Source organism: Monomorium pharaonis, chromosome 10, assembly GCF_013373865.1.
Source record: "Monomorium pharaonis isolate MP-MQ-018 chromosome 10, ASM1337386v2, whole genome shotgun sequence".
NCBI classification, from domain to species: domain Eukaryota; kingdom Metazoa; phylum Arthropoda; class Insecta; order Hymenoptera; family Formicidae; genus Monomorium; species Monomorium pharaonis.
In genome coordinates this window covers 10,415,634-10,552,541 of record NC_050476.1, presented here as the reverse complement: position 1 = coordinate 10,552,541, position 136,908 = coordinate 10,415,634, and the positions used below count along the sequence as shown (strand labels likewise).

General features: G+C 37.9%; 4 protein-coding genes across 5 annotated transcripts; 2 read left to right on the top strand and 2 right to left on the bottom strand.

Annotated features, from left to right (window-relative positions):
- Positions 1 to 21,494: 21,494 nt before the first annotated feature.
- On the top strand, positions 21,495 to 109,785 carry LOC118647620 (gustatory receptor for sugar taste 43a-like). The gene is made up of 3 exons (XM_036292860.1): positions 21,495 to 22,063; positions 87,585 to 87,801; positions 109,243 to 109,785. The coding sequence occupies exons 1-3, from the start codon at positions 21,912 to 21,914 to the stop codon at positions 109,597 to 109,599; spliced, it is 726 nt and encodes a 241-aa protein (XP_036148753.1). The 5' UTR covers positions 21,495 to 21,911; the 3' UTR covers positions 109,600 to 109,785.
- On the bottom strand, positions 26,825 to 31,128 carry LOC118647619. The gene is made up of 4 exons (XM_036292859.1): positions 28,866 to 31,128; positions 28,170 to 28,409; positions 27,705 to 28,087; positions 26,825 to 27,621 (listed from the first exon to the last, which is right to left on the bottom strand). The coding sequence occupies exons 1-4, from the start codon at positions 29,137 to 29,139 to the stop codon at positions 27,340 to 27,342; spliced, it is 1,179 nt and encodes a 392-aa protein (XP_036148752.1). The 5' UTR covers positions 29,140 to 31,128; the 3' UTR covers positions 26,825 to 27,339.
- Positions 31,557 to 33,006, top strand: LOC114255578 (putative nuclease HARBI1). 2 transcript variants are annotated; one of them, XR_004964804.1, is made up of 3 exons: positions 31,557 to 31,847; positions 32,031 to 32,513; positions 32,772 to 33,006. XR_004964804.1 is itself a non-coding variant. In XM_028194704.2 (2 exons), exons 1-2 carry the CDS (start codon positions 32,306 to 32,308, stop codon positions 32,942 to 32,944), a joined length of 381 nt encoding a protein of 126 aa, XP_028050505.2. In that variant the 5' UTR covers positions 31,557 to 32,305; the 3' UTR covers positions 32,945 to 33,006. The 2 variants fall into 2 exon arrangements, 1 of the variants encoding a protein (XP_028050505.2); XM_028194704.2 differs by having other exon boundaries at positions 31,557 to 32,513.
- LOC114255131 lies at positions 82,980 to 85,480 on the bottom strand. The gene is made up of 2 exons (XM_028192989.2): positions 85,205 to 85,480; positions 82,980 to 84,754 (listed from the first exon to the last, which is right to left on the bottom strand). The coding sequence occupies exons 1-2, from the start codon at positions 85,275 to 85,277 to the stop codon at positions 84,138 to 84,140; spliced, it is 690 nt and encodes a 229-aa protein (XP_028048790.1). The 5' UTR covers positions 85,278 to 85,480; the 3' UTR covers positions 82,980 to 84,137.
- Positions 109,786 to 136,908: the final 27,123 nt, after the last annotated feature.

Below are 136,908 nucleotides of genomic sequence, written 5' to 3'. Positions count from 1 at the left end.
ACTACTGTATATCTTATATCGTGTACTTTACATGTATTTTTATAGTTTTACATTTTGTACTGTATATATTATACATTTTACGCATATTTTATGTATTTTATATTTCTGCGTCTTTGTATTTCATATTTCATGTGTATTTTATTTTTGTATATCAAACTCGTACGAAAAAAATTCTTCCATATATTATGTATTAAGAATGGTGGAGGGATAATAAAGATACTCTTTATTATGTATCATAAAAATTTATTTGTGTATTTTATACATTGTACTTTTATATGTTTATAATAAATAAACTTTTTTTTTCTGTATGAATCAAATGATATTGTCTTTGTGTATCCATGAATTGTGCGATCCATCAAATCCCAACCACTTTACGTAGACCTCGTCACTCTTCCTGCGTAATACTTTCTCCACAAGAAATACATCGGATGAGTCGTGCGATGCAATTCGTATTCGTAAATCGCTCCAGATATAGATTTTCCGCGATAATCCTCGAGTAAATAGGTTACGGGATTAGTATGCTGGACTTTAATGATCTTAAACACTTCAGTCGTCCAATTTGGCGTATAATCCTTTTCAAAGACAGTTTTGTACTTGCTTACGCGTACAGAGTTACCCACTTTAAATTTCGTCGGACCGGCAATCTTTATAACGTTGTATACTGTAGCCAAGGTCTTTCAGCTACCGCGGGCGTTACGTCAACTGGTCGCATGCCAATTGTTCGATCGGGTATTGTAATTAGACACGAGACGTGGTAACAAGTCGATCCATTTGTAATTGCCGTTGAACGTAAATTGCTTCCACATGTCGTTTTTCAGCGTGCGATTGAATCGCTCGACAACTGACGATTTCATTACAGAGTACGTAGAATAATGATTGATATCATGTTTTTTCAAGAGTTTCTGCACATCAGCGTTGTAAAACTCCTTTCCCATATCGGTTTGCAAGTTTTTCGGATGTCTACTACTCTTTTGAATTATATTTGCAATAGCATTAGTCGTCTCGCTTCCGCCCTTGCTTTTGAGTGGTACAGCCCACGCATACTTGCTCAACACATCGATGACAGTGAGTATGTAGTGATAACCTTTGTTGAAACGCGAATATGGATGCATCTCGACGATATCAGCCTGCCACAAGTCGTCGTATTCTCGAACTATAACACGTCTTTATGGAAAATTTCTTCTTGCTGGAGCGTGCAGTTCCTCGACGAGTCGCAACCTCTCAGAACTAACGCGTCTATTGAATTTCGATGATTTCATGTTTTGCAAACTATCGATCAAGTAATAACGCGCGGTGAAATTACACTACAATTTATTTTATTCATTCGCGTTCCGTTTTTTTACATTTGTTTCACGTTCTTTCACGTTATTTCAAGTTCTTTTGCGTTCGTTTCATGTTCTTTCACGTTCGTTTCACGTTCTTTCATGTTCTTTCGCGTTCATTTCACGTTCTTTCACGTTCTTTCATGTTCTTTCACGTTCTTTCACGTTCTTTCATGTTCTTTCACGTTCTTTCACGTTCTTTCACGTTTGTTTCACGTTTGTTTCATGTTGTTTCACGTTCGTTTCACGTTTTTTCACGTTCGTTTCACGTTCTTTCACGTTCTTTTAACGTTAATTTATAATAAGGCCAGCATCGCGAAGTTCCTCAGTTATTAACAACATCTCATTATCATATGCATTGTGACCAGCTTAACGCGAAGCTTCAAGCAAACGTAAGCTCGTCGGGATCATCCCAGTGCACGTAATCAATCGCGTTATCATTTAATCTCACAACGTTAGGTAATCTTTTTCCAATCGTAAATTTATCATTTAATAACGGTGCAATTATATATTTATACTTATATTCCTTGTTGCTCAATAACCGACCGTGTGAAACGTGATTTCGTTTATGCGTGTTTGTAACTAACAATATGTTTTTATACTTTCATTTATCGTTTTCCGTGTAGAGGGAATCATCGGGATATCTCTTAAAGATCAGTTTTTAAAGACCCGGTGTGCCAACGTATTGCATGCCGTCGACAATTATGTTATCTTTGCTGTCCACGTCAAACTTTTTACTATCAAGCATCATTCTATCCTTGCCGAGATAAACACCGTAAACGATATTTTCTCTTTTTCACCATGACCGCTGAGGAAATCTCTTGATGAGGGATGATTCCCTCTACACGGAAAACGATAAACGAAAGTATAAATCACTACATGCTCACTGTCATCGATGTGTTGAGCAAGTATGCGTGGGCTGTACCACTCAAGAGCAAGGGCGGAAGCGAGACGGCTAACGCTTTTACAGAAATAATTCGAGAGAACAGTAGACATTCGAAAAACTTGCAAACCGATATGGGGAAGGAGTTTTACAACGCTGACGTGCAGAAACTCTTGAAAAAACATGATATCAATCATTATTCTACGTACTCTATAATGAAGGCGTCGGTCGTTGAGCGGTTCAATCGCGCGCTGAAAAACGACATGTGGAAACAGTTTACGTTCAACGGCAATTACAAATGGATCGACTTGTTACCACGTCTCGTGTCTAATTACAATATCCAAAAGCATCGAACAATTGGCATGCGACCCGTTGACGTAACGCCCGAGGTAGCTGAAAGACTCTTGGCTTCAGTATACAACGCTATAAAGATTGCCGGTCTGGCGAAATTTAAAGTGGGTGACTTTGTACGTGTAAGCAAGTACAAAACTGTCTTTGAGAAGGGTTATACACCAAATTGGACGACTGAAGTGTTTAAGATCATTAAAGTCCAGCATACCAATCCCGTAACCTATCTACTCGAGAATTATCGCGAAAAGTCTATATCTGGAGCGTTCTACGAGCACGAATTGCATCGCGCGATTCATCCGGATGTATTTCTTGTGGAGAAAATATTACGTAGGAAGGGTGACAAGGTCTACGTAAAGTGGTTGGGATTCGATGGATCGCACAATTCATGCATGGATATACAAAGACAATGTCATTTTATTCATACAGAAAAAAGTTTATATATTACAAACATATGAAAGTACAATGTATAAAATATACAAATAAATTTTTATAATACATAATAAAGAGTATCTTTATTATCCCTCCATCATCCTTAATACATAATATATGTAAAAATCTTTTTTTGTATGAGTTTTAGATATATAAAAATACGTGTGAAATGTAAAACACAAAGACGCAGAAATATAAAATACGTAAAATATGCGTAAAATGTATAATATATACAGTACAAAATGTAAAATTATAAGAATACATGTAAAATGTAAAATATACGATGTAAAATATATACAAATATGAAATACGTGTCTAATATGTTGCAAAGTTATCCGCCAATGTCCCCACGGTAACATCTCGGTCGAGTCCGGTACGATATATCGTTTGTTTTCGTACGGACTCAGGGCGATTTTCCTTTCGGATACAATGTATACTTTGTGCAAGTTGGATCTTATGCACGACTGACGACGTGTTAGTTCGATCTCTTCGCGGAGACAGCGCGCGTAATCGTCGAATGTTATAGTTCGCGCGACGACGCTGCTCTTGACACCTTTAGCCTTTTTGGTATCCTTCCCATCCACCCCCATTGCATACATTTTCGCCCTGAGTACAACAAACTCGGTCATTATCGCACCGTTGTTCTCATCCTTTATTAGACACGGCACTTTTTTATTTTCAAGAAGCATACTGTACGCGATCGGATAATCGCTTGTGTCGAAACTTGCAATGTCGCGTTTCATATTTTCATAAATATTCTCGCATTCGACATGGTATACGAGACTGTCGGTGTCGGTATACATTACTTTACATTTATCGTGATACAGCGGTAGCATGTACTCGTGGTGAAATTCATACAAACGGATTTTTGAAATGTCGAGTATACATATTCCTACAGAGATCGGCTTGTTGAATTTCACCTCGAGATTACGCAGTTCGACGGCGATTAAGTTCTCTGAAAATACGCTTCTACTGTGAAAATTAGGTCTTGCGATCATTGCCTCCGCGCCATATCGTCCGTCCCATTTTGTTAAAAGTTTTACGTCAACGTGATTGCGTACATTTTCCATCGTTTTACCAAATACTGCATTGTTCATGAGTTTGTATAAATTTTTCTCAAAATCGTTTTTCGCAAGTGTTCGAAACCGTGTATTCAATTCTATGTACTCGCGGAGCCATGCAGGTTGAGCAAATTGTAATATGCGGTATTTTCGTGTTACGCGAAGACCGTCCCTTAGGAAAATTTATTTTAAATGAGGGTAAAGTTTTTAAAATTACCTTACAAATCTAAAAGTTTACTAAAGAAATTTTAAGGTAATTTTTAAGTAATTTAAGGTATGTAAAAAGTTTATCTAAAGTAATTTAAGCCTTTTCCTAAGGGGTGACGCATGCACTGCTGCAGGTTACGGTAATGGATAATGTAACGCTTCTTTTCGTAAATAGTTGCGAGCAGTTCCTCTTCCCGCGTACCGGGCGGTTTGTCACGCGTTGGGCAGAAAGGTAAATCAGCATGTGCGTCGTGAAGATGTTGTAGATACTCAAGATCGACCTCGAGAATGTAACCCGTAGGCGAATCCACAGCGATTGCATTTACATCAAAATTTGAGACATTTTCGACCTATTGAAATTTAGCGTAAGGCAAAGGTTGACACATTGCCCATCCGTAAAAATTATTGACATCAAAGTACATTGAGTACGACGACGGTTTCAATAAGTCGTACGACTGCATGTACTTGTTATTGGCTCGCGCATATCTACCTGTACATTGACTGAGATCACCGCGAATACCGCGTTCCATAAACAATACCATATTGATATCCGTGAGTAGCTCAAACTTGACACGTGTATGTTTCAGCATAACATCCCACATAAAACCCGATAATGTGTAATAATGTGCGGGATCGAGACCATAATTTTTGATGCATGTGTTGCGAAAATTTTCAAAAATATCTGCTAATAATAAAACATCTGTTTTTAAATATATATCGCTGTATTCGCCTAAGGTATGGACAGAGAATCGCTTACAAACATTCTCGGCATGCGCATAATCGCTCTCGGATACTGTATCGCCAGTTAAGGAACAGAAAAATGATTCGCGCGGCGGTTAACACGAGTCCTGCAACTTGTCCACGCAATCCACGTAGTCGTACGGGAATACACCTTTTCAAGTTAATAAACTAAATTCTACATCAGATGGGTTTGCAAATTCAGACAGTACAATTTTTAATTTGCCATTATTAAGATATGATGCTAATTTATCGAGACTAGTGTTAAGTAATCTGCATGAATCTATGAATCGTAACTGCATGTATTTTCGTGAGTCTTCTTTGGTAGTATCTTCAACAATTTTAGTAAAAGAAATGTACTTTTTTTTTGTTATTTGTAACAAATTAACGTCACCTTTGTACGCGGTTGCTATTTCTTTCATTATAAAATGTGAATTGTAGCCTGATAAATTGTGAAAAACTATTGGAAATTAATATTTATCTTTGTAATTTAAGTAACAATTTGAATGCGCGGGACCGCGATATTTACCGATTATATGGCAATGACCGCGCACTCGCGTATCATCTAATGCGAACGTCTTATCACAGATATTTACCGGTTATATGGCAATGTGTCACGCTACGGTTTTAGAACATATATACCTAGAAGGGGAATGAAGAATTGAGCCTGTGTCCAAATTGAGTGCGAGAGAGAAAGACGTTTTAATAAAAGAGAAAGTTAGATTTTAACTTTAGTCCGCAATGCGCAAGCGCGGCGCGAGTTAAATAGTTTGTAGTATTATTATTTGTAGGTTAGGAGTTACGATATATGTCGGTGATATATATCAATACTAATCGCAAAAGTTTATAGGAAAAATGCCAGATCCATATTGCGTTTTATGCGGTAAACATGATAAATCGGTATCTTATCATGGGTAAGTAAAATATACGTCATATTTTATATTTACAGTAAATTATGGGATTAAATATTATACTCCCTTTCTTATAATACTTGTTAATAATGCAAATATGATATTAATTTTATTCTTTTTCAACAGATTTCCGAGAAATGAGGAATAGCGTAAAAAGTGGCTGGATTTCTGTGGTATTAAAGAAGTCGTTTTAAGTACGGCTACTAAATTATGTTCCGATCATTACGTATTTACGTATCATAAATAAAGTTTATGATTATTTATCATAATATGTACCTTAATTACGGGAGCGTCCCAGATGCGCAATAAACGGACACAGCAGGCTGAGTGAAACGGACACAGACCAAATGCGCACAGACCAAATGCGCACGGACCAGATGCACACGGACTAAATGCGCACGGAATAAATGCGAATAGACCAAACGGACAGTAACCTACAAAGTTATCACATGAATTGCGACTTTTCAGACACCTCTACCGACGGGGTGGATGCGGGAGGGAGGGAGAAGCCCCCCCTTACACCCCGCGCGCGCGTGTGTGTATGTGTGTGTGTGTGTGTGTGTGCATAGCATTCTCTGCACCACATAGGTTTGCGACTGTGCGCATTTATAAATGATGCGCACCAATTGGTCCGTGCGCATTTGATCCGTGCGCATTTGGTCCGTGTGCATTTGGTCCGTGTGCATTAAGTCCGTGTGCATTTGGTCTGTGCGCATTTGGTCTGTGCGCATTTGGTCTGTGCGCATTTGGTCTGTGTCCGTTTCACTCAGCCTGCTGTGTTCGTTTATTACTGCGCGCATCTGGGACTCGCTCTTAATTACACAGGCACACAAAAAAAAGTGGTTGGTCCGGCGGACTAGACTAGTCAATCCTTATGTATTTTGACCCGCTAAATCCGAATTCAAGGTCAGAATTGCAAAGTTAGCTCGCATTTCCTAACCTCCAAAAAAAAATTTTTTTTTTATGTTGGTCCGGCCGACCAGACTAATCTATCCTTATGTATTTTGACCCGCTGAATTTAAATCCAAGTCAGAATTGCTAAATTGGCTCATTTTTTCCTAACCTAAAAAAATTTTTTTCTTATAATGTTGGTCCGGCGGACCAGAATAGTCTACTTTTATTTATTTTGATCTGCTGAATCCAAATTCAATGTCAGAATTGCTGCATTGGCTCATTTTTTCCTAACCTTAAACAAAATTTTTTTTTAAATTTTGATCCGGCGGACCAGACTAGTCTGTTTTTATGATTTTGATCCGCTAAATCCAAACTTAAAGTCAGAATTGCTGAATTGGCTCATTGTGTGCTAACCTCAAAAAACACCTTGTAAAAGCAGTTTGGATCACAAATGTATAATCCGGAACGTGCAGGCTTGCGTAACCACATTACCCGGGGAAAATTCAATACGTATAACAAGTTTGACCCAGGTAGCAAGCCTACGTCATTTTGACGTCCCAAAATGGTCATATCTGGTCATATGTCGTCAAAATGACCATTTTTTTACATGACCTAAAATTGACGTCATGATGTGACGTCATTTCGTAGTCATATTTCAGTCATGATCTGACGATTATTTTCCCAGACAGCACGCATCCAAAATCGGGACATAAAGACGTCATTAAGACGTATTTTAGACACGGTCTAAAGCAGTGTCTACAATGAGATTTAAGGCGTAAGGCATAAGCATATTATATAAGCATATTATATTTAACTTTAAGAGAACTTTTTTAAGAAAACATTTAGATATCTTGGAAATGATGTCAAAATGGTAACATTTATCAGAGACGTCTACTAAGAGCGGTTTTTAAGATATCTCATTGAAGAATTTCATTTAAGTTTCTTGAAAATGTTATCCTTTATTATTAAGGTTATGGAAAAAGATAAATTTAACAATGAAATTAATAAGTAAATAAATTAATGTTATTTATTTTTAATATGTTTTGCAAAATTTAATTGCTTTTATAAAAAATAATATAATTGCGTCAGTTTATAACAATATAGGTATATGTAGACAATAACAAGTACCCATATCGATGAGTCAAATTGGCGTAGCAGCTAGAGTACAAGGTTCGTAATCCTAAGGTCCCGGGTTCAAACCTACCAGCGGCAAGTAAGAATAAAATAAAATAATATAATTTAAATTTAATTAATTAATAAAAATTTGTCCTAAATTTAGTATGTGCTGTTGATAAAAATAATTTTAAAAAAATGTAATTTTTATTTTATTTTATTTTTCTTTAGTTGCAGTTTAAAGATATCCGATTTAAGAAATCTTTTAGATATCAGTTTCATGATATCTTTCTGTTCTCAAAAAACGACGCATTGGTTAACATTCTGACATTATGTTATCTTTTAAAAGTCTCTTTATGTTATTATTTTCAGAAACAGGATATCTTTTAGAGATCTTTTTGACAACATATTGTTCACGTCATTCCATGACGTCAAAATACGGTACATTTCATGACGTCAGGAATTTGTGACATTCGACCGTCATTTTAACGTCATAAGGGCGTCATTTCGTGACGTCAAGAATAGTCAGTAAATGACCATTTTGAGACGTCAAAATGACGTGAGCTTGCTACCTGGGGAGCTTCTGTAAATAGCGTAAAAAATTCACTCCCTTTTTCTATAATATCTCTTTTATTTTCGAAGATTCTGTGTAATGGCTTTCTGTTACGTTTCTTTCCTTTCACAGAGACATCACGTTTGAGCGTCCAGCAGAAATCAGCCATCATATTCATATCCCACTTACCTTGATATCGATACTACATTTCCTTGATGTCCTGATGAAATCTTTCTCCATGTTCTTCACTATAATCACCTAGATTTTCTGGGAAGTAGTCGATATGAAAATCTAAGAAATCCAACTTAAGATTCATTAGGCAACCTAGTTTTTTATTATTTCCACTACCCTTTCTCTTTAATCTTCACTTTTGTGGTTTCCTAGAAAATTTTCTTCGGGTAATGTGGTTACGCAAGCCTGCACGTTCCTAATTATACATTTGTGATCCAAATGTATAATTAATGTAATTGCTTTTACAAGGTTTTTTGAGGTTAGGAAAAAATGAGCTAATTCAACAATTCTGACCTTGAATTTTGATTCAGCGGGTCAAAATACATAAAAATAGACTAGTCTGGTCCGCCGGACCAAGATTTAAAAAAATATTTTTCTGGAGGTTAGGAAATGCGAGCTAATTTTGTAATTTTGAACTTGGATTCGGATTCAGCGAGTCGAAGTACATAAGGATTGACTAGTCTAGTTCGCCGGACCAACATTTAAAAAAAAATTTTTTTTGAGGTTAGAAAATGCGAGCTAACTTTGCAATTCTGACCTTGGATTCGAATTCAGCGGGTCGAAATACATAAGGATTGACTAGTCTAGTTCGCCGGACCGACCACTTTTTTTTGTGTGCCTGTGTTATTATCTTTTCCATTATCGTCAATCGTATCCTAATTAAAAATCACATTTCAATTTTCAAACGCGCGCGGTGAACGTGACGTCATCCACGTTTTCGCATTGCAAGCAAAGATTATAATTTACCTTTTTTTTCGCACCCAACTTGGACACAAATTTTTTCCATGGGAAGCATAGGCTATTCCCCTTCCAGATATATATGTTCTAAGGCTACGGTACGCCTCCCACTGTTCCTTCGACAACGCGTTCATGGAAACATTACCGCGCGATAAACGAATCTTAACATTATGCGCCAATTCTTTTAATTATTTCGTAAACCATGATATACAATCCTGACCGCGACGAAACTGATACACGGATAACGTGTCATCAAATGAGCATCGCACGTAGTATCCGATGCTGAATACCTGGTGGTGTTGGTATTTGTACGATCCTTGCTCCGTGTCAGGTTGCGTCCTCTGCAGTACACACTCTAAATCAGCGTATACGACAAATGGAAGTCGCTCCTTATTGTTTGGATTACAGAACTTTAACCACTTGTCCTTTTCATTGGGTAATAGAATGGCGCAGTTATTTATCCGATTGCAGTCCACAATGTGTGATTTGTAACTTTTCTTCAGAATCGAAATAGTGCAGACATTTGTGAATAATAAAAAAAAATTAGTTTATTATTTTATTTAAAAAATTTAAACATGTTTATAAAAGAATTATTACTTACCGATCGCCAATATATTTTTTCTCATTGTGTTTGCTCAATTGCGAGCTTATGAGCCGGGAGAGATTTTTTATCAGCGTAAAGTGTCCCACGTTGTCTTCCTTGTTTTGCATGTATAATAAATTTACATGCTTCTCTTTCTTTTCACTTGAGAGTCGCAGGGGGACAAATTTATCCTCTTTGATGCCGTATACATTAATGGAAATATTGTTATTAAGTCGCTCGAATTTTTTAATGTCTTCCAAAGCGAATGGAAAATCAATATCTCCGAAATTCAAAACTGTACTATAATGAGGGTATGACGACACTCTATCACTATGTCTTTCTGCAGGATGTAGAGCAGCGACCACCGACCATGCGAAGCATGCATTGTCTTCAGATTGCACATTGATTACCGCTCTTTTCAGCATAATAAGCCGTGGTAATGTAAAATGACATCCCGCACGCATAGAATTATATTTATATTAATAGTTTATATTACTTTATATAACTTTATATAACTTTATATTATATAACTTTATATTAATAGTTAAATTTAAAATACGCGACAACGCTCACCCACTATCGCGTTCTTGGAATTCTTCGAGCAACGCTAATGCAGGCTCGATAACGTTCAACTCATACCATTCATTTAAATCTGATAATTGAAAGAGTGCATAATTTTTGTTTTCACACTTTTGTTGGCATGTTTACCTCCTGCTACAAATTCACCATTGAACACGGTGTTCACTTTTACACTACCGTGTTTGTCTATTACCTCCCGCACTCGTTCGAGCACAATGTCTTTGGCATCTTTTAAAAAATGACGAGGTTCGATGTGACGCACGTTAATCACTGCACCGGTTAGGATACGGCTTTCGAATGCAGTATCTATTTCACGCCACTCAAGTCTTGCGTTGTTACTATCATCACTAGTGCTATCGTAATTGCCACCAACGTGCATAAAACGTCTTTCCAGTCGCGTTTTTTCACCCGCGAGTCGAGCGGTTCTCGCCACCAAAGATTGTCTCTGTCCAATGGCAAGTCGAGGGCGCTTGGCACGATTACGTTCCTTGAGTTGTTCGATGCACTCCTCACATTGTTGTAACCATGTGAAAAATTCACCCAATATAGTGACTCTGTTTGCTTGTCTAAAAGTTCGCGTTCGACTCGTTCGAAATTTTCCATTTTTTCGGAAAACTGAATTGTTTACTAAAACGCACTTAAAAAACTAACTGCACACACACACACACACAGACTTTCGGGCACACTTACTCGAAAACATCTAAGGGATGCTCTAAGAGTCTTACCTATATATACTTATGCTATTTGTAAAGTCACGTGACTATTGAAAAGTCACGTGACTTTTGAAAAAAATTTCAGAAAAAAGGAAAGCTGAGATTTGACATGTTGCGAGACGTTCAATTAAAAGAAATTTTTTAGGTATAATATTAAACGCAGACTACAGTATCCAAATGTTATATTTTTTACTTTTTTATTTTTTTAAATATTTTTAAAGTCTATAAAATCTAGCAGTCTAATATCGGCGCTCGTTGGCAGCCAAGATAACGGCACTGCTTATACAATTAGTGTAGTGGGAGAGAAAGAGCAATTGGAGTGGGATATACGTAATATAATTTTTATTATTTAATTATTTATAATTTAAATTAGAGTACATATAAATATATAATTTAATTCAAATTATAAATAATCAAATAAAAATTACATTATATATATATATATATATGAAATAATAATAAAGTCTTTTTACCTATGTATCTGAGTGGCGGCGGCGACTCCTGAGCACAAAGGACTTTCGAAAACATATCGACACAAGTTTCTCATTTTTTAGAAAAACATTAAACAAAGAATTTTTTAATTTATAGTAGGGTCATTTGTTATAGGGAAACAATAAACAAAGAAAATTTATGACAGGTCATTTGTTATAAAGAACAATAAAAACAAAAGAAATTTTGAAATTTATGACAGGTTCAATTGTTATAAAAAACAATAAGAACAAAGGAATTTTGAAATTTATGTGACAAGTGTTTACCCCCACACCCTTCCCCTTCCCCCTTCCCCCATTCTATTGTTTGGTTAGAACTCTCATAGCTCTATTACTCCACTCAAATGCCGCGTCGCATTCCTTTGTCCACTTAAATTTATCGGTTTTCGCACACTCATAAAGTGGTTTCAGTTTTGTTGCTCTATCAATTAAGAATTTTACATAATACGTTGTAAGATCAATAAATGAATCTAATTGCTTTTTATCGACCGGTACCGGAGCTTCAATCATTGCATTGACTTTTGTTTTTGATTTGTGTAATCCGTTTCTGTCTATAACGAATCCTAAAATGTCTAATTTCTCTTTGAAAAAGCCGCATTTGTTTATATTGACCTTAAACCCGCAGTTTTCAAGTCGCTCAAACACTGCATAAAGTGTTTGTAGCTGTTCTTCGTCGGTTTTTCCAGTGCAAAAAATATTATCTAGATATGGAATCGCCCCATCGATTCCCGCTAGGCATTGTTCGATTTTCCGCTGAAAATCGCCTGGTCCTGATGCAATGCCTTCTGTCATCTTCGTGTATCTATACAAGCCTTTATGCGTTATTATCGTAAGTAAGTTACGACTGTTTTCTTCTACTGGGATTTGCATATATGCATGTTCTAGATCAATTTGAGAGAAAGTCTTGCCGTTTCTTAAGGGGGGCAAGTCATGTAACGCGCTGAAAATTGAGTAATTTTTTGGAATTTTGTTTGAGGAAATTATACAACCAATTTTTTTGAAATTTTCAGGGTATGTTATTGTAACATTGAACTACTAAAAAAAATTTTTTGACAGAAAAATAATATGTATTTTATAAATAATAATAATGTAAATCTAATGCGTCGATGTTGAAGTCACTTGTCGGCGTGCAATGTAGCGCTACTTGTATTCATCTGAAACAGAAAACCAAATAGATTTCTTTTTTGTACGGTTTGCGTTATTAATTGAACCTATTGTTAAAGAAAATAATGCAAAATTGTAAAAATGGCGACACGTAGAAAAAAAAGTATTGATTTTTACGAAAAATTTTCGTGTTAATTATGCAATAAAAATAATTTATTTAAACAATACAATTACAAATAAAGATTCAATTTATGAGGAAAGTATTTGTCTAAATGTATACACAAGGAGAACTCAATCGGATGAATAGTTTTTGAGTTATCTTGCACGCTAATTTTAAAAAAGTAGTTTGGAGAAAAACGCGTTTAAAGTTCGAGTAACAAAATCGTGAAAAAATCGTAATTTATTCTAACTTTTTGCTAATCTGCGATTTCAGGGCCATAGAGCAGATCTTCCTGTTTTTTGAACATTATTCTAACACAGCCAGGTTAACATTTATTACAGAGGGATCGAAAGACTGAGTTTTCGACTCGTCTACATGAGTGCTCCGCCCAATTCGACCGTTTACTTTTCGACGAAAATAACATAGAAGGAACTCTCAAATCGGTTTCTACTATTTTTTTTCATATTCTACGGAAAATTTCCTATAAATTGAAGCAAGAAAAAAAAATTGCTAAAAAATTTGGGAGCGTCCCAGATGCGCACAGTAATAAATGGACACAGTAGGCTGAGTGAAACGGACACAGTAACAAACGGACACAGACCAAACGGACACAGTAATAAACGGACACAGTAACAAACGGACACAGTAACAAACGGACACAGACCAAATGCGCACAGAGCGAAACGGACACAGTGCAGAACGGACACAGTAACAAACGGACACAGACCAAATGCGCACAGAGCGAAACGGACACAGTGCGAAACGGACACAGACCAAATGCGCACGGACCAAATGCACACGGACCAAATGCGCACACTGCACATGCGCACACTGCACGTGCGCACGTACCAAATGCAATCCATGTACATTGCAAGCAGAGTAAAGTCCACATAGGTTAGCGACTTGGACGGGGTGGGTGCGGAAGGGGGGCCGAAGGCCCCCCTTGCACCCCCCGTGTGTGTGTGTGTGTGTGTGTGTGTGTGTGCGTGCGTGCAAAGCATTCACTGCATCACATGGGTTTGCGACTTTCCGTGTATGCATTTGGTCCGTGCGCATGTACAGTGTGCGCATTTGGTCTGTGTCCGTTTCGCTCTGTGCGCATTTGGTCTGTGTCCGTTTTGCACTGTGTCCGTTTGTTACTGTGTCCGTTTGGTCTGTGTCCGTTTGTTACTGTGTCCGTTTCGCTCAGCTTGCTGTGTCCGTTTATTACTGTGCGCATCTGGGACTCACTCAAAAATTTTGATTTCCATGACTTGCCCCCCTTAATACCCTAAAAATTTCATCGATCAATGGAATCGGGTGTCGATCTTTAACTAAATTTTTTGGATTTAACCTTAATTTAAAATTACCACAAATTCTAATAGATCCGTCGGCTTTTATCACCGGCACGATCAATGTTGCCCATTCGCTTGCATCAATTTTCTCAACATGGCCCAACTTCACAAGACGATTAATTTCATTTTCAACTTTATTTGCCAATGCAAACGGTAAATGTTTCGATTTCAATGCCACTGGCTGTGCATTTTTTTCAGTATTAATTTAAATGTTTCTTTATTATACAATCCGGGACCGGCGCCAAATAATTTCGGAAATTTATTATGAAATTGCTTTGTTACATCTATAACGTTAAGTTTGTTGCAATCGTTAATGTTACTTGGTAAGTACAATGGCAACGGCCACAAGCCGAATACTTTAAGCCACTGTCAACCAATTAACATTGGCCCATCTCGCGTCATTACTCTTATTTTTAGTGTCGCCTCGCGATCACCAATTTTAACGTTTAAGTTTCCCATAATCTCTTCGCACGCTAACGGAATGTTACTATACGCATTTAAGGATGCCGCGTTCGTTATTTTATAATCCGGAAAATATTTATTCTTATCTTTTTTTGAAATAATCGCTGCGTGCCGGAATCGATTTTTATATTATAATTTTTCCCGTTAATCATTTCATTCAGATACATCGGCTTAGCTTTTACATTGTCAACTCCTACATTACCGACCGCATCGCTCGCCGTTTGCTTGCTGTCTTTAATATTGTAAAAGTCAGATTCTTCCCCACTAGACTCTTTCACGTATTGAACTACTGATTTCTGCTAAGATCTGCACATTGCTTCTAGGTGCCCCTTCTGTTTACATGTTCTACACGTGCTATATCGATGATCGCAGTCTCGTGCCCAATGGTTTGCCGCAGCAATAATATGTTGAACGTTCCGCGCTCTGTGCCTTTGTGTTATTGTGTGAAGCTCGGTTGCCACTGTTATCCGGTCCTTTGTCGTTGTATCGTCGTCCTTGTCGATTGCTACGATATGCATTTTTTCCTCGCGCACCTGAGGTAGCTTGTCTTCGTTTTTCTTTCTTGGGGTGTGACTGGATTACATTCACACTCGTATTATCATTCTGCTTAACATTCAATGTGTTCTGTATCAGTACAAACTGTATCAGTTGACGCTGTATTTTTTTCTGCTTCTTTCATGGCTATCGCGATTTTATATGCCGCGTTGTACGTTAAGTTTTTTTCGCGGAACAGTGTTTTCCTTGTCGCGTGATCTTTTAATCGGCACACTAATTGGTCTCTTAGTGCTACACTTGCATTGTCGAAGTTACAGTTTATTGACAGACTTTTTAATCTTGCTGCAATATCTGCCACTGTTTCCATTGTCTCTGACGGTTTTGGATTTAAATGCTGTTTCACCAATGTTACTAGGTCGGTAAATTATTTTTCGTTTGGCTTAGCCGGTGCGCACAAGTCGCGAATAAGTTTATAAGTTTCAGCACTGACCTTCGTTAGCAATACGGCTACTTGTTTTTCTGCGCTCACGTCGTTTGCTATGAAATATAATTCAAGTCTCTCTGTGTAAAGTTCCCAATCATCTTTTCTTAGTTGGAATTCTAATGTTGTATTATTGCTATCTTCTGCCATCGTGTGAGTTGCTCTTAGTTTCTTGTTTACACTTACGAGACTTCCTTCTCTATTTTTATTGCTTGCCTCTCCGCTTTCGGGTTGCTTCATCGCGTTGACTTTATTTACCCGCAAAATAACTCTACGTAGTTCATCGATGGTACCCTTACGGAAAAAACACTAAAAATAACACTTCAAAAAAAAAACTCAAGTTGAGTATAATTTGGGACAAGGGGTAAACACTCAATTCAGTGTAAACACTCAACTTGAGTGTTCGCTTTTTAATTTACTTTTAATTAGAGTGTTATTACTCTCAACTTGAATGTTCGCAATCTAATTTGAGTGTTAATTTCAATGTCAATCCTAAATTCAAGAATAACACTGAAATTAACACTCAATTAGATGGCAAACATCCAAGTTGAAAGTAATGCTCAAATTAACATTCAAAACCAGCTGAACACTCTATAGTTGAATGTTTATTTTAAATATTCGTTTTATGTCGATTTCTACCAATGCAGATTAATTTTAATCTCGGTTGAACTTGCTTTTCTTGCTTTTGTTTTTATTTAACATTTTCTAATCCAATGTTTGAGAATGTACACTCAATATTAAGTGTATACCTTCAACCGATAGATGTTGAGCGTACATCCCCAACGTTTCAGTATTCACACTTTATGTTGGAAGTATACACTCATTTATTGAGTGTTATATCCAAATGTTGAGAGTGTACTTTCAAATATTCAGTATTTAAATCCAAATTTTGGTATGAACCCACCAAACACCAAGTTACATGTAACGTTCCTATTAGTTGTAATTTCCCACTCAACAATGTAATTGTAATATAACACACGTGTTATATTACAATTACATTGTTGAGTGAGAAATTACAACTAACAAGCACGTTACATGTAACTTTGTGTTTGCTGGGAACACTCAATCATTGGGTGTACACGCATCGGCAGAAATGGTGTCCCTCGGCTTAGAAATTGGGGATTGCGCCGGTGTTGCATCCTTCACTAACGCTTAAGAAGGATAGAGTTATGATGAGTGAAAAGACGTGATACCGATTCGCTGGTGTCCAATATCAGTTTTATTCGCACTCAAGCAAAAGATGTCATTAGTACTGAGTGCAAGTGAAACAAATATGTACACCAGCGAATCGATATCACGTCTTCTTACTCATCATAACTCTATCCTTCTTGAGCGTGTAGCGTTGGTGAAGGATGCAACAGCGGCGCGATCGCCACTTTTTTTGCTCCTCTGCGTCTCCACTTCACCGCGCGCCTAATAACACGTACGGCGCTTCGTGTATGTGGGTGATCGCCGCGCTGGACTCCGAGGGACACCATTTCTGCCGGTGCGTGTACACACTCAATGTTCGAGTATAAACACTCAATCTTTAATGTAAATACTCAAGATTTGAGCATATACACCTAAATTTGGGAGTAAACTCCCAAAATCGAGTATTAACACTCAATTTTGAGTGTAAACTCTCAAAATTAGAGTGTTTTTTCTGTAAGGGTAGCTTTTTCTTCGAAACGCAATTTTAATTGCGTTAGTCTTTCAATTGTGGTTTTGAAAGTTTTTGAATCTACGATGTCTTTGAATAATCGATGGATTTTGTACTGGAGTTAGGGTCCGACATTTAACACAATGTAGTGTTGTTCAAACTCGTATGCAATAATTGACAATTTTATATTATCCGTTTACGGTCAATTAGAAATATCATTTTGTAACGCTTACCATTATCGAATGCCTACCGTTCACTTTCGTTTACACACAATCACTGTACAATGTTTCGAATGTTCGTAGCGTTTACTGCTTACATTTTCCGTTTTGCGAATAATTCCAACTATTTACTTATAACCGTCAAGTCTTTTTAGGTTAGCGACTTGAATGGAGTGGGTGCGTAAAGGGAGCCAAAGGCCCCACTTGCAAACGGGTCGTGCGCAATCGGGTCTGTGTGCAATCAGGTGTACAATCGGGTCCGTGTGCAATTGATTCGGTGTCCAATTCAAACGTTATGTGTCCGATCGCTGTTGTATCCAATAGCATCTGTTCCGATCGGGACGGTGTGCAATTGGAACCGTGTCCAATCGAGACCGTGTCCAATCGGGACTGTGTCCAATCGGGAAATACTACTGTGTCCGATCGTTTATGTGCGCATTCGAGCCTCACTTAATACATAGGTTTTGGAACCAATCTTTATGCACGGTAAATAGAGGAGTCAGCAGTCTAAATAAATGTCTGTGGCGGTCATCCGAGCCAGTTACATCTATGTATTATTATTATCTTTAGCATTATTTTAACTTTTGCAATTAAAAAAGCAATTACCTATGCTTTTGTATAGCCACCGGCAATGTTGTTTAACCTCGAAGATCATATGCGAACTGACACTTTGTGATGATCCATAAATACTTGATGTTCATGAATACATATTTATTAGAGAGTTCAATAAATATTGTCGGAAAGACTACATGTACACGACACCATTAATCGAGTTTGATAACATTTATACTTCTAGAACTGATCAATCATAACAATTTCATTCTTCCGAAGAATAGCTGTAATTGGCCACTTTTATAAATCCGGTGTTATTAAACTGGACGTGTAAACATAGTGAAAGATAAACATCTTACATCATATACAGTTAAACTATATTTATATAAATATTACAGTATTTTACTGATTCTCATATATGTTAAATAGCATATGAATCTCATGAAAAGATTCGTTTTTATTCTGTTCACACAAAGTTATGATAATCGCAGTTTGGTGAAATAGACTAATTTTGGAAAGAATGTAGGGATTTGTTTTTTAAACAAATCTTACATATAATCTGAATAAATTGCTACTTTAAAATGTTAAATATTAAAGTTTGACTAATTAAAAAAATTTTTTTAATAAAATAGATACAATTTATTGGATAAGTCTGGAATTGTATATATAAATCTAGATAAATTTTATCTAAACATATTGAATAATCTACACTAGATTAATTACAATTTCGATACAGTATTTTTGCGACAAGTCCTGACAAAATTTTAACTAGACATTTTATATTAATTCCGGATTATATCTGGATGTTGAGTATAAAATATGTTCTAGTATTTGTTCATTGTTCAACTCTTGTCAAATTGACCCATTAGGATTTAATTATTTTAAATACTTACAATACATTTTTTATACGAGAAAAAATAAATTAAGGCATTGAAATATAAATGACTAAAAAAAAGTTTTTTATGAAAATATAAGTACATCAAAGTTTTTTTCTCTATACTAGCTAATTACATTTATAAAAGTAATACTTATTAAAAAAATGGTAGGGAGTAAAAATGGCGCTGGTAAGTGAGGATGTGTGAAAGTGTGCTCCGGAAGGAAAAGAAGAAAAGTGAGCAGTAAGGAACTGCGAATATGAGGAACACAGTGATTCAGACGGAGGAGACGAAAAGGCTGCTGAGGAAATAAAGGGAAGACGGAGGAATTACAAAGAGGGAACTACGACAGAAAGAAATTCGGAGCGAATTAGAGGTGACGAAGCGAAAATGGAATGACAGGGAGAATACAGTGAAGAAGAGGAGATGGAGAGCGCGCTGAAGTGCGAAGAAAGTGCTCAAGAAAAGAAGATAGATGGAGTTGGTGGCGGGTGCGAAAACGGCACGAGCGCACGAGAGGCAAATAAGTTCAGGATGGAAATCAAAAGAGGACGGGCGAGAGAAGGTGGTGCGGCAGTATCGATATATTGATAAAAGATATAAGAGCAGTGATTGGCGGAGGAAGAGAGATGTAATGTGAGTATCAATAGAAGTGAAGTGTCAAGGCAACAGGAATCGAAAAGGATCGCATAGCCAGAAGGTTAGAGTAATGGTGGCGAAAAAGAAAACGTGTGCTAGGAATGGGAACAGCGAGAGAAGTGTGAATACGGTGAAAGAAGATGAGAAGGGTATGAGCAAGGAGACGAGAGAAGAGTTAGCGGGGATAAAAGAGGAGCTAAGAGGAATTAAAGAAAGTGTAGCGGAACTCGTCAAGATATGCAGGAAGTGGTACGAGGAAGAAGACACTGACAAGAGGAGAGAGGAACGGAGAAAAAAGAAATGGGAGGAGGAAAATGAATACGGAAAAAACAAGGGAGAAGGAGATCAGGAAAAAAGCAGGGAAGAAGACGACTGGTGGAACATAGTGAAAAGGAAAGAAGAAAGAGAGATGTCAACGAGACAGAAAACAAGGAGGAACAGAGGATAAGGAAGAAGAGTGAAACAGCAGCAGAGGAGAATTATAAAGAAAGAAAGGAGAAAAGAAAGAGGGAGAAGGAGAGAGAGGAGAAGAAAGTAGAGAGTCAGGGGAGATTAGCAGCTCGGAAGGGGAAGAGCTGGCAGAAGTGGAAAGAGGAGAGAAGTTGAAGAGAGCTAAAGCAGAAGAGGAGAAGACTGGCAAGAGGAATTCGAAGGAGGAGGAACTAGTCAGAGCGGAAAATAGAAGTAGAGAGAAGCGTAAGGAGAGGGAGACAAAAAGAGGAGGCTTCAGAGTGCGGGAGAGAGAGGAGAGGAGAGAGAAGAGCAGAGAGTCAAGGCGCGAAAAGTGGAGAGTCAGTAAGCAGAGAACGAGGAGAAAAGACGAAGTGGACAAAAGGAGAGATGGAGCAGACCAGCAGAAAGAAAATGGAGAAGGAAGGTATAGCCAGAGCGGAAAGAGAAAGTATAAAGAAGCATAAGGAGAAAGAGATAAGGAGAGGAGATGGCAAAAAGCAGAGAGAGGGCAGCGGATCAGAAAGAGAGGAATTGGCAAACAGACGGAAGAGACAGGAGATGAGGAGAACGGAAAAAGAAGAACAGACAGGAAGGAGGAGGATGGACGAAGAAGAGGCAGAGCCAACGGAGAGAACCAGCAGGTGGATCAAGGAAAGAGAGGAGGCAAGCAGGAAGAAGAGGGCAAAAAGCGTAATGTTGAGAGGAATGGAAGAGGAGAGTAGGGAAATAAGAAGGGACTGTATAAGGTTCATTATGAGAATAGAATTAGGAAGGGAGGTAGAAATAAGAGGGATAGAGGAGAGAAAAGGAGACAATGGAGGGTGGGTGACTTTAATGGAGTTGGAGGAAACGGACGATAGGAAAGAGATATTAATGAGGAGAGGGGAGATATGGGAAAGGTGGAACGTAGGATTAGATGAGGATTTGACTTTAGAGAAGAGAAAAATGAGGTGAAGAATTTTAGATGTAGCAAGAAGGGAGAGGGCGAGGGGAAAAAGGGTGGTGTGTAATAGTAGAGAGATCTGGGTGGAAGGAAAGAAATGGGAATGGAACGGGATGAGAGAGAAATGGAAAGAGAGTGAGATAGAAGTAAGTGATAGGCAAAGGAGGGAGTAGAAGAGGAGGGGGAGAGAGAAGGGGAGTTAGAGAATTGGGAAAGTAGAAGGGGCAGAGAAGATGAGAGGAGGAGGGTTGGGAGGGGTGGATCGCAGAGGGGTGGGGGGAGGTGAAGGGTTGTAGAGGGAGCAAGGAGGGGATATGAAAGGATGAGTTGTAAGGTTGCCCAATGGCCAGATCGCGTAGGGGGACGTTAAGGATTGTAATGATTGTAAGATGGGAATAATATGTTGCAGGAGATGGTTTTTTATAACTGACTATGAAAGTGTTGTAAACAGTTCGGGAACGCTCCGTAACAAAAGCGCCTTATTACTCCCAAGGGAAAACAATAAAGGCATATATATATAAATTGATAATGCCGTGTAATTAATATACAAAATAAAATTGAATATCATGATTTGTAGAATTTTATTTTGTGTTCCATAAAAAATCTAGTTTACTAAGGTTTGTTTAATGTCATGTGTCTTACTTGGAGCTGATTTAAATCAATAGTACAGTGTATAATCAGAGTACAGTAAAATAATACAAGATAATCTATATATGCATAGATAAATGTACAAACGTGGACGAGTACGACATAAATAAAGGAATGAATAACAAATCAGTAAATAGCGATTTATACCAAGCAGTATTCCCAATTTATCACCTCAGCAAACTGTGCGGTGTATTTCCAACGAGATTCATCGGACAAGTATCTGGTAGATATGAAGGCCGATTGAGTGTCATCGATAGTATTTACAGGTAACAATAAACGATAAATTCAAATAATTCTTTATTCACAAGAATATGTAAGTTAAATTTAATGTATTTAAATACAAAGAGATATATCTTCTATTGTAATTTAAAAAATGTTTCATATATAAACACATATGGACATATTTTATACATATTTTTATATGTTTTTATATAAAACATTTTTTCCAGGATATTATTCAAATTAAATTAAAATTTCGTTGAAATGAAAATAAAAATAAACAATAACAAGTAAAATTAGGATGAAATTATCAAACATAAATATAGAAAAAGGGCTAAACTTCCGTATCCAATCCCCAATGTTGATAAAATTTAATTGGCATGTAGTATTTACTAAATATAGTCGAATGCCACAAAAGCGAATGCACGGAAATTGCACGAATGCACGGCGCTGTTGCACCTTGCGGTGCGACAAAAGATCTTTAGGGATTCGTTGCTGCCCAAGGAGTAGGAACTCGCGGAAAGAGGCGGCTTTTGTTGGCAGGGTCCTCAAATCACTCACTCACTGATTTTACGTGAATTTAATAAAAAGATTTATTCTGCTTGTAATGTACAATAGCGGCGGTCGGCGAAGGTGCCGCGTCGGGTTACACTTGATTAGATACGGCGCGTGACTCGGAGTTAACGCGTCGTCTCTTCGCTCGCTCGAGGTTTGCTTGCGGCTAAGTCCCGAACTCGTAATTTACTCGTGCGGGCCGCCGATACGGCTTGATTGCTAATCACTGATCCCGCGGGCCGCTGTTCGGCAGCAGCTTAAATAGTGTCGCGGATTTGATTATTAGTGGGGGCATCGGGCCCTCCGCATGACCATATATGGTCATTTCCGCGCGCATCCGGCGCGCGGGAAATTTTTGCGAGCTTAGCAACAATTGCCAAAATGCAGGTATGCATTTCCGGTGACATGATTGTTGCTAAGCTGGCTTCGCTAATTCCTTGAGGTGGCTGGTGCGTTGCCCAGTGCGATGACCGGCCGGCAGCGCACGAGGCATATGTCACCTGACACCTTATGATAGCGAGCCTTCCTCGGCGAGCTAAATGATAATTTGAATACTCTATATTCTTTATTTATAATATAATTTTATTGGTTGTGAGTGTTCCGCTCACAACACCGCTAGTTTTCAAAATATTTAGTTTTTAATTAGGTAATTACTCACAGTTTAAGAGAGGCAACTCCGATGATTTTAGCTTAATATGTGTTGTCAAATTCACCTTCCTGAATAAGATTTCAGTCCTTCAAAAGATTTTAGTCATCGCTTGTAATTCGGTAAAAAGTTATAAATAAAAAAAGTTTCGTTAATACGATATATAGTAATTATTCAATACAGTAGAGGTAGCTTCGATGACCTTGATTATAACATGTCAAAGTTATCCTTCTAACAAGGAACACTATCCAACTAACTCTCACCAATTTGAATGAAACTTAACATACTTATTAAACACCGAAAAACATTGAACATGTTTTTTCGTTTCTGCTAAATACCCATTTTAAGGGCAGAACTCATCTCTTAACTCCTAAGGGTTGGAACAGCTATGGCTAATTATTTCCGACACGATACATTTTCTGAAAAAAGTGCTCAGAACCAAAGTTGTAGGGTTTAAAGTGATGCACTTAATGGTAACCTTGAGTTGACCCTGAGAGCGATTTACAAAGTCAATTAAAGTCACTTCATGTTTAAAAAAAAAATAGCTTACTTTTAACCCTGAGAATTGATAGAGCGTTAAATTTTACGTTCAAAATGTGGGTGGATTGATCTAAAAGGGTCATTCGATGATCCGTTTTATGCAGAATCTTGTATTTATCCAAAACGATATATATTTTAAAAAATGATACAACCAAAGCTGTAGAGTTCACAGTGATGTACATGATAATGACGGCCTTGAGTTAGATTCGGCCTTGAGATTAATTTTCAAGATGAAAATGTTCAAAATAAACTTTCTTTCAGATAAAACAAACTTTTGGAATTTGAAAGTGTTTATCGATTTGATCAATTAAGGCAAAATTAGTCAGTGATTTGACCAATAAAGGAAATAGAAGTTAATTGTTTGTTTAAATAAGGCAAGATGTGATCGAGATCTAGCCAGTGAAGGCAAGATATGATCGAGATCCAGCCAGTGAAGGCAAGGTGTGACCGAAATTCAGCCAGTGAAAGCAGAGATGTGACCGAGATCTAGCCAGTGAAGGCAAGACATGATCGAGATCCAGACAGTAAAGGCAAGATGTGATCGAGATCCAGCCAGTGAAGGCAAGATGTGATCGAGGTCCAGCCAGTAAAGGCAAGACCAACCAATGAATTCATAATTTCTTTTCATTATCTATGAGTATAAATTACATAATAATTGACATCATCTTTTATATTCATGGCAATAGTAAGGAAAGGCTTCTATTGCAAAAAAATGTTCTATACACAAAGAGTTAGTACACCACGCACACTTTATTACTGCGATGTCATTGCAGATTTTGTAGACTGCACTGCAATTCTTTAAACAGAAATCAACAGGTGTTTCACATTTATTTGATTTTTCTTCGATATATCCACTTTTATACCAGGTGTATTTAATCATGTTTTTGTTACGTCCAGCCTTATAGGATTTAATTCTTTATTTGGTAGGAAGGGTATTTCAGGGAGAACAGGTAAGGCAGGGAAAAACGTAACAAAACGTGTAGAACCCGTAGGCACACAGATTAAGATAGGATAGGTGGCTCGGGTCGAATGCTCTTTTTATGACGAAAAAATATAGGTCAATGTACCGATAGGCCCGCTATAACCCGTTTCAAGTCGTACGTTCATCAGTCCAAGTTTCGAGTCAACGAATTGAATTGCTTTAACTCAGGATCGGACCAGGTGCAGTTTTTGTTCGGAATGAGGGGAGGTCGTTATTAATTAAAATAAATGATGAAGTTTTACATAAAATTAACAAAAGTTTTTTTTATTCTAATAACAAATAAAAATGAAAATAAAAAAATACAAATAAACACTGAAGTCGTGGTTTGACCATTTTGTAATAACGGTATAATCGAATTTTAAAACGCATAGTGAGTATGTATATAGTTGTACAAATATTATATAAGTATGTGGTGGGCGGAGAAAGGAAAACAAAGAGATTTTTGTTTTTTAATTCTATAGTATTAACGGTAAACGTGGAGCAAAGAAATAGACGAAGGGTTTATTCAATGGTTACATGGGGAAAACAGAGATGCTTGAAATGGTAAGAGGATAAAGAATAGCGCGGGAGAGAGTGGGGGTGGGACATCTTCGGGTTTTGGGAAACTGATCGAGAAATAAAAATGAGAAGCAGGAGAAGCGGGGACGTCTCGAGGATCACACGGGGGTTCCTCGAGATTGTGGGATAATGTAGGGATAACTTGAGGATCGCACGAAGGTTCCTCAAGGTTGTGAGATGGTGTCAAGATATCTGAGGAACGTGTTCATGTTCTTCAGTAATTGGAGACGAAGAGGACGGTCGAGGAACACTAAGTTCTTCGAAGGGGGTAGGAGGAGAAGAAGGTCGAGGAACACTAAGTTCTTCGAAGGTGGTAGTTGGAGAGGAGGGTCGAGGAACACTAAGTGGGAATTATTTATAAAATAATAGGAACATGTCTTAAAGAATTAAAACAGAAGGGAGTAAATGAGTAACGCAAAAACAAAAGAAATTATGATTGTGGGACTTACTCATTGCTGGTTCTCGAGCAAATCTGTCGGAATCAAAGGAATTTCCTGACCGGATGGAACGGTACTAAAATTTACTCGGGCACTGATTCTACATGATTATTTCTTTTACTCACTACATTTTCTCGTTACCGATTACCAACTATTTCATTTTCTCGTTATCGTAACAACTGACTATTAACTTACTCTCTTATTAGGGTGAAAAAACTGACTGTTAACTAACTCTCTTATTAATTGAACTAAACTAACTAACTGACTAACCAACAACTAACTCGTTCTCTTTAAGATTTGATATTATATATATAGAGTTTTACAGGGGGAGGATCCAGATGTGGGTGATTCAAATATTCTAACTGGTAGGACTCTTTTTCAGGAATGTGTGGTGGGTGAATTCTAAGGTTTCTTATTGGAGAATAGTTTTTCCTTTTTGCCCAATCATACGTTTAGTAATTCGTCGAAAGTTTCTGTTTTCTCCCACATTCCTTCAATTTTATCGAAGGGATCCGACCTATCGCGTAGGTTATCTTCCTTTTGGGTTTAAGAGATAAATAATTTTTTTTATCGTGCTAGACGTGCTACGGTATGGTTTGCAGATGGAGGAAACGGTTATTTATTTTTTTGCTTATGTTTAGATACTTTATTGCTCATTCTTTGTGAGGAAACGTGAAACTTTGCTTAGATCCCATGTTTGTTTTTGAATTTCTATCTTTAGAATTTATTATTTGTTGACTCAATATTGAAAAGGAGTCGGAATTATCAGCTTGGTCGTTTCGTCCATCCATGTTTGTCATCACGTTTCTAACAGACTAATCCTAGACGCATAAAAAATTATCGGAGACCGTTGAAACGGAATTTCTTTTGTAAATAATTTGTTTCTTTGACGAAAGGAAATCGTGGAGTCTGCCGGACGTAACATTTTTTAATCGGGATGATGAAAATTGATTGTGTATTAATGACTGAATTTTGAGAATGTTATTCCTCAAAGGTAGGTTAATATCATAGTTGTATAAAGATGTAAGAGAGCATTGTGGTATACTTGGATTTGATGTAGCCCAACTTCTTAAGCAATCTACGATAGAGCTTTTTGTCTCGTTATAAAATGTTAATTTTTTAGTTGTATTTGTTTCACTACAAATGTTTTCAGAAAGTATTTTAGTAGATTTAATATTTATCATAGAATTTTCATTTATAGTTTGGTTGTTAGAAATTAATATTTCATTTGAAACTTCCAAATCAATATTGTTTTCAAAACAAGAATTGTCTTCATTCGATAATATGTTTACAGGTGAATTTGATAATTCGATATTATGACATCTTTCTTTGTTTAAAAAAGTAAATATTGAATGCCTTGAGTCTACAATATCTTTAGTAACTCTACGATAAAATTGACGTTTTCCTACAAACAGTTTCATTTTTCTTTTTTTTATAGCAGCCATATTATTGCAATTTGTATTTTATTACAAAAGAAAAAAAAATGCGTAATAATAAAATAATAGTTAATAAAACTTAATACTAATTGTCTTTGGTAAAATTAGTGGCAGTTTTCTCTACAGTTACGAATAAATAGTTATTACTTTGTAATGTATAAAAAAACTTTTACTTGCTCTTATTTGCTTTAATAGAAAAGCGTTGCGGAGCATGTTTTAGCCATACTTTTATGCTGTCTTCTACTTCGTGTTGTGTAGTATTGGGTAGAGCTTTTTGAACAGACGTTATCACTACATTATTAAGCTTCAAATTTGCAAAAGACTTTTTATTGTTTCGCTTTCCGAAGAAGCGGTAAGATGATGCTATTGTATCCGAAAGAAGACGACGAAGTATTTTGTTCGTTATCGATGTTATATCTCCACGGCCTCCAATTGTTGACAAATAAGATCCCTAAAAAATTTCAAAAATAACAAGACAAATGTTTATTTAATATAAATTATTTTTTATTTTTTACACACAAATACTTATTTTACCAGATTTAAAATATTTTCTTCTTTTTCAAGATATTCTTCCAATTTTATAATATCTTCTAATGTTGTCATTGGTAGAGTACAAGGCAATTGTAATTTTTCATTTGATTTAGATGTTGTTACAATAGAGTTGTTAGTCTCCTTTATAATTTGCAATATTTGATCATTTTGATTGTAGATATCTGCATTCTGTCGTTTTAGAAATGCAAGCGTCGCATAAATATCACGTAGAGTTCTGTTGTCTATTTGTGATTCCACATTTTCAGTATTCGTAGTAGACAGAAAATTTTTTTCTGTCAATGTATGTTTACGAGTTGGTTGTACAAGATGATTCGTTGTTACAAGTATATCATCTGTTTTTGCTGTACTCGCATTTAGTACTTTATCTAAAATCGTTAAATGTTATGAAAATAATACATATATAGAAAATACTTGAACTGAAATAATACAAAATAATAGTACTATTACCTTCTATAATGGATGGACCTTCAACACAAATTGGAAAACTTTTATCTAGTTTAGGAGGAGCTTTCAGTTTAGATAATACTGGTATATTTTCTTCATCCGATGAGTCGCTGGTTATATACTTTAATGGCTTATTTCGCTGTCTTTTACTAGTAACATTTGAAATTGATTGTTCTGGTTCTGACGCTACATCTGATAAATACTGACACAGTTTTAATTTCTTTTGAGCTTTTTTAAAATCATCTACAGACAAAATACAAATTTATGTGTGTAAATTCATATTTATATTTAAAATATATTGATAAATTTATATGTATAAAATTAATTAATATATACATCATATAATAAATATATGCATCAAGAAAAAAGTAATTGATTCAACAAAATGTTACGTTGCGGAGCTGCCAACAAAAAATATATTCAATACAATAATATATGCTATTGCAATATCAACATCATAATTCAATCAAGTTATACTTGCATTAACAGCAAATATTATTATATTAAGAATATCTTGTTAAATCAATTACTTTTTACTTAGTGTAGAAATATATATTTAAAACAAATTAAAATTAATATTTGATTTTCCAATTTACTTTTAAAAGATTTATATGAAAAGTACAAGTTATTACAGTATAAATAAATAATAGCTGGTATCATGCATTGTTACGTTAAATTAGGTTAAGTTACTTTACTTACCAGTCTCAAAATAACTTTTTGTTATTTGACATAATGACCATTCATTAGTTGGCATCGCTCCTTGTTTCAAAAGTTTTTCATACCTGTCTTGTGATTTTACAGGTGGCCAATAAACTTTTTTTTTTTCAGGAGTAAACCAGCGAACGCTTACAATCCCTACTTCGGTCTTATCATTTGCCAAATCTTTGCTTGCAAACTCTACGCCGATAAAAGCCATGCTTTTAATGCAGTACAAAAAACGTATTAATGTCTTTTGGGGCATATAAGTACACATAATACAGTAAAAATTACTTACTTTAACTTTTTCAATCACACAAAATACACACTGCCCTGTATGATTAATAATTATTATAACCTATAAAAGACTCCGACTAGCGCGATTTTGCAATGCGCGATGCGCGATATCCAATTCGAGCTCTGTTCTTCGAATAAACAATTCTCATTGGATATTGCGCGTCGCGCGTCGTAAAATTGTGCTGGTTTTCTAAAGCGCGTGCGCACGGAGTGTTGACGGTTTTAATGTATGAAAAAATAAATACATAACTGATAATATATATAAAAAAGAGATGTCTCTTGATATCAAACGTCTATTAATTACAAATATATTACATTAAAATACCATTGTATAAATTACGTCACAAATGACATGTATAAAACGACAAATAGACGTGACTAGTTTAAGACGTTATTAAGACGTATTTAAAATCACGTAATAAAGACGTATATCTTAGGTCATTCGACGTCATTGTTCACAAAAATACGTATTTTCTACGTCTTTAACACGTCATCATGTTTGCTGGGATCAACGGTGAACAAATACGGTCACTTTTCTCAATCAGCCTTAGCTGAGCACTGGATGGAGACTGGACACTCCGTGCAATACGAAAAAGCTACAATGCTAACTCCTTCTCAAGATTACTTTGCCAGAAAACATTGTGAAAGTCTAGAAATTTTGAAACATCCCGATAAAGTGATAAAAGTTAACCGTGATAAAGGTTATCAGATAAGCTCGATTTGGCACACTGTCCTCCCGGTTTTTTAATTGATCAATTAAAAACATTTCGGAACAGTACGTATTAATTGGCAAATAGTAAGCCAATATTTTATTAAGATTGGCCAACAGTTGATCAATAGTAGGCCAATGAACTGTGCTACTATTGGACAAATAACTCTGTCCCCTCCCCTCACTCCTATCCCTACCACCAGGACAAGGGGTATATAAGGACTATTACAATCCAAGAGAGCTTAGTATCGGCGCTCCTACCCCTGATGATGCAAACTGCAACGTTTGCGAAATGTTAGCGCAACGCTGTACCAGGACGACGCAGCATGTATCCGGAAGCCCTTTCTATTGGAAGCAACGTCAATGGCTGTGAAAGCTTTAAGTCTAAAAGAAAAAACAATTTAGTTTATTATTAATTTGTAGTCAAGTGCAAATGAATTTACTAGATCTCCATAGTAGTGGTAAGATTATCTGACTTAAGGCATGTTCGCAGCGCGTGATAGCGCTGTCACAGTATCAAGAGACACGGTAGTGGCTCGCGCCAAGTGAACGCGCAGCGCGAGACCGACCGTGTACTTTTCCTATACTGTGACGTTATGCCAATCTGTCTTAGAGACAACGATGCCAGTTCAGATGCTTTTACCAGCACCTGTCTGTAGTGCGATTCTGTAACTTGTTAAGAGGTGTCGGTATCGTTATACTGTCGTTGCGCAGTTTTTTTACCATATAACATATCTCCATAGCAACAGTATAACGATACCGACACCTCGGGGTCAATTCTGTAACTTTCATCATAGTGTAAATGCGAGCCATCTCACGGAAGTTTGTTCGGCAAGAAATTTCTTGTCGCATGGTGAGATCCGAGAGAGAAAACTGAAAGATAGAACAAGAAAAAAAATGTGGAGCATCGTACGTGTCGGGATCGCGTTGTTTAAAATGACAATGTACATGGCAGCAATTTTTTTATTTGGTGACGATAGCGAAGAGGAGAATGATTACCAAGTTATGAGAGTAACACGAAGGACACTTAGAGATGTCTCAGATCCTTTCTCGGTTCCCGATAACGAATTCCATAAAGTATACAGGTAAAATTTTATCTTTAAAACTTTTAATAGTAGTAAAGGTTTATTGCAGAGCATGCTTTTTATATGTTTTAGACTGACGAAGAATACAATGCGTATACTAATTGATGAATTAATGCCATTTATGCCTGAGAAATCAGGAATAACTGCAATATCTTATGAATTGCAGGTATAATATGTTTTAAATTATTTATTTATTTAGCGGCATTAATTTCTTAATAATTTTTTAAATCTTAATTTAATATGTTATTTTATTTTAGATATTGGCATCGTTAAACTTCTTTGCGACGGGATCTTATCAGAGAAAAGTTGGGCAAGATTTTTTAACTTACATGTCGCAAACTTCTTTAAATTGTTTTCTTCATGCAACTGTCAATGCATTGAATAATGTAATAAACAACTGGATTCGTTTTTCAGTAACTGCTGATAGAATTGAAGAAATCAACAAGGGTAAGTTATTTATATGTGTGTGTCATGTATCTGTGTTTGTGTGTAATCTGTGTCATGTGTGTAATAATATTAAATGTGATACACTTTGCGATGAATGACATATGGACATAATGATTTTAATGAACGCTCATCATTTTTATGTTATACTTTAAATATACCTTTATAAACTTTTACTCAAAACTCTATAAGAAAAAAACATGCACTTTTACTATTTTATTTTTCATGAACTTTTACTATTCAATTTTTCATGAACTATACTGCAAACTTATCCTTAATTTTCAAAAATATTTTATAAAAATAATTACTTTTTTAAAATTTTTTAGAAACGGTGGTTTTTCAGGAGTAATCAGAGTAATTGATGGAACACATGCCATTTTTCCACCCGAAGCTGAGAGAGAATATCTGTTTATTAATAGAAAGTTATACCATTTGTTAAATGTGTTAGTTGTAAGTATATAAGTATTGATATAAAAATATAGAAGTATAGAGGATGTTAAAAAAACATTCAGCATTTACATTTATGATTAATGTATCAACGTATGCAACATAAAAAGAAAATAATTTTTTTATATACAATAATAATTTTATACACAATAATAGTAAATTACAAAATAGTAAATATAATTTTAGATTTGTGATTTCAAATGTGAAATTCTTGCCGTAAGTAGTGCCCACGGTAGCCGAACACACGACGCCCTTGTGTTACGATCATCGAGAATATTTGCTTATTTACAAAGGAGGCACGGAGAAGGTGAAACAAATTCCTGACTTCTAGGTAAATAAGTGGATCATGCAATGAAAAGAATAATACATAAACAGAATTGTATGCATACCTTACTGAACTTTTTTTAACGGTATTAATAACGTTCTTTAATTTTGAAACAAATAATTTTAAAAAGCATTGTATGCACATTCTAAGTGATTCTGCATACCCTCTTCTACATTTCTTGCTAACGCCAAAGTTAAATGAAGTAGAAAGAACTCCAGATGCAAGATCTACAGATCATCATGTTCGGACTCACGCAGCTATAGAGCGCTGTTTTGGTATCTTAAAAAGTCGTTGGCGTTGCTTGCGGAAAGAACGAGCTTTGCATTATAGTCCACAATTCGCTGGTAATATCATTTTCAATTTTTTAATTATTTTATAGATTTTATTTTTATAGATTTCTGTAATCTATAATTTTTTAAAATATTTTTTGTAGATTTTATTGTTTTATAAATTTTTTTATAATAAAGTAATTATTATATTATTTAACTTTCTCTTACTGTTAGATTAGATTATTAGATTATTTTCTGTTATTTTGAATGTAGATAGTTACTATTTTATTATTTGTTTCAATATATTTATATTTGTGAAATATTTTCTTGCAGCTCTCAATGCATGTTGCGTTCTGCACAATATGACAATTAGATGGAGAATTCCTAATAAGGAGATACATTTAAATGAACTAGACCTTATACCACCAATAGTATATAATGATATTAATGAAGAACATGGCGAACAAATCCGAAATAAAGTAATCCAGTGGTATTTTACCCATTAATAAAACTTTTTAAGATTATAATTAAGTGTAATTACGTGTTTTTAAATCTTTTTTAATAAACTAATTTATACTTTTTCATACTTAATGTAATTAATTATAAAATATGATTATATAATAATTGTTCTTTCTTGAGGAATATAAATATAAATATTAAATTGTAAAAATATATTTACTTTTATATTAAAATATTTTTATATTGTAACATGTGCACATTTGTATATTAATATTTATATTAATACAATTGTTCTTATTCCAAGTAATGTGGAACAATAGATCACGTAATATTTAATAGTTCATCTACTTTTTCAGTCAACAATAGTAGTAATTCAGTATTCTCTTGGTGTGCTTTCTTTTTAAACTCCAAGTCTTCTCTAGCTATGGCTAATTTTTTTTTTAATTGCTCCTTAGTATTAGAGTAATCGTACATGTATTGCTCTAACATCTGTTTTACATCCTGTTTTATTTTCTTATTATTAGTATCTGAAAAAATTAATTTAATAATTTTATATTATTAATATCACGTTTCTTCAATAAAAAAATGTTAAAAAGTTAAATAAAATAAAATACTATTGATATCACCCCAAAAAGGAAGGAAGAAATTATTTTAACTTACTTCCGTCGTTAGATTATCTTTTGTTTTTTGTTGATATTGCACTGGAGTTGATATTACACTGGAGATGATCGAGTTGATTTTCTGCATCAACATTTATTACCTCGCTGTGGCAGGGGTCTTCCTCAAATTTAATAATATTGTTGCGTCGAGACGCTCTTTATCACCCACACACACTCGCACTCGCGGAAAGACAGCTAGGCGAGATTTCGTTATAACACCAACTTTATTTAAAGAACAGAAACAGATCTGCAACGCGTTCTCCACGGCAAGAGTTCGACGCAGAACTGAACATCTTTTCTTACTTACAAACAACAAACTCGTTGCTAAACAAATCTCTCTCGGCAACCGGCCGATCGATATTATCGATTGGTCCTGACTGGAGGCGCGGAGTATACCGGGCGATGCGTGGCGCGCAACACTGCTCCCCCTCTTTACAATTGTCGTCCCGACAATTCGGAGAACCGCTTGCCGCATCTCTCCAGGAAGGGGGCCTTTCCCAAGGTTCCAGGACAGTTTCTTGCCCTACCCGTGCTGCTGCGTGGGCTTCCGGGCCACGTCCACCTAAGCTCTCCCTTCCAGGAAGGAATTCTTCCTCGCAGAACTAGTAAGGTTTCCCACGAGAAATCTTCGACGTCCGAATCCTTTTTTCCGTTCCCGTGCTCTTCTCTTGTCGAGTCTTCCTTCTTCACCGTGCCGAGTCTTGTATGCTTCTTGCTTCTTTCTTCGGGATCGGGGGGGGGGGGGGAATTGACTCCCGTGGACCCGACGCTCTCAGAACCCCTCGTCCCCTGCCTCGGCATTTGCCCTAAGTCCCACACGGGAAAACCACGGTCAAAAACCGTGGGAGAGGCAGTCCAACGGAATATCTTCCTCGAACTCCGGACTACTTTTCTTCCTCACTCCGTCGAAAATGAAAGCTGAAACAGAAGAACACAAAAACGAAACACAGATTTCCGACCTAAAATGTATTTTAAAAAATTATAATATCTTCTTTAAATAAAGAAAAATTGTACGGGCTCAGGCTTTTGTCGGTACTAGTAACTATTTTTAATGAAATTTCCCTCTCAAAGAAGGAAGCCAAACGGTCTACATGTACTACTTTATCTTTATGTCGAGGAGATTTTTGTACAAATACCACTTCTTCGAGCTTTTCACAATCACCCATGGGCCTTCCCAAGGGCTTTGAAGCTTCGGAGCCTTCCATCGAATTCGGCAAGGATTAAAAAACTGTTTGTCCTGATTCAAAATGCGTTAGTTTCGTCCGTCGATCATACCAGGACTTGACATTTTTAGATCTAACTTGAAGATGTTGCCTAGCAAATCGATGTATAGCTTCCAGTCTATTTCTTAATTTGGTCACATATTCCATTTTTCCTCGTCAGAAGATCAAGAGGTAAACGCAGATCTTGTCCAAGATACATCGCCAGAGATAATCCAGTAGGTTCATGTTTTGAAGAACGAAAAGCCAAAATAAGGGAACCCAGCAATGCCAGTTTCTCTAATTTTCACAAATATACTTTGCCAGATAATCCAGAAGAGTACGGTGCTGGCGTTCAACTTGCCCGTCAGATTGTGGGTAAAGAGAGGTTGTCCAAGTCTTCTTAATTCCCAAAAGCAACACCATTTCATGAAAAAGTTGAGACTCAAAGTTCCTACCTTGATCTGTATGCAACTCCAAAAGAATTCCACGTCGCGAAAACATCTGCTGAACTAGAGATTTTGCGACCATTCTCGCCTTTTTATTCTTAAGAGGGAGAGCCTCCAGCCACTTCGTCAAACAATCCACATCCAATAAAAGATATTTATTCCCTAACGTGGAAGCTGGAAGAGGACCCAAAATATCCACCTGTATTCTTTCAAAAGAAGCGTCCACATTGTAGACTTGTAAAGGAGCTTTTTCCTTTACATGTCTACAATACAAATTTACAAAATTATTTTGATTATGCGACGTTGCTTTCCCTCGGGAACCGCCAGGTCCGAGGGGGCTGCGCCCAATTAAACGGTAATCTTTATAACCGATAATAAGTAACGCTTTCTTAGTTAGAATCGGTAATTTACGAGAATGGTAGCTTCAGTGTTGTTCGAGAATGCTCTCGATACGGTATCGGTAACTGGCATACGATATCCCCCAATATCGATCGAGATGGCTCTCGAAGCGATAACGGTAACTTGCGTACGGTATCCCCCAATATCGATCGAGATTGCTCTCGATACGATAGCGGTAACTTGTATACGGTATCCTCCAGATATATCGGGCGAGATTGTTCTCGACACGATAGCGGTAACTAGCCAGAACGGTAACTTCCCAGTACTCTAAATTTTTGGGCGCCAGGCGCGACTTCTCGCGCCACACAATAATTTGCGATAATGCGGTAACCAACTAGAAAGCGTTACAAGTGCCGGTAGCTCTTTACTCTAAACGGTAAAGTGGCGTGATTCCTTTTGAGACGGAAAGTGTGGAGACGTCGGATCGAGGCAGGTCGTAGAAAGATTCGGTACTCAACTTGTTAAACAATGAAAGAGTTATATTGTATTTCTTTAGTGACAGTGAGAACGGTAATAATGCAACAATGAGCTCTACTCAAAGCGTCTGCACACAATTAATTCACGGATATAACTTTGATAGACGGAAACGAATTATAGACACAAATATGCGGAAACTATAGAATTGATAATACGAGGCGGGAGGCCGTCGAGGCTCTCCGCTCGAACAGAGACAAAATTAATAATTGCAGAACCAATTCGCGGTAACAATGACTCTAAGATAACTATGACTGTCGGCCCCGGCGTAGTCCGAGAGGGACGTACTCACGTTATCAAATATTTGGGGCCGGTCGGTCCGAGCCCTCGTGCGGCCACAAAACTCTACTCTTTGCTTTGAGTTATTTTACACTAAAACAATAGCACCAACGTTATCGGATTTCGGATGACCGATATCACAATTACAAACGGTATCCGGTATCCGGTCCCGCACGAGGGTTGACCGCCTTATCCGAACCTTACGTATCGATGGCTGCCGAGTGATGGCCTTACAAACTGAACGGTGTCCTGGTCTTCGAAGTCCTTAGCGGTAACTATGGCGGTATCTTGGGGCTCGTCTTAGTCGAAACGCTCACTGATACGGCTTGCCGAACAGTGAGGAGCTCCGGTCCCGCGCCGGCCGGCTCGAGCCGCCGCGCATGCGCGTGCTTCGATTTTCGGTCGATCCGCACGCCTCGATCCCATGCTGCGCCGCATCGCCTCTCCAATTGCTTCGTGGTCCGCGCGTGACGACTTCCGCCGATGAGAGTGCTCTAGCTCTGCCATTTTCGGTTGGCCCGGCTGGCCATGCCGTGGCCGAACCGATCTGGGTGGCGGGCAGTTGACAGTTTGACGGTCTGCAGCCCGGTGGCGTGCCCTCGGCGTGATTCCTCCCAAGAATCTTTTATGTCGCCATGCGGTATCCTGGCTGCCACGGTTTACTTGCGGCAACGGTATCCTTGCGGCTCAGGGCGGTAACAAGCAGCGGGGCTCGACGCACGGCTCGGAGGGGCACCTCGCCTACTGTCGCTTGCTCGCGATACTATTCCCCCGACGGCTGCTCCTCCTCCGTTCTTTGTACAATAAAAAATGAGCCCTCACTCGGCGCCCTAAATCCTAAATATCCTAATACAGTACCACGAAAACTAGAAAAAGATAAAATAAGTAAAACAGAGTTACGTCCCCCTCGACTCGGCGAGGAAGAGCCCCAAACCGACCCCCTCGGTTGGACTTACGTCCCTGTGACGAGCGCGGCCGAACGCGCCACGTCACAATTAATAAATTTTAATATTTTCGCCAGCTAAATAGTCACCCTAAGGGATGTTATTCTTTCGGCTTGAAGAGAGCGCTTGATGAAACCGTCGTTTAATATCGCGACAAACTGCGAGCACGCGAATTTTATCGCGTACGACGTGAGAACACTCGGGATAAGCCTTGCGAGACAGCCGCTCAAGATCCGCCTCCAATGTCGCGTAATCCTCCCCCGGAGACTGTCTACGATTCGTAAATTGTAAATAAAAACTTTGCGCGAGCTTGCTCTCGCCGAAACGCAATTCTAATTACGTTTTTAGCTCCGCGAAAGTAAGAGATTCGTTTCCATCCCCGCACGAATCGAGTAAACAGCGCGCTTTTCTCCGCAGACACGACGCTAATACCACCGCCTTCTCCGTCTTATTCCAGCGAGTGAAGCCCGATTGCGCACATAAGCGATTGAATATAGTCCACATAAGCGATTGAATACCGTGTCCAATCAAGTCCATGTGGACACGGACTTGATTGGACACAAACCTGATTGGACACGGACTTGATTGGACACAGTCCCGATTGCACACTGTCCCGATCGGATACAGTCCCCATTGGACACGGACTCGATTGGACACAGATCCGATTGGACACGGACCCGATTGGACCCGGACCCGATTGTACACGGACCCGTTTGTACACGGACTTGATTGCACACGATATGATTCTGCATCGCAGAATAATGCAAAAACAATTTAGATAGCACAGAAAATTTAAAATAAATTTTCATAAATATTTTACGAATTTATTTTTTAAAAATAGTTTTTAAAAGTTATTTAATCATTTTTCATAAACCATTTAGAAATAATACAAAAATTATTATTAACAATATATAAAATATATTTTTAAAATGTACTGAAAACTATTTATGGTATATAAAGAAATATTTTTTATATTTTCGGATTATAATAGCATAAATATTTATTTGTAATAAATATTTATTTATTTTAAAAAATAATTATCATAATTTTTTTATGCCTGGCAAACTCAGACATAAAAATACGTACAAAATATTTATTATATGTATTTTTCTTTCTTATACATATTTTATAGTCGCAAACCCATTTGGTGCAGAAAATGCTTTGTGCACACGCGCGCGCGCGCGCACACACACACACACACACACACACACACACACACACACACACACACACACACACACACGGGAAGGTACAAGGGGGGCGAAGCCCCTCTTTCCGCACCCACCCCGTCCAAGTCGCTAACCCATGTACTATCTGCAATACGGAATCGTATCGTGTGCAATTGGGTCCGTGTGCAAACGGGTCCCAGATACCACAGGACGTCCTCAGGATCATCCTGAATATGTCCCGGGATGTCCTGGGATCTTGTCAAGATATAATAGTTGTATTATTGTAAATATTTTATATAAATATTTTATGTATAAATTTGACTTCTAAAGTAAGTTTAGAATGTCAGATTCTATAATAAAATTAATATAAATTAAAATTTTACTCATGTCTTGAGGACATCCTTGGGATGTCCTGAGGATATATGTATTCTGGCTGAAAACGTTATTCTTAAAATATTGTATAAAGAGTTTCATTAGCTACAAAATGTCTGAAGATAAACTTAAATATAATGACTGTACAAATACCAGACATTTTAGATAGTACAGAATGTTCTAAGAATATGATATCCTGAAAATCCTCAGGACATCCTAAAACAGTCCTTAGGACATTCTAAAACAATCCTCAGGACATCCTAAGACAGTCCTTAGGACGTCCTAAGAGAGTCCTCAGGACATCCTACAAAAGTCCTCAGGACATCCTGAAATAGTATTCAGGGACATCCTGGACGTATAGTAATTTTTGAAGAAAACGGGTAAATTAATATAGTAAGTGAGAAAATCTTTGAATATCGTACGTATTTCTAAAATGTATTGCAAAATCAAATGTGTAAAAATGTTGACTTCAAAGTCAGATTGAATGTCTATACTTATTGAAACAATATGGCATATTAACAATACTAAAAAATTATAAAAAATGACATTAAATAATTTTTTTATTTTATTTTATATGAACGGCGCAAAAACAGTTTTTTAAATAAGTTATTCCACATGCTATTTCATGCGCATATGTTAAAATGATTTTAAAGAACTGTAAAACTTTATATTTATTTATAAACATATAAGTTAACTATATACGTTTCATCCTTCTGACAACATCTATTGTACTGATCTATGTATAAAAAAGATGTACGCATAAACAAGAAGTACTCATGAATCATCATGAAGCGTTAGGATGCGTATGGTCTTCGAAGTCAAGCAACGTCGGCGATGGTTGATACTTGGATGGGTGGCCGTTTTCTCGGGTAGAGAGATTAAACATGCTTTAACAGGTACAACTGTCGCTGAAACATGTATACTATGTATAGTCTTTTTCCTCTTAGAAAATTATCGTAGAAATAATTTGAATTTTAAATTTTTTGTTAAAGTTTTTTTTTAATTCTCAAAAACTGTTAAAAATACTTAAAAATATTTAAAAATTTTTTAAATTAATTGAAATTTCTTATTTTTTAAATTTTTCTGAGAAACGTTTTAATTCTTATAAAAAATCGATACATTTATCATAAATCCTAAAAAAAATCTAAAAAATCTGACAAAAAGTGATCATTGTTTGCTATTCTTGAGGATGTCCTGAGGAAATTCTATGGTATCCTTAGAACGTCCGGTGGACTGTCCTCAGGATGTCCTGAGGACTAAAAAGTGGCGCTCGTTTGCTATTCCTCAGGATGTCCTCCGAGGACGTTATCCGGGATAAAATCAGGACGTCCTCAGGACATCCACGAAGTTCGTCCTGGACGTCCTGAGAACGTCCTAAGGACGTCTGTGTGCTATCTGGGGTCGGTGCGCAATCAGGTCCGTGTGCAAATGGGTCGTGTGCAATCGGTTCCGTGTGCAAACGGATCGTGTGCAATCGGGTCGGTGCGCAAACGGGTCCGTGTGCAAACGGCTCGGTGCGCAATCGGGTCTATGTGCAAACGGATCGTGTGCAATCGGATCCGTGTGCAAACGGATCGTGTGCAATCGGGTCGGTGCGCAAACGGGTCCGTGTGCAAACGGCTCGATGCGCAATCGGGTCCGTGTGCAATTGGGTCGGTGTGCAATCGGGTCCGTGTCCAATTGGATCCGTGTCAAATCGGGTCTGTGTCCAATCGAGTCCGTGTCCAATCGGGACTGTGTCCAATCAGGAAATACTACTGTGTCCAATCGCTTATGTGCACAATCGGGACAGTCCCCATTCCAGCTATTCGCATGCGCGATCAGAGAAAACAGAAATTCGCGTAGAGATGCCTCCCCATCGAAAGTATCAGGCTTTAATTTTAAGACAAGAGCCGTCCGCCGCCGCCCGCGATTTCCCTCTGCGCCCGCGAGTCTCGCTTGAATTTCCGGCAGAAGCTTCATTATTATTACGACTTAACTGAGAGTTTGAGAGTCGCTTCTCCATCCGTCGCAAAGCTGCCTCACGCTCAACACAGACCTCCATCTCTGCGCGGAAAGTCTGTTGCTCCTGCCGGTCCTGTCTTCGCTCCTCGCGTAACTGGTGCAATTTGAGGACAGTCTCCGTCGTGCTCCTCTCCGCCTGTAACTGGGAGCGAGTCTTCTTTGGCGAATGAGTTGTCGACATAAGGATTCCTCTTGACGTCTGAATGTATCCGTCGGCTCGCTCGCTCGTCCGATCCCGGACGAGCCCCCAAAATGTTGACACTTTATATCACTTGCACTCACTCGCAGAAAGAAAGCTAGGCGAGATTTCGTTATAACACCAACTTTATTTAAAGAATGGAAACAGATCTGCACCGCGTTTTCCACGGCAAGAGTCCGGCACAGAACTGAACATCTGTTCTTATTTACAAACAACAAATTCGTTGCTAAACAAATTCTTCCCGGCACCCGGCCGACCGTATTCATCAATCGATCCTACAGCTGACTGGCGGCGCGAGGTATACCGGCCGACCCGCGACGCGCAACAATATTAATATTTAAATTATGACTCAAACCACGTATATTTGTGATTTGATTCCGTTTCGTGAACATTTCAATTTATTTTGAAAACTGATAAAACAGTTTTTCGCGCAGTATAGAATGCTTTGAGATACATTTGTATGAGTGCAAGCGCCAATGCATCACAACTAGGTTGCGTTTTGTCTGTGATTAGTTAGTTACCTTTTTTTTCAAGTTTGTAATTTCTTTCGTTTTTATCTTCAGGTGTCACCATCAGTTGTCGGTTGACAACCCTTGTTTCATTCGTCGTGTATCGCGCGTTCGCTCGGGAATGTATTCAGTCTAGCAGAGAAGCGCACATGAGTAATCGCAGTAAAGCCAATCGTGAAACAATAAGTTGTTCTCTCCCCGCATTTTCTTTTCTTATTACAATTTTTAACAGGTTATGGGCCCAGGTACCCTAGCCGTTCTGTGGTAATAGTGTGAAAACGAGTTGCAGGAAAGAGACCGTGAGTCGCGTGGTCGTTGTGCGGGCAGCTATATTAGCAAGTGTCGTCACCATTGCGATTGTGTGGGCGCATAAGAAAAGCATTCGTCATGGGTGAAGAGATCTCGGTGCGAAATGTTACAAAATTCGACGGGACGAATTTTCAAGCTTGGAAATTCCAACTGAAACAGGTATTTGTGGCATCGGGAATATTCGATGTGGTCGACGGGACGAGAGTTATGCCACAAGAACATGACTCGGTGACCGCAAAAACATGGATGAAAGACAATGCAAAAGCCATATTTTTGATGTCATCGTCAATAGAATATGGACAACTAGAGAATGTACTGATCTGTACAACCGCGAAGGAAATGTGGGACAAACTGAGTCGAGTCCACGAACAAAAGAGTGCGTTGAATAAAATATTCCTTCTATAAAAATTCCACGAGTACAAAATGGCCGCGAGTGACTCAGTCGTGCAACACATATCGAAAGTTCAAAATATAGCTGCGTAGTTAACAGACATTGGCGAAACCGTAACTGATGCAACAATTATTGTAAAAGTTCTTGTGAATCTAACGTTGAAATACAGTGCGTTTCTAACCGCGTGAGATAGCGTGGACCCAGAAAAACAAACTATAGAGAATCTCCAAGAGCGTTTAATCAAAGAAGAGGCGCGAATGAGCACTGTCAGTGATTCGGGGAGTGCGTTGGCAGTCTTGTGACAAGGTGGTGCATCACAGAACTCTGAGAAGGACGAGAAGAAAACCCGTCGTTCAAAGAAGTATGTCGAATGCTATAGATGTGGAGAAAAAGGACACTACGCCCGTGAGTGCCACCACAAGAAAAGTGATCAGGACGACAATCAGTCCAACGACTGCGCGTTCATGATGGAAACTTGCGCTCTCGAAAACAGAGAACCATCTGCTGAACTGTGCAAGCAACTACTGAGTGTCGAACAAAGCGTGGTATGGCTTACCGACTCTAAACATATGACTTACAGACGATGGTTTACCGAATACAAAATACGTAACAAGGGCGACTCTGTATCACTAAGAGACAATAGACAATGTGCGATAGTCGGAGAAGATGCAATAGACATAGAGAAGTTCGTCGATGGGCAGTGGCAAAAGGGGCGCATTGAAAATGTACTTCATGTGCCCGAATTGAAGAAAAATTTACTCTCGGTAGGGGCATGCACATCAAAAGATTTCTCAGTGAATTTCTGCAACAAGCAAGCAACAATATTGCGTCGAGGAGAAGTTGTAGCTTCGGGACTAAAACAAGACAATGAAGCTTACAGAATGTTCTTTCGAATGACAGGTTCGAAGAACGTCTACGAGGCAAACGCGTCAACCGAGAATTCACAAATATGGCACGAGCGCCTCGGTCATATAAACAAGCGAGTGCTTCGCGAAATGGCAGACAAAGGATTAGTTGGCGGAATAAAATTGTCAGATACTTGTGAGTTTTTTTGTGACGCGTGTCAGGTCGGTATATCTCATCGCTTGCATTTCAATAAGCGTCCGGATAAAGTGTACACGAAACCAGGTGAATTAATTTACATCGATGTGTGTGGCCCTATGTCCATCAAATCTCTTAGCGGCTCAAGATATTTTCTAATACTGAAGGATGGCGCATCGAGATTCCGGTACGTATACTTCCTTGGCACAAGTCGGATGTATATGATCGTTTCAAGGACTTCGAGAAGATGCACCAATAAGTTTGGTGCATCAATATTTTCTAATACTGAAGGATGGCGCATCGGATGACTCTACAATCAGATAACGGCCTCGAGTTTGTACCTTCTGTAACAAGAAAATGGACGAATTCCTAGCCATGCATGGAATTACAAGAGAGACTACGGCACCGTACACTCCAGAGCAGAACGAGAGAGCCGAACGGGACAATCGGACAATTGTGGAAAGTGCGCGAACCATATTGCACGCAAAAAATCTCCCGCTGACTTTATGGGCGGAGGCCGTAAACACCGCCGTGTACATCTTTAATAGAACTGTATCATCAAGTACACGCAAGGGTGATACACAGTTTAAGGTCTGGGCCGGCAAGAAACCAAATTTGAAACATTTACGCATTTTTGACTTGAGGGCGTACGCTCACATCCCGAAGCAGTTCACTCAAAAGTTAGATGTGCGTGCGAAAAAAGTAATACTGATCGGCTATTAAGGAAACTCCGACAACTACCGAGTGTATGATCCCGTATCCAAGAAAGTGTCAGTGACAAGAGACGCAATTTATCACGAACATCTCGGTATAGTGCCATGGACGAACAAAGATTCTACTGAGAACGTATTAATCCCATGAAAAAACATTGAAGAAGCCGAGAATCTCCAAGACAATTCACCTGAGGGGTCAGCCGATAAAGCTGAAGAAGGAGAACATGAAGGTCAGAATCAGATACACTGTCAAAATCAAGAACCAGAGGCTGCGCAGCGACAACTCAGGGACCGATCTACCATCAAACCACCCAAGAGGTATGAGATAAATGCAGCTGAATACAACAATCCCTAGCCCATCACAGTCGAGGAAGCACTAAAAGGAACAGATGCTCCCAAATGGAAAGAAGCTATCGAAAACGAGTTACAAGGAAAATCAGACCTGGCTGATTGTGAAGAAGGTTTCAGACATGAAGATAATCGACTCCAAATGCGTATTCAAGGTCGTCAAGGACACTCAAAGAAATGCTCATCGCTTCAAGGCACAGTTATGCGCCCGTGGATTTATGCAGACACATGGAATTGATGTCTCAGAGACGTTCGCACCAGTAATGAGATATGACTCTTCGCAGTGGCAGCTGAAATGGATTTGGAGTTCGGTCAATTTGATGTTCAAACCGCATTTCTATATGATGAGTTTGAAGAAACCATTTACATGCGGATTCCAGAGAGTCTTGCCGTAGAGAAAAATGTGAATACAAGTGAATATGTGTGTAAACTGAGAAAATCCTTGTATGGACTAAAACCAGCACCACGTTGCTGGAGCGATAACTTCCGTGCATTTCTTAAGCGTTTTGAATTTCATGAAACCTCGGCTAATAAATGCATTTTTATCGGTCAATTCGCCGGCTTGAAAGTGCTCCTAGCGCTATTTGTAGATCACGGACTAATTGCGGCAGAATCCCGAAAAGCTATAAACTTTGTGATCGAATGCCTGAGTAGCGCGTTTAATATAACACTAGGTGACTCTAAAATGTATGTAGGGATGCAAATTGAACGAGACCGAACGAATAAGTCAATACTTATACACCAAAGCGCGTATGTTGAGAGAAATCTAGTAAAGTTCCGTATGAATGAAGCAAAAGCGATGTGTGTGCCAGCGGATCCAAATGTCGTTTTACATTCAGTTGATGAATGTAACATAGAGTTAAGCAATGTTCCTTAAAAAGAAGCGGTTGGAATACTAATGTTCCTGGCGACCGTATCTCGCCCTGATATCTCTTACGCAGTAAATACCGTAAGTAAATATCTTAACAACCATAATCCCGAGCATTGGAGAGCCGTAAAAAGAATGTTTGCATATCTTGTTAATACGGTAGGATGCAGGGATAGAGTATAGAAGCGGCAGAACCAAGCTTAGTCTAATTGGTTTTTCGGATGCGGATTTTGCTAGCGACGTGGAGACCAAAAGATCAACCACAGGATATATTTTTAATCTAGCAGGCGATCCTGTAACATAGTCTTCTCAGAGGCAGAAAATGGTTCTGTTAAGTACGACTGAATCTGAATATGTGGCGGCAGCTTCAGCAGCAAAAGAAGCAGATTGGCTTCGGAGATTGCTAAAATACATCGGGTACCCGTGCTCCAGTGCAACAATATTTATGTAGATAGTCAAAACGCGATACGCCTTGCGAAAAATCCAGAATTCCATAAACGCACCAAGCACATAACGCACATAAACATTCGGTTCCACTATGTGCGTGAAAAGATTGAAAGTGACGAAATAGTACTAAAATATATTGCAACCGAATTTCAGAATATTTACAAAAGCTTTGCCGAAAGATAGGTTCCGTATGTTATGCGAAAATATTATCACGTACAGAGATCGTGCTGAGCGCTCAAACGGCGGAAGTGATAAAACAGTTTTTCGCAGTATAGAATGCTATAGATACATTTGTATGAGTGCAAGCGCCAATGCATGACAACTAGGTTGCGTTTTATATGTGGTTAGTTAGCCTTTGCGGCGCACGCGGTCGCTACTTCCCGGGGGAATCATTGCCGGAATCCGCTCTCCTCCTTGGCCACGATACCCGACGCGATACGAGTGAGTCCCAGATGCGCACAGTAATAAACGGACACAGCAGGCTGAGTGAAACGGACACAGTAACCAACGGACACAGACCAAACGGACACAATAACAAACGGACACAGTAACAAATGGACACAGTAACAAACGGACACAGTAACAAACGGACACAGTAATAAACGGACACAGTAATAAACGGATACAGACCAAATGCGCACACTGCACATGCGCACGGATCAAATGCATACACGGAAAGTCGCAAACCCATGTGATGCAGTGAATGCTTTGCACGCACACATACACACATACCACGGGGGAGTGCAAGGGGGTCCTTTGGCCCCCCTCCCGCACCCACCCCGTCCAAGTCGCTAACCTATGTGGACTTTACTTTGCTTGCAATGTATATGGATTGCATTTGGTTCGTGCGCATGTGCAGTGTGCGCATTTGGTCTGTGTCCGTTTGTTACTGTGTCCGTTTATTACTGTGTCCTTTTATTACTGTGTCCGTTTATTACTGTGTCCGTATATTACTGTGTCCGTTTGTTACTGTGTCAGTTTTGCACTGTGTCCGTTTGTTACTGTGTCTGTTTATTACTGTGCGCATCTGGGATGCTCCCCGCGATACAGCCCCTCTCGCTTGAGTCCGTCAATGCACCAAAATCGCGAGGGCGCTCCGCGGCTGACGCAACATTAACACGAACCTATGTCGGACGCAAAACGAGAATGGGGTGACTCGCCGGCCAGTGGCTTTACAATACATGTCGCGAATAAATGGACCACCTCACCGATAATTATCCTGGCTCGTCCTCTTCTCCGTCACCAGGCTTCCATGGTACTGCTTCGCACAGGCTCGCTTCCTGACACCGAGAGCAGCGGGCAGATACTTTCTTCGTCACCAACCACGCATTTTACAATTGTCGTTGCAAGTGTCTACTTTGACCGTACGCACGAGGGGATCGATCCGCGATCGACGCCGCGGACCCCCATTAAGAGCTGCGCGTTAGTCCTCGCGCATTACGTGGCTCCAATCACAGCAGGGCGAGCAATCCTGTGCCCGCAGGATTGTGAGCGCTCTAATTCTTCCGGGGGCTCTACGGGTTCCTCGCGAAGAATTTTCCGCCGGCAACTTCCGGCGCCTCGCAGCGGCCCTCTGCTTTTTGCGGCAGACTCCTGCATCCTGCGAGGGCAGTCCCGCGACCCCGTGTCATCGCCCTCAGGATGCTCACCGTTCGGTTATCAGCCGGGGCGCCGATTTTCCATACGACGGCGCCAGCTTTTCCGGTGCTCGGTGCGCTCGCTCGCGCTCCGTCCGCTCACTTCGCCTCTCCGGCGGTCCTTGGCTTTCGACCGTTGCCAGCCGGATCAGCGAAATTCCTCTGGCTCGCCCCTCCCTCCACACTCGCCTCTGCCTCTCCTCCGAACTCCTTGCTGTTTGCGCGGTGAGGTGCTCGCCATGTTACCGAAAAGAACGCAAATTTTTTTTACAAATTTGGTTACTGTACGATGATTGGTTGCCAAGATATGAACCGTGGAATTTGAAAATGACATTTTTTCGAAAAATGGCATAACTTGGTAAAAAAAAATCGTAGAGGGTCGTGTAAAAAACAAAATTAAAGCATAAGAATTAAACTTTTGAGAACAATTAGTTTCATTTACAAAAAAAATTTATCTTCGCCCATGCAGTTTAAGAAACACAAAAAAAAAATTTTTTATTTTCCAATTTTTCTACTCAAAAATTTTTTAAAATTTAAAAAAATCTAAAATTTTGACATAAACGTCGAAAAGTTGACATTTTGCCCTATAATTTGTTTTTTAGAATTTTTTTCTATGACCATTATTCGCAAAGTTGCTGCAGTTTGAATTTTACACTCTTTTATCGGAAAAATTAGGTGTTCCCTTAATTCTGTTCCGGAGTGTATATTAAAAAATAAAAACATCTTTCTTTTTTTCTTAATACTTATTCCTATTTTTTAAATTTTCTCTATAGACGCAATAGCCTAATAATAAATTAATACTAAATTACAATTAAAACATTTAGCGCGCACGAGTTTGTGTGTGTGTGCGTGCGTGCGTGCGTGCGTGCGTGCGTGCACCTTTGTTCATTCTTCTGGCAACTTTTTAGGGCCACAGTCTGCACTGTTGAGAGCTGTTGTTACTTCGTCCCACAATTCATCTTGTAAAAAACACATTTTTATTGATTTTATAATTTTTATTTATATTTATACAATTTATACAATTTATTATTTCCATCATTTAGCGTTCGTAATATTTTACAATTCATTATTTTCATCTTTTAGCGTTTGTAATATTTTATTTCACACACACACACACACACACACACACACACACACACACACACACACACACACACACACACACACACACACACACACACACACACACACACACACACACAATGAAACTTAAAAAATCACATACTCGTTTCCTTTTATACTCACGGTTATACCGTAATCTTCCTCTTCCAAAATCGGGATGTGCACGTATAAAATTGATAAGTTTTTTTCTCTGTTTTTCCGTTACATTCATTTTCTTTTTTTATAAAAAGAATTACTGTAAAAAGAATCATAAGTTTATAGCAGTTATATAAATTGTTTTTAGCAATAGAGACACACCTATTTACCTGATAAATAATTAAGTTAACCAAGTTGAAATAATATCGATCCTTTGTGAAATCCAGTGTATCCGCGCACCAAACGTCGAAAGAGCATGTAAATAAATTTGAGCATATGAGAAGATTTGAAAGAAGAAATCCTGCTAAGTTCATTTCAGATCGTATATTTCTGGATTTCGTATGTATATGGGTTTCAGCGTTCACGAAGTATATGGAAATAGGTCCTCGAAAGTGAGGCACAATAACTTTAAAATATTTTTCGAGTTTAGTGACATTATGCAGAAAATTTGCAGATTAACAATGCTTTAATACTAATATTATAATAGAAATTCAAAGTAAATTCACAGAAAGAAGAGTTTATGATTGTAAGCTCCAATGAAAAGTACTTGCTGTAAATACTCTCCGAAAGAATTTTAAAAACATTCACGAAAAACAGAAGTCATGATAACAATTGACTCGTCCATGTACAAGTGTGAAAATTACGGTCAAAGATACATTCAAACAAAATTCACGAGTAAGATATCTCGTACAAAATAAGTAATAAAGAACTATTTTTGGGAAATAGTTCGACAAGAACAGTCGTTAAAATGATAATTGGATCATATGTCCGAATAAATTCTTAACACAAAATAAAGAGTAAAAAATCTTGCGGATAACTTCAGCGTAGTAATAAAAACCAGAAAAAGTTAAAGATATTATTTTAATATAGTATAAGGTTAATGTTTAACTTATAATTAGGGTGACACTTTACGTTTTCTTACCTCCTAAAATTGTCCCATTACATCAGTTTTTTTATAGGAAAATAACACAACAGATTAATTCTGAAGATAGATTTAAAGTTAACGTACGGTCTCTGATTATAGATAGGACATGGCAAAAGTCTGCTAACGGCTAGTTACCGCCAAAAGATGAGTTGCAATGAGGCCGTTTTTGGCCCCTCACCAAATAACACAAAACTTTGTGATTTTGTTGTTTATGGTGGAACTCATTAATCCCCCAAGTGGTTTTCTAAAGAAACAAGTGGTTACTGTAAAATGACAATTTGAAAGTTTGCATTTTACATGGGAATTACGTTATTGACATGTTTGGCAGTTTATTTAACCATGTTCTGAGGCGTGACTGTTGACCATACTTTTCCAAAAACTGTCTCAGTGTATATTTAAGATATAAAATCGACCATCAAATGCATCTATGGAAAGAAAATAACCTAACGCTTCAAAGTGAGCATTAGCGCGGTACTCGTGTGCCGCAGCCACACATAAAGATACTTACCTTACTAAAAATATTCAGACGATTGTTGTGAGCGAAACACTCACAACCGGTAATATAATATAATACAGAATATTAAAATTAAATTATAAAAGATAGATTAGAATAGCTCGCCAAGGAAGGCTCTTTATCGCGAGGTGTCGTAATATGCCTCGTGCGCTGCCGGCCGACTATCGCACCGGTCAACGCACTGGGCATCGCATGGAATTTAGCGAAGTTCAGCTTAGCAACGATCATGCCACCGGAAATGCATATTTGCGTTTTGGCAATTGTTGCTAAGCTCGCGAATATTTCCCGCGCACCAGATGCGCGCGGTTATGACCATGGTCATGCGGAAGGCCCCACTATGCCAAATCTGCGGCACTACTTAAGCCGCTGCCAGACAGCGGGCCGAGGGATCAGTGATAGTCAATCAAGCCGATACATACGGCCCGCGAGATTAGCATACGAACTTGGAGTTCGGGACTTAGTCACAACGCATCTCGAGCAAGCGAATATACAACGCGCTATCTCAGAGCCGCGCGCCGTGTCTTATCACCTCTGAGTAAAACGACACGGCACCTTCGCCGATCGCAAGTGTAAAGAACTGCCTTGTAACTAAGAGAATAAACACTTCTTTTGTTAATTATTAATAACAAGTGTGTTGGTGATTCGAGGACCCTGCCAACGAAAGCCTCCTTTCGCGAGTTCCTACTCCTAAGGCAGCAACGAACCCAATAAGATTACTTGTTGCACCGCAAGGTACGGCAAAATCATTTTGTTGCACCGCAAGGTACAACACGATTCTTTCAATTGATTTGTAATATATTTCTTTTTTCTGCGATATGATTATTTTTCACCTGATTTTCACCTGATTTCATTTTACTTTTTCATAACTTGATCAGTTATTTTGAATGACATCTCTAACAAGATATAAGATGCTAAATTATAGAATAAAAAAATAGAGAACAAGGACAAATGATGTTATTTTAAAATGTCAGGTAAAAAATTATCTTAAAAAAATCACCTAAATATTTTTAGTAAAGTAACCAGTACGAATATATGGAACTCTGGTAACTTTCTATATTGCTGTTCTTCTTACATCTGGTATTAGACAACACGAGTAGTCACTGTGTATTCTAATGCATATATAGTATATGTAGAAAAAATAATTCTTTCTCAAAAGAGTTATTCCATTTTGAACTGCTCTCAGCCGAACCCAGAGGCACGAATGTGCACGTGGCGGTTGTTGCTTCCTTCCATTTTTTGTTTTTTTTGTTTTTGTTTTGTTTTTCAAGAGCGCAAAGGGCAGTTTTAGTTCTCGATGCGTTTTTGTTTCGGGCTTACGCAAAGTCGTCCTAACCCAGATAGTATTCTTCAAGTTTTCTTCTTTCCTGAATTGTAATTCTTTAGGAATTCATAAAAGAATACTATAAGAATGACTGAGGAAGTTACATGCATTAAAGTTCGAATTCTTGAGAACTTCTTCAAGTATTCATACGGTATTCAGCAGATGTATACTTTATGAATTCAAGGGGAGTAGTGTTTATAATAGATAAAGAATTGCAAAATAACCAAAAAATACACCAACTAACAAACATTACACCAATATTATAATTTCTCACTCAACAGAATACACGCACTATATATACATGTTGTATACAATAATAATACTGTTGAATGGTAAATTATAATATAGATGTAACGTTATTGTTAGTTGATGTTCAACTTAATATGGTAGCAATTTGTAGAAATGTATCTTCAACCGCGTATACTTACTATTCAATAAAACGTGGATACAATAATCCTGCAGGAATTTTACGCACTTAATTGCTGGGTAATTAATATATATCGCTACGAAATATACGACGCACGAGCGGCATGAGGTACGATCACATGGCATGAGGACGAGATGGATCATGGATTCGGTCGCGGCACGGCACTCGCACACGAATTGTAATTCCTCATGAATTCAAAAAGTATTCAAAATTTGAGTCGCAAAGTATTCATTATAATAAACTTTTAAGGAATACTTCAAGACGAACTGATTATGGTTAATTCTTTATGAATTTTTCAGACATTCATTTTTCTAAATCTGTATGTATTCTTTGAAATGAATTTTCTATGAACTTGTATTCACCTATGTGCTATCTGGGAACGAGTCAAAATAACTGATCAAGTTAAAAAAAAGTAATGAAATCAGGTAAAAATTAAATGAAAAATAATCAGATCGTAAGGAAAAGAAACATATTACATCAAAAATCAGTTGGAAGAATTGTCTGAACATTTTTGATAAGATAAGTATCTTTATGTGTAGCTGCGGCACACGAGTACTGTGCTATTGCTCACTTTTAAGCGTTAGGTTACCTTCTTCTCATAGATGCATTTGTTGATGGATTTTATATCTTAAATATGATACTCTGAGACAGTTGTTGGAAAAGTATGGTAAATAATTACGCCTTAGAGCATGGTTAAATAAACTGCCAAACACGTCAATAGCGTAAATCCCATGTAAAATGCAAACTTTTAAATTATCATTTTACAGTAACCACTTGTTTCTTCAGAAAACCACTTGGGGGATTAATGAGTCCCATCATAAACAACAAAAAGACAAGTAATGCACTTGTGGATGACCTCAAATTGATTTCAAATTGACCTCAAGGTCAACTCAAGGTCACCATCAATCACTTTAAATCTTAGAATTTTGGTTCTGAGTATTTTTTTCAGAAAATGTATCGTTTCGAAAATAATTAGCTGCAGCTGTTCCCACCCCCCAAGGGTTAAGAGGTGAATTCTACACTTAAAATGCGTATTTAGCAGAAACAAAAAAACACGTGTTCAATGTTTTTCAGTGTTTAATAAGTACGTCAAGTTTCATTCAAATCGATAAGTGTCAGTTGGGTAGTGTTACTTGTAAGTGACTTTTAAAAAGTTTTAATTGGCGTTTATTGTTTATTAAAAAATTATTAACAAAAAAGTTGTTAATATAAACAGGTGTTAAATTTATATAATTTGTATATTAGCTAACGTAAATAGCTTTTTATTTTTATGTTTGCATACTTTCCAAGTGAAGCAACATCTACCCAACTAATCCTTCCACCGAGGTCCTTCCTCCTGCTTACGAACTAAAACGACGTTCACGCCTGTACCGTATAAGTTCTTGATTTTCCATGCGAAGCGAGGTCCACCCGCACCTGCTCTCTGTTTACGAAGCCCTTCTTCCTCCACGCGCTTTTTGCACCATATGAGTTTACAATTTTTCATGCAAAGCGAGACCCACTCATGCCATCCCCCTGTTTACAAAGCGAAACGACATCCACTCTTAAATTACAGCACATTGAATTTTCGACTTTCCATACGAGTTTTAGTTTTTTACACAAAAATTTCAAAAATTTTCTACATAATCCACATAATAGAATACTACATGAACATAATTAAAAGTTAAATATCTTGGAGAGAACTAATTGTTCCCCTACATTCGCGGCGTTGAAATGTACTTACAAGTAAACCTACGGAAGTGTCATTCTCCGATTTTAATGAAACTTTACACATTTGTAGAACTATGAAAAATATTTCACACGAATTTTTTTTATCGGCCAAGGTTCACTCTGAGGAATGAAAACTACCCCTTAAAGTTAAAAGCTATATTTGATATATTAGGTAGAATAAGTGGAAAGTTTTAGAAAGTAAAATGTTTACTGGGTCGCTGAAGAAAAATCTTATGTTAAAAGTGTGAAATTTAAAATGGCCGATCCAATATGGCGTCCAGATTCATCAAAATTTTTATTATTTTTCGTAAAAATGAGTAAATTAGAAATTCTTATCACTGAAGAATTTAAATTTTCGATTTGTGGGTTCGATGAATTTAATTATGGTGTTAAAGGTATAGAATTTCAACATAGCAGTTCCAACTTAGCAGCTACATATATTAAAATTTATGATTTTTTTGCAAGAATGTGTAGATCCAGGTCTTTTTCATGAAGTTTAAATAAATGATTTCTGGGATCATCGAATGTAAATAGTGAGTTCCCTTGCCTCTCACATTTCGGGGTGTTTTTTTAATGTGAGTCCCCTCTCACCTTTTGGGGTGCTTTATTACAGTGAGTCCATCATCCAATGATAAAAGTGTGTTACTGTTAGACTCTTGGAGTGGTCAAAATTCAAAGACATTTGAATCATTTTCAAAATTAGAAAAATTGATTTAAATTAAAACCATTCCGGCAGGTACAACAGAAATGATACAACCGCTTGATGTATTTTTCTTCAGCGACACCCAGTAAACATTTTACCTTCTAAAACTTTCCACTTCTCTTACGGAAAAAATACTCTAATTTTGAGAGTTTACACTCAAAATTGAGTGTTAATACTTGATTTTGGGAGTTTACTCCCAAATTTAGGTGTATACGCTCAAATCTTAAGTATTTACACTAAAGATTGAGTGTTTATACTCGAACATTAAGTGTGTACATCCAATGATTGAGTGTTCATACTAAAGTTTGGATTTAAATACTGAATATTTAAAAGTATACTCTCAACATTTGGACATAACACACAATAAATGAGTATATACTTCCAACATAAAGTGTGAACACTGAAACGTTGAGGATGTACACTCAACATCTATCGGTTGAAGGTATACACTTCCCAGAAAACACAGAGATGAACAGAAATTTCTAAAGAAGTCATTTTAATGAATACTTGGAGAAGTAGAAAAATGAATACATAAATAATTCTTGAGGAATTAGCCACAATGAGTTCATATTGAAGTATTCCTTAAGAGTTCATTGTAATGAATACCTCGCGATTTATTATTTGGAATATTTAGAGTATTCATAGAGAAGTCATTTTAAAGAATACTTGGCGAAGTAAAAAAATGAATACATAATTCTTGAGGAATGAGCCATAATGAGTTCACATTGAAGTATTCCTTAAGAGTTTATTGCAATGAATACCTCGCGATTTATTATTTGGAATACTTTGAGTATTCATCAGAAATTACTCGAGTGTTTGGATAATCTCAATTACATTTTTATAATTATATATCGCTTAATAAATGCTAATTCATATTTTTATACACGAAATGCGTTATATATAATTAACAAAACAATATACTAACAAATATGTATGCATAAACAAGAAGTGTTTATGGATCATCACGGGGCATTAGGATACGTACGGTCTTCGAAGTCAAGCAACGTCGGCGATGGTTAACACTTGGATGGGTGACCGTTTTTTCAGGTACAGAAATTAAACATGCTTTAACAGGTACGACTATGGCTTGGCTGAAACATGGTATAATCTTCTTTCTCTTACAAAATTAATCAGAATTTTTTATTTTTTAAATTTTTCTGAGAAACGTTCCAATATTATAAAAATCGGAACATTTATCAGAAATCTTGAAAATAAATTTTTTAATTTCGTTTGAGATATCTACTTGGAGAAGTCCTAATGAATACCTTAAGAAGTTCTGAGGAATTCCAACAAATAATTCTATATGAATACTTTAAGAAGTTCTGAGGAATTCTAACAAATAATTCCATATGAATACTTTAAGAAGTCCTGAGGAATTCGAATCATGGTGCATGTAACTTCTTATGTTATTCTTAAAGTATTCTTCTATGAATTCCTCAGGAATTACTGTTCAGAAAGGAAGACTACTTTATGAATTCTTTAAGAAGACACTATGTTATCTGGGTTAATATTGAGTGTGCACTCTCAAACATTGAATTAGAAAATGTTAAATAAAAACAAAAAAAGCAGGTTCAACCGAGATTAAAATTAATCTGCATTGGTAGAAATGGACATAAAACGAATATCTAAAATAAACATTCAACTAGAGTGCTCAGCTGGCTTTGAACATTAATTTGAGTATTACTTTCAACTTGGACCATCTAATTGAATGTTAATTTCAGTGTTATTCTTAAATTTAGGATTAACATTGAAATTAACACTCAATTAGATGGCGAACATTCAAGTTGAGAGTAATAACACTCTAATTAAAAGTAAATTAAAGAGCGAACACTCAAGTTGAGTGTTTACACTGAATTGAGTGTTTACTCCTTGTCCCAAATTATACTCAACTTGAGTATTTATTTAAGTGTTATTTTTAGTGTTTTTTCCGTAAGGGTTATTCTACCTGATATATCAGATATAGTTTTTACCTTTAAAAGATAGTTTTCACTCCTCAGAGTGAACCTTGGCTGATAAAAAAAAATACGTGTGAAATATTTTTCATAGTTCTACAAATGTGTAAAATTTCATTAAAATCGGAGAGTGACACTTTCGTAGATTTACTTGTTAGTAAATACTACATGACTACTGAACTATAAAATTTAATCAAAATCGGAGGATGGTCGGATACAAGAGTTGTACGATGATTTCATTTTCTTTCTCACGCTCATTAATTATCGATCGCATCCTTCGATCTGTTGCCTAGCTCACGAATCTCCGTCAGTATCTGATCTATCTCGTTTCTTCTTCGCGCATCGGCGCACACATCCGCGACATGCTTGCACTTTCGATCTAGCTATGTTGCACCTCGATACATGTGTAATATTCGCTCTTCAAATAAAGTTTTGTAAAGTGAATACAAGCAAAGTTTCCTTTAGTGCTAAACTTAACAGTGACTATCCACTGGCTCGCACGGAAGTTCGCAACAGAAATCTTACAAAAAAAGCTAATATCTTGCAGTAATCTACGCAATACCTTGTTGCTTAATAACTTTTGCGACATTAAATTTATGAACACAGATAGTGAAAATTGGAGATGAATATTTATATACTCAAAGAAATGTTGGTAATTGTTTAGAGTCGTAGCTTTTCCCAATTTTAAGTTTTTTTGCAGGTTTCTTTATAAAAATCTTCGTTGTGACTCTGACAGTGATAACACAAGCACACAAAAAAAAGTGGTTGGTCTGGCGGACTAGACTAGTCAATTCTTATGTATTTTGACCCGTTGAATCCGAATTCAAGGTCAAAATTGCAAAGTTAGCTTGTATTTCCTAACTTCAAAAAAATATGTTTTTAAATATTGGTCCGGCGGACCAGACTAGTCTATCCTTGTGTATTTTAACCCGCTGAATTCAAATCCAAGGTCAAAATTGCTGAATTCGCTTATTTTTTCCTAACCTAAAAAAATTTTTTTAAATTTTGGTCCGGCGAACCAGACTATTCTATTTTTATGTATTTTGACCCGCTGAATCCAAATTCAAGGTCATAATTGTTAAATTGGCTTATGTTTTCCTAATCTTAAAAAAACACTTTGTAAAAACAGTTTGGGACACAAATGTATAATCCGGAGCGTGCAGGCTTGCGTAACCACATTACTCGAGAAATTCAGTACGTATGACAAGTCTGAGCTTCTGTGAAAGAATAACGTAGAAAATTCACTCCCTTCTTCTATTATATCTAACTTTTTTATTCTCGAAGTTTCTGTGCAATGGTTTTCTCTTACGTTTCTTCCCTTTCACAGAGACATCTCGTTTGAGCATCCAGCAGAAATCAGCTATCATATTCACATCCCACTTGCCTTAATATCGATACTCCATCTCCTTGATGTTTTGATAAAATCTTTCTCCCTGTCCTTCATTATAATCACCTAGATTTTCTGGGAAGTAGTCGATACGAGAATCTATGAAATGCAACTTAAGATTCATTAAGCAACCTAGTTTTCTATAATTCTCCATCATTTCCGCCACCTTTTCTTTGTAATCTTGACTTTTGTGGTTTCCTAGAAAATTTTTTGTGACATCATTGGAATCCAGCCATGCTGCTCTGTCGTCTTTATTCATTTTGGTGATTGTTGTCTCACAACATTGTCAACAAAATTGTCATCTCTCAACATTTTAGGTATTTGAGGTCCATCGAAAATTTCTTCCCGCAATTTTGTATCAGAAATGTTGAAAAATTGTTCTTGTAGATACTGATAGCATTCACCTTTTTTATTCAGAGCTTTCATCCATTGTTTCATAAGTCCTAATTTGATATGAAGAGGTGGAAGAACTTTTGAAGGCTTAACTAACGGTTCATTTATGATGTTTTTAGACCCAGGTTGCAAAGACGTCCTTCTCGGTCATTCTTTTGTTATGTAATGGTTTGTTCGATTTCTACTATCCCATTCACATAAGAAGCACGGATTTTTTGTTTAATTTGATTGTTGATCCAATAATATGATGAGAATTTTCAGATTCCCACAAATTTGCTGTTCTGTGTATCTAATTTTTTCAAGAACTGTTTTCAGGTTTGTGTACTCTTTTTTTATCATTACCGAGTGCACTACAGGAATGGAGGCATATACATTAGTATTGTGCAGCAACACTGCTTTCAAACTTCTCTTGGAAGAATAGTCTCCATTCATCAGACTTGTAACGATCCATTTCAGTTTGTTCACTAATCCAAACCTTCGAGAATAAAAGAGTTATATATAATAGAAAAAGGGAGTAAATTTTCTACGCTATTTATTCACAGAAGCTCAGACTTGTCGTACGTATTAAATTTTCCCTGGGTAATGTGGTTACGCAAGCCTGCACACTCCGGATTATACATTTGTGACCCAAACTGTTTTTACAAGGTGTTTTTTAAGTTAGAAAAAAATAAACCAATTCAACAATTTTAACCTTGGATTTGGATTTAGCGGGACAAAATATACATAGACTAGTATGGTCCGCCGGACCAACATTTAACAAAAAATTTTTTTTGAGGTTAGAAGATACGAGCTAACTTTGCAATTCTGACCTTGGATTCAGATTCAGCGGGTTGAAATACATAAGGATTGACTAGTCTAGTCCGCCGAACCAACCACTTTTTTTTGTGTGCCTGTGTAATCCATCGAGGGAGCCCGAAAAATAGGTAACCTACTAATTTTTTTGGCCATTTCTTTGAAGTAGTTTTTCATATTTTTCGACGTAACAAAGTAAACACACACACACACACACACACACACACACACACACACACACACACACACACACACACACAATATATATATATATATATATATATTCTCAGAAAACGCGGGGATCTTGTCTCGCGTAGAAAATTGTAAACCCATGTGGTACAGTACAAGCGTGGACGTCGCTTACTTTACGTGCGAATTTATTAATATTACGATAAAAGTGTCGAATGGGTTTGCGACTTTCCACGCCAAACAAAATCCATACTTTTCGTTTCCAATGTTTTCGCATTATCCAAATAGCGACATAAAATTGGTTGGGTTAAAGTTAGGAAAAATTACAGGGATGCGGTGTAGGAGAAGGAGATCGGCCTCTCTCCCGCCTCTCTCTCTCTCTCTCTCTCGCGCGCGCGCGCGCGCGCGCGCGTGTGTGTGTGTGTGTGTGTGTGTGTGTGTGTGTGTGACCGCAGATCATAGACTTCTGACTTTTGACTTCTGTAACTTTTTTTTAGTAAAAATATTTTGTGTGTAGTTTTTTTATCTCCTCCGTGCAATTCTTCAACTTGACAACAAAATACACTATTTCATAAAAAAATTTTTTGAAAAACTTTAAAATTTAGAAAAGGGACAATTCTGAATGATTACCGAAATGTTTTATGAACTTACTTGAATTGATTTTTTAACAATAAATACATAAACAAAATGATTCACGCACTTACCCTTGCTGCAAACTTACCTTGGTCTCCCTTATTATCACGAATAAAACAAATTACTTGTTGAATATCAAAAAAAGTAAAACAATGCTTGTGTCATTTTGCGTCATTAAATTAAAAAAGCATTTGTTGTACTTTTATGTTGTAAATTATGTTACGGTAATATATATTGTTACACGCACTCCCGATTGAAATAAATTGTAACACCACTGAAAACTCACACGGCTCTTTAATGTAACACAAATACAAGAACACAGTGATAGAATTGCAAGAAATACGTCCGAACAGTTTGACAGCTCGGAATCTAGTCGCAAAGGCACTTGTTTGTAAATAGCAGCCCGTCGTCAAGGAACGCCACGCGGCCTTCTCAGTAATCGTACAGCAGCGCGGGCGTAACACTACCCTCTCTCTTCAAGATTGTCGTCCCGACAATCCGAAAGGGTAGTACCAAGGCAGTCTTCCGTTTCCCCGATTAGGACACAAAAGTTCCAGGACGGCCTCCTGCTCTCCCTGAGCTTTGTCCCAGGTTACCGAGCGCCGCTCCTAAATAAGTCCTAATTGTCTTCAGGGAAATCCAGGACCTCCATCCTTTCCAAAAGTCCTTTTAGAACCACTATTCGGCATTCTCTGAGGAAGAGACGATCTCCCTCTCCCTGGGCCGACTCCTGAGTGAACTCCACTCCTCTAGGTTCTCGTCTACTGGATTTGATCCAAACGCTGCCCTCCACGCTTTAACCGACGTCGCCGTTCCTCTTCGGACAAGAGGGGGGTAGCCACCGTGGACCCGTCGTCCTGAAAGGACTCCTCTAGTCCCTGCCTCGGCATTTGCCCTTCGCCCCACGGGAAAACCACGGCTCAAAAACCGTGGGTGAGGCAGTCTTCATTTAATCACAAAGAAAAGAAATTGATCCCCCGTCGAAAGGATTTCGCTCACTTTCCAGGAAAGCTTGTAAAGCATCTCTCGTTTCGTAATTTTTTTTTCTTTTCCTGAAAAGAAAATAAAACAACAAGCAACAAACTTCTCCAATTTCCAAAAAAAAAACAATTCCTTTTTTGTCAACGTCTCGTTTCCTTTTTTTATTTTCTATTCCGGGCTCCGACTCACCTATCGCACCAATTTCCTCTCATAAAAAGGAGCTAACCTATCTGAATGAACTATCTTTCTTCTATGTTTCGGAGTTTTCTGAATACAATAAACTACTTCGCTCAATTTCCTAACAATAAAATAAGGTCCCTCCCAATCACTTTGTAATTTAGGAGCCTTCCCCTTAACTCTTCGGGGATTGAAGAACCAGACCTTCTGCCCCTCCTGAAATAAAATATGTCTAGCTCTGCGATCATAGCGAGACTTAACACGTGAAGATCGAATATCTAATCTTTCCTTAACACTCGCATGAAATCCCTCCATTTTTCGTTGAAAATCCTTAACGAAACCTTCCGCAGTATGAGGGTCTTCCTTACAAGATTCAGGCGGTTTCCCTCGTAACAAATCCAAAGGCAATCTAAGATCTCGCGCAAAATACAACTCTGCCGGAGTCACTCCAGTAGCCTCATGCTTTGAGGTTCTATAGGCCAAAAGAAACATAGGAATCCAACGATCCCAATCCTTCTGATTTGAAGAAATATACTTCGCCAAATAATTAGTAATGGTTTGATGCTGTCTTTCAACCTGACCATCCGATTGAGGATGCAAGGCAGTAGTTCTTGTCTTTCTAATTCCGAGAAGTTCCATGAGTTCAGTAAAAAGCTTGGACTCGAAATTCCTTCCCTGATCCGTATGAACTTCGAAAGGTGTCCCATGCCTGGAAACAATTTGATTAACAAAAACCTCCGCCACTGTTTTTGCTCTAATATTTCTCAAGGGAAAAGCTTCTACCCATTTGGTAAAACAGTCGACTACAACAAGCAAATACTTATTTCCAGAAGAAGTAATGGGAAAAGGACCAAGAATATCCATTTGAACTCTTTCGAATGGAGTTCCAACATTGAAGATTTGCAAAGGAGACTTTCCCTTTCCCAAGGGGCCCTTTCTTGCCACACACACTTCACAGGATTTACACCAGTCCTCTACATCTTGTTTACATGAAGCCCAGTAAAACCGCTTCCTAATTTTCTCCAAGGTCTTATTCACCCCGAAATGTCCTCCCGACAAAGAATCATGGGCTTTCTCTAAAATTTCCTTGACTCGTTTACGTGGAACTAATAATTGAAGGAAGCTAGATTTCAAATTTGGAGCATACCAACTCTTATAAAGGACACCGTTCTTAAGATTTATAACGTCCCAATACAACAAGTAAATACGGGTAGAAACATCCGAAACTTCCGTGCGTAAAGGACGTACTCCTGTTTCCTTACCGCGAAAAATTACCGACAAACTAGGATCCCCTTTCTGTTCCCTTTGCCATTCTTCTAAATTTTCTTCAGCCAAGGTAATACGAGCCAAGGTAATAGTTTTCCTCGACTCTCGAGCACAATTTTCTTCGATCTTAGCACAATATTTACAACCTTGAGATTCACAGTGACGTCTAGACAGTCCATCGGCATTTCCGTGAAACTGTCCTTTCCGAAAAACAATTTCAAATTCAAATTGTTGGAGTCTCTGAATTGATCCCCCGTCGAAAGGATTTCGCTCACTTTCCAGGAAAGCTTGTAAAGCATCTCTCGTTTCGTAATTTTTTTTTCTTTTCCTGAAAAGAAAATAAAACAACAAGCAACAAACTTCTCCAATTTCCAAAAAAAAAACAATTCCTTTTTTGTCAACGTCTCGTTTCCTTTTTTTATTTTCTATTCCGGGCTCCGACTCACCTATCGCACCAATTTCCTCTCATAAAAAGGAGCTAACCTATCTGAATGAACTATCTTTCTTCTATGTTTCGGAGTTTTCTGAATACAATAAACTACTTCGCTCAATTTCCTAACAATAAAATAAGGTCCCTCCCAATCACTTTGTAATTTAGGAGCCTTCCCCTTAACTCTTCGGGGATTGAAGAACCAGACCTTCTGCCCCTCCTGAAATAAAATATGTCTAGCTCTGCGATCATAGCGAGACTTAACACGTGAAGATCGAATATCTAATCTTTCCTTAACACTCGCATGAAATCCCTCCATTTTTCGTTGAAAATCCTTAACGAAACCTTCCGCAGTATGAGGGTCTTCCTTACAAGATTCAGGCGGTTTCCCTCGTAACAAATCCAAAGGCAATCTAAGATCTCGCGCAAAATACAACTCTGCCGGAGTCACTCCAGTAGCCTCATGCTTTGAGGTTCTATAGGCCAAAAGAAACATAGGAATCCAACGATCCCAATCCTTCTGATTTGAAGAAATATACTTCGCCAAATAATTAGTAATGGTTTGATGCTGTCTTTCAACCTGACCATCCGATTGAGGATGCAAGGCAGTAGTTCTTGTCTTTCTAATTCCGAGAAGTTCCATGAGTTCAGTAAAAAGCTTGGACTCGAAATTCCTTCCCTGATCCGTATGAACTTCGAAAGGTGTCCCATGCCTGGAAACAATTTGATTAACAAAAACCTCCGCCACTGTTTTTGCTCTAATATTTCTCAAGGGAAAAGCTTCTACCCATTTGGTAAAACAGTCGACTACAACAAGCAAATACTTATTTCCAGAAGAAGTAATGGGAAAAGGACCAAGAATATCCATTTGAACTCTTTCGAATGGAGTTCCAACATTGAAGATTTGCAAAGGAGACTTTCCCTTTCCCAAGGGGCCCTTTCTTGCCACACACACTTCACAGGATTTACACCAGTCCTCTACATCTTGTTTACATGAAGCCCAGTAAAACCGCTTCCTAATTTTCTCCAAGGTCTTATTCACCCCGAAATGTCCTCCCGACAAAGAATCATGGGCTTTCTCTAAAATTTCCTTGACTCGTTTACGTGGAACTAATAATTGAAGGAAGCTAGATTTCAAATTTGGAGCATACCAACTCTTATAAAGGACACCGTTCTTAAGATTTATAACGTCCCAATACAACAAGTAAATACGGGTAGAAACATCCGAAACTTCCGTGCGTAAAGGACGTACTCCTGTTTCCTTACCGCGAAAAATTACCGACAAACTAGGATCCCCTTTCTGTTCCCTTTGCCATTCTTCTAAATTTTCTTCAGCCAAGGTAATACGAGCCAAGGTAATAGTTTTCCTCGACTCTCGAGCACAATTTTCTTCGATCTTAGCACAATATTTACAACCTTGAGATTCACAGTGACGTCTAGACAGTCCATCGGCATTTCCGTGAAACTGTCCTTTCCGAAAAACAATTTCAAATTCAAATTGTTGGAGTCTCTCCAACCAACGCGCGAGCTGTCCTTCAAGATCTCTGAAAGACAAAAGCCATCTAAGGGAAACGTGATCTGTACGAATCAAAAATTTTTGTCCCAAGAGGTAATGACGGAAAGCTTTGATTGCTTCAACTATCGCCAAAAGTTCTCGACGCGTAACGCAATAATTCCTCTCGGCTTTATTCAAAACGCGACTAAAATAGGCTATAACTCGTTCCTTTCCATCCTGTTTCTGGGAAAGAACTGCACCAATACCGATATTAGAAGCATCGGTATCTAAAATGAATTTCTCCTCCTCCCGCGGAAAAGAAAGCATAGGAGAAAAAGATAACACGCGTTTCAATTCGTCAAAAGCATTTTGACATTCTTCTCCCCAAGAAAATTTAACTTTATCTTCCGTTAATGCATAAAGAGGTTTTGAAATAAAAGAAAAACCTTTAACGAATTTGCGATAATACGAACAAAAACCTAAGAAGCTACGCAATTGCTTCTTAGTATGCGGAACTGGCCAGTCTTTTACTGCGGAAATCTTTTCCGGATCTGTAACTACCCCCTCGGCAGAAATTATATGGCCCAGATATTTAACATTTTTTCTGAAAAAAAACACATTTCTCCGGATTAATTCTTAAATTTGCTTCCCGAATTCGCCGAAAGACTTTACTAAGATTCTCTAACATTTCTTCAAAACTTTTTCCAAAAATAATCACGTCATCAAGATAAACTAAACAAATTTTCGTTAACATGTCTTTTAAAATTTTTTCCATTAGGCGCTGAAAAGTTGCGGGGGCATTACATAATCCAAAGGGCATTACAGTAAATTGCCAAAGCCCTTTACCAACAGAGAAAGCAGTTTTTTCCCTATCCTCCGGACGAATTTTAACCTGCCAGTAACCACTTTTCAAATCAAGCGTAGTAAACCAAACATTACCTGAGAGTTGATCAAAAATGTCATCGATCCGAGGAAGAGGAAAGGAGTCTTTAATCGTAACCGCATTCAATTTTCGGAAGTCCACACAAAATCTCAATGCTCCATTTTTTTTCCTAACTAACACCGCAGGGGAAACCCAAGGACTTTGAGATTCCTCTATTACGCCATGTTTTTTCATCTCCTCTATTATTCCATAAACTTCGTCTCTCATATGATAAGGAATACGTCGGGGAACCTGTTTTATGAGGGGAGAATCTTCAACATTTATAGAATGACAAATAATATCACAATTTCCTGCAATTATCTCTTCAGAAAATATATCCTGAAATTCATTCAATAAACCAGCAAAAACTTCCTTCTGAGAATCAACAAGATTTTCAGAATTTTTTTCAATGAGCTCCCTTAAGACAGAAGGGACAGAAACAACACGAGAACAATTAAAATTCTTTTCTTTTTTTGATTTAAAATTTCCGAAGGCGGATTCAAAAACATTTTCTAAACTAACCTTTTTAAGAAAGTCAACCCCTAGTAAACAATCGTCATGAATTTCCGCCACGAACATAGGAATCTTCAAAGAATATTTACCAATAAGAATATCAACTAAAATTTTATTTTTGCAAAGAATCTTTTCTCCGGTAGGATATCTCAAAAAACAATTTACCGTTTCCAACTTTTCTCCATAATCTTTCACTAATTTTCTATTTACAATAGAGATGTCAGAGCCCGTATCAATCTTAAAGGAGCAACGTTTTTCATTAAGCATTCCTTCATAACAAAAATAAGAATCATTATCATTATTAAAACTAAGAGAACGATAAACACAATAATCTTTATTCAAATTATAATTAGAACGAAAAATAATCGGGGCATTACCCTTCGGAGTTGAACTCGCCCCAAAAAGCTCAACTAAGCCGCGTTTCCCTTTGCGTCGGGACATTCAAAACGGAAATGTCCTGTTTTTCCACACGCCCAACATTCTTTATCTTTGGCTGCAGATTTGAGACCACGCCAATTTTTTCGGGGCCCCCCTTCCTCCGATTTCTCACCCCCAACACTCCGCGCGTCCTTCCTCTTCTCCCTCTCAAAATTCCTCCCAAAACGATCAAAATTTCTCCCGAATTTTTCTTTTCTTTCAAAATTCGCCCCCTGAATGATTTCGATAGCTTTGGCTCTCTCCACGGCCGCTTTCAAAGAAGAAATCCCTTCCAGCTGGAGAGTTCTTCTAAGAAAATTATTGGAAACGGCGGAAATAAATTGCGAACATGCGATCTTGTCCCGCACCGAAAAAGGACACTCCGGATATGCTAAACGCGAAAGCCTTTCCAACTCAGCTCCAAAAGCAGCCAGGCTTTCCCCAGATTTTTGTTTTCTATTGGTAAAAAGAGAATAAGAATTTTGAGTAAGAATTCCCTCCCCAAAACGCAACTCGAGCTTTGATTTTAATTCTTCAAAACTAAAAACCTCTACGTCCTCTAACGATTCTAAAACTGTTCGCGCTTCCCCCCTTAAACTCGCGGCCAAAGCTACAGATTTCGACGCGTCGTCCCAAAGGTTCGCGCGCGCGATTAGGAGAAATTGAGAGAGGAACTCCCGCAGCGGAACCGTCCCGTCAAAAGTGTCAGGCTTCAATTTGAAACCCAATTCCGTTCGCGCACGATTCCCGCACGTGTCCCCCGCGGACGCGGCCCCCAATACATTATCGCCCGAGGCTCTATTATTAGAAGGACTTAGCTGGAAATTTCGTAAACGAGAAAGCTCTTCTTCTCTCTGCCGCAACAACATTGCAAATTCCGATTCCCTTCGTGCTTGCTCCTCCCGTATCGCACGCATCTCCTGGAGAACGGCTTGCAGTACCGCCGTCTCCGACATCGTAGATTCAGAAGTCTGCTCTCGAGCCCTTTTCCTTGTAGTGGGCATTTCGGTTCCCTCCTCAACGGAAATATCTCGCGGGCTCGGACGTGTCGGGGTCCTCGAAACCATCCGGACTCTCTCCCTCTCTCTCCTTAAAGCTCGTTCCGATATCCGCTCGTCCGATCCCGGACGAGCCCCCAAAATGTTACACGCACTCCCGATTGAAATAAATTGTAACACCACTGAAAACTCACACGGCTCTTTAATGTAACACAAATACAAGAACACAGTGATAGAATTGCAAGAAATACGTCCGAACAGTTTGACAGCTCGGAATCTAGTCGCAAAGGCACTTGTTTGTAAATAGCAGCCCGTCGTCAAGGAACGCCACGCGGCCTTCTCAGTAATCGTACAGCAGCGCGGGCGTAACAATATATATATATATATATATATATGTATATATGTATATATGTATATATACATATATAAAATTTCGCGGACGTCTTTATGTATGTCCGCGGATTACTCCGTCATTTGTAATCCGATCCTCATGCCACTGGTCTCAAAATTTTCCACTTTTAATGGACTTGGCGGTCATCAGCTCGAATTTTCCATATATAGGTTATTTCAAAATTCATCAGCCCCTCTTTTTTGAAAAACCCTGTATATGAAAAATTCACGGGCAACTGGACGTCTTTATGTTTGTCAGCGCAATAAACCGTCACTTTATGTGGTCTGATCCACTTCCAAATGCTCTCAAATTTTATCACTTTTAACAGAGTTGTCTGCCTTGGTCTCGGATTTTACAAAAACAGGATGTTACATGATCGGCCTCTCCATTTGGAAGGCCGATGCGGCCGTGGGTTCAGTTTTTTAAAATACAGGATCGCCCAAAATTAATGATAAACCCTTAATTTGTGTGCTTGTGTGACATTGGCATAAATTATGCAATAAGTTATTAATACGTAAATTTAAATAAATAAATGACCATTTAGAGCAAAAGATATTTTCAGTTCATATGTGTCAGTTTATTATTCAATCTTTTAACTGAATTTGTGTTAGTTTAGTATTCAAGTATTGATAAATTAAATATTAAAAATGAGAAAAATGTTATTATTGGTCAAATTCAGGATTTAAGGGTGTATCGGACATACAATCTTAGACAAAAGCGCATGAAATTTGAAATACTTAAATATCTATGCCTAACGCATAGTAAATCTAGATGTAAGAAACTTGAACGATAGTTGGAGTTTTATTTTTACTCTTACAAAGGTATTTTTTACGTATTTGCGATTTTTTTCACTTATGAGTTTAAACTTTTAACAGTGAAAATGCACAATTATCTCAAGTTATATTTTATTTCTTTAAAACGGTGTAGTGAAGACAATTGAAACTTGGCAGATATTTTTATCTATTCAAGAAGCACGGTAGTGCCTCGCGCCAAGTGCACTGCTGTGTCTCTATTTACGCAAGACGCCGTTTGCGAGATTTCGTAGATTATCGGGTCTCAGTAACGGCTGAATCGATTGATTTCTAAATAAGCTTAATGAATAGTTTACATTCAATTTATATAACAAAAGTGTTTTTATTTTTTCGCTACGTGACTTGCAAGCGAAGATGTCGCGATTTAGAGTTTCGCATTAAGAGTAAAATATAAAATATTTCTAAGAAATGTCGTAGTCACTTTTATTATCGTCATCGTCGCCCGGGACAGATGATTGGGATTTGTACTTTTGCTTTTTGCGCGATAGATGGTTTTGAACGTGACAGGGGCACGAGAATTGACAAAAAGTGCATGTTCGTGTCCGCGGAAGAACAGAACGAGAAATTATGTGTCTTGATTGGTGGTCGAATCCGGCTGTCGGGGTAATGGTTAATCTGCGGCAAATTTCACGGTGGTGATGTGACAGTTCGGGGTTAGTGACGTGTTGACGTGCCCGAGGTTAATTGTGATTTTAGTTTTATGTATATTATAAATAGATAAATATATTATATATTAATTACATTACGTTCTTAATTAATTAAGAACGTAATAATAAATGTAATAATTAACTTAATAATAACGTAATAATTAACGCATTAATTAATGAATTAATTAATTAATATATTTTGCAGTATTATTGGTGAACAGCTCTATTATTTTTCCATTGATCTTTTGCATATTTAGCAGCACCGGAAGATACGTGTTGAAGACGCACTTAAATATCATAACAAAATAATTCAACTAATCAGAGCAGACTTACAAAAAGCTATTGATTATTATGATAAATTATTTATAAAGTAAGTCAGTTTGTCTTGATTATAGATATTATACGCACGGAATATAACTATATATTTAATAACATACATTTTATATGATGTATAATCTTTAATTACAAATTTTAGGAGAAATAACGTTCCATACGCAAGAATAATGTACATTGCGTATCAAAAGAAAATTAGTGACATGTGCATGATTATTACAAAAGAGGTGTGTGCCCGATTGAAACGAATTGAAGTTGACAGCACTGACAACGTAGAATTGAATTTAGGCAGGACACTATTCGAACTCTTTATCTTACGCTTCAAAGATACGCCACGTGAGTTTATACAATTTTGTTCAACAATAAATCAACACTTTAACTTTAAACATTTTGTGCCGAAGGAGAGTTAGAAAATATGAAGATACAAAATTATTATAAATGGTTCAGGAGTGGTGTCGCACATTGGTTAGAAATTACAGTGTATAAAGCATTTAAATGCGTCGAAGGAGCAGTTGAAATTGATACTTTAGAAGCAATTGACAATACTTGATGACAAATACAGTTCGAGCGCTGTAGATACGTTAACTACGTTTTATCAAATTTAAGTTTTCTGGACGCTGCTAGCGTGGCCGGACGTAGAAGGTTCTTATATGTTCTTAGCAAGAATTATTGATGTAAATTTGAAAATTCTGATATTATGTCCACCCTGCTCAAAAAATCCGATAGAATCAGATAAGAAAAAGTTCTATCTAATTGAATCGTGTTTTTGGTTCGCAAATATTAGATTGCTTATCTGAAACTTATGATAGACTTTTTATCTTTCTGTATCGTATTTTTCGTATAGATTACCTATCGTAAATCTAATTTAAAAAATGTAAACGTTTTACTTTTCTTGTACAGAATCGTTTACTCAATTAAAATGAGTAAATTATAAAAGTAATGTGGCAGTCGCCTTGCACATCGTCCTCTCGTAGCGAAAGAAACTGATTATTGCTTGTCTTAATCGTATTGCGGGTGGTCTTTATATAGCGGGTCGGCTGCATTTGACTCACGAGAGAGTAATCGCCTACCAGCCTATCGGCGGCGCCGCGTACTAACTAAAAAGTTGGATAGAAAATGATAGAAACATATAGAAATTTGATAGAAAATTTATAAAATTCTATCGTTCTTTATCGTATCTCAATTAAACGATTAAAACTTTATCTGAATATGGATACTTTCCTATATGATCTTACCTAATTATCTTACTGAATAGAAAAATTACGATTTAAAGTCTATACAAATAAATCTGAAATTGTTCCTATATGTTTCTATCAAATATATGTTATGGAACAATAATCGTTTTCTATCGTTGTCTTTATAATAAGAGATATTTCAAGGAGGAACAATTATCACAGGCACACAAAAAAAGTGATCCGCCGGACCAGACTAGTCAATCCTTATGTATTTTAACTCGCTGAATCCGAATTCAAGGTCAGAATTGCAAAGTTAGCTCGCATTTTCTAACCTCAAAAAAATTTTTTTTTAATGTTGGTCTGGCGGACCAGACTATATAATCAGTCAATCCTTATGTATTTTGACCCGCTGAATCCAAATCCAAGGTCAGAATTACTAAATTTGCTCCTTTTTTCTAACCTCAAAAAAACTTTTTTTTAATGTTGGTCCAGCGGACCAAAGTAGTCTATCCTTATGTATTTTGATCCGCTGAATCCAAATCCAAGGTCAGAATTATTAAATTTGCTCATTTTTTCTAACCTCAAAAAAAATTTTTTTTAATGTTGGTCCGGCGGATCAGAGTAGTCTATTTATATGTATTTTGACCCGCTGAATCGAAATTCAAGGTCAGAATTACTGAATTGGCTTATTTTTTTCTAACCTCAAAAAAACACCTTGTAAAAGCAGCTTGGATCTTAAATGTATAATTTGGAACGTGCAAGCTTGCGTAAGCACATTATCCGGGGAAAATTCAATACTTATAACATGTCTGAGCTTCTGTGAATGAATAGCGTAGAAAATTCACTCCCTTTTCCTATTATATTTAACTCTTTTATTCTGACCTTGGATTTGGATTCAGCGGGTCAAAATACATAAAGATTGACTGATTATATAGTCTGGTCCGCCAACATTAAAACAAAATTTTTTTTTGAGGTTAGGAAATGCGAGCTAACTTTGCAATTTTGACTTTGGATTCGTATTCAGCGGGTCAAAATACATAAGAATTGACTAGTCTAGTCTGCCGGACCAACCTTTTTTTTTGTGTGTCTGTGTTATTTTATAATTCTGCCGGACAGAACATTCCCAGCAAACACAAAGTTACATGTAACGTGCTTGTTAGTTGTAATTTCCCACTCAACAATGTAATTGTAATATAACACCTGTGTTATATTACAATTACATTGTTGAGTGGGAAATTACAACTAACAGGAACGTTACATGTAACTTTGTGTTTGCTGGGTTCTGTTGTTCTTTATGGTATCCGAATTAAACGATTAAAACTTTATCTGAATATGAATACTTTCCTATATTATCTTATCTGGTTATCTTATTGATTAAAAAAATTACGACTTAAAGTCTATATAAATTATTCAGATAATTCTATATTCAGATAAGGTTTTAATCGTTTGATTCAGACACGATAAAGAATGATAAAATGTTATGTTCAGCAAAATTGCGAAATAATTTTTCCCTGTTTAAAATATCTCCAATTATATAGACAATGATAGAAAACTATTATAGTATATAACATATTTTTAATAAAAACATATAGGGACAATTTCAGATTAATTTATATAGACTTTACGTCATAATTTTTATATTCAGTAAGATAGCCATATAAATTGTATAGGAAAATACTCATATTCAGATAAAGATTTAATTTAGATACGATCGTTTAATTTAGATACGATAAAATACGATAGAACTTTATGTTCGCCGAAATTGGAATACATCTGATAGAAACGTATAGGAACAATTTCAGATTAATTCATATAGAGTCTTATAGACCTTGAATCGTAATTTTCATATTCAGTACGATAAGTAGATAGGATCATATAGAAAAGTAGTCGTATTTAGATAAAGTTTTAATCGTTTATTTCAGATACGATAAGAAACGATAGAATTTTATAACTTTTCTATCTGGCAGGAAATCTAGTGTCCGATAGAAACGATAGATTCAGATAAAATCATATTAAATTTCTATCAAATTTCTATATGTTTCTATCAGTTTCTATCGTACTTTTTGAACAGGGCATTTAAATTACAATTTACGTGTAGTATATATCGTCGTTAATAACAAAATTGGTATAATACATAAATAGGTAAAATTGAAATTTAAAAATACTTTAAACAACTTATAACAAAATAATTGTTTTGCAGGATATTTGTAAATGTTCTATGGCATATGCCGATAGAATGGCAGCAAAAGCGGAGATAACAACGGAATTGGAACAACTCTCGCAAAGTAGTCTTGAAAAAGGTTTACAATTTCAACAGCCTTAACGACGATATATACTGCACGTAAATTGTAATTTAAATAAACATAATATCAGAATTTTCAAATTTATATCAATAATTCTTGCTAAGAACGTATAAGAATCTTCAACGTTCGGCTACGCTAGCAGCGTCCAGAAAACTTGAATTTGATAAAACGTAGTTAACGTATCTACAACGCTCGAACTGTATTTGTCATCAACAGTATTTGCTGCTTCTAAAGTATCAATTTTAACTGCTCTTTCGATGCATTTAAGTGCTTTATACGCTGCGATTTCTAACCAATGTGTGACACCACCACTCCTGAACCATTTATAATAATTTTGTATCTTCATATTTTCTAACTCTCCTTCGGCACAAAATATTTAAAGTTAAAGCGTTGATTTTAACAAAATTTTATAAACTCACGTGGCGATCTTTGAAACGTAAGATAAAGTTCTAATAATGTTCTGCCTAAATTCAATTCCACGTTGTTAGTGCTGTCAACTTCAATTTGTTTCAATCTGGCACACACGTCTTTTGTAATGATCATGCACATGTCACTGATTCTCTTTTCATACGAAATGTACATTATTCTTGCGTATGAAACGTTAATTCTCCTAAAATTTGTAATTAAAGATTATACATCATATAAAATGTATGTTATTAAATATATAGTTATATTCCGTGCGTATAATATCTATGATCAAAACGAACTGACTTATTTTATAAATAATTTATCATAATAATCAATAGCTTTTGTAAGTCTGTTCTGATTAGTTGAATTATTTAATTAAAATAAACAAGTAAAATTAAAATTTAAAAATACTTTAAACAACTTATAACAAAATAATTGTTTTGCAGAATATTTGAAAATGTTCTATGGCATATGCCGATAGAATGGCAGCAAAAGCGGAAATAACAACGAAATTGGAACAACTCTCGCAAAGTAGTTTTGAAAAAAGGTTTACAATTTCAACAGTCTGGTGTTTTGCTATTAATTAACTTTTCGTTTGATACGGATTTTAAAATTGTCTTAGGAATATCTATATATTGCAAAAAGAAATGAGATATCTGTCACTACAAAATAAGTGAAATCCCCACAAAACTTACCTTTTTAAAAAAGATAAAAAAAGCGCCAAGTATACGCGCGCAAAAAACCCCCTCAAAAATATATTTTTATACAAAACGTTCTTAAAAATGTATTCTTGTAAGAGAACAAAAAATATATTTTCTCTACAAAAGTAATGATATGAAGAAAATGCGCCAACTATGAAAATATTAGAACATCTACTTTTACAAATACCTATTTGTACAAATATTACAAATAAATATTTTAATACAAATAAATATTTTACTACAAAAACTTAGCGCCGCTAAACCGAATAATTTGCTTTAACATAAAATCGCTTTTTTACAATTTAACTTATAGACTGAAATAATAATGATAATAATTTAAAATTACAATTTTTTGCAATCGAAATCGTAATGGCGTTATAAACGTATAACATTATACACGCACGTGAGAGAGAAAGAGAGAGAGAGAGAGAGAGAGAATGTACGCACGCATGCATACGAGATTGAAATATTAAAAATTGCTTTTTTATATACTAAACACACACACACACGCGCGCGCGCGCGCGCGCACCCACGCATTCAGATGCACGCACAAAATAAAAAGAAAGAGAGTTAGTAAATTATTCGGTTTACCGGCGCCAAGTTTTTGTAGTAAAATATTTATTTGTATTAAAATATTTATTTGTAATATTTGGACAAATAGGTATTTGTAAAAGTAGATGTTTTAATTCGTATGAACATCCATTTTCATAGTTTGCGCATTTTCTTCATATCATTACTTTTGCAGAGAAAATATATTTTTTGTTCTTTTACAATAATACTTTTTTAAGAACGTTTTGTATAAAAATATTTTTTTGAGGGGGTTTTTTGCGCGCGTATACTTGGCGCTTTTTTTACCCTTTTTAAAAAGGTAATTTTTGTGGTACTAAATGTACAAAAAAATTTAAAACGTTGGTACTATTTCTTCTATATTTTTTTAGCTGTTTCATCCGTCAAGATCGTCCTTTTCCATAAGATAGAAAAGGATACCATGTAAAATTAGTGAAAATTGAAATAGTTATAACTCAGCAATCGTTTAATGGATGCTTTTTCAATTTTTTGCAGTATATTAGGGAAACTAAAAGAACAATTTCACAAATTTTTAGCAACTTTGTACCATTTTGAACTTCAGTCCGATACATCTTTAAGAAAAGATAATTTAGAATTTAAAAAATGTTGTATTAAGGGGCTACATACACCCAGAAATTTTGAAAAAATGGCTTTTTCGTTTTTTGCATATTCGTAAAGTATAAAGTCTTGAGAATATCCTTTACAAGTTTCAAAGTGATCCCTTGAAAATTGTCGGAGATATAGCGAGAAAAGTCCAAGCGCGTTTGACGATGCTGGGGCGCGATGAGCGCCTTCTAATTCTTTGCAGCAGATAGCTTACGCAAGAATATTACGCCGGCAAGCTAGAATCAAAGCCTTTGATGCCGCTACATCTGGGGAGGGTCCACTGTATGGCTCTGGAGTGGATGACTCCATATAAGTTTGAAAAAAAATTATCTACGTTTTGCGACGTTACTTTTCTCGCGTCTACAACTTCGTCGTGCTCGTCACTTCCTTACTATAAGTTGGGCGCCAGGCGCGGAATCCGCGCCGCACAAAAATCGCAAAATGCTCGGTACTTCGCACGACGGCCGAATGTCGGCTAGCCCGCCTCCACACGAAATGGCAGAGGGGCGAGGTTCTTTCTCGGTACGCGGAACAGGAGAGGAGAGGTCTTGTGTGAATAACTAGACCGAATTAATAAATATAATAAGCGTGTATTGAAATTAGGATGGCAACAACGTTGTCATCGAATACAATTTAATCGTTTGACACGACTTTCTGGTACTGACGGCTGTATCGTACTTAACTCGACATTTACAATAGCTCGAAGATTACTTTGTATAGGCTACACTCTACATTCAATAATACGACACGCGACATAACAATAGACGATGGACGGGATAGGCCGCGACGTAACGTGAGCATTCCGTGTAAATATTCTCATCTACGAAAGTTCGTCTCGGTACTGCGCACCTGGCTCACACTCTCGGTATGTGGCAAGTGAATCCCAGTGATATCAATTTATACGCTATCCCTATCTATACGAGGCGGAGATCGACACGGCCCTGCTACGCGGTGACTCGACTCTCGGTATCCCGAATATAATTATCTCACCCACCGAACGCTCGGTAGGGTACTTCGTCTTACGAAATGCCGGGCCGGCCGTCTCCGCCCTTACCGTGTGGTCGAAGTGATGGCCTTACAAGCAGGTTGACGTCGTCGATGGCCGTGGAGCCGCTCAGTAGCTCGTCTCGCCGAACAGTGATGAACCGTGAGCGGTCGGGGGCGCCGCGGACGCCGGCAGCGGCCCGCGCATCGATCGCGCTTCAATTCGCGTACACCGATCGCTAGTCGATGGGGGGTCCTACGCCAGTCCTGCAGGATCTCAGCGTCCAAGGGCGCCTCTGGTCGTGACGCCGCGCCATTTGAAAGATGCGGATTGTATGCCTCGATGTCCTTTCCTGCCGTATCGGCGACTGCTGGGCCGGCTTGGGGTTGATCAGGCCCCGTCCGGCTGATTCCTTGAGGCCGTGGCGACCGCTTCGGCTGGGGGTCTCCTCCACCCTGGTCGTCGAGTGTAAGGGCGCATGCTCTTTCCCCGGCGTCGTCCCCGTCTGCACCGGACTGCTGCTCCTTCCTCTATAATAAGACAGCGGCAGTGTTTGTCCCTCGACTTTCCTACGTACCTCGGTACTGTACGCGAATACTTGCCCTTAATCGCTGTCCTCCGGCTGTCCGGGGCCCCGCCGCTCGGTCGTCTATGCTTCTTATTAATCTTCCCTCGACGGCTGCTCCATTAATCACAAATGGTCATCTTGGCACACCACTTCTCCCGCGGATCGCGACTTCCGCTTGGCGGAATTTTTCTTAGTTGCTAAGACCTACGTGTCTTAGCAACTAAGAAAAATTATTATTCTGAAAAGGAGAGGCCGCTCGTCCCCTCGGGGTAACGAGCGGCCCCAAATGACTTTTCCCGGACGGGCCATCCGTTGTGACTGACGAAAAACGTCACGTCACAGTTTTAACCGAATGTCAAACTTTTAATGCGTTTTTCTCGAAACCATGTTTTCAAAACGCGTGCCAAAAATATCTCGGAAACGGCTGGATCGATTTACTTGAAATTTAGAGAGCTTAATCTACACAAAAAAGGCAGTCTTTATCGTGGAGGTTTTTTTAGAGTTCTTACTTTTTTTTAAGTTAAAAAAACAACCGATTTTTACTCTTAAAAATTGCTTTTTTCTCTAAACGGCTGCCATTTTGCCAAAAATCGATATTTTAAAAATCGGTTACGATAAAGACTAGATAATATCATTCAGTTTAAGAAAATTCTGGGCTGGTTTGTTTTAGATAAGTCCTGTACGAGCTGCAATTGGCACCACAAAGCACCTTTTTTTAACAAGGTCTTGCGACGAGGACAATATCTCTGCCATTTTTTAATATTTTTAGTTCAAATTTATTCTGAAACAGTTCTAAGAATGTATTTTAAAGTAAAGAAAACTAGGATTAATTACATACATTACGTTTCAAAAAAAAAAAAAAAAAAAATCGAGAAGAAGGCTTATTTTTTACGTCTCTGGGTGTATGTAGCCCCTTAAAAATGTTTAAGCATTTAAAAAAATTATTTTAATGGGCCTTAGGAGTCCTACTTAGACCCGAGTAGAAAATAAAAGGCGGCCCTGAAAGGGGCGCGCTAGATTTTTCCCTATTGCCTGATCAGGTCTTGTTAACCCATTACTTCCCAAGCGGACATTTTATAGTCGATTGGTATTCGGCTCAGAAAAGTGATGAGATCACATGAAAAAACTTAAAACAAAATATGCTCTTCTACGTAAAAAGAGTTGCTCTTTCAGATTTCGGGGTCAAAATTTCAAAATTTTTTATTGGAAATTAAATATGGCGGCTCAAAGTTGATATAAATTTTTTCATCGACTATTGACTTTTTATAGTAGAAAACTTCGAAAAATTTTGTCCATGACTGTTGTAAACGATTGAAGTGACGGAGTTTGCCTCTTTAAAGTATAAACTATTATTATTGATTTTTTTAAGTAGTTCAAGTAGTTCACGATGGTGGATGCAGTATGGCGTCCAAATACATGGAAATCATATTTTATTGCGATATATGTGAGGTTTCCGAGGCCGATAAATTTGTAGAGGCTTCCGAAGCGGGAGCAAGCAATGTAATGGCAGTCGCCAAGGTCGCACCACCCAAAGGGCGAAATCGCGGAAATTCTACCGCCTCACTTAGCATAGATGAAAAGCTGGAAAAGCTTACTAAGCAGCTTCAGTCTCTGAGCAGCACGGTGGCTAAGTTGCGTAGAGATCGCTCTTCATCGCGCAAGCGTGATAGTTTCAAGAAAAAGGGCGATGATTCAGCTATGTCTGACAAGCGGTCAGGCTACTGTTTTATCCATCGTAAATACGGCCAGAAGGCAACATTGTGCCGTAAACCCTGCACTTGGGAAGACGAGTCGAGTTCGGTAAACTAAAGCACCCTCCCCGCGCGGAGACGGTCCGGGACGAGGGGTTGACGCAGAGCCGTCTCCATGTTTACGATAAAGCTACCGGTCGACGTTTTTTCGTCGATACCGGTGCGGAGATATCTATTCTCCCCGCGACTCCTCGCGATAGACAGGCTCCTTCCGAGCTCAAGCTGTTCGCAGCTAATAACACTAAAATCGACACGTTTGGTGAACGCCGTCTCACCTTGGATTTGGGTTTGCGTCGGCCCATTGTCTGGAATTTTCGCATCGCTAACGTGCCGTTCGCGATCCTTGGTGCGGATGTATTGACACATTACAAACTAATAGTAGACTTACATCGGCGTCAACTTGTAGACGGTGTTACCTCTCTCTCGACTTCCGGTCGTGTGATCGACGTGCCTGTGATAAAAATCTCCATAGAGTAGATAAGCAGTCCAGGTTCGCGGATATTCTTTCAGACTTCCCTGAAGTCACCGGTTCCGCGCAGTCGGCCCGTCGCATGTGCTGTCGAACATCACATTATTACTTCCGGTCCTCCCACTGCGGAGCGTCCTCGTCGGCTACCCCCCGACAAATTCAAGGCAGCTAAGACGGAAATTAAAAGGCTCATGGAACTAGGCATTTGTAGGCCATCCAGTAGCCCGTGGGCCAGCCCGGCTCATCTAGTTCGTAAGAAGAGCGGAGAATGGCGTCTCTGTGGTGACTATCGTCGCTTAAACGCTATGACCATACCGGATAAATACCCTATTCTGTATTTACATGATTTTTCCGCCAACTTGTTCAAAAAGAATATTTTCTCGTCTCTCGATTTGTTCAAGGCTTATCATCAGATTCCGGTGGCCAAGTCCGACGTTCCTAAAACAGCCGTGATAACGCCGTTCGGTTTATTCGAATTCGTTAGCATGACTTTCGGGTTGCGGAACGCCGCGCAAACATTCCAGCGTTATATCCATCACGCTCTGAGGGATTTAGAATTCGCCTTTGTATATATCGATGATATTCTTATTGCTTCCTCTTCTGAGGAGGAGCATAGGGAACATCTACGTATTGTTTTCCAAAGACTTAAAGAGTTTGGTTTAGTTATTAACCCTTCTAAATGTATTTTAGGTGCCCAACAGATAACGTTTTTAGGCCATCTTGTTGATAAGGAGGGGATCAAGCCTTCTCCGGAGAAAGTGGCCGCAATCAGCAATTTCCCTAAGCCCCAAACGGTGGCTGAATTACGACGTTTTTTGGGCGCCGTCAATTTTTACAGGCGTAGTCTCCCGCACGCAACTCGCGTCCAGGCACCCCTACACACCTATCTTATCGATTTTCGCAAAAATGACAAACGTGAGATTGTTTAGACTCCTGAGGCCGAAACCGCGTTCGTTGCAACAAAGACAGCTCTGGCTAACGTCGCGTTATTGGCTCACCCTTACGCGTCCGCTGACACACGTTTAGTATCAGACGCTTCTGACTTTTCTATGGGAGCCGTCCTCGAACAAAGTTCTTCAGCTGGGTGGAAACCTTTGGCTTTCTTTTCCAGAAAGTTCACTCCAGCGCAGAGAAACTATAGCGCTTACGACCGTGAGCTTACCGCGATCTATGAATCCATTAAATTCTTTCGGCACTCCCTCGAAGGTCGAGAGTTTAAGGTTCTCACTGATCACAAGCCTTTAGTTTACGCTTTTAATCAACGGTCAGATAAAGCCTCCCCGAGGCAAGCGCGTCAGTTATCTTTTATAGCTCAGTTCATTACCTCTATCGAGTACCTTGCGGGTTCGGACAACGTGGTCGCTGATAGCCTTTCGCGTATCGAGGCTCTCCGCCTCCCTGTTGAATTCGAGTTAGTCGATCTGGCCGCCCGGCAGAAAGACGACGACGAACTCAAACATTTGTTGAATTCCGGTTCCTCGTCCCTCAAATTAAAGAAACTCATCTGGGGTTCCTCCAACACAGAGCTCTACTGTGAATTGTCTGGAAACGCTATTCGTCCCTACATTCCGGTATCTCTTCGGAGACAGGTTTTCGACCTTTTTCATAACCCCGCGCATCCTAGCGCTAAAGTAACGGATCGCGTCATCCGGCAACGATACATTTGGCCTAACTTGCATCGTGACGTCGCCCAATGGGCGAGTAATTGCATCGACTGTCAGCAGTGCAAAGTGTCTCGACACGTCAAGCTCGAACCCGCGCAGTTCACCGCTCCGGACGGGCGTTTCGACCATGTCCACGTAGATATTGTTGGTCCGTTGCAAGCAAGTAGAGGGTTTAGTTATTGTCTGACTATTATCGACCGGTTTTCGCGTTGGCCAGAGGCCATTCCCATTGCGGATATTACCGCTCAGACCGTGGCAAAGGTCTTCTATGAGAATTGGATCGCGCGCTTTGGCGCACCCCGTATACTGACTACCGACTAGGGTTCTCAATTTGAATCCCAACTATTCTCATCCTTACTTAGGTTGATTGGTTGCAGACGCATCCGCACAGCGGCTTACCACCCTGCTTCCAACGGCATTATCGAACGTTGGTACCGTTCCTTGAAAGCGGCCATCATGTGCCATGATTCACCTCAGTGGACGGATGTTCTACCTACTGTGTTGCTCGGCCTGCGTACTCACGTACGTTTAGACACCAAGGTTTCTCCAGCCGAATTTCTCTACGGCACGGTTCTGCGAGTCCCCGGAGAATTCTTTCTCCAGGAGGATTTCATACCGGATCCTGAAATATTTGTTAACGATTTCCGACAGCACATGCGTCGGGTTAAGCCTGTTCCGGTTGCGCACCATCATAAGAAGCGCGCATTTTGCTTTAAGGAGTTCTCGATTTGCTCGCACGTTTTCATTCGCAAGGACAACGTAAAGAGGCCTTTGGAGCGGCCGTACACCGGCCCCTTCAGGGTTCTCGAACGAACTTCTGACAAAGTCTACTCCGTAGAAGTGAACGACAGAGCGGTCTCTGTCTCCGTAGAGCGTCTTAAGCCTGCACACCTGCTACCTGGAGATACCGATGAGGTTCCTACGTTGAGCGAGCCTGCTGCGAACGACCAATTACTTAAGCCTTCGTTACCTGCGAACTCTCAAGGATGTCTTAAGACCTATTCCGGACCAAAGAAAGAAGTACAAATCAATTTAGATAAATAAGTTTATTCAGCATTAGTTGTTTAATTTAAACAGTTTACATTAACTTTTAAGATCACGCCCGTGAACCATTGTAATTACTATTCCGGCAACGACCGTTCTTCATGTACTACGTTTAGTATTAATCTGTATTTACTTTTAGTCCTAAGCAGCGTTAGTTTACGAAGTTTTGTATACCCCCGTCAGCGCGATACTTATTGTGATATTATGCTTCTTCGTACCGATGGGAAGTCGTAGGCCTCCCACCGGTCTTGTGTAAGTGCACATGAAGATGTGTACAAGCTTACACTAGCCGGATAGATGCTGCCATCTGACGGGACGGCGCGAGTTCAATATATAATGAATCACGAACACGCACAAATTATTAAAATTAAACTTTTATTGGTGAAGAAATGGCATTACATAACTTTTTGTTTGATCATAACTGCTATCGATTTGAAAATAAACCATTTTTGAAATGACTGATCGAAGTGTATATGTCCTTCTAATTGGAGATTTATTAACTTTCCACACTATTTAATGACTGTGAAGGATATATAAATATGGGTTTGTCTGGATTTAATATATTCCCAGAAATTTGAATAGCATTATTATTTTTATTTGGTGGAATATGAATTTTATCTATTTGTATAATTCAGCCATTTTTAAAACTGTGTTACCTGGTGAATTACATGATAGAATGGCTTCTTTATAGCGTAGCTTTTTAACATGTATCTGTCCGGAGGGTAACATGCGTTTAACTTTTATATCACTAATAGCGGATGGTAATGCAGCCATTTCCTTATTAGTAACCCGAATAGCACTGGATGTTCCAAGGACGTCCATTTTAAGTCCAATTCAGGTCCGCATGTCCATGGACATAAAATAGACATTTAAAGGATATCCATTATTGGAATTAAAACAGATGTTCTATTCAGAACGTTCTATGCTCGATATCTGATTTATGTCCGCACTTGGATCTTACTTTTATATAATTTATCTTTATTATTTTTATTATGTAATCTAAAAGAAATATTGTAAATTATATATATATATTATTTAAAATATTTCTAATTAACATTAATTTATAAATAATAATAAATTATATTATTTTTAATTTTCAAAAGGTTTATTTTAATTGTTCTACTTTTAGATATAATATGAAATATGTAATATGAAATAATACGTATTATTTTTTTATTTATTATTAACATTATTAATTATTGGTATTTTTTTAAATGTTTGTTATAATATATTATTGTTTCTTTTTTGTTTTTTATCGTTTCGTTTTTTTATTTTCGTTTCTTGCTCTTTTTTTTCTTTTTCGTTTTTGTGTGTTTTTTTTTTGTTTCTTTTTCCGACCAAAAGAGTGATACAGCAATTGGTCTGAGTCAACCGCTGTCTCTGACTTAGTTTACACCGAGCACTTGGTACGCGTATCAAATAGTAAATAACTAGTGAATGTGTTTAATCATTGGCTGATCAGCTTAAATTCATTACTTGATACGCGTACCAAGTGCTCGGTGTAAATTAGGGCTCTGTCTAACCAGTAGCATAATGGGCGCTAGACAGAGAAAGAAATTGACCCGGACCGTGTCTCCTCTTTGTCTTTCTGCCGGATACTTTTCAAGAGCTTTTTGCAGGAAATGCGCAGTCCATGCTTTATATCGATAATTTTTACAAAATTTGGATTAACCCACTATTGCAGCAAGCTCTTTGATTGAAAAAGGCCTAAAAGAAATAATCAAACCATAATAAGTCCAAAATTTGGTTTATTTAGGACTTTCTATGAATGTCCGAAATTGTGACAAACGTATATCCCATGGACGCCCATTAAAGGACTTTCTATGAACGTACAAAGTTGTGCCAAACGTATATCCTATGGACGTCCATCGAATGTCCGACGGACCTTATTTGGACTCTTAATGGACGTCCGAATGTCCAGAAGCGGATATCCATTGGACATACAATGGATGTCCTTGTGCTATCTGGGAAAGAATGTCTCATGGAGTCGACGACATACTTGAGGTAAAGGCTGGTTACCACTTCGAAGCATTTTTTAATCTTTCCTAATGCATTTTCGAATGGAAACGCTGTAATTTTACTTAAAGGGCATTTCATGTTTACAACATCATCAGCTAAATGGATAAGACTGTGCATATTTATTATTTGACTTTCTGTTCCATATAAATTACGTGATAGTTGAACGAAACGTGTAAGATAAATTTTGGCCTGTTCGTGAAATTTCAAAGCTAAATTTTCTGAACATAATATTCGACACGCAACGTGAAAAAGAAGAAAATGTTTGTAGAGTTTACTCAGAAAGATTCTTTTTAAAACAATTGGTCCGCAGTATAATAAAAAAAGCTGAATTCGGTAGCTTTCCATTTCAAAACATCAAATAGTGACCTTGTAGTCCGTTGAAAATCCTTCAGTACTTGTGATTGCAAATTAATTAAAATCTGGGACAATCGACACCTACTATTTTGGCTTAACTTAGTGCTTCGATTGCCTCCTATAACCAATAAGGAATTAATAATTTTTTCATTATACCTAAAGAGCAAAGATGCATAAAGTCCAGTACAAAATTATTATATAATCATATCAAGTTGAGGTATTTCAATTAAAGGCGAGATGTTGATATGATGCTCGGGTTGAGCTTTATTTCGAAAAGATCTGTCACTTCTCTCATCACAATTTGGAGAAATATAAACCATTCGTTTCTTGTATCGTTCTCCGCAAATAGTACAGCGTTCGCACGAATAATATCCACCGTGACCTTTTATACACTTAATAAATGAGCGTGCTGGTCTGTCACATACAAAGCACTTAATATGCACTTCAAATATTCTTCCACTTATTTCTATTCCTTCCTGTAAGAGTTCGTTCAATTCCTCGATTAGGCTTGATAAATATTCATTTATATTATTTGGCTTTTCGGTACCCGCAAATATAGCCACAGGAAATACTTTATATACTTATATCCGGATAAAAATAAATTTTGCACAAGATTGACCAAAATTGTTGACTACTTAAACAAAGGCAATCCGTCGATATTGAATTGTAAATACAGCATATTTTTTTGATGCAGATCTTCATTTACACATTTTTGAAGATGTTTAGCGATTCCAAAGTATACAAATTCGTCAATAACAATATCATTCGGTTTTTTGAATTGTTTTATCTCATATTCAGCAGATGTAGTTTTTAAAAAAGTTTTAGACGATTTTGGCAATTCTGGAAGTATTCTTCTCCTAAGAATTTGAAGTAAAGAATTCAAATGTGTATGTTTAATATTAGATTTTATAGCCCATTCTCGAAGCACTTCAATTTCATTGCATTCTTCTTCAATATCTTCTTCATCATATTGGTCAGCATCACTGTATTGATCATGTTGACTGAAATCGCTCCCATCAACATCACCTTTACTTCCGTCATTATTACTCTCATCACTAATGTCGACTTCATTTCCTGCGCTTTCATTTAAATCCATGTTTTCTTCACTTGCACTTTTACTTACAAAACAGTTTTCTTGACTTCCACATTCATCAGAGTTTTTTTCACTCTTACTTGTATCAAAATTTGTCATCGATGACCATTTTTGGCCAATGGACGTCGATGGTCCTGATATTGAATAATTTTCATCTAAAATCAATTTTTTTCGTAAATGTATACACTATATAAGTCTTATGCTCATGTTATGTAAATGTTAATAGTAAATATTTATGGCATTTCTTTATTTTTACATTTTTCATAATTTTTCTTTGAAAGTGATCTAACAAATATACACATTGATAATATAGAGATCCTTATTTTACTGCATTATTAATATATAAAAAGTATTCTATGGCTGTTAATCTGATTTAAATATCGCTTACGCTATCTGTAAGATTCGTATGTACAAATATTTTGATTCGAATCTAAGATTCTAATTCGTTGAGTGGATTTTAATCCGTTACGAATTCGAATTATATCCGGATATACATATAAAGTTCTCAGAGTTCGAGAACGAATTAATAGTCCTAGAATATTCATATAATAACTTATTAATATAACAATATTACCTATAAATTTAACAATTTGATATGTACGTACCTGTTTTTCGAATCGCACGAAACCTTTTAACACGTATTCGTGTTAATTTTCTAATTTTTTCCACATGATCCATTATTTTTTATTTCAAATAACAATTTCCAGATAACACAAGGACATCCATTGTATGTCCAATGGATATCCGCTTCTGGACATTCGGACGTCCATTAAGAGCCAAATAAGGTCCGTTGGACATTCGATGGACATCCATAGGATATACGTTTGGCACAACTTTGTACGTTCATAGAAAGTCCTTTAATGGACGTCCATGGGATATACGTTTGTCACAATTTCGGACATTTATAGAAAGTCCGAAATAAACCAAATTTTGGACCTATTATGGTTTGATTATTTCTTTTGGGCCTTTTTCAATTAAAGAGCTTGCTGCAATAGTGGGTTAATCCAAATTTTGTAAAAATCATTAACATAAAGCATGAACTGCGCATTTCCTGCAAAAAGCTGTTGAAAAGTGTCCGGCAGAAAGACAAAGAGGAGACATGGTCCGGGCCAATTTTTTTCTTTGTCTAGCGCCCATTATGCTACTGATTAGACAGAGCCCTAATTTACACCGAGCACTTGGTACGCGTATCAAGTAGTGAATTTAAGCTGATCAGCCAATGATTAAACACATTCACTACCCAGACAGCACATGGACGTTCATTGAACGTCCACTGGACGTCCGAGCTTGGACATCGGGACGTCCATTGAGTAACCAAATAAGGTTAGAGGGACGTCCAGTGGACGTCCTATGGACGCTCGTTGTTCACAACTTCAGACGTCCATTGGACATCCAAAAACCTGAAATGGACCAGAAATGGATCTGAAAAGACCTCAAATGGACATATTTTTTAGTGCTCTAGTATTCGTAATTATTGCTAAAATAAATGTTTAAAAAATATAAAGGAGAAGATTATGAGCAATAATAAATTTGAAATACAGAATCAAATTATATATTTATTATATGAAACAAAATACAACATAATAAATCAATATTATAAATTATTATGATTAAGAGATTTATGTATATATTATATATTATAATGTATATATATACATATTTATTTATTAATAATACAGATCGATATTATAAATATATTTAAAGTTATATATAAAATATAGGCACCGATAAAATTTGAAAATATTACATATATAAATATATATATATATTTTGATGATACATACAAATTATTTAATAATTTCTATATATTTAGATTCTATATATATAGAAATGATAAAAATTAAGGACGGACATGAACGACGCCAGCAAACACAGAATATTGTAGCAACATTGCGGCAATTTTGTAATATTGCTGTAATATTGCTACAATGTTATAACATTGCTGCAATGTTGCTGCTATGTTTTATGTTTATTGGGACTCATTGTATAAGGGTCCGGAAATATCGTGTGTATTGAGATAGTAATTAAGACTATTTTAATAATTAAAAATCGACAATACAGGCCCAAGATCGAATATTCTATAGATGTCCAAATATTGGCCATTGATGAATGTCTGAAATCGGAAATATGATGGACGTCCATTTCATGTCCATGGATGTGTGGACTCAAAATGGACACAAAATGAACGTCCATAGGATGTCCTGTGCTGTCTGGGTTAACATAAATTGTAACTTCAAAATAATATAACTCAATGATTTTTATGTCACTAGCTACCATGAGCATATTCGATAGAAAATTTTAAACAAAACTCAATCAGGGCCGCATAAGGATTTCCTCAATCAAGCGCTAATAGAGCAGCTCTCATTATGGCGCTGACAGAGAATGCCACAATATGGCAACTCTGATCCAAGCACTAATAGATCCGGATCAGGCTTTCCATAATAAGGCATGCCATGGCATTACCTGATAACGTCCGGAGCAAAATGCAGGCAAACCTTAACCATTTTCTACTCGGGGACGGACGGTAATCCAACTGGTAAACGCATTTCCCCCAAACCTTCGCAAAAAAGGGCGGGGGGGAGGGAAACCCGCGCATAGCGCGGGCAAAAAAGCAAGTACAATAGAAAATATTACAATAGAAAATATTATTTAACATAATATTTAATAATTATGGATTATACTTGACTCATATAAAATACGAGATTTAAATAACTTACATTTTATGGACTCTACGATTTTTTCGTTCTAAAGTTGAGAAACTGGCGATAGCGTATTCTTATGATCATTGGTGGCGAGCGAGCTATAATTCCGATACAATTTTTTTCTCTCTTTGCGTCACGAATGTTAATTAAACAGAATATAACTGAAAACGCGAGAGAACATTTTCGACAATCAATTTTCACAAAATAAGCGAATATCTTACTAGATATGACATAGACATTAATTCTTATAAGTAGGTGACGTAATTAAACTAATGTGTTGCAGTATTTGTTTACTGACGTGCCTAATCGGCACCCAAATTTGGGGTTTTTGGCGCGATTTGAAAGATGGATGGGAGCACAGTATCCGACTTAAGTCACAAAATACTGTGATCGTTACTACCAGCGATGTAGTAGGCTTAATGAGTCTCACAGCCGCCTCTATCATCAGCTCGATCCTATACTGGAAAGACGTACAAACAATTATCGATAAACTAGTCGATGTAAGTATAATTTAATTGACCCTTCGTAATACGCGTATCCTGGAACCCCGCGTTAGTCAACTCCGCGTTAGTAGAAACAATTCCTTCCACATGCACTCGGCGCAGATGAGTAGCGTAAGTGGGGGATAGCAATGCAATCGTAGTAAGTAATTTTTGTAGTTACGTGTTTATGCACATTAAGATTTATGTTAGACTGTGATCTAATCAATTTATTTAAAAAATGGCTAATATTTTAGAAAAATAAAAACAAATACGCTTAATATAAAAATAAAATTTGCGATCAAAGCTAAATTTTGTTTAATAATGTTTTTTATATATTTATTAAGTTTAAATACATTTTTCAGTTTTATAAATAAATTCCGAATACATTAAGTCTTGAAACATAATCATAAACTGGCTAGATGACAATGCCGTTATGTCCCTGAAATTCACGGAGTGGGAATCAAATCCAGTAATAAGAGATCATTCCGCGTTAGTAGACTAGAGCCCGGAAAAAACTACTAACGGGACTCCAGTGTAATGATAAAATGAGCTAAGATTCAATTTCAATAAAACTTATTAAATGTTATTTAGGACAAGTAAAACCAAAGTTGTAAAGTTCTTAATGCCATTTAATGTTCATATTAGCATATTATTCATAAAACATAGAAAAATCATTGAGAAAAGGTCATTAAAGAAATTGTTTTGAACATGTCATTAGAAATGTTCTCTCAACATTTATAGTATTGTTACGTCCGGCGGGGTCAGGATTGCGAATATTATTATTTTTCCGAATTTTTATAATAGTTTAAGCTCTTCTCTGCCGAGCGGAAACAGAGAGAGAAAGTTGCAGGTGCAGCACGGTTATATGAATTTGAATTACATATAGTTTTATTTAATTGATGTTCCCGCCCTGTGATGGGGAATGCCATATCTTTTGTAGTTCTTATAATTTTAACAGATACTTAGTATAATAGATTTATTGACTTGATTTGTTAAGCGGCGCGTTCGGTTGGTGCTTCGCGTGACGCTTATTATACGCTGGTCGCTGGATCACTGTAAGATCATGGATCGGTCTAGGAAGGGAGACGAATACCACCATGAGTGTGGGTGGAGGCACCAGGTTTGGTAGCGGCACCGTTGTTGATGTCCGCTCCGGTGCTGTCAAGAATGGCGGAACGCATATAGCGCGCCCGTAGCCCCGCGCCTACGCTAAAGTCTTGCGACTTTGCAGGGGCGGTTGATGGGGAAGGACGTACGCTTTTCAGCGCGCACCTTCCCGCACCGTTGGCTTAGCTGTCTCCCACGGGATAGGTAACGACAAAGAGAAAGAGAGAAAGAAATCGAAAGCGCAATCCTCCGAAGGGCCGCGAGAGAACGCTGAAACGCGCTCACTTAGCGGGGGACGGGAGCTGCCGTGCTCCTCGCAAAACACAGCAATGCGCTATGTTTCACCACTTGCGATGTCTGAAGGGAGAATAATAAAAAAAGGGGGTCGAAGCACCACCGATTATCTCACACACGTAATTCCGTGACGCGGAGAAAAGGAGGAAAAGAAAAGAAAAAAGAAAAACTTAATTTTAATTGCACTGGTTTTAATGAAGAAGAAGTTTATGAAAAAATAGAGAACTCGCACCTTCACAAATTTCCAGCTTCACACTTATGTGTCTCGCACGCACGACGCTTGCTATGATCGCGTTCTATAAATATAAAAAAACTAATTAATAACGCAAAGGAGAAATTGCCACCTCGAGTCTCTCCGAGTACCGCGCAATATTCTAAGTTCGAATATGTAGTCTTAAAAATATTCTAAGTTCGAACGAGAAAAATCGCGAAATTTTATAAGTATGAGAATCAGTACGGAACACGTCTTATGACCTTTCGGCGCGAGACAAGGAGGCAAAATCTCTAATTTTGCTCGAAAATCACGGCTTATATACCCGCAAGTGAGGGCGTTCGGTGGTGAAGAGCGCGGAAAGAGAAGCAATAATTCATCTAACGCCTGTCATCTAATTTGATAACTAATTAATTATCGTTTTTTATTTTATGGTCGCCAGATGAAGTTTTGCCCTCTTATTCACGTTTTTTAGTCGCGGGGCGCGCAACTATCGCCCACTTCTTTTAATTGCCCGCATTCCGTAATTGAGTTTTTCATACAGGAGTTGAGGATAGGAGATTCCGGTACCACGGAGGTACAGCGTGCTCCTCCTCGTGTTTGGAACTCATTTACTCCGTTTATCAATTAATTAAGGGTGTTCGGTCCTTACTGCCCTACCTCAAATGGTAGTAAGTCGAATATAAAGGTCGAATAATAGAAGCGTTAACAAATCTTCTACGAAGCGTAAATTGAAACAATAAAATGTAAAACAAGTGTTAACGCTTCTTTTACATTTCATTGTTTTAATTTACGCTTTGTAGAAAGTTTGTTAACGCTTCTATTACTCTCCCTTTACATTCGACTTACGCTCTTACTCTCCCTTTACATTCAACTTACGCTCCGATTTTACATTTTCACCAGGATTAAGTCACCTATTCTCTTCGCAAGAACGGGAAAGTGTAAATTACAAAATTAAGACAAAAAAAATAAATTAAATAATAAAAATAATAATAAATTAAAGGAATAAAATATGAAAAGGCTTTTTCCGACTCAATAATATTAAGAAATTAGTAAAATAAATAATAAAATGGGATTCGTGGGTCCAGCGCGTATATAATTTAATGTAGCACATTTCAATCAAATCACATAGCTGGCATTTTGGGTTCTTTATGACACTAAAGAATAAAAATGCATGCTCCTATAAAACTATTGATTATTACTAAAAAAAATTACTAGGTATTCTTTAATTTGCTATAAATATCTAGCAATTCTTTAAATGTTGCTATAAATATACTGTTGCACTCGCTCCCCGCTCTAACTCTCGGAATGAATTGAGACACCACTAAGAACTTTAACAACTTTTTAATGTAACACGGTAGTACAAAGAAATACGTCCGAACGGTTTGACAGCTCGGGGTCAAGTCGCACTTGTTTTTAAACAGTAGCCCGTCGTCAAGGAACGCCACATGGCCTCCTCAATACCGAGCGTCCAGCAGCGCGGGCGTAATACTACCCTCCTTCTTCGACATTGTCGTCCCGACAATCCGAGAGGGTAGTCTCAAAACGGTCTTCCGTTCCCCTGACTAGGACACCAAAGTTCCAAGACGGCCTCCTGCTCTCCCCGAGCTTTGTCTCGGGTTACTGAGCGCCGCCCCCAAATGGGTCTCAATATGACTACAGGGAAATCCAGGACCTCCATCCTTTTATAAAAGTCTTTTTAGCAGAACCACCATTCGGCATTCCCTAAGGAAGAGACTACCGCTCTCTCCCCCAGCCGACTCCTGAGTGAACTTCACTCCACCAGGTCACTTTCCCGTCTACTTGGTCCGAATTGAACGCTACCCTCTACGCCTCAGCCATCGTCGCTCCCCTTCGGACAAGAGGGGGGTAACCACCATGGACCGGTCGTTCTAAAAGGACTCCTCTAGTCTCTGCCTCGGCATTTGTCCTTCGCCCCACGGGAAAACCACGGCTCAAAAACCGCGAGTGAGGCAGTCTTCATCCAATCAAAAGAAACTTCCTTGTAGAAAAAGAAAAGAAACTGATCCTACGTCGAAAGGATTCCGCTCGCTTTTCCAGGAAAGCTTTTAAAGTTCCTCCTGTTTCGCGTAATTTTTTCTGAAAAGAAAATAAAAAGGCAAGCAACAAACTTCTCCGATAAAAAAGAAAACAATTCTACTTTTGCCAACGTCTCTTTTTTTTCTCTGGGCTCCGACTCACCTAACGCACCAATTTCCTCTCATAGAAAGGAGCTATCCTATCTGAATGAACTACTTTACTTCTATGTTTCAGAGTTTTCTGAATACAATAAACTACTTCGCTCAATCTCCTAACAATAGTATGAGGTCCTTCTCAATCACTTTGTAACTTAGAAGCCTTTCCCTTAACCCTACGGGGATTGAAGAACCAGACTTTCTACCCCTCTTGGAATAAAACGTCTAGCTTTGCGATCATAGCGAGCCTTAACATGCGAAGATCGAACATCCAATCTTTCTTTAACACTCGCATGAATTTCCTCCATTTTTCGTTGGAAATCCTTAACAAAACCTTCCACTGTATGAGGATATCTTCCTCACAAGATTCAGGCGATTTCCCTCGTAACAAATCCAGAGGCAATTTAAGATCTCGCGCAAAATACAACTCCGCTGAAGTCACACCAGTAGCTTCATGCTTCTGGCTCAAAGGCCAGAAATAAAGGCCAGTTCTATAGGCCAGAAGGAACATAGGAATCCAACGATCCCAAACCTTCTGATTTGAAGAAATATACTTCGCCAAATAATTAGTAATGGTTTGATGCTGTCTCTCGACCTGATCATCCGATTAAGGATGCAAGGCAATAGTCCTTGTCTTTTTAATTCCGAGAAGATCCATGAGTTCAATAAAAAGCTTGGACTCAAAATTCCTTCCCTGATCCGTGTGAACCTCGAAAGGTGTCTCATGCCTGGAAACAATTTGATTAACAAAAACTCCGCTACCGTTTTCGCTCTAATATTTCTCAAAGGAAAAGCTTCTACCCATTTGGTAAAACAGTCAACTACAACAAGCAAATACTTACTTCCAGAAGAAGTAATGAAAAAAGGATTAAGAATGTCCATTTGAACCCTCTCGAACGGAGTTCCAACATTGAAGATTGCAAAGGGGACTTCCCCTTTTCCTTCCTTGCCACACATACTTCACAGGATTTACACCAGTCTTCCACATCTTGCACGAGACCCAGTAAAACCGCTTCCTTATTTTCTCCAAGGTCTTATTTACCCTGAAATATCCTCCCGACGAAGAATCATGGGCTTTTTCTAAAATTTTCTCGACTCGTTTTCGTGGGACTATTAATTGAAGGAAGCTGGATTTTAAATTTAGGGCGTATCATAAAGGACAACGTTCTTAAAAGATTTCTAACGTCCCAATACGACAAGTAAGGGCAGAAACATCCGAAACTTCTGAATGTAAAGGACGCACTCCTGTTTCCTTACCGTGGAAAATTATCGACAAACTAGGATCCTCTTTCTGCTCCCTTTGCCATTCTTCGAAATTTTCTTCAGCCAAGGTAATACGAGCAATAGTTTTCTTCAACTCTCGAGCACAATTTTCCTCGATTTTAGTACAATATCTGCAACCTTGAGGTGGGAGTATCCCGTTTGGACACGTAACGATTGGACACCGCTCGATTGGACACGCACGATTGGACACGCACGATTGGACACCGCACGATTGGACACCGCATTATTGGACACCGCATTATTGGACACCGCACGATTGGACACCGCATTATTGGACACCGCATTATTGGACACCGCATTATTGGACACCGCATTATTGGACACCGTACAATTGGACACACACACACATTTACGTGTGTGTATGCAGATTTCTAATACAGTTTGCATGGGTTAGCGACTTGGACGGGGTGGGTGCGGGAGGGGGGGCCGAAGGCCCCCCTTGCACCCCCCCGTGTGTGTGTGTGTGTGTGTGTGCGTGCGAGCATTTTCTGCACCACATAGGTTTGAAACTTTCCACGCAAAACGAGATGCTCCTAAAAATAGATCGTATATAGATATTTAAAATTCAATTTTTTTTCTGGCAAATCGAAGCTTTTTTCTGCCAGATATTTCTAAGCTTAGATAATCTGTCATATGATATATAAATGTTATTCACTAGAAGACTGCGGTGTCCAATAATGCGGTGTCCAATCGTGCTGTGTCCAATCGTGCGGTGTCCAATAATGCGGTGTCCAATAATGCGGTGTCCAATCGTGCGGTGTCCAATAATGCGGTGTCCAATCGTGCGGTGTCCAATAATGCGGTGTCCAATCGTGCGGTGTCCAATCGTGCGGTGTCCAATCGAGCCGTGTCCAATCGTGCGTGTCCAATCGTACGTGTCCAATCGAGCGGTGTCCAATCGTTACGTGTCCAAAAGGAGGTCACCCCCTTGAGGTTCACAGCGGCGTCTGGACAGTCCATCGGCATTTCCGTGAAACTGTCTTTTCCGAAAAACAATTTCAAATTCAAATTGTTGGAGTCTCTCCAACTAATGCGCGAGCTGTCCTTCAAGATCTCTAAAAGACAAAAGCCATCTAAGGGAAACGTGATCCGTACATGATCCGTATCAGAAAATTTTGTCCCAAAAGATAATGGCGGAAAGATTTGATTGCTTCAACTATCGCCAAGAGTTTTCGACGCGTAACGCAATAATTCCTCTCAGCTTTATTCAAAACGACTAAAATAGGCTATAACCCGTTCCCTTCCATCCTGTTTCTGGGAAAGAACAGCACCAATACCGATATTAGAAGCATCGGTATCTAAAATGAATCTCTCTTTCTCCCTCGGAAAAAAAAGCATAGGAGAAAAAGACAACACGCGTTTCAATTCGTCAAAAGCATTTTGACATTCTTCTCCCCAAAAAAATTTAACTTTATCTTTCGTTAACGTATAAAAAGGTTTCGAAATAAAAAAAAAACCTTTAACGAATTTGTGATAATACGAACAAAAACCTAAAAAGCTACGCAACTGCTTCTTAGTATGCGGAAATATTTTCCGGGTCTGTAATTATCCCTTCGGCAGAAATTACATGGCCCAAATATTTAACATTTTTTCTAAAAAAAAAAAAAAAAACACGTTTTTTCGGATTAATTCTCAAATTCGCTTCCCGAATTCTCCCCCCCGCTTTCATAAAACAGGTTCCCCGACATATTCCTTATCATATGAGAGACGAAGTTGATGGAATAATAGAGGAGATGAAAAAACATGGCGTAATAAAGAAGTCTCAGAGTTCTTGGGTTTCCCCTGCGATGTTGGTCAGGAAAAAATGGAGGACTTTTTAATGTAACACGGTAGTACAAAGAAATACGTCCGAACGGTTTGACAGCTCGGAGACAAGTCACTAGGGCACTTGTTTTTAAATAGGAGCCCGTCGTCAAGGAACGCCACACGGCCTCCTCAGTACCGGGCATCCATCAGCGCGGGTGTAAACATTACTGTAGTAAATTTATATACAATTTAAGGTTAAGTAAGAAAAAAAATCAAATTCGTAAAAAAACAAAAAAGCTATTTTCACAGACAAATTCACAACTCTTTGATTTTTTATATAAAAAGCTAAAACTCTAGTATTGTTACGTCCAGCCTTACGGGATTTAAACTTTATTATTTGGATTATTTCAATGGAGGGGAGATAAGGCAGGGAAAAACGTAACGAAACTTACCATTCTCATAAGCACGCAAGAGAGAGCGAGAGAGAAGGTGCCTCGGGTCGAACGCACTTTTTGACTTGAAAATGTAGGTCAGCGTGCCGGTAGACCCGCTATAATCCTGCATTTTCCAGTGCACTCGTAGGTCCAAATTTAAAGTCAACAATCTTAATTGCTATAACTTGGGATCGAACCCAATGCAATCTTTGTTCGGGGATGAGGAGAGGTCGTTGAAACTTAAATAAATGACGTAAAATTAACAAAAGTATTTATTATAATAACAAAATTTAAAAAAATATAAAAATACAAATAAGCGCTGAAGTCGTAATTTGATAATTTTATAATAACGGTGAAATAATCAAATTTAAAACGCAGTATATATTCAATAGTGAGTATATATATATATTTGTACAGATACTATTTACTACAAGTATGTGGTGGGCGGAGAAAAGGAAACAAAAGAATTTTTCATTTTAATTCTATAGTTATAACGATAAACACGGAGCAAGGAAATAGTCGAAGGGTTTACTAAATAATTACGTGAGGAAACGGGGATCCTCGTAGTCGTAAAAGGATAAGGGATAGCGTGGGGGAGGGACTCGAAGGTGAGTCCTCGCAAATTGGAGAGGGAGAAGGGACTCGAGGTGAGTCCTTGTGGATCGAGAGAGAGGAGAGAGGAAGGGGTGAGGGCCGTGGGTAACGTCCTCGCAGGTGGAAAGTGAGGAAAGGCGAGGGCCGTGGGTAACGTCTCCGCAGGTAGAAGGTGAGGAAAAGGGTTGAGGTGGTGTTAGCTGGAGTTCGAGTGAGTGATAGATTTCTGATTTTCGTTGGATCCGACGGAAGGAAGTAGATAAGTAAAGTAAAGAACAAAAAAAGAAATTGTGATTGTGAGATTTACTTATTACTGGTTCTCAAACAAATCTGTCGAATAAGTTTCTTGATTGGATGGAACTAAAGTTTATTCGCGCACTGATTTTACATGATTATTTCTTTGACTCACTGACTAACTGGGTAATTAACTGCTTCTTAACTGCTGGGTAACTCTACTAAAAAAACTAACTGCTCGGTATTATATATGTAGAGTCTTACAGGAGGAGGATCCAGATGTAGGTGGTTCAAGTATTCTAATTGGTAGGACTCTCTTTCGGGAATGCGTGGGAACTAATTTTTAAAGGTTCCCATTGGATAGATGGTTATTTGGTTTCGGAGTACTGTTTATTAGGATCCCCGACTATTGGTTCCTCTTATCCCACTTCTCCTTGCCTCCACCTGGAATTTTTGGATCTAGTAAGGGAGGGGAAGTTGGAAATGTCAGGGCGTTCTTATCTAGAAAGGGGAAGGAAATTTATGTTTTTCAGGCGGATTTTTTTAGAATTGATAAACGCATCTGGTTTCAGAAAATCTTTCAGACATTTTGAGGTGGTCTAGTCCTCTTTCAATAAACATTGTGTCCGTAATAAAAAAAATGTTATTACTTTCGAAACCAAACGCGCCCTTGTCCCTTTCAGTTCATCTAACTTCCATCTCGCGCTTATTTGCGGTCGTTAAAAATCTCGAAAATGCTTTTAAACTGTCAAGAGCCCGGTGTGGCGCTGCGTAAATATTTAAACTTTTATTTCAACGGGACCTGACTCCCGCCAAATTTTAATGACTTTAGTGTCTGACTCTTTCTGATTATGAGAACCAGACACTCTCTCGTGGCGCAGAGTTTTTGGGCTCCGCGACCCCTTGACCATTGATAAGCCTCAGAATATTTCTAATTCAGAATATTTCTTATTTATTTCTAAAAGATCAGCGTATGATAAAATGTGAAGTCTCCCGGACGTAACAGTATTATACTCTTGAGACATCACGCTTTAAGAAAAAAAAGTTTGATAATAATTGTTTCAAAAAAGGTATTTATTTTGAAAAATAAAGTGATAAATTTTAATAAAAAAATAATACGTAATTTTTCAAGTTTGTTTATTTGTATAATAATAAATAACATAATAAAAAAGTAAAAATAAGTGAAAATTAATAAATGTAAATAAATTTTAACATAAAAAAATTAGATTCGGGTAAAATCGAGATAAAATAGAAGTCGATGATGTGAACATTGGTTGCCTGCAGGACGAACCTGCCTCTTTGGTCTTCTTATCTCCTTTATGATTGCATATGGCACATCAATAATAAAAAATAGCAATAATAATAATAACATTAAAAATAATAACATTATTATGTTTGTAAAAATTTAAAATATAAAATTAATTTTATTTTCAAATTTAAATAAATGACAAAATTTGTGGAAAGGATACCATGCCACTAGTTCTCCCAATTTTGGCATCAAGCAGCTCTTGGCTCCATATTCGAGATCCTAATTGATGTATCATCTGATAAAAGCCATAAAATTCTATATAATACTTTATTCACCACAGCTCTTACGAGGTACAGGCGGACTCCTGCTCCGCTTACAATTTTTATTTCATATACAGCTAAAAAACTTTCTACGCATCCAAAAATATATTTCAAGAGACAGACAGAGAGAAAGAGAGAGAGAGAGAGAGAGAGAGAGAGAGAGAGAGAGAGAGAGAGAGAGAGAGAGAGAGAGAAGGAGAGAGAACATTTCTTCTATTCATTTTCACATTCAAACCAGGACTTCCGTTTCCGCTGAACTATCACTTTCACTTCATATCTTCACATTTATCCATCTATTCACTTCCTCTTCTTTTCTCTCTTCCTCAATATTTCTCACTTCCACTACTTCCCTCCTCCTTTCTTCAAATATCTGCCCCCTTCATTTCCACCACTTAACCTATGCCTTGCCACTCTCTGCCACCTTTTCTTCTCCCAATTCTTCAAGTATTCTGGAATAACCTCCTCTTTTACTCTCCATACCACCTATTGTATTTTGAGTCCCTAATCCTCTCCCATCTCTTTTTTCTTTGTTTACTTCTTTCTCTCCTTATCATCTTTTAACAGACCCTCATTTCTCAATTCTTCTACTTCCTCTGTACAACATCCTCTTTCTTCATAAAATCTCCGCCTTTTCTCCTCCCATACCACTCTTGCTCTACCATCTTTTGCTTTTTCCTTTATCTTCTCCCAACATCTCCTTGCTATTTCTCCCCCTCCCCTCTCTTCTAGATTTTTTTTGTTTTCACGCTCTTATTCCTTTCCTCCCTTCTAACTTATCCCTTTGTAACTCAACACGTACCATATACCTTAGTATACTTTCTTCTACACCCAGCTTTTTCTTTTTCTGCTTTCCGTGCGGCTTCTAAGATTGGCTTCGAAGATTGGCGATCATCATAGTTATCTGTACTTTGAAGGTGGCCGCACAGAACAACGACCTTATGCTCTTGCCGAACCACTGTCGCAAGTTCTCCAGCCAGGATATCCTGCGCCGGCCCGGGGTCCATTGCCCCTCAATTCTTCTTTGTGTGATTCCTTGCAAAAGACGATATTTTTCATTTCTCATGACGTGATCGAAATAAAGGAGCTTTCTCTTCTTTACCGACAGCAGGAACCCAGCATTCGTACCTATTCTGGTAAGAACTTCGTCGTTAGTTACACGATCCAGGATATTTTATTCATTTTGCGATACACCCACATTTCAAAAGCGTTGATTTTGTTCTCTAAACTCTGAATTGGGGTCCTTCCATACAAAACGACAGGAAACACGTAACAGCGAATCATCCTAAGACACAGGTCTAAGCGCAGGTTGCAACTAGTTAGGATCTTTTTCATTTTTACAGACACGCTTCTCGCCTGTTTAATACGGCTTCTAATTTCTTGGGTAGCGTCCCACTCGGCATAGACCAGGCACCCCAGATATTTGAACCTGTTGCATCTCTCGATTTGTTCGCGATTCAATGTGAGGGCAGCAGGGACAGCAACCCGTTTTGATACCACCAGCTTTGTCCTTTTTACATTAATCTATTAGGTGCACAACTTTGCTTCCGCTGTTTTTTTCGAAATTCAAGATTTTATTGTGAAAAACTGATCATACATTTACGATTCAAAGTATTGTCCATTGCTGGCCACTACTTTCTCCCATCTTTCTGGCAGCATACGAATCCCGCATCGAAAAAACAGGTCATCTTTTGAGACGATCCACGAATCGATCCAATCTTTCACTTCTTCATAAGAACGGAAGTGCTGGTCAGCCAGGCCGTATGTCATTGATCGAAGTGATAGTCAGAGGGAGCAATGTCCAAAGAATACGGCGAGTGGGGTAGGACATTCCATTTCAACGTTTCCAAGTATGTTTTGACTTTGCGACATGGGGTCGAGCATTGTCATGCTGCAAAATCACTTTATCGTGTCTATCGTTGTATTGCGTTTGTCTTTTAGTGCTCGGCTCAAACGCATCAATTGCTTTCGATACCGATCGCCTGTGATTGTTGCAGTCGGTTTTAGTAGCTTATATTACACTACGCCAAGCCGGTCCCACCAAATACAGAGCACGGCCTTAGAGCCATGAATATTCGGTTTGGCCGTCGACGTGGAAGCATGGCCGAGAAGTTCCCATGATTTTCTGCGCTTGGGGTTATCGTAATGAATTTTTCGTCCCCAGTCACAATACGATGCAGAAATTCCTTTCGTCTTTGCCTTTTAAGCAGCTGTTCACAAGCAAACAAACGCCGTTCAACATCTCTCGGCTTCAACTCGTACAGCACCCAATTTCCTTGCTTCTGAATCATTTCCATGATTTTCAGGCGTTTTGAAATGGCTTATTAAGTCACTCCCAATGATCCTGCCAATTCTTCTTGGGTTTGACATGAGTCTTGATCAAGTAATGCCCCCAATTCTGCATCTTCGAAAACCCTCTCTCTTCCACCGACATGCCGATCTTCGACGTCAAAATCACCGTTCTTGAATCATTGAAACCACTCTCGGCACGTTCTTTTACTAATAGCGGCCTTATCATACGAATGAGAGCATTCGATAAGCCGCAGATTTTTTCATATTGAAGCAAAAAATTAAAACCTCCCGCAAATGACGAGAATTTGGCTCGTAAGCTGACATTTTCAATCGAGATTAACTTTATAATGCAGACACAAATCGACTAATATTTCGATGGCGTTTCGTTTACAAATGCCTAAGCTTATTGTATTATGTCTACGATCTATTTATTTCAACCACTACTTACCGCTATGCATCTATTGGAAAATGGCGGAAGCAAAGTTGTACACCTAATAATAATGGGTAGTTGTGCCGCGGGGTACGCGTGAGGTACCCTGTGAGCTGCGCGAGACGATTCCAAATGTAAACTAATGTTGATGCTGTACCTTTTGCTCGTCGAGCCAACTCTTTCAAACAGAGCCTGTAAGTCTTCGGAGAAGATGCAATTAGCACGGAGAAGATTATCAGCATACCTGATATTATTGATAAGCTGGCCATTAATGGATATTTCTTCGGTGGCTTTTTCCAGTGCTTCTGCTATTATTTTCTCCGAGTACAGATTAAACATAGTCGGTGACAGCACGCACCCCCGCCTTACACCATGCCTAATCCTGACTTCATTTGTTTCGTCGTCCTCGACTAACGCCACCTGCCCCCAATGCAACTCAGCAATAGCACTAACATTTCTCTTATCTACTCCGACTCCTCTAAGAATTTCTATAAGATTTTCATGTCTGACTCGATCAAATGCTTTTTCGAAGCCAATAAAGCAGGTGTAGACGTCTCGGTTCATATCTAGACATCTTTGCATTATAACTTAAAATTCAAAAAGAGCACCTCGGATGCCAAATCTGTTTCTAAACCCAAACTGTTTCATTGATATGAATTCATTACATTGCCTGTATATCAATTTCAAGATAATTGCCTGTATATCCATTTCAGGATAATCTTCAAGTACACTTTCAGTACGTGGCTTATTAGGCTGATCGTCCTGTAATCCTCACATTTTTTAGCATTTGGTTTCTTTGGTAGAGCAATGAAATATGATTTGGGCCAATCCTTGGGCAGTGTGCCACTCGAGTACACTTTATTGAAAAGCTTGATCAGGAGTCTCACGCCATCATCGTCAAACAGTTTAAGCACCTCCCCATGAATATTGTCGGCCCGGAGCCTTTCCGCTGTTGAGCTATTTGATGGCGTATCTGACTTTATCGCACAGAATTTCGGGTCCAGTAGTTCGGATCCACCTTCCGCCCCATGCACTTCATTTCTCACATCGTAGAACAGCTCCTCGATATAAGCCTCCCACACACGTTTTTTCTCATTCAGATCGGGGGGTTTTTTTCATTCTAACGGGGTTCCCATCTCTGTCCACCAGAGATGTAAGTGGTTTTTCTCTTTTCTTTGACACAGCTGCACAAATCTTTTTGTGAAGGTTCAAAGTGTCATGTCGGTCTTGTAACTCTTCCAATTCTCTACATCTTTCTTTCTCTATACGTTCTTCTGCTTCTCTAATCTTCCTCTGTACAAACCGGTGTATTTCTCTGTATTTTGCTCGATCGACGCTCAGCCACTTTCTTCTTTCTTTCATCAACCCAAGAATTTCGTCCGTCATCCGTTCTTTGTGCTCCTTTCTTTCAGCTTTCAAGTGTTTTTCACATGCTTCATTGAGAATTCTCCTCACCTGCCGCCATAGTCCTTCAGAATCCGCCGACCCGTCAGCCACGTTGACGCCATCCGAAAAATCAGCGATCACTCTCTTATTGATCCTTTTCTCTTTTGTCTTTCGGTGGTCAATAATGATTTTTCTGCACTTTTTCACTACTTTTTTCAGCCTCATACACATTTGACCGAAAACAGGATTGTGATCCGCTCCAATATCCGCTTCCGGTAGAGTTTTCACAGATCTGACAGCGTTGTGAAATCTTCTATTGATCATAAAGTAATCAATCTGTTGCGCACAATCTATCCTGCATGGTCCCGCCTGCATGGGATCCCCACAACCTTCTCGCTAACAGTTGAAACGTGTTTGCGATAACCAAGTCCTCTTGTCGGCAAAATCGTATCAGCCGCTCGCCTCTTTCATTTTTTCCCCCAAGTCCCACTATCCAATGACATCACTGCATAGTCCAGCCCTTACTTTGGTATTGAGGTCACCTATCACTATAGTAACCTCTTCATGTTTCGTCAACTTTTGTGTAGCTTTCACATCTTCGTTGAATCGCTTTACTTCCTCGTCGTCGCTGTCGATAATTGGTGCGTAGACTTGAATCATGTTGATGTTTACGTGTCCATTGAGCTGCAACAGCGCCAGTCAATTAGACCGCGGGACGAAACTGCGAACGGCTGCATCCACCCGATTTGCCACGATGAATCCTACTCCTCTCCTATGGTTGGGCTCCTTATTGCCAACAAAATTAATTTTACACTTAGGCAAACTGGACCTGCCATTTTCACTCCATCTCCTCTCACTAACTCCTAGAATGTCCATTTTCAATCTTCCCATTTCTACAATTGCATTCTCCACCTTTGTCGTATCATAAAAGCTCCTTGTGTTCCATGTTGCGATTTTTATCGTTGTATTTCTCCTCCCAACATTGTTCAAACCTGCGCCCCCCTCCCCCCCCCAGAGATTCGACTAAGGGACTTGAAACTCCGGAATATTTAGACTTAGACAATGCCATGATGATTATACAAGGGATTATGTAATGGAGTGGTTTTCTGTTGCCTTCTGCATCCTTATGCCGTTGGTTCTCTATCGAGTTCCTCCGCTTTCAGGACCAATGCTATTCAGATTCATGGGTAAAAGGATGCCCAGATTTTTGGTGGCATTTCCTTTAACCACGGGTCCATCACCCGCCCCCAGAGTTCTTACTCCCAAAGTGGTTGACACATAGGAGTGTCCGGTTATTTACCGCAGCCTGCGTTCAGCGTTGAGATGTTGACTGTACAGTCTACTCCATTACTGTAGCGAGATTACTCGGCCAAACAGAAATGTATTACACCCAGCACTCACCTTAAATACCTCCCTTGTAGCCTTGAGTGGCACCCGTTTGCCCACGTCAATATTGGCCACATAAATATTGGCCACGATCCCGAATGACCACGGAGTGGATTGGCCACGTCAATATTGCCCATGTCAATAACGGTCACGCGACAATATTGGCCACGCGTCATTATTGGCCACGCGTCAATATTTGCCACGCGTCATTATTGGCCACGTTATTATTAGCCACGTGTCATTATTGGCCACACATCATTATTGGCCACGCGTCAATATTGGCCACGCGTCAATATTGCCCATGCTAATATCAATCAATTTTTTTTTGTTTAATGTGGAAAGTCACAAATTAATGTGCTGCAGAGAATGCTTCGTGCGCGCGCGCGCACGCGCTCGCACGCACGCACGCACGCACACGCACGCGCGCGCGCGCGCGCACGCACACACACACACACACACACACACACACCGTGCGCGCGCGTATGTATGTATAATATAAATAAATAAATATGAATGTAATAAATATCTAAATGTAAATATTGTCAGCTAAATTACAAAATCTTAGAACTCCATCGGACGTCCGATGGAATTAGAAGGTTTTTTAATTTAGCCAATCATTTATTAATATTATTAAAATATATATATATATATATCGTTGGCTAAATTGCTTTTATATAAACTTTATATAAAAGCAAGCCCTATATATCGATCATATATGGCTGTTCAGTGCCATTTTCTACCCCGTCACGTAATAAACATAACGTGATTGCGTTATTGCATACACGTGTGAATATCACACTGTGCGGATGACATGAGTCCGTACGAATAATGTTTTCATTCGTACTGTGATAAATACAATCATACATAAAGAAGTACAATCGTACAGTGAAATCTTTTTTTGATTACTCATATACCTTTTCATGCATGACTGCATAGTGCCACCTTCCACGCACACTTGTCGCCATCACATCGTGCAATATGATTGTGGTATTGCACGTACGTGTGATAATCACACCGTGAGGGTGACGTGAGCCCTCACAATTTGTTATCTGGGACTATGCCTCTTGATGATTTTCATATTAGTTTTTAATCAATTTCTTTCTTCCATCAAACGTTATGGAGTGTGGACATGCCATTCAACACAAATTTTAAAACAACGAGTGATAGTTACATTGAATATAATTAAAAAAATTTTTTACTTGTAACGTATTAATTAATTCTTTAACGTCAAACCAGCACTATTTTGTATCGTTCACTTCAATCATTCAGCACTCAGTGAAAATGACAAAAATATCCATAAGAAATGCATATCCGAGTATTTTCGAGTATGCTCTTTTCGATTCTGATCTTCAAAATTCGAAAAAATTCCAAATTTTTGATGATTTTTTTAGATTTAAGAAAATAAAACCTATTTTTTACAGGTTTTAATTCAAAATTTTGATTATGATACATCTTTGATATTTCGTCGGATCTTTTTTAAACCGTGCAATTTTTTGTTTGTTTGAATTTAAAAATTATGTACTTAGTTAAATGAATTTCACCATAATGGATGCAATATGGCGGTCGAAACGTCGGAACCCGATCAAAAATTTTTCATGTAAAAGTATGTAAAAATCTGTAGAATTATGTATCAGGAATGTCCATGCAAAATTTTACATTGTATATTTTTATTTAATTTTACATATTTTTATGTAATTTTATATAATTTTGATATAATTTTATAGATTACATACTTTTTTTAAAAAAAAATTTTTGCCGGGAAGAAAATTGCTTATTTACAATTATATATAATTACATATAATTATACATAATTATATTTAATTATATATAATTACATATGAATAATTTTTTCTCAATAAAAAATGTTTCATGTAAAAGTATGTATAAATTTATAGAATTATATCAGAATTATGAAAAAATATATAAAATTATGTAAAATTATATAAAAATATACAATATAAAATTTTGCATGGACATTTTTGATACATAATTCTACAGATTTTTATATATTTTTACATAAAAAATTTTTGATCGGGAAGATACAAAAATTTCGCTTTTTTTTCATATTTATCGTTAATAATTGATCTCAAACATGCATAAAACCATTCTGATTGATGTAATATAATTACAAAATAATACTAACAACAAACAAATATGGCAGAATCTAAAATGGCGCCTCGAAATATTGAATATTTTGTAAAAATTAAGGATTTTCACGAATTTTTTTGTACTTTCTTCAAAAAAATCGTATAAAATTTCAAACTTTACTTCTGTTGTGTATTTGAAAATTCCAAAATATAAATAATATTATGTTTATTTAACTGTATATGATAATATGCGCACACAATCAAGTACATATTAACATAACTTTTGTTTGAATGGAGTTGTGGCCAATCATTATTACCTACATAAATATGCAAATATGTATATACGCATTTATCTACGCATGTGCGCGTCTGTGTGCACGCGTACATACGCTTTTTCTCAACATCTTTTGCCACTGATGTAATCAATATTGCCCGATTCTCACCGCGAGAAAGTAGAATCTTACCGAGAATCTTTTTGTTTTTTTTATTTTTAAATATTTTTTGTCATTTTCGAATTTTTAAATATTTTTACATTTTGTAATTTATATTTTATATATTATTCTTATATTTTTTATATTATATATAGTTTATTTTTTTCCATGTTTATTATTCACATATGTGATTTTAAGAAGCATATCTTGCATAAGCATAAATTACAATTTTTACAATATTTATTAGTTCTATATACAATATTTCGAAGCACCAATTTGAATTCTGCTATATTTGTTTGTTATTGTAATATTTTGTGATTATATTACATCAATCAGAATGGTTTTATGCATAGTTCAGATCAATTTTATTAACTGTTGTAAGCCGATTACAACCATATCTATCATAATTGCGACACGCATCTTTCAAAAGACGTTGCAAGAAGCACCTCTTTCGAAAGATGCACAAGAATCCGCCGCGCTCACGGAAGTCCCAAATAACTTCCGTGAGATTACAACAGCGCGCTCGGAAGCAGTTCGTATCGCCCTAGAAATAGGCCCTACGCTGCAAAATTAAACCGCAAGGCTACCGCGTTCCGATGTCGAAACGCTTAGCCTCGCGGAAGCTATCGACGCCCGGTCACTGGCCCCCGAAATTGCGCCAGATATTATAATATATAAACGCGACCACGCTGTGACCGAGCGGAGAATATCATAACAATGACCGAGCAACGTCGCATACCGTAAATCTTATCGCGAGTGTTACGTGACATCAACACAGCTGACTGTAAGCGCAAGAGAAAGAAATAAAGACAACCAACAAGCAAGTAAGAAACGTCTTCTTTTCTCTCATACACCGAGCCGAACCTTCACCCTTTGGGTCCTAACCCTTCAGGCAGGACGAATCCCAACTACCGACGGGAAAGAATTCCCAAAACGAGCAAACGCTCACAACATAATAATAAATTACGATGAAAAAGCGAAAATTTGATATTTTTCGACGTTTCGACCGCCATATTGTATCCGCCATGATGAAATTCATTTCACTAAGTACATAATTTTCAAGTTCAAACAAAAATTGCACGGTTTAAAAAGGTTCCGACCAAATATCAAAGGTGTATCATGATCAAAATTTCGAATCAAAAACCAAAAAACCTGTAAAAAGTAAGTTCTTTTCTTCTTAAATCTAAAAAATCATCAAGAATTTGGAATTTTTTTAAATTTTGAAGATCAGAATCGGAAAGAGCACACTCGAAAATACTCGGATATACATTTCTTATTGATATTTTCGTCATTTTTACTGAGTGCTGAATGATTGAAGTGAACGATACGAAACTGGTTTGACGTTGAAGTGTTAAGGTAGTTACATTTGTTGTATTTATTACACAATTCTTACTGAGGCCATTTATAGTAATATACGTTTGGTTTTGAATTTAAATACACTTGATAAGACTTGAAAAGCGCCCTGTCAAAACGTTGTGCTGTATTACACAGGCACACAAAAAAAGTAGTTGGTCCGGCAGACCAGACTAGTCTATTCTTATGTAATTTGACCCGCTAAATCGAAATTCAAGGTCAAAATTCCGAATTGGCTCATTTTTTCTAACCTCAAAAAAACAATTTGTAAAAGCAGTTTGAGTCATAAATGTATAATCCAGAGTGCGCAGGCTTGCGTAACCACATTACCCAGGGAAAATTCAATACGTATGACAAGTCTGAGCTTCTGTGAATGAATAGCGTAGAAAATTTATTCCTTTTTAGATTATATCTAACTCTTTTATTCTCAAAAGTTCTGTGTTATAGCTTTCTTTTACGTTTCTTTCCTCTTACGGAGACATTTTGTTTGAGCATCCAGCAGAAATCAACCATCATGTTCATATCTCACTTGCCTTGATATCAATTCTCCATCTTCTTGATGTCCTGATGAAATCTTTCTCCTTGTTTTTCGCTATAATCACCCAAATTTACTGGGAAGTTGATATGAGAATCCAAGAAATGCAACTTAAGATTCATGAAGCAACCTAGTTTTCTATAATTCTCCATCATTTCTGCCACCTTTTCTTTGTAATCTTAACTTTTGTGGTTTTCTAGAAAATTTTTTGTGACACCTTTGAAACTCTGCCATGTTGCTCTTTCGTCTTCATTCATTTTAGTGACAAAATTGTCTCTCAACATTTTACGTATTTAAAGTCCATCAAAAATTTCTTCTCGCAATTTTGTATTAAAGATATTGAAAAATTTTTCTTGTAAATACTGGTAACATTCACATTTTTTATTCAGAGCTTTTATTTATTGTTTCATGAGTCCTAATTTGATACGAAGAGGTGGAAGAAGAACTTTTGAAGGCTCAACTAACGGTTCATTTATAATGTTTTTAGACCCAGGTTGCAAAGACGTCCTTGTCGGTCATTCTTTTTTTATGTAATGGTTCGTTCGACTCTCTACTATCCCATTTACATAGGAAGCACGGATTTTTTGTACACTGATTGTTGACCCAATAATATGGTGAGAATTTTCAGATCCCCACAAATTTGCTATGTGTTGTGTATTTGGTTTTTCAAGAACTGTTTTCAGGTTTGTGTACTCTCTTTTTATCACTACCGAGTGCACTACAGGAATGGAGGCATATACATTAATATTGTGCAGCAACACTGCTTTCAAACTTCTCTTAGAAGAATCGATGAATAGTCTCCACTCATTAGACTTGTAACGATCCATTTCAGTTTGTTCACTAATCCAAACCTTCGAGACTAAAAGAGTTATATATAATAGAAAAGGGGAATAAATTTTCTACGCTATTTATTCACAGAAGCTCAAACTTGTCGTACCTATTGAATTTTTCCCGGGTAATGTGGTTACGCAAGCTTGCACGCTCTGGATTATACATTTGTGATCCAAATTGCTTTTACAAGGTGTTTTTTAAGGTTACGAAAAAATGACCTTAAATTTGGATTCAGCGGGTTAAAATACAATGATAGACTAGTTTGGTCCGCCTAACCAACATTAGAAAAAAAATTTTTTTTAAGTTAGGTAATGTGAACTAACTTTGCAATTCTGACCTTGGATTTGGATTCAGCGGGTCAAAATATATAAGGATTGACTAGTCTGGTTCGCCGGACCAATTACTTTTTTTTGTGTATGCCTGTGTTATTATTTCTAATAAATAATGTGTACTACACTAGTCAGAATAATTAATCTATAAAACGTTAAATATTAAATCCTGAATGTTAAAGTTAAATGTGGTAGCTTAATTTTCGCACTACTTCTTTTACAAGAAGTTATATTTTTAATCATAAATAAATATGATTACCTATGAATAATTTTTTCGATTTCTTTAAACTTAACTTTTTGTAAAAAACAGTGGAAATATTATCTTTTTTTTTACTTTTCGTCATTATTAGTGTTATTTTTCTTATATGAAACAATTTTATAAAAGAAAGAAATTAGTATATATATATGTATAAACGTGTATCTTATTTTTAATTATATATGTTTGTATGCATTTTTATATCATGTTTATATATATTTATATTCTAATAAATTTTTTTTAGTAACACATTCAATAGAATTAAAAGTATAGAAAATATTGTCTCACTGTATCCTGATTTTAATAAAATGACATTTCCAAAAATATAAGGTCTATGTATTTTAAAATTCTGTGTCCGATATCTCAAACCAATTCTTACTATGAACATAAGACTTAACATTTTATTATTATAAACTGCTATATCATATCTGCTATTCATAATCGGCTATATTTATATTTATTCTCGATTACATCAAAGTGCGATGAGAAGCTGGGAATTGTCTCTCCAAAGAAGATTCGGCGATATACAATCTCCTTGACGCTGTGCAGTCTCTTCTATTCCATCGTCATCTCGTGCTTAGATATCTACGCATGGAACAACGAGGTGAAGCTGAACAAGAAACTGAATGAGAAAGGTCCGATTAATTACGTCCCGCTATATTTTATGTACATAGTCATCATGATGATGGAAGTTCAATACGCCGTTGCTGCATACAATGTGTACCAGAGATTCTGCAAGCTTAACAAAAATCTCGAAAATATTTTTAAGTGTGGCAAAATCACAGATCAGTTCAGAAAGGATCTTGGATTAGGTGCGTGTTACTTACTGTTATAATCAATTATTTAAAAAAATTTTTAATAATTTTAATTAGATGATTTGGTACATACATATATGACATTGTGTTGCCTGTGTACGTATTACGTATACTTACAACACAACCAAGTGTCCCCCTCTAATTTTTATAAGCTTTGGATATATATAAAATCAGAAATACGTATTTTTTATATGTGCGGTCTCGCACGTTAAGGAGATGAAACACTTTGAAAAAAAATTTTATTAACTCTTCTGTGCAACATTTCATAAAAATTAAATTGATGCACTATGGGGTGTGGGGCACCCGCATGTTTTTGCGATTGCCACGCGTAAACTTTGACGTATTAAGAGTCGAAAAAATTTCTGAATAGTTTTTGAACCTTTCAAAAGATAATCTAATTGTTTTTAAAGAAGAATTTTTATTTAACAAATTGTAACAGATGGTGCGACAAGTTCGATTTTCATTTAACAACTTACTCAAAAGTGAATCTGAATTTTTGCTGGGGTGTTGTACACCTCGAGTTTCCACACAAGAGTTAATCTTAATTAGACAATTCGCATATAAATATACAATTTGTGTTGCCGTTGTACGTATACAAAGGAACATAACCGAGTGACCCTCTCCGATTTTAATGAGTTTTGGTTATATTAAAATCATTTATTTTCTTTTAAAGTGAATATTATTGAAACTATATAAGAGATAGAAAAAATGTTTTAAATAAAAATTGAATAGTTTTAAGAGTACCTTTTAATAATATTAAAAAAAATTTTTTTAATATAGGAAAGGCACCGAATTTGGAACAATTTCCTAAATTGCAACTTCCTTATTTCTCGGAAATTAAACATCGCACCGTACGAATACCGTTAATTTTGAGAATTTACTCTGAAATTTGGGTAAATACCCTAATAATCATTTCTGCTGTAATAAATGTTGGCAACAGATTCTGTTACTAAAAACAACTGCTGTAGCAAATGAAAAACATATTTTGTTATTGCAAACACTGTTAGCAGATATTCAGTAAATATATAGCAATATCTGTCATCAAAATACACGATAGTGAACTGCGAACAGATTTGTTGAAATTGATGAAAGATTGACAACGAACACCAAAGTTAGTGACAGATTTGCTCTGGTGTTGCAATTTGATATTAAGGTTTGATGACAATTATTGTTTGCAATTTGGGCGCATTCGAGGATACAGTAGGCCATAGTTTTGGCTGCCTGATTTCCGCAAGAAATTATTAGCAGTCTGCTAACAATTTGGAAGCACATGGTTAGCTGGGTACACTTTAACCTTGAGTGTTTGCACTGAAAATTAGAGTGCTACTCATTTGGACATGGTTCAAATAAACACGGTGTATTTGCAAACGGTGTTTTTGGACACGATATCTTGCGCACTGTTCCTTTACACACCGTTTATTTGGACACAGTGCGTTTGGACACCGTTCATTTGCACACCGCTCAGTTGCACGCCGCTCACTTGCACACGAAAAGAAACCCGAAAAGAAACAGACACATACACACACACACACACACACACACACACACACGGGGGGGGGTGCAAGGAAACATTCGGACCCCCCTCCCGTACCCAGCCCGTCGGTAGGGTGCCCTCGGCATAATTACTTCTCACTGTGTCCAAGTGAACGGTGTGCAACTGAACTGTGTGCAAATGAACGGTATGCAACTTGTTGCGCCTTGCGGTACAACAAATGATTTTTGCCGTACCTTGCGGTGCGACAAAAGATCTTTAGGGATTTGTTGCTGCCCAAGGAGTAGGAACTCGCGGAAAAAGGCGGCTTTTGTTGGCAGGGTCCTCGAATCACTCACTAACTGATTTTAAGTAAATTTAATAAAAAGATTTATTCTGTTTGTGTTGTACAATAGCGAAGGTGCCGCGTCGGGTTACACTTGATTAGATACGGCGCGTGACTCGGAGTTAGCGCGTCGTCTCTTCGCTCGCTCGAGGTTTGCTTGCGGCTAAGTCCCGAACCCGTGCGTATTTTACTCGCGCGGGCCGTACGTATCGGCTTGATAGCTTATTACTGATCCCGCGGGCCGCTGTTCGGCAGCAGCTTAAATAGTGTCGCGGATTTGATTATTAGTGGGGACATCGGGCCCTCCGCATGACCATATATGGTCATTCCCGCGCGTATCCGGCGCGCGGGAAATATTCGCGAGCTTAGCAACAATTGCCAAAATGCAGGTATGCATTTCCAGTGGCATGATTGTTGCTAAGCTGGCTTCGCTAAATTCCTTAAGGTGGCTGGTGCGTTGACCAGTGCGATGACCGGCCGGCAGCGCACGAGGCATATGACACCTTGTGATAGCGAGCCTTCCTCGGGGAGCTATATGATAATTTTAATATTCTATATTCTTTATTTTATAATATAATTTTATTGGTTGCGAGTGTTTCGCTCACAAAATCCCTCCCCCGTTGAAAAAACAAAAACGGAGGTACGAAGTTTTTGTATATTTAATTAAAAACGCGTGCTACTGCTACGCTTTAAAATAGATCTGGGAATTGTATATTCCGCATCTATGTCTAATGTGACTCGCTTCTCATGGCTATTTCGTTTTTTCTTTTTTATTACAATAACAATTATTATTACTGCTAATATTATTACAATAACTGTTCCGCTGGTAGCCGTTGGATAGATAAAGTGCGGTGACTGAAAAATTGTATTCGGTTGTTCATTCAATTTTTTGTCCATTTCGATAATTTTTTTGTTTAAGTCCTCTAACTTTGAGGAATGTAGGACAATGTTTTTTAATTTTATCGGTTGCACTGCATTTGTGCTTAGCTTTGTTTCATTCTCTAGTATAGAAATATTGTACTGCGGTAGATACGTTTCTATTTCCGTATCGTGTGGTAACTTAGGAGACTTTATTATTGTGTCTTTCGTCATTAATTTGCAGTTATTCTTCAATGTCATTTTACCCGTTTTTCAATAACTTCCTTTATCTGTCCGTGGTTTTTACAATATAATGTTACAGTTTGTTTTTTCTGTACGGAATATAGCCATGAGTGCGAGTCGCTCAAAACTATCCAAAAACTATGGTTAGACGCTATGTTTTTAATGTTACAATTTTCGTGATATCTATCGGTTTTTGGAAACGTTTTGACTTCATACACGGAGTGCGGATTAATCCTATTCGTAGGATAGTTTCGCTCGCATAGGTAATCTTTATTTATATTTATACAATTTTGTAAATCGAAGCGCGGCAAGGTTATGTACGTGTGCTGATCCCCGTCTATCGCTATGGTAGGATAACTGGTATCTATTATTGAGAATGTGTTATTATGTTCTGGCACAGGTAGTGCTATTACATTTAATATTTCGTATTTCGACGCCGATATTAATGGAAAACGCAAAATCGTGTGTATATTTGTGCTATCGCAGTACGCGCTTACAATTGCGAATTGTTCAATAGTTGACCATTCCTCCTGGTTCGCTTTAAACGGAAAATAGAGTCCTTCCGGGAGTTGGGAGTTTGCGTCTTTAAGCAGTTGTATAATATGATCTATAAGCGTTAGTCTGGGGTGCATCATACCCTTTTTTAATAGTGTGACGTAATCTAAGACGTCTTCCGCATCGCGAGTTAACTCTGACAGTACGGTGTTGATAATTATAAAATTCGATTGTATGTTGTTTGCGCGTTCGCTTTCTAGTAGTTCTAGCTTTAAGTTTTTGGTCGCGTTCGCAAGGAGGTATTCGTTATGTTGTACTGTCTTTTCTGTCTCGTCGATGTGTGCTATAGTCGCCTGCATTATTTTTAGTTGATTTTGTACTGCGTGCTGTGTTGACTGTTGTGCGTCATGTAGCATTGCGAGTTGCTTGTCAATTACCTTTTTGTCGTCGGCGTCCACGGTACCGAATAGCGATTTGGCTATTGAGCCTACTCCGTTGATCAGTCCTCGTTTTTGTACTGTCGGCGTCTTATATGTGTCAGTTATACGCAGGATCAGTCGATTTGTTTTCTAGTATTCTTTTGTTATGGCTGCGTTGAAGCTGTCGCATTTGGCTTTATTCATTACCGCTACGATTCTACATAAATTGTCTGTTTTTTGTACATATTTTTCAATTTGCGTCAGTCTTTTTGATAAAGACGCGGTGTTTATTTTAATTATTAGTTTCCATTGCGATTCTATTAGTCGGAGTCTTCCTATTTTCTCATAGTATATCCCCGGATGATGGGTGAATTTTTTCACTTGATACGGCGTGTCGCTTCCTCGAGCTGCTGTTGCCAGATAGACACATATAAGAAGTCCCCTGCAAGGTGGTTTATCATTACTACCTCGCATCTTATTAATCAGCATTATTTTATCTCGTCGACGTCGTGCTCTTCTTTAATTGTGTGTGAGAAAGGTGTAATGTTTATCTGTCTTAGCTAATGTTGCCTTTGGGTCGACTGTCTTGGACTGCTCTAAGATCAGTCTTGTCCGAGCTGTCGTGTGAGATACTTTTTATTCTTGCGAATAAAAAAAAAATAATGCAGTTTTTAGTGCCGCCATTGCCACCCCCGTCGCCTAATCCGGGGGTTATTGCCCTGGATGACGAGTCCCCGGACGAGGGCGAAATTGTCGGCGTCTTTGAAGACCAAGTTGAGAACACGGCGGAGTTTGAGAGCTCCGAGGAGCAGGACGATGTGTCCTCTGAGGGAGATATTTCCGATGAGGATGGGGCCCCCGATTCCGAGGACGAGCCTTACATCTTCCCTCCTTCTCCCGGTTTAGTAGATCGTCTTCTTGAGGACCTTGAGGTGTCCGACTCCGGGGAGGAGTGGGACCGAGGCTTCGGTGCCCTAGAGGAGCGCGAAGACTTCCTAGGGGAGGGGAGGGTGAAGAGTCGGAGGAGTAGTTACTAGAACCTCCTCCCTCTTTTAGTTTTTAATTTGTAGTTCGTAAGTTATAATTTGTGTAGTGTAGTGTTTGTTCCTCCTTCCCCTATCTCTCTTTTTTTTTGTTATTCGGAATAATTTGCGGATGCGCGGGACGGATTACTCCGGCTGGTGATTTTTTTCAACCTGGTGAGTCTAATTTTATTTATTGTTATTATTATTATTATTATATATATTTCTTCTCCTTTTTACCGTGTAATTCATGTGCGAATATTTTTCGGTAATGGTGTAGGGTCCGGTCCATTGCGCGTCTAATTTCTTAGAACGCCCTCGGCGGAGCGTTTCGTCAAAGAGTAGGATTTTATCGCCAATTTTATAAGTGGTTTCCTTTGCGGATCGGTCGTAATAGTCCTTCGACTTTTGTTTTTTGTCCTTTAAATTATCTTTGGCGATACTATTAGTGGTACGTAATCTCTCCCGTAACTCGAGCGCATAATCATCGTAGCTATACGTCCTTTTAGGCGGCTTGGCTAGCGCTATTGGTAATTCGGGGGGATGCCCGTAAATTAATTCGAAGGGAGTATACCCTGTTGCGGTGTGGGGGTGATATTGTAAGTGTAGTTAGCGTACGGAATCCACTCGTCCCAGTCCGTTTGATCCTTATTAATAAAATGCCTTAGATATTCTACTAAGGTTCAATGCGATCTTTCTAATACGCCGTTCCTTTCAGGGTGATAAGCTGTCGTCTGTATCTTCTTGATTTTGAGCAGTCTGCAAGTATTTTTAAATACTTCGCTCATAAAATTAGTTCCCTGATCTGTTAATATGCATTCCGGAATTCCATATTCTAGAACAATTTTCGTTACGAATGTCTTACTTACAATATTTGCTTCTTGGTTAGGAAGGGGCATGGCCTTACTAAATTTTGTTAGGTGGTCCTGAAATGTCAGCAGGTACCGATTTTCGTTGTTTGTTAAGGTTAACGGTCCTACGATATTCAGCGCGCATTTTTCAAATAGTCGGCTTGGTATATCGGTGATAACTAGCGGTGCTTTAATTCTGCGAGAGAGTTTGTTCTTCTGGCAGAGTTCGCATTTCTTTACGTATCTCTCTACGTCGGCTGTTAATCCATGCCAGTTGTGTTTTAGGCGTATTTTTTTTATTGTCCCCTCGATTCCCTGATGTTCTCCTGTCGGGGCATCGTGTTATTCATATAGAATTTGTTTCTTTTCTTCTTCAGTATACTCCTGTATACTTTCATTATTTTTTATCGGCGTGCTTAATTGTGTGTGTACACTGTCATCTTCGAGCGCGAGGATCTTATCAGAGTCTTTCGTAACGCGAGCCTCCCGCTTCACGTTTCGACTCAGCGCGTCGGCGTTCGCGTTCGCTCGACCGGCTTTGTGTATGATCTTAAAATCATATTCTTCTAATTTTAGTTGCCACCGAATCAGTCGTGATCCGGGGTCATTTACACTAAATAACCATGTGAGTGGCTTATGGTCCGTCACTACTTTAAATTTTACGCCGTACACATAGGGGCGGAAATGCTTGACAGCCCACACAATGGCTAGCAACTCCTTTTCGGTAGTGCTGTAATTTTGCTCCACGTGATTTAGTACTCGGCTAGCGTAAGCAATAGGACGGTCGCTACCTACCGGTCCTTGTGACAGGACTGCTCCGATTGCATAGTTGGAAGCATCCGTGGTCACGTTGAATTCTTTGGTGAAGTCCGGATATTGTAGCACGGGCGCCGTCATCAATTTTTCTTTCAATGTATCGAACGCTATCTGCTGTTCGGTAGTCCAGAACTTTTCAGTTTTCTTAGTTAGCTTCGTCATTAGCTTAGCGATTTTAGAGAAGTCGCTGATAAATTTTCGGTAATAACCAGCAAGTCCGATGAAGGATTGAATATCCTTGACCTTGCGTGGTTCTGGAAAATCTTTTATTGCCTGTAATTTTCCGGGATCGGGTGCTATTCCGTCCTCAGAAATAATATGGTTTAGGTAATTCACCTCTTTTCGTAGGAACTCGCACTTATCGGGTTGTAGCTTTAGATTAGCTTCCCGTAGGCGTAGTAGCACTTCTTCTAAGCGCTTGTTATGTTCCTTTAGACTTGAGCCGTATATTACAATGTCATCTAAATATACGAGGCATCTAAGTCCTTGCATTCCAGTAAGCACAGAATTCATTAGCCTCTGGAATGTGGCTGGCGCGTTTTTAAGTCCGAATGGCATCCGATTGTACTCGTAGTGTCCATACGGTGTCGAGAATGCTGTTTTCGTCTTGTCTTACTCAGCCATGGGTATCTGGTGGTACCCTGACGCTAGGTCTAGCGTCGTGAAATATGTGGCGTTTCCTAACTGGTCCAATATTTCATCAATATTTGGCAATGGAAATGAGTCGCCAATAGTCAAATCATTCAACTTTCGAAAGTCGATTACTATTCAAAGTCGTGATTTTCCAGTCGAGTCAGCTTTCTTTGGCACAACTAACAGGGGTGCGTTCCATTGGATCGTACTAGTTCGGATAATGCTATTTTTCAGCATTTCCTTTATTTGTGTACTCACTTCCTCCTTATGTTTGGCGGGGAGGCGATACGGTCGCACGTTCACAGGCACGGCGTCGGCTCGCGTGCTGATCTCGTGTTTCACTGTCGAGGTACACGTCAGAGGTTCTCCGTTCAAATGAAATATGTCCTGATATTCGTTGCATATCCGGTTGAGTGCCTTCCGTTCCTCTGGATTGAGATGCTGTGTGCGTAATAGTTGTCATATGCGTTCTCCGCAAGGAAGCTTTGTCTCGCAGTCCGTTTCGGAGGTCACGACATAGACTTGTTGCATGATATCTTCTTCGATATCTTCCACGGTAACGATCAATGTAGTGATTTCCACTGGATTATCCGTGGTGTTAATTATGCTTATAGGACACATAAAATTTTTTGGATCTACCATACATCTGCCAATATAGATGCCGGGTGAAGTTTCTTTGGCTCGAATTACTCTGGTATTGTTTCGGTTCGTTATTGCACGAACGATGGTTTCGCTGCGCGGTTTTAAAATAATCTTATTATATGGTTTAAGTCGCAGGGTGACGTCTTCTATGGTCACTGTCCTATTTTTATAGTCGCATAATACATGTTGTTTGCGCAGAAAATCGAGGCCGATTATCCTCTCGTATTCCATAGGGAAATCATCTTTTACTACGTATATGGCGTGTTTAATCTCTCGCTCGCCTATCTTGATAGTGGCTTGCATCTTTCCGATAGTATGCACTCAGTGGCCAGTTATTCCTACCAATGATATTTCTTCGAGATAAATTCTTGTTTTTCCTTTTAGGTTTTTTACCTATATTAACGATAGCGTCGCGCCTGAATCGAACAACATGTCGATTTCACCAGCGCGTGTTTCTTTGATTGGGAGCGTAATTAGGTCAAGACCGTCGCATCGTGCGGCGTCTTGTCTTACGTGTGTCACTTGATACGCTCGAGCGCGCGTACTCTGCGTGCGACTCGTCGCTCCTTCTTTCTCGCTACTGTGCTCGGAGTCAGAGTTCCTTTTCTGCGTTATCGCTTTCTTTCTTGTTCCCGTTATCTCGGCGCTTTGCATCTTTCCTTGCGCGTTCGGTACCTTTGCCTTAGGCCGTCCGTGGAGATTCCAACACTCGTTGCGAGTGTGTCCGCGCTTTTTGCAATGGTTGCAATGCTTGTCGATTGCATTTATGCGTTTGTCGGGTTGCGGCAGGGCGTATTGATTACTACTCCTGTTATTCCGGCAATCCTTACTGTAGTGGCCATACTTGCCGCAATTTTGGCAACGGGCATCGGACTTGTCGTAGTGCCTCGGCGAGTCGGATGTCCGTCTCGTGTTACTCACGGCGGGACCCTTGATTCTTTCTTCTGCGCTTGCGGCTGCTATCGCGTCCTGTAGCGTAGCGTATCCGCGCGATCGGACTATCGCCTTTGTATCCTCGCGTAGCCCTATTTGGTAATTTTCCAATGCTTGCTGCTGCAGCATTTCTAAAATGATGCGCTTATGCTCGGCCGTGTATTGGTGTCGGCCTTCGATCATTGACTCGTACAGGTCTATCGTGAGCTTATCCGTACGCAGTCCGTAAGCTCGAGCGCTTTCCCCTGGCCTTTGTTTCAGGGTATTAAAATCGAGCTGTAAATACGTTGTGCTCCGTTTACTCGCATAACATGCTTCCAGTTCCGTTTTTAATTGCACGAAATCGTTTACCTTTTCCGTCTGAAAATCTAACATGGCGCGTTCTTTTAGTTTAGTGCACAATATTGCTCCTAATAAAGATACTTTGTCCGACGAGTCTATATTCTCAATTGCGTAGGTCATTGCGCTCAAAAATTTTTGTAATTTATTCGCGTTGCCATCGAACTCGGGTATCATGCCGCGAGCTTCTTTTAATGACAATATTCCGCGGCCTCTCTATCGGCGCACGTCGTCGTCTACATATTCGAACGCGGTGTCGCGCCGGCTATATCGCGTTTGTCGAAGTGCGTGTGTACGTAGCGTTCGCGAATTTGTTTCTCGCATCTCGTTGACTTCGGCGGTCAGTCTCCTGACCTCGTGCATCATTGTGCGTAGGGCTTCCCGTATTTTCTACACATTGTCTCTTTGCGTAGCAGTGCGTGCGAGTCTTGGCGTATTAGCACTTAATTCTTGGTGAAGGTAGGAACTATTTCCTGTTCTGCACCGACGATGAACTGTTGAGTTTGCTCGTCGTTAGGCATCGCGTTCGTTTGAAAAAATTTAGCTGGGTCGAAAATGTCGGACTCGTAGGACGTGAGCGAGAACTCGCCTCGTGATGAAACGCGACTAGGGGTGTGGCTCTCGTACGGTCTCGTCCGTCGTTCTACACGGTGTTGCCGTGTCGCGTTGAATTTGTTTTGAAATAAACTCGCGTCGAGGTTCGCGAATGGGAATTCTTGTTCGCGGACAACGTTTTCGGGTAGCTCGCTATCGTATGGATCTAGTTCCCTACGGACTCTATCGCGTACTTCTATGAAGTCTGGTGCGCAATATTGAAAAGCTCGAGTGGCTTGCTCGCTATACAACCACGAGTCGTTGGCTATAGCGGCGTCGTTATTTTCCGACATTCACGCCTATTAGTTACGTTTACGATAACCGCTTTTCGATTACCAGGAATCAGCACGTTTTTACTATTAGGGCTTATCGCTTTGCCCTTCGTATTTCGCTTTATACAATAGTGTATTTCGACTTACAGTAACGCTGCGCTTCGCTCCATGCCGTCAGCTGCGTATTGCGGTAGGTCGGTACTCCGGTGTCGCTGATAACGCTGCGTCGAGGGTTGGGCCGTGGCTGAGTTCCGCTCGGCGGGCTTGTTCAGTCAGCTGGTCTTCGATGTCATTCAGCTGCTCTCGGCTCGTGACGTAGGTCCCTTGGCCTTATAGGTAGTTTCTCGTTGGAGTTGTTGAATACGCCTCCTTCCTGGCAGTCGTATCCCACCGCTACCAGTAATTTTGTTGCGTCTTGCTGTACAACAAATGATTTTTGCCGTATCTTGCGGTGCGACAAAAGATCTTTAGGAATTCGTTGTTGCCCAAGGAGTAGGAACTCGCCAAAAAAGGCGGCTTTTGTTGGCAGGGTCCTCAAATCACTCACTCACTGATTTTAAGTAAATTTAATAAAAAGATTTATTCTGTTTGTGTTGTACAATAGCGAAGGTGCCGCGTCGGGTTACACTTGATTAGATACGGCGCGTGACTCGGAGTTAGCGCGTCGTCTCTTCGCTCGCTCGAGGTTTGCTTGCGGCTAAGTCCCGAACCCGTGCGTATTTTACTCGCGCGGGCCGTACGTATCGGCTTGATAGCTTATTACTGATCCCGCGGGCCGCTGTTCGGCAGCAGCTTAAATAGTGTCGCGTATTTGATTATTAGTCGGGGCATCGGGCCCTCCGCATAACCATATATGGTCATTCCCGCGCGCATCCAGCGCGCGAGAAATATTCGCGAGATTAGCAACAATTGCCAAAATGCAGGTATGCATTTCCGGTGGCATGATTGTTGCTAAGCTGGCTTCGCTAAATTCCTTAAGGTGGCTGGTGCGTTGACCAGTGCAATGACCGGCCGGCAGTGCACGAGACATATGTCACCTGACACCTTGTGATAGCGAGCCTTCCTCTGCGAGCTATATGATAATTTTAATATTCTATATTCTTTATTTTATAATATAATTTTATTGGTTGCGAGTGTTTTGCTCACAACAAACTGAACGGTGCGCAAATGAACGATGAGCAAAATATCGTGTCCAAAAGCATCGTGTGCAAATGCATCGTGTCAATTTGAACCGTGGGCAAATGCATCGCTCCCGAATATTAAGAGTTTATACTGAAAACTGAGTGTTTATAAAAAACATTAGAATGTTTATACTTAAAGATTGACTTTTTATACTCAAAATTGAGTGTACATGTTATGGTCAAACTCCGTTGCGCGGACTTTGACTAGTCAATCCTAGGTGTGGCTTAATTCAGATTTAAAAAATAAAACCAAGATTTTTTAATAATATTTCTGTTGTTAACATAAGGTAGATTTTACTTAAAATAGACAAACCTTTGGTAAATATTTAGAACATAAAATATATTTTCTTTTAAGAACATAAAATGTACTCTCAAAAATGCGTGAATTTCAAATGTCTGTATGTATTTTTATGAGCATCTCGTTTAGCGTGGAAAATCGCAAACCCATGTGGTGCAGTGAATGCTTTGTACGCACGCACGCACGCACGCACGCACGCACGCACGCACGCACGCACGCACGCACGCACGCACGCACACGCACGCACACACACACACACACACACACACACACACACACACGGGGGGGGGGATGCAAGGTTTGCCCTCCTCAACCAGGATTCCTGTGCACGGAGCCCCTAATTATCGACCGCCGTGCTTGGATCGATATATGGGCAATCCATGTACATTGCAAGCAAAGTAAAGTCCACATAGGTTAACGATATGGACGGGGTGGGTGCGGAAGGGGGGCCGAAGGCCCCCCTTGCACCGCCCGTGTGCGTGCGTGCGTGTGTGTGTGTGTGTGTGTGTGCGCGCGCGCGCGTGCAAAGCATTCACTGCACCACATGGATTTGCGACTTTCTACGCTAAACGAGATGCTCATAAAAATACATATAGACATTTGAAATTCGCACATTTTTGAGAGTACATTTTATGTTCTTAAAAGAAAATATATTTTATGTTCTAAATATTTAACAAAAGTTTGTCTATTTTAAGTAAAATCTACTTTATGTTAACAACAGAAATATTATTGAAAAATCTTAGCTTTATTTTTCAAGTCTGAATTAAGCCACACCTAGGATTGACTAGTCAAAATCCGAAGTAATTTTTCAGTTTCTAGCTTTGACCAGCCATGTTAGCCACTCCTAGGATGGACTAAAAACATATCAGTCAAAGGTCGAAACACAAAACTATTTTGGGCTTTGACCAAAACGCTTGGTTATTCCGCGCATTGACCAGTCAATCCTAGGAACGCCCGCGCAAAGAGGTTTGACTATAACATATACAATTGATGATTAAATGTTACATTCAAATTGATTACATTCAATTTGAGTGTAAACACACAACTTACTTTCAATACTTGAGTATGATACTGAATAGATGAGTATAAACCCTAACCATTGAATATTATTCTCAACACCTGAATACGATACTCAATAAAAGAGTAGAAAACCCTAAACCATTATTCTCAGGATCGAGATGTTTTTAAGAGTCATTTAAGTGATGTCGATTCTCATAATTTGAATATAATTATATTTATGTTTTTTAAGCAAGTGTAATAATTTTAAAGTATTGCACTTGAACAATTAAATATGTTTTTAGAAATTAAAAATATGTTTAAATTCTTAAAAATTAAAACAGGAAATAAATATTTTTCAACAGTAATGTATTTATTATAAATAAGCTGTACAATAATTATACATAATAATTATGTGTATCAAGAAAAAAATAACATATGTTAAATATATTATGATGTAAAATAATAATTAACATAAATGTTTAAGCATAAAAATCTAAGAGATATATTTTTTTATACGTGCGTAAATTCATGTTTAAGGGGTAAAACAACTTTTTAAAAAAGTAATTTTTTGTCAAAATCAAATATTGTCGAAATTATAAGAGATAAAAAAATTGTTTAGTAAAAATTAACAGTTTGAAGAATATTTTAAAGTTATGGTAAAAGATTAATTTAAAGTAATTTAAGAAATTTTGAGGTATGTAAAGACTCATTTTCAAACAAATTTAGAAAAACTAAAGGATGGAAAAGTATTTTTAAAATAAACAAATAAATAAATCTGAAATAATCCTAAGGTAACTTTAAATTTTAAAGTTTTTCTACAATTCTTGACCTTTAGTTTAAAGTTCCATTGATCGTATGAGCATAAGTTTTATTCGGGCGCATAAGTTTTTTTTCGTACTAACCAAATTTTTGAACGTTGCTGATGCAATCGATCGTTTTATACACTCTATTATCGTGTTCATACATTATTTGGGTTGAGCAGGACGACGATGCATAAAATAGCAGACATTTCGAAATAAGTTAAATGATTAACCTAACCTAATCGAATTTAACCTCATTTTTCCCTTACAGAAAAAACACTCTAATTTTGAGAGTTTACAAAATTGAGTGTTAATACCCGATTTTGGGAGTTTACTCCCAAATTTATGTGTATACGCTTAAATCTTGAGTATTCACACTAAAGATTGAGTGTTTATACTCGAACATTCAGTGTGTACACCCATGATTGAGTGTTTATACCAAAGTTTGGATTTAAATATTGAATATTTGAAAGTATACTCTCAACATTTGGATATGACACTCAATAAATAAATGTATACTTCCAACACAAAGTGTGAACACTGAAACGTTGGGGATGTACACTCAACATCTATCGGTTGAAGGTATACACTTAATATTGAGTGTGCACTCTCAAACATTGGATTAAAAAATGTTAAATAAAAACAAAAGCAAGAAAAGCAAGTTTAACCGAGATTAAAATTAATCTGCATTGGTAGAAATGGACATAAAACGAATATCTAAAATAAACATTCGACTATAGAGTGTTCACCCTGGTGATGTTAATACAACGTCAATAATTCGTCATTTAAGGTCACAGACGTCATGTTACCAAATTAAGATGTAATAGTAACGTCATTTTTTGACCTATTAATTACGTCAGTTATTTATCCATCCCACAACGTATTTCCGACGTCATATTCTTGACTAATTAATAACGTTAGTTAATTGATCATTTTACGACATATTAATAAGGTTTTATTAGTGACTAATTACAGACGTTAACTATAATTCTTTGTAATAATTGACGATTTGACCTCAAATGACGATTTATTGAGGTCTAGTGGACGACACCTTGCTACCTATAACTATTAATCATTATTTAAAGATTGGTTATTAAACAACATTATTAAAATTAATACAATATTTTATATAATTAATACTATCAATATTTTAGAATCATCCCAGACAGCACATAATATTTATGATAAATATTCATTAATATTTATTTTTTCAAAATATTATATAAATATTTTACACATATTTTATATACACGAAGAAAAAAATCTTTATTCAACATATTATTAAAATATAGACTAAATATTTTATATAATATTTATGGTAAATAAAAGATAAAGATTTGTGTATAAGTAATATTTTGTAAATATTTATAAATATTTCATGAATATTTTTATAATATTTATGATAAATCTTTATGCTTTGTCAAATCTAAGACCACAAAAATATTTATAAAATATTTGGATAAATATTTATAAAATATTTAAATAAATATTATAAATATTTTATAAATATTGCGTTCTGTATGAGGTATAATTTAGCTTTATCAAAAGAACAGAGCAAAACCATATTTTTTTAAGTTATTCCACATGTTATTTCGCATATGTAAAAGTCAGGAAAAAAACTGTAAATTATTGTCTCGTCCGGATGGAAATAACTATGTAGTCGTGCCCCTGCACGCCGATCCCGACAACAGATTTTAAATCCCCGCCAAAGCAAAAGGTGGCGCGTCTAGCGCCCGTGCGGGGACCCTAGCGCTGCGCGCTAACCTGTCGCGCGCGCGACTCTGCATGCCTCATTGTGTTCTGTTCACTCGATCCCATAGCAGGTATCTCGCGTACAGTTTTTAGTATTTCAGTTTTTCTATCATGCCGAAGCATAAGAGCAAGAAAAAACACTCATCCAGACGCTCGAGAGACGACGCCCGTTCGCGCAGAGATTCCTCTCAGGATTCCTATAGATATAGGCCTCGAGAAAGCTCTCGAGAGAGATCTCTTTCCCAGCACAAGGAGGTAAGAGCGTCGCGCGAAAATTCTCGTCGTTTCAGTTCCTCCGGCCATTGAAGTTCCTCGAGGAATTCCTCGTCTCGTCGATCCCCTTCGAATGAGAATTTACTCGACATGCTCGATTGCATACGGAATCTAGTCGCACAGCGAGGCAGCGAACATAACCTCCTCCAGTCACAGGCGACTATCTCCCCCTCTGTTGCGACGCGTGGTCCGAGGGCATTGACCATGGAGATAGCCACGCTCGCGGGGGAAACGCCAACAACGGCTTTACCGGCTTCTCCACCTGCCTTTGAGCACACTGAGGAGGAACAGACGGTCGCTCAAGCAGACCGCGGCGTTGTACCAGGTATGTCCTCTTAACTCAAGAGCTTTCTAGGACCTCCTCCTATTCGAGCCTCAATACCATAAGATCGGCGGTGTCTCTTATTAGCCAAAATGAGATTGGCAACCATCCCTTGATCAAGAGGTTCTTCAGGGGCGTAGCATCACTCAGACCGCCTCGTCCTAAATATGATTACGTCTGGGACCCAGCACCGGTGATCACTAAAATGGCCTCCATCTACCCGTATGACTCATGCTCTCTGAGCGCGCTGACCAGGAAGCTCGTCCTCCTTCTCGCTCTGGGTACCGGCCAACGTGCACAATCGCTCGACCTGCTGAGAATCTCACATATCTCTCTGAAGGACAAGCTTTTCATTCGCATTCCGGACCGAATCAAAACCTCAGCGCCAGGCCGCCCTCAGCCGTTTTTCTCTTTCTCGCGTTTCCTGGAGCATGAAAGCCTCTGTATTTTCCGTTTAATGGAAGCTTATCTTCAGAAGACTAACTCTCTGCGTCCGAGCTCATGCGATTTCCTGTTTGTCTCTTTATCTAAGCCGCATAAAGCGGTCACCTCCCAGACAATCAGTCGCTGGATAAAGCAGGGCCTCGATGATTGTGGAATAGACACTTCGGTCTTCTCCGCTCACAGTACTCGCCACGCTTCAACCTCCCGAGCGGCACGTAAAGGAGTCACGCTTGATCTTATCAAGCGTGCAGCTGGGTGGTCGGGCGAGTCGCGTGTTTTCGCGAGTTTTTATAATAGACCGATTGTAAATCAGGAGGATTTCAGTAACGCTGTCCTTCTCTCCTGAACACATGCTTGTTTATACATATTTTGTTTTCTTTTTTTGGAGTTTATTTTACTCTTATTTCTCTCTTCTTTTTTGCACTTTCGAAGCTCCTTCACTCGAAACTGAGAAAGACGGAAGAGGGTAAGAGAGGAGCGGCCTACGAGTTAGGCTTATTTTTAAGAAAATGTATAACATTTAAGATAAATGTATAACATTTAAGATGAGCATTAATATGTGCTCTATCTTTAAACGATCCTCGTTTTGTCACAACGCTATTTTGTACGCGTATTCTTCATTTTCTTTGTATTTCTATAATGCTTTATGTTAATTATATTTATAGTTACTTTTCTTTTATCCATTTAGGCGTTGTGTTTCTCGGCTAATCGCTGGGCTTTAAACAACTACATAGTTATTTCTATCCGGACGAGACAATAAGCATAATTATTAGATTGAACGAACTTACCTGTGAAGTTTGATCCTAATTATGCCATTTGTCTCGTCCGGATGGACTCCCTCCCTCTTTTTTATTGTTTCCCTCCCTCAGAATTAGCGATTAGCCTTCTCCTTTGAACTTATGAGGCATGCAGAGGCGCGCGCGCGACAGGTTAGCGCGCAGCGCTAGGGTCCCCGCACGGGCGCTAGACGCGCCACCTTTTGCTTTGGCGGGGATTTAAAATCTGTTGTCGGGATCGGCGTGCAGGGGCACGACTACATAGTTATTTCCATCCGGACGAGACAAACGGCATAATTAGGATCGAACTTCGCAGGTAAGTTCATTCAATCTAATAATTTATATTTATTTATAAAAATATTAGTTAACTACAAGTTTCATGTTTCTCACATCTATTGAACTGATCTATAACAAATATGTATTCATGAGCATCAAGTGTTCATGAATCATCACAAAGTGCTAGGTAGCGTACGATCTTCGAAGTCAAGCAACGTCGACGGCGGTTCAGAGTTGGATAGGTGACCGCGGAAGTTAGGCAATCCCAGATGTGACTATGGTGTGGTGGGTCACGATGCTTGTTGAGAAACAACGTAAATTTTTTTTTATATTATAATTATATTATTTCGATATTTTCATAATGCAAGTATATATTGCATATATAGGACATGTACCCGAAATATTTTCTAAAACGTCAAAATAACGGCTTTTACTATCTGGGATAGTCATAAAAATGACGTTAAAATGTCTTCTTTATTAGATGTAATCTAAAAACCTATGTTTTGTCATAAAAATAACAATAAAATACCGCCAAATGTACGATACTAGTTTCTTGAAAATGACGTCAATAATATGAAAATAATGACGTAATTTTGACGTCGTTAAAATGAGACAAATGTACGTCAGTTTTACGACATTTAGACGTCATTTTATCTCGACATTATGACGTCTGGTTTGTCATAAAATGACCAAAAAATGCCGTCAATTAGACGACATCTTGCTACCTGGGCAGCTGACTTTGAGTATTAGTTTGAGTATTACTTTTAACTTGGATGTTTGCCATCTAATTTAGTGTTAATTTCACTTTAAAAAATACTCAAGTTGAGTGCAATTTGGGACAAGGGGTAAACACTCAATTCAGTGTAAACACTCAACTTGAGTGTTCGCTTTTTAATTTATTACTCTCAATTTGAATGTTCGCCATTTAATTGAGTGTTAATTTTAATGTTAATCCTAAATTTAAGAATAACACTGAAATTAACACTTAATTAGATGGTAAACATCCAAGTTAAAAGTAATACTCAAATTAATACTCAAAGCCAGCTGAACACTCTAGTTGAATGTTTATTTTAGATATTCGTTTTATGTCCATTTCTACTAATGCAGATTAATTTTAATCTCGGTTAAACTTGCTTTTTTTGCTTTTGTTTTTATTTTCTAATCCAATGTTTGAGAGTGCACACTCAATATTAAGTGTATACCTTCAACTAATAAATGTTGAGTGTACATCCCCAACGTTTCTGTGTTCACACTTTATGTTGGAAGTATACACTTATTTATTGAGTGTCATATCCAAATGTTGAAAGTATACTTTCAAATATTCAATATTTAAATCCAAACTTTGGCATGAACACTCAATCATTGGGTGTACACACTGAATGTTCGAGTATAAACACTCAATCTTTAGTGTAAATACTCCAGATTTGAGCGTATACACCTAAATTTGGAAGTAAACTACCAAAATTGAGTATTAACCCTCAATTTTAAGTGTAAACTCAAAATTATAGTGTTTTTTCCGTAAGGGAAGGTTGCACAGAACGTCTGTTAGACATCTATTATACTCGTCTTCAAAAAAGGTTACTTCAACGTCTATCTAGATGCGTCTATCGATCTAGCTTAGATGCATCTGGCATCTGTCCGATGACGTCTGTTCGATGTTTATCCGATCTCGTGTTTCTCCCTGGGAAACACTCAACTTGAATGTTTGCTCTTTAATTTACTATTAATTATTTACTTATTCTCAATTTGAATGTTCGCCATCTAATTGAGTGTTAATTTCAGTGTTAATCCTAAATTTAAGAATAACATTGAAATTAACACCCAAATAAATGGCAAACATCCAAGTTGAAAGTAATACTCAAATTATTAGGTGTACAAATGAATAATTCAAATTATTTTAAGCAGTTATGAAATTAATTTTCCAGCTCTTTTGCTGTTATATAGGCCGGTATTCATAATCGAATCTTATTCAAGACCCATCTTAAGCACGATCTTGAGACGTTAATGCTGTTATTTCATTGGTTAAGTAAGTTTCAAGTCGGCTCGAAGCTAGATTTAAGACAATTCTTGAACTTAAGATCGGTCTATGAATTCCGTTCATAGTGTTGACATGTAGCTATTCAAAATAACATATAGTTTGACGAAAGGCCCAACATAATCTTCAAAAGTATTCAGTTCAGTAGAGTCGAAAATGGCAACAGATAAGGTGCATATCCGACACTTCATTGTTTACGAATTCCAACAAGGGAAAAATGCTGCAAGATCGTGCGAAATTTGTTCCTTTCACGGCGAAGATGTTGTATCGTACGATGTGCGCATTTTGGTTTAAGCGGTTTAAAAGAACAGTTGGGAGTAACGTAGCAAACGATTTCCAAACGCCTACATGTGATGGGAAAGATCCAGAAAGAAGGAAAATGGGTTTCGCATGAACTCAACCAACACAAATCAACGAGTGGCAGCGTATCTTTCTCTTCTCAATAAGCAGCGTCGAAAGTCTTTTTTGTGGAAAATCATTACGGGCGATGAGAAATGGATACTCTATGACAATCCGAAACGCAGAAAGTCATAGATAAATCCCGATGAAGCATTAACATCGGTCGCAAAACCCAATTGCTTAGGAAAGAAGGTTCTTTCATGCATTTGATGGGATATCAAAGGCGTGCTTTATTATGAGTTGTTGGAACCGGGTGAAACAGTTACTGCGGACTGCTACCAACGTCAATTAATCTGCTTGAGTCAAGCATTGAAATGAAAACGCCCGTATACTGGCAAAGGAGAATGTCCAGTGAAATTGTTGCATGACAACGCCAGACTACACATTGCTTCCAGTATAAAAGACACCATAATGAGTCTCGGTTGGGTCTTGCAGCACCCGGCGTATTCACCAGACATTGCTCCATCTGATTACCACTTGTTCTGGTCGATGCAACATTGAGAGTAAATAAATAATTAAAAGTAAATTAAAGAGCAAACACTCAAGTTGAGTGTTTCCCAGGGAGAAACGCGAGATTGGATAGACATCAAGCAGATGTCATCGGGCAGATGCCAGATGCATCTAAGCTAGATCGATAGACGCATCTAGATAAACGTCAAAGTAACCTTTTTTTAAATAAGTATAATAGACGTCTAATAGACGTTCTGTGCAACCTTATTATTGACATCTAATAGACATTCTGTGTAATTGTTTTAAACACACACAATAACACAAAATCACATTACACCTAAATTAGATATTTCTAGACGTTATTTTAGACGTAGACGGCTTCTAGTAGACGTTTATCCGATCTTTTATTTCTCCCTTACACTCAATTAAGTGTTTACTTCTTGTCCCAAATTATACTTAACTTAAGTATTTTTTTAAGTGTTATTTGTTTTCTTTAGAAGTAAGAGCAGCTAAATTAGGAGATAAAATGAAATTCGCGTTGAGCTATAAAAATACCCCGGTATGATGTTCGAGTGAGTCCCAGATGCGCACAGTAATAAACGGACACAGCAGGCTGAATGAAACGGACACAGTAACAAACGGATACAGATCAAACGGACACAGTAATAAACGGACACAGTAACAAACGGACACAGTAACAAACGGACACAGTAACAATCGGACACAGTAATAAATGGACACAGTAACAAACGGACAGAGTAATAAACGGACACAGTAATAAACGGATACAGTAATAAACGGACACAGACCAAATGCGCACACTGCACATGCGCACGGACCAAATGCACACACAGAAAGTCGCAAACCTAGTGATGCAGTGGATGCTTTGCACGCGCGCGCGCGCGCGCGCGCGCACACACACACACACACACACACACACACACACAGGGGGGGGGGTGCAAGGGGAGCCTTTGGCCTCCCCTCCCGCACCCACCCCCTCCAAGTCGCTAACCTATGTGGACTTTACTCTGCTTGCAATGTACATGGATTGTATTTGGTCCGTGCGCATGTGCAGTGTGCGCATTTGGTCTGTGTCCGTTTATTACTGTGTCCGTTTGTTACTGTGTCCGTTTCGCACTGTGTCCGTTTGTTACTGTGTCCGTTTCACTCAGCCTACTGTGACCGTTTATTTCTGTGCGCATCTGGGACGCTCCCTGATGTCTAGGATTAAATAAGTAAATCACAATGCAGATTAACTCTCGGTTAAACTTGCTTTTTTTTGCTTTTGTGTTTATTTAGCATTTCCTAATCCAATGTTTGAGAGTGCGCACTCAATATTAAGTGTATACCTTCAACCGATAGATACTGAGTGTACATCCCCAACGTTTCAGTGTTTACACTTTATATTGGAAGTATACACTAATTTATTGAGTGTCATACATAAGTGTTAAAAGTATACTTTTAAATATTCAGTATTTAAACTTAAACTTTAGCATGAACACTCAATCATTGGGTATATACACTCAATGTTCGAGTATAAACACTCAATCTTTAGTGTAAATACTCAAGATTTGTGCGTATACACCTAAATTTGAAAGTAAATTTCCAAAATCGAGTTTTGAGTGTAAATTCTTAAAATTAGAGTGTTTTTTTAATAAGGGAGATGAAAGGATCGACTCGGAACACCGACCGATAATTCGATCAATACATAGTCTGAAGAATCGAGAGACACTAATTGGCATCGGAACATTATCAGTTTTCGAGTCGCACATACATAAAGTGAAAATAAAGCATACTTATTAGCCAATCTGGTGTTTGTGTATGCATTTTGTTCGGATACCGCCAATGGAAACACCATTTTTTCGTGTTTACATTTCGTTCGGACGGGTACTCGGTATAAAAAGATTGATATATTACGACTGCGTTTGTGCGAGTTACAATGTTCCTGTGTGTAAAAACCATAAGACAATACAGTGTGGCAATTAGTGCCGCTTGGAGTCATGAAAATATTTTATAATTTTTTTTATATTAATAATATACTGGTCAACAAAATTAGCGCATACAAAAATTTGTGTTGTAATTTTATATAATTTTAAATTAGTATAACACCGTGAAAGCTCATCGCATTTTTATTTTCCAAAAAAAGCTTGAGCTCTCTAACTTTTGGATGAATTTTGGCGATTTCAATTATCATTTTGTTTCACGAAACAATGATAAAACTTGACCCATTAAAATAAAAATTTTATGCAACTTTTCTGCATTACACCGAGATTTTTTTCCTTTATTTTGAATGGTTGTTCATCGCTGTGCGATTTTTTTGATCGAGTTATTAAGATTTTAAAAAAAAGCTTATTTTGATTTTTATTACTTTTTACTCGTGAATAGATCAACGTGCTCCGCAAAAAAACAATGGAAAACTGAAAATTTGCACTTTCGAATGTTAATTGATAAGTTGGGGAAATCGTTTAGGCAAATTTGGTACAAAATTTTATCGTCATTATTGAGAGATGTATATAAATATGAGAACATTTACGAGCAGTAATTGATCAAAGAACGTTAGTGTTTATTATTGGGGAGTAATCGTGCGGGGAGTAATGTTACGTCCGGCGGGGTTAAGATTGCTAATTTAGATGTTTTATTTTTTTTTATAATAATTTAAGTTCTTCTCTTTCGAGCGGAAACAGAGAGAGAGAGTTGCTGGTGTAGCACGTTTACGTGAATTTGAGTTAACTGTACTTTTTATTAGTTGATCTTCCCGTCCTGTTACGGGAAATGCCATTTCTTTTAGTTCTCTCTTTATTTGATAGATACGCGGAATAAAAGATTGCGATTTAATTTGTCGGGCGACGCGTTCGGGCGGTGCTTCACGCAACGATTGCCATTATTCGCAGGACGCTGGATCGCTCTAAGCGTGGATCGGTCTAGGACGGGAGACGAATGCCTCGCACCATAGACTTGGGTGTAGGCGCCTGATTTGCAGCGGCACCGATGGTGTCCGCTCCGGTGTTGTCTCTTATGGCGGAACGCATATAGCGCGCCGGTAGCCCTGCGCTTACGTTAAAGTCTTACGACTTTGTAGGGGCAGTTGACGGGGAAGGACGTACGCTTCGCAGCGCGCACCTTCCGGCACCTTTGGCTTGTGTATTTCCCGCGGGATGAATAACGACAGAGAGAGAGAGAGAGAAAGAGAGAGAGAGAGAGAGAGAGAGAGAGAGAGAGAGAGAGAGAGAGAGAGAGAGAGAGAGAGAGAGAGAGAAGGGGGGCGTTTATTTTTTAGTGTTTATTTTTCTAATTAAAGTTATATTATTTCAGGAATGTATATTACTTATATGTATATACAGAACTGTATTATTGATTATAACATTTTAATATTAAAAAGTAATAATAAATAAATTTGATATAAATATCCGTTTTTCTAGCTGGCACATTTACTTCATATCATTATTTTTGTAGAAAAAAGGAAATTTTTGTCCTTTTATTTTGAAAGGCATTTTCTTGTAATTTCACATTTAAATTTATTTTTAATGTAAAAAAATAAAAGCAGTGCAATATACACAATAGCATTTTCCATAAACACACACACACACACACACACACACACACACACACACACAACGGCACGCACGCACGCACGCACGCATGCACACGCACACTTGGCGCCATTTTTTACCTTTGTTTAAAAAAGGTAATTCTGTTCGAATATCACTTATTTTTTTATGATTAGGCAGTTTATTTAATCCACGAAGTTATAACGTAACTTTTATAAAGCAAAACTTTTTCCCATTTTAAATAAATGTGAAATTAAAGCGGAATTATGTAATATATAGGAACCTATCTTATGACTACATTTTTTTATAAATAAAATGGACATTTAGTAAATTTGTATTAAATGCTTCCTATTTAATGACATAACTTGAAATGAACATTATTCCCACATAGAAATTGGCATCCAGTGGATGTCCAATGGACATCCATTAAACCTCCATAAATCCATGGGACGTCTATGTCCATGGTGGAAGTCAGATGGACGTCCATTAGAGGTCTAGTAAACTTTCTTAGCTCCATTGGAGGTTTACCTCCATGGCGGAAGTTAGATAGACGTCCATTAGGGATCCAGTAAACTTCCATGGCTCCATTGAAGGTTTACCTCCATCACGGAAGTTAGATAGACGTCCATTACAGATCCAGTAAACGTCCATGGCTTCATTGGAGGTTTACCTCCATGGTGGAAGTTAGATAGACATCCATTAAGAATCCATTAAATATCCATAGCTCCATTGGATGTTTTCTTCCATGGTGGAAGTTAGATAGACGTCTATTAGGGATCCACTAAACTTCCATAGTTCTATGGAACATTTACTTCCATGGTGGAAGTTACCCAAACAACACGCTTGTCAGAATGAAAACTTTAAGAGAATTTTTTAAAGAAAACATTTAGATATCTTGGAAATGATGTCAAAATGGTAACATTTATCAGAGACGTCTACTAAGAGAGGTTTTTGAGATATCTCATTGAAGAGTTTCATTCAAGTTTCTTGAAAATGATATCCTTATGATAGTGCTCGGAATTAGTTGCACATTTCGCCTCGATTCCTGAGGCACCGCCTGCTATGCCTCCACTACCGCTGTAGGCTCGACGGCCGAGCCGCCGATCGCGCGCGTGGCCTTGTGTCTCAGGAGCGTTCTACGATAGATATGCCTGGTCCATTCGCGTGATTAAAAAATTCTCTTGCGCTGTGAATAATTTTTTTATTTTTACAGACAATTAAAGTTATTAATATTATTTTTACGTTTATAAACATATTTGTATATACATATAATGAGCATAATATAACACAATGTAATAATTGCAATTTTGTCAATAGCTTTCCACATCACCCAGGAAGAAAAATATTATTTCCGCGCGCGTTCGGCGGCTCGGCCGTCAAGCCTACAGCGATAGTGGGGGCATAGCAGGCGGTGCCTCAGGAATCGAGGCGAAATGTGCAACTAATTTCGAGCACTGCCTTATGACATCAGCTAAATGATATCTTAATGTTTCATAAAAGATATCACAATGCTGTCCGATTTTTGAACCGTACATGCGCGTCGTATTTGACTCAGAAATCAGACAACACTAACATCCTGAATGAGAGATCCATTTGATATTTAAAAAAATTATCATAAAGATAATGTTTTCCAAAATAACGGTTTGTTTACAATTACTGTGCACAAAAAAATGCACAAACTCTAAATTCATCATGTACTGAACAAAAACAGAATAATAAATGTACTATTCAATTTTTTTTAGAACATATGATCTATATAGTTAACCGTCTAATTAACCATTTGAACGCTTCAAAGTATTAATGCTAAATAGATCGCAATTTCCATCAAATTATTAAGGTTATGGAAAAAGATAAATTTAACAGTAAAATTAATAAGTAAATAAATTAATGCTATTTATTTTTATATAATTTGCAATTATTTTTAATATAATTTATAAAAAATAATATAATTGCGTCAGTTTATAACATATAGGTATATGTAGACAATAACAAGTACCCATATCGATGAGTCAAATTGGCGTAGCAGATAGAGTATAAGGTTCGTCATCCTAAGGTCGCGGGTTCAAAACCTATCGGCAAGTAAGAGAATAAAATAAAATAATATAATTTAAATTTAATTAACTAATAAAAATTTGTCCCAAATTTAGTATGTACGGTTGATAAAATAATTTTAAAAAATGAAATTTCTATTTTTAATTTTTAATTCGTCAATTATCTATCGAGGCTCCATGAAGCTTTTATTAATAATCCACACAACGTCTAATAGATCTCTTTGACGACATCTAATGGAGGTCTAATAGACGTACGCAATGCGGAACTGTGGATTTTTAATGGCTCTATATTGACCGTCTAATGGACGTCCACTGGAAGTTCAAACTTCCATGGCAGACGTCTAATGGACGTCTATTGGAGGTTTCATTTCTATGTGGGTTCTATCTTTGTTAACGTGAAGTAACAGACATTTGTCGACTTATATCACTAAAAATATAAAAAACACTTAAATATAAAAGAATATATCACCTCGAAAACATTATTTATTGCACTTATGCAGTTAAATACACATGTAAATTATTACATATTATAAAACATATAAACATAACTATACAATTTATAAAGCACAGTTTTATTATATAGAAAGAATTTGTAAGCTGTGGTATTGTTGTAACAAACTTTGGTCCAGCAGAAGGTGTAATATGTAATTAGTTCTCTAAATGTTGGATCTTTTTGGATACGTCATATGAAATCAGAATTAAAGTTGTAACAAACTTTGGTCCAGCAGAAGGTGTAATATGTAATTAGTTCTCTAAATGTTGGATCTTTCTGGATACGTCATATGAAATCAGAATTAAAGATAAAAACAATGTATTATGACATATAATATAGCAATAAATTTTGTTAAAAAGTATAGGTCGATATGTAAAAACATTTCAAAATGCATATTACCTGCAGTTTTTTATAAGCCTCTTTTGGAATTATATATAATAAAAACATTCAATTTTTCTTTTGTGATGTTAAATCATGAATGTTTTCAATGTTTCCTGTAACGTTTTATGTTAATAATTTGATTGAGGCATAAAATGTTTCTATTTCACATACAAAATTGCAATTTATTATATTGATATTATAATGAAATTTTTGCCCCACTTATATATTTTGTTTTAAATTTAAATGATCTAAATGAATTAAAGGAAACTTTGTTATAAGCGGTTTTTCTACATCACGATACTTTCAACGTTTTTTCATGCAGTCCATGGTGTTAATACAATCATAGTCACATCTCCTCTAACACTTATAGTATTTTATTCATCCATTTCATCGTCAATACCAGTGCACATTCTAATAAAGTATTTATTAAAAATTATTTAATTTAAGTTATTCAGAGTATCTATCAACAAACAGCAATACCTTAAAATTTTTAATTAAATTAATAGCAATGTACATTGTTAAAAACCTGCACAAACAATATAATATTTATATTAAAAAATATACATTTTTATGTGTAAATTTTTAAAATTTCAAATTAATTTTCATTTAAAATTATTTTTAATTTAAGATATTTAAAGTACAGCAAAGTTAGTAAAATATTTAATATATGTTCATTATAATAACTATATAAGGTACATGTAATTATCAATAATTAAACAATAAATAAACACTAATAAATTTTTAAAAATAATATGATTGTAAGAATACTAGATTCTGCACTATATTGATGGCAGTAGTCAGTATCATAGATACTGAATAAAGTCTTTCCAGAGCATCAATAACGTTAGATGGAGATCTCCACAGCATAAAGCATTTCATCCATCCGTCTCATCATCAACATCAATGCATAGAAAAAA

What these genes read in the sequence shown, in the direction of transcription:
- LOC118647620 (XM_036292860.1), top strand. Translation starts at nt 21,912, where the DNA reads ATGAATAACAAATCAGTAAATAGCGATTTATACCAAGCAGTATTCCCA. An exon ending in GTCATCGATAGTATTTACAG is followed by an intron (nt 22,064 to 87,584) that starts GTAACAATAAAC and finishes AATGTGTTGCAG; the next exon opens with TATTTGTTTACTGACGTGCC. An exon ending in TTATCGATAAACTAGTCGAT is followed by an intron (nt 87,802 to 109,242) that starts GTAAGTATAATT and finishes ATTACATCAAAG; the next exon opens with TGCGATGAGAAGCTGGGAAT.
- LOC114255131 (XM_028192989.2), bottom strand. Translation starts at nt 85,277, where the DNA reads ATGGATCATGTGGAAAAAATTAGAAAATTAACACGAATACGTGTTAAA. An exon ending in TCGTGCGATTCGAAAAACAG is followed by an intron (nt 84,755 to 85,204) that starts GTACGTACATAT and finishes AATTGATTTTAG; the next exon opens with ATGAAAATTATTCAATATCA.
- LOC118647619 (XM_036292859.1), bottom strand. Translation starts at nt 29,139, where the DNA reads ATGTGTACTTATATGCCCCAAAAGACATTAATACGTTTTTTGTACTGC. An exon ending in AAAAAGTTATTTTGAGACTG is followed by an intron (nt 28,410 to 28,865) that starts GTAAGTAAAGTA and finishes TTTTGTCTGTAG; the next exon opens with ATGATTTTAAAAAAGCTCAA. An exon ending in AGGTCCATCCATTATAGAAG is followed by an intron (nt 28,088 to 28,169) that starts GTAATAGTACTA and finishes TAACGATTTTAG; the next exon opens with ATAAAGTACTAAATGCGAGT.
- LOC114255578 (XM_028194704.2), top strand. Translation starts at nt 32,306, where the DNA reads ATGCACATTCTAAGTGATTCTGCATACCCTCTTCTACATTTCTTGCTA. An exon ending in TTATAGTCCACAATTCGCTG is followed by an intron (nt 32,514 to 32,771) that starts GTAATATCATTT and finishes ATTTTCTTGCAG; the next exon opens with CTCTCAATGCATGTTGCGTT.